The 121,896-nt window shown below is 46.1% G+C and overlaps 2 protein-coding genes across 2 annotated transcripts; one reads left to right on the forward strand and one right to left on the reverse strand.

Moving 5' to 3' along the window:
* Positions 1 to 50,758: 50,758 nt before the first annotated feature.
* LOC146194374 (serine/threonine-protein phosphatase alpha-2 isoform) lies at positions 50,759 to 97,192 on the reverse strand. Its single transcript, XM_084597381.1, has 5 exons — positions 97,003 to 97,192; positions 90,581 to 91,048; positions 86,148 to 86,506; positions 67,965 to 68,045; positions 50,759 to 59,373 (listed from the first exon to the last, which is right to left on the reverse strand). The coding sequence occupies exons 1-5, from the start codon at positions 97,058 to 97,060 to the stop codon at positions 59,371 to 59,373; spliced, it is 969 nt and encodes a 322-aa protein (XP_084453507.1). The 5' UTR covers positions 97,061 to 97,192; the 3' UTR covers positions 50,759 to 59,370.
* A 365-nt stretch (positions 97,193 to 97,557) lies between these two features.
* On the forward strand, positions 97,558 to 120,515 carry LOC146194375 (uncharacterized). Its single transcript, XM_084597382.1, has 9 exons — positions 97,558 to 97,850; positions 101,545 to 101,684; positions 109,787 to 109,879; positions 110,911 to 111,049; positions 111,342 to 111,382; positions 112,931 to 113,000; positions 114,376 to 114,412; positions 114,533 to 114,596; positions 120,190 to 120,515. Exons 1-9 carry the CDS (start codon positions 97,814 to 97,816, stop codon positions 120,346 to 120,348), a joined length of 780 nt encoding a protein of 259 aa, XP_084453508.1. The 5' UTR covers positions 97,558 to 97,813; the 3' UTR covers positions 120,349 to 120,515.
* Positions 120,516 to 121,896: the final 1,381 nt, after the last annotated feature.

Consider the following 121,896-nt stretch of genomic DNA (forward strand, 5'->3'; position numbering starts at 1 on the left):
CACCAGGAGCTCTACCGTAAGCCTAATGCCGCTGGCCCGAGCGGCAGTGGTAACCCCAATGGTGATGGCGTCTCGTCCGCATCGGGGAGGAACGCCGACGGAGACAACATGAACGCTCAGGCGGATAAACGACAGACTAGCTAGGGCGCCATACATGAAGAAGATCCAGCTCCTACAGCTGCCTACTGATCATTTCAAGGTTGTCTTCAGACCGCAAGTTCCTATCGACTCCCCTCTCAAAGGAGGGGCCACTCTACACTCAGGCGATTGGCAGCGCAGCTGGTATCAAGGACGCCCGAGTGTTCGAAGATATTGCCCAGCGACACCCAGTCAACCAAACGATTACTATCAGCACCCCAAGCAGTGCTCGTGGAGAAGCCTATAGGAAAGTAGTGGCCTTTACCCTCAACGGGAAGACGTACCCTGTTAAACCTACGTACCAGCTCCGGATCTCTCTGTCAAGGGCATAGTACACAATGAATACAGCGGGGAATCGGACGAGCAGCTGAGGCTTAACTACAGACACATGAACCCGGATCTTGATGTTATGTCCGCAAGACGGTATGGGAAATCCAACCACATTGTCATCGTGGCTGGTACGACGCTTCCCAGAGTGCTCCGGTATCCGGGAGCCCTACATAAAGTGGCTCTGTTTCTCAACAGGGTGTAAGCATGCTTCATCTGTAGAAGAACAGGACATAGACAGGACGTATGTCCCCAAACTAAAAAAGTGACATGCCACCGATGCGGAGATAACCACCCGCCACCCCCGGAAGACCAAAAACCGACCTGCAAGACCCAATTCATTGTATGCAAAGGGCCCCACAGTACAGGCAGCAGCAACTGCAAGTTCCGCTTTGTCAAAGGCAGAACACCAGAGACACGCGCCAAGTAGACCGACACTGACAATTCTCAACAGCCAAAAGGAAGACCAGAGATCCGAACGCAGCTGGCTACCAGAGAGACTCCTCATCTTCTTTCTCGCCTCTGCAAAAGCATAGGGGCAAGTCCAATCAAAGCTGGAGCGATTCCGGACGTAGGTCAAGGGACCCCAGCCAAAAGAGGGACACCAAGAATGTCTGGAACATCGCGGATGACAAGACCATCTCCTGGAAGAAAGAAGACAACGATGATAAGGTGACGGATCAGGCAAGAGTTATTGAGAGGCTTCTTTCACGCATAGATAAACTAGAAAAATTGGTAGAAACACAAACAAAACTCAGTCAATCCCTCAAAAGTGAAAAATCTCAAAAAGAGCTAGTTACGCAAACTTCAGATAACCCACCCATGGAAACAGATCACGGCTCCCCAACTAAGAGACCGGCGCCCAATGAGGAGGTGGAGACCCCTACCGCTAAGAAAAAGATTGAAGAATGCTCCCAGGGGAGTCCCCCAAAAGTCCCGCTCTCTAAAAGAATGAATGAGGTAGAAGAGCGCCTAAATGGCGAAGTGTCAGAACTTGCGAACTCCATTGCTGGCCTCGGACGTTGGCAGCAGGAGGCCACCCAGTTTCTGCGAGAACTTAAGATTGCGCATGAGAGCACAGATCAGCAGATTAAGCACTTAGGATCGGTACTGCATGGCGTGATGGGGCAGGAGCAAATTACCGTATCGCCATCCGGCGCGGAGGGGACAAGCCAAAGTAAAACATGGATTCCGCCAAACGGAAAATAATTACAGTCTGGCAGTGGAACTGTAGGGGGTACGCACGCAAGAAGGCCAACCTACAGATCCACATCCAGAACAGCACCGTCAAACCAGACATTATCGCACTACAAGAACCCTCCAGAGTGGCTACTCTTTCAGGCTATGTTACCGTTGCGCAACTGCGAACTAGCCGCAGATATCCAGCAATGACTGTGCTGGTCAAAATGGACATCAGCTATGTGCAGCATGAAATTGAGGACTTAAACCTAGATTATACGCTTGTTGAAATCATTCCCGCCGAGAAGGGACAGCGGAGCACCTACGTCCTCAACGTCTACAGCTCTCCCCAGGATCACACCCAGGAAACAAGTAAACTCCTAGACAAAATTGTCAGCAAGGCCAGAAGGAATCAGCTTATCATAGTTGGGGACTTCAACGCGCATCACCCTGAATGGGGTTACCCGAAGACTAATGGTAAAGGCACAGCAATACTAGGGAAGATTCAAGAGCTGGGCCTCACGCTACTAAATGATACTACCAAACTCACGAGAACTGGCAACAGTATATCAAGGGACACTAATCCTGATCTGTCACTAGCTCGAAACGCGATCAATCCCACATGGCTCAATACTGGGGAAGACCTTAACAGCGACCACTACATTCTCGCCATTACAATACAAAGCAACTCACGTAATAAGAGGGCATGGAATTCCTGTAAGCACACTGACTGGGATAAATTCAGGAAAGACAGGGAGAGTAATGCGCCGTGCAGCATCTCGACTTGCAGAAGTGGGTCCAGGATATATGCGTAGATGCCCTTAAGCACACCAGTAGCATAGAAACGGACGGGGAGCAAACCATCATAGACTCCAGGCTAGCGCACATTTGGGAAGCCAGACACGCGCTCATGAAAAAATGGAAAAAGCAGAGAATTAATCGGAAGCTCAAGTTACGCATTGCACGGCTTGAGAAGGAAATTGAAGAACACGCCATTAACCTTACGTGCCAGAACTGGTATCAGGTATTCGACGAACTTATCGGGCAGCTTGGAAACAACAACACGTGGAACCTTCTCTCCGCCACCTTCTTGATCCAGCCCAGTCCAAGACAGTGCACAGAAACGCTATAGACCAGATCATCCATGCATATCCCGGAAGCGATGAACAATTGTTATCGTCACTACAAGATAAATATGTAAACTCCAGCAAAGATGGAGATTTGTACCCGGACTACACGGGACGCGACAACCCAAATCTTGACGAGCCTTTCTCGGACGCAGAGATCTGGGCCGCACTGTCTCAATTCAAGACAAAATCTGCGCCTGGACCAGATAAAATCAATAATAAGATGCTGCGGAACCTAGATCTAAAGTCGGTCACAGCGCTCATGGATTACTTGAATGACTGCTGGGAGAGTTGTAGCATACCCCAATCCTGGAAGCATGCCAAGATGATTTTTATTCCAAAACCTAACACGATGATAACCCTCAATAACCTAAGTCCAATCTCGCTTACCTCGTGCTTAGGTAAGCTAATGGAGCATGTTGTGCTTAATAGACTGCAGGACTATGCCGAAGAATACTCGCTTCTACCACACACCATGGTGGGCTTCAGAGGGGGACTTTCTACACAGGATGTCATGTTTCAACTGTCACATGACATAATTAACAGATCTAAAAAGGTAAATACGCAGGTTATCCTGGCTATCGAACTAAAGAAAGCATTTGACAATGTCCCCCATTATAATATGCTAGAGCACCTAAACGAAATTAACCCTGGACGAAAGGCTTACAACTACATCAAGGCCTTTCTGAGTGAACGCTCGGTGGAACTGCACGTGGACAATTTGAAATCCGACTCGATAAAGCTGGGAAACAGAGGCACCCCTCAGGGGGCTGTTCTCTCTCCGTTCCTCTTTAATCTGGCATTAATCAAGATCCCGGATAGACTCGTCAAAATACCGGAAGTACACCACAGCCTCTACGCGGATGATATTACGGTGTGGGCAACTAAGGGCTCTCATGGTGAAATCGAGGCCGCTCTTCAAGCAGCTGCAGACGTCATCGATGAAGAGGCCAGGAGAGCGGGCCTAGAATGCTGCCCTGAAAAATCGGAGCTTATAATGTTTCATAAAGACAAATTAAATGCGCCCTTGACGACAGTCATTATACAGTGTGTAGAAGTAACAGCGGTTCAAGAGATCAAGATCCTGGGGCTCAGGCTACAAACTCTGAAAACGTGCCAGCAATCAACAAACTGAAATGGGTGGTTCACCAAACAGCCAGACTAATACAAAGAATCACTAATAGAAAACAAGGCATGAAAGAACACGACCTCTTCAAACTCATAGACGCCTTCATCATAAGCAGGATTACATACTCCTTCCCGTACTTAAAACTCCAAAGAAACGAAGTTGAGAGAATCGACGCCATCATTAGAATGGCTTACAAAACAGCAATGGGCTTGGTTCGCTCGAATCCCAACGAAGAGCTCTAACCAGGGTCCACAATACCTACGATGAACTCAAAGAAGCACAACGAACTGCCCAAATAAGGCGCCTATCCAGCACGCCCGCCGGAATGACAATACTTGAAAGATTAGGTATTGAGGGCGAACCCCTACAAGACCTCCCTCAAACTATTCCACGCGATATCCGAAAGAGGATCACCATCAAACCTCTTCCTCGCAACATGAACCCCCCCCCCCCCCCCGCCCATCAAGGCCGAAGAAAAGCACGAGCTAAGAGCTTGCACAAAACCCTGAGCCGGCTACAGGATGTCACCTACGTCGACGCCGCAGAAAACGCGGAAAACCCTAACAAATATTCGATATGTGGAGTCACACAGCCCAACACTAACCCAGCGAGACTCGTTATGGCGGAGACTGTTTCCAAATCCAGACCCATAGTGGCGGAGGAGTCCGCCATCGCCGTCGCGATCGCTTTTACTAATGCAACAACCATAGTAAGCGACTCCAAACTGGCAATCAGTAACTTTGCTAGAGGTAGAGTCTCCAAACCCGCCTCACAAATACTTAGTGAAATGAGGGAATCTCCTCTCGAGAGAGATATCGAATTAATATGGACCCCAGCTCATGCGGAGAATCCGGGAAATGAGGCTGTCCACGAATACGCTCGAGAATTAGCTGGCCGCGCGGTGGCGCAAAATCAGGAATCGGAACCCTTCGGTGAACCAGCCATATCATACCACGAACTCACTGCACATTACAATGCACTGCACATAGCAATGAGAACACTCCCACCACCCCATAAAACACTGACCAGACAACAAGTAATATGGAGACAGCTACAGACGGGGACCCTTCCCTATCCAAACTACATATCAAAATTCATAAGTATATTAATCCCTTCTGCCGGTTTTGCGAGGAAAAAGACAACTTCGAGCATATGATCTGGGCGTTCAAAGCCCATAAGCCTCCCTCAGAACTCTTGCCTGATCCCTCTAAAGAAGCTTGGGACAAGCTAAGGTCCAGCGATGACTCTGGAATTCAGTTCAAGGCCGTCGAATGGGCCGGCGTTGCCAAAAGTCTCCACGGCCTGCGGCACGCTAGCTGACTTCCCCTATTCCTCACACTTATTGTGAATAAATTTTTATCAGCCTCAGCCTCTTTTCCTTCTTCCTACAGCCACAACAACGACAACAACAGTTGAGGCCACTGCTCTCCTCTGGTTGTGACGTCACGCTGTCACGTAGTAGCGAAGGAACGACCTCTACCGACGCCAGAAAAGTGCTAGCAGTATTGTTTTCGCAATAAAAACTTCAGTTGGTGGATTGCGCTTAACCTCAACGTTTGTCCAATTCCTTTGTACGTGTCCTACTAAGCAACTTACAACTAACCAGGTCAAGGTCATGTTTTCATATTTTTTCTTGTGTAATGTACTTTGGTTTGTAAGAAAGGTAAGGCACAATATCTGCCAGACTTGAGAGAAGGAAGATGGGAAAGGAAACGGGGAGAAAGAGGTCCCGTAGTGGAAGGCTAAAGAGAAATTTTTACACCTCTGGGACTTTAACGAGTGCGATGGTGGTGGTAAAAACCTTATTTAGCGACGGCCAGAAAAACTAGCTGGGGCTTAGCTTTCATTATTACAGCGCAAGGACGACACAGAACAAGAGGAGGACACAACAGCGCTGACTGTCAACTAAATTTTATTCGAGACCAGTAGGTTTTTATATCGCCTGGCGATCAGAAACGGAAAAAAAAACGAAAAAAAAAACCAGGAAAACATGCAAGAATAGCAACAGGAATGTGCAAGGGTACAAGAACGGAGGTTGGCCGACACGTATCAGATTTCACATTCTAGATATTTGACCTCTTTCTGGGACAATGCCACTGATGGTGTGCCTATGCAATCGTCCTGCAATCTTATAATCATACAAGCTTCTATAATATCTCTTGTTAATGCGTCTCGGTGTTTCCCTATGACACTGCATTGCCTGCACATAGGTTCACATTGATAGTCACTATCATCTTCTGCGCAGCAGTCCCTGCATTGTTTGGCTACGTGGCCTGAGGTGGCAACACGTGCGACATTATCACTTTGCTCTTTTAGCATTTTGTTGAGACAGCGGCCAGTCTGCCCGATGTATTTTTTCCCACAAGACATGGGCAGAGAATACACCACACCTTCTTGACACGGGACAAAATGAACCCCATGTTTAACTTTGCACCTGCGCGGCTCAATAGACGTGCAATTAACTTTTTTGCACATCCTGGAAAGTTTTTCTGGCGCTGAAAATACTACGTCAACCCCCGCCCGACTTCCAATTTTTCGGAGGTTGTGCGACACCACCTGATGGAGGTAAGGCAAAACAACAACCTTCCTTCTTTCCCTTTGCCTAACCGATTCGCTAGTGTGGCGAGGTCTCAGGTTTTTCAGCTGCTTTTCTGCCACCGACACTAGCACATCGGACGGATAACCAGCCATTGTAAGGCGATCAACTTGTTTCGCAAAGCTTTGTCCCATACTGTGCTCGCAGCACTTCTTTAAAACATTGTTAGAAACAGAGTGAATAATGGCCCTTTTTACAAGTTTTAATGAGCTGATGCATATAGCAGGATGGGTTTTTTAGCTCGAGGCTCGTACGACCAACACACATGGGACGGAGTGAAATGAAGGGCGAGATCTAAGAACCTGATAGAGTCATTAGGTGGGGTTTCATGTGTTATAACCAGGGGTTCAAGACACTCTGTGAACACTGAATGAATCTTTAGGAACTGCTGCTCAAAGCTGAGGTTGTCGTATTGTACAAACACAAAGTAATCGTCAACAAATCTAAAAATGCGGCACACACCAAACCCTTCCAAACGATCTTGCAGTGTTTTGTCACGCAAGGCCAAAAACATGTCGCTCAGAATCGGGCCTAGGCACAAACCAATACATATCCCGTTTATCTGAATGTACATATCCCCATTGCATTCTACAAAAGTCGAACTAAGATAAAATGATAACAATTCTAGGAAGGCATCTGCAGCAATTCCGCACTCGTTTTGGAAAGCTATGACACAATGCTTTTTCATGTGGTTATCCACAGCTGACAGTATCTCCGCCTGGGGAATTGTGTAATACAAGTCTTTTACGTCGAGTGAAAATCCCTGCAGTTTTTTATCGTGATACCATCCTTTTATGAAGGTAATTACTTCGTCAGAAGTTTTTATTTAAAAGGGTCATCGATAGTTAAAACGTTGAGTTTCTGTTGCAAATATCTTGCGACCTGCTTCTGCCATGTCGCTTTAGTTAAGCCTGGAAATTGCGAAAGCAATGTCCGCTTGGCTACGCAGTGTTTTGCTTCTGGTAGTGCACATTGCCGATCTCCTGTGTACCCACGAAATGAAAGGCATATTTTTTAGACGCCTTCAAACTTTGTTATTCATTCACAGATTCTTCTTTCTTTAGCCCAATGAACCGCAGCAAGGCCTGCAAGCTCTTGCAACTTATATGACGTCAATCGCTTGCCGCCGTTCGCAGGTGGTCGACTGGCCGAAGAGCGTAGCTGCGGCGCTCTGAAGAGCCGACTTGGTCCCCCGTGTCTCGCTCTGGTATGAAGTCAGTAGTCACGTGACCGACCGCCGCAGTCACTCGACCGTGAAGCGTAGCTACGGCGAGCTGAAGAGCCGACTTGCTTTCGTCCCTCGCTCTGGTATGACGTCAGATGTCACATGACCGACCACCAAACATGAACAGTAGGCTTCGGTACGGCGAAAAGGCGAACGTGGCGTAGTGCAATAAAAATAGAATTATGTTACCGCTGCTCTGTGTTTGGCCTTCCGGCTGCTGATCGTATCCTCCGGGGCCCGTGTTCCGAGTTTGCGTCGTTATCGAAAGTGTCGCTATCTCCCCGACCTCGGGTTGTATGATTAGTGGAAATAATTGGTTCACAGGAAGGGAAAGGCGCAGTGTCTGTCACACTTGCTTTGTCGACACCTGAACCGCGCCTTAAGGGAAGGGATGAAGGTGGGATCGAAAGTGGAAAGAGAGAAAGGGGAGCCGTAGTGGAGGGCTACGGAGTAATTTCGACCATCTGGGGATATTTAACGTGCGCTGACATCACACAGCACACGGATGCCACATCGTTTCGCCTCCATCGAAACGCAGCCGCCGTGGTCGGGTTCGAACCCGGGAACTCCGGACAGTAGTCGGGCGTCATACCACTGCACCACCCCGGCGGGGCAAGGAAATACCGGAGCATGATGCTGCCACCTCTTGCGGATCCGTAGTGGCAACACCCGGTTCCGGCGTTTCGACCAATCAGACGACTCAAGGTCACGTGAGATAGCGACACTTCGATAACGACGCAAACTTGGAATACGGGCCCAGGTCATGCCTGGCGGCGACTTCCGCTGTCCAAGTCGTAAGCCGCTGTTGAACATGAGGCTGCGAGCTGACCAAAGCAGCCTCCCACAGCTGCGGAGTCGCGTTCCAGACGCGGAACTGAACGGACGTGCCTTGCATGAGGTCCAGGACTTTTGACCTGTTCTGCCGGTTCTCTCCAACCTTTCCACACGAATCTTCACCGATGCATCCGTGAAGGTGAAAAGATCCGTTGGTCACCTTTGGTGCTCGATTTCATCATTCTTCGAACTTTCTGGAAGTTTTGTGCTTTGCCACGGCAACGACGCGCTAAGCCTGGCGCTCGACTCCGAGCCCTTGCGCAGCGCGCAGCTGTGTTCCGTGCCACACCTGCGTTTGACGCCACAACCACCACTGGCGTTCGCAAACCTGAAAGCCGCCGGCATGGCCTACCAAGTGGAAGGATCTCGAGAGTAACAGACAAGACGTCATGTAATAAATGTCATGTTTATATCTTGCTTGGTGGCTCGCCTTTATGTACCCATGCTGCTGCTGTTCATGATAATAAGATGGCTATTTGAAATATTTTTTTTAGCTATGGCTTTCATCCATGTTTTTGTTGTTGTCAACCACTGTAGGCCGAATACTGTTCCACTGAGTGACACTTGTATCTTCCCATTTTTATCGAAGTCTGTAATTTTTTGTACGTGACACTTTACAATCCGCTAGAGCTTGCTTTGCATTTCTCCTCTTCCGAGCTTTTCTAGCGTGCCCTTTTTAGTAATAGTTTAGTTGCTCTAACAGGGGCATATGCTCACTTATCCGTGTTTTTGGTTCTGACATCTCATTGTATAACGACCACGTGGTTTTAATCTGTGAACCACCCCTGTTTCGTGCGTCACGTGTGGCAGCATCTGGAGCCTCTTTGGATGTTTTTACCCTTTGTCTTCACGCCGCGACGGACCACACAGTGACGGGGCCGGCGGTGGCGCGGCGTAATTCCTTCTTCTTCTTCTTCTCCCTCGTTGTAATGGCACATACCTACAGTGGAGGATTGGACAGAATTCGTTGTAGGTGATATAATATTTTTGATAATGTCGATTTGACTGTATGATCTAGATAACCTAATAATTAGGAGCTAGTGTTGTTGAAATAACTTGAAATTTTGAGGCGATGTAGGGTCCCGCAACTTCTTTCTCCTCACTGGGTGCCTCTGAGTGGGTTAAACGGTGGTAGTTACCGGAAGGTGTCTCTGAACGCAACCTAAACACTCGCTGAAGGCAGGAAATGATTACGGTGAAGGTAATTTATTAGTGTTACCATTGTCATACCATCATCTCGTGGCTCTGTTCACGGCTGGTTTTGCGACTAATAAGGAATAAAAACACTACATATTGCAGCCTAAAGGGAAACACTCCCTAGGAAAGATCTTGGTAGCTTGTTGAAATGTTTCGGTTAAAACAAAATTTAAAGTTTTTTTTTCGCGATATTCGAACAGATGTTTTATTCGCTTAGTGCTTAGGTAAGTAGTGTCCATCCATTGCGCCACTGAAGGTACGAGTACAGCTAGCGTTAAACCCGCTATTATTCATTTTTGCAATATTGCCCCTATCTTTCGCCAGGCGACGTTGCTCAGAGGACCCTACCGTTGAGGGAACGGAATCACCCGGTGGCGCGGTCGCTCGATGGTCGCTCACAAATGGCGCATCCGTTCTTCCTTCTTTGTAGAATGCTGAACCACCCCCATCTTTTCCTTTTTTTGTCTGTTCTTTTCCTCCTTTTCGCCCCCCCCCCTTTTTTTTAGGGGAACGCGCTACGCCGGGCGTTTCTCCTCTCTCCCCCCTCTCCTAGTGTGCGTGTGTATATTATTTGTTATATATATATATATATATATATATATATATATATATATATATATATATATATATATATATATATATATATATATATATATTGTAGAGGAAGTACGTCGAGGACGGCGTCGAGGTCGGCGGGGAAGCTGGGCGATCAAGACCAACACCAGCTGCGCGTTGGCAATTCCACACGTCTTCCTCTTCGTCAGCGTTCAGCGAAGGGCCCATCTTCTTCTTCACAATGCCCCCCAGGGAAAAAGGAGCCATCCTGGCGACTTAAGGGGACGAATACACTATGGGATCGTAGAACGGCTTAAGGCGCTGCACATGAACAGTTTCACGGCCACGGCGTCGAAGATGGCGTAAGAGGCTCAACAATGTAATTGACTAGTGAAGTGCGCTCGACGACGCGGTAGTGCCCATGATACTTGGAGATGAGTTTTGTTGAGAGGCCGGGGCTGGCGGACGGAACCCAGAGCCACACGAGTGAGCCAGGCTCGAAGTGTGGTGCATTCTTCTGATTGGTATCATGGCAATATGTTTGGCGCCACTGAGAGTCGGTTGTGAATGTCCGTGCAATCTGGCGGCATTCTTCTGCGTGCTGTGCAGCTTCGGTCACTGTGGTACATTCTGATATGTCAGGGTTGTAGGGGAGGACAGTATCAAGGGGAGCAGATGGATGCTGACCGTAAAGCAAAAAGAACGGAGATAAACCCGAGTTAGATTGTGTAGCAGTGTTGTACGCGTAGGTGATATAAGGAAGTACAACATCCCAGGTTTTGAGGTCGGATCCGACGTACTTCGCGAGCATGTCAGCGAGGGTGCGATTAAATCGTTCAGTAAGGCCGTTTGTTTGCGGGTGGTAGGCGGCGTAAGTGCGATGAATATTTCGCGCTGAGCGAGCAGGGCTTGAACGACGTCAGATAAAAAAGCACGGCCTCTGTCGCTGAGTAATTCACGAGGAGTACCGCGACGGAGAATGAAGTTCTTCTATAAGAAACTGGCCACATCTCGGGCTGTTGCAGCTGGGAGCGCGGCGGTTTCGGCATATCGCATCAGGTGGTCGACGGCAACAATGACCCAGCATTTGCCATCAGCTGTGTATGGAAGAGGGCCGAAGAGGTCAATTCCAATGCGGTCGAAGGGTCTAAGCGTGCATGTGAGAGGCTGTAACTCACCAGCCGAACGGTGAGAGGCAGGTTTGCGGCGTTGGCAAGTCAAGCATGATCGGACGTACCTTAGAACCGAGTTGTACATACCGCGCAAATAGTAGCGAGGACGAATTCGAGTGTACGTCTTGAAAACTCCGGCCTGACCGCACTGCGGATCGGCGTGCAAAGCTGTACATATTTGAGTCCGTAGATGGCGAGGAATCACGAGGAGCCATTTCCGTCCGCTTGAGTTGTAGTTGCGCCGGTAAAGGAGGTGATCCCGAATCTCATAGTGGGAAACTTGACGGCAAAGGGTGCGTGAAGAGTAAACGCTGAATTGTTGGAAAGATAGTCAATAAGGGATGCGATCCACGGATTCTTTCGTTGTTCGGAGGGCATGTCACTGATGTCGAGCGAAGATGCCGCTGAGTCCAAGACGCAGCGGCTGGCAAGGCTGGCAGCGGTGAACGAGACAAAGCATCTGCATCTGTATGCTTGCGACCAGATTGGTAAATTACACGGATGTCATATTCTTGTAGACGAAGAGCCCGCTGTGCCAAGCGGTCGTAGGGGTCCTTGAGCGATGAAAGCCAGCAGAGGGCATGGTGGTCCGTGACTACATCAAACGAACGGCCGTAAAGGTAAGGGCGAACCTTTGTGAGGGCCCACATGGCCATGCACTCCTTTTCCGTTACAGAGTAGTTCGCCTCGGCTTTTGTGAGAGTACGGCTGGCGTAGCAACTAAGTATTCACCGAAGCCTGAGGGGCGCTGAGCAAGCACAGCGCTGATGCCGACACCACTCGCGTCTGCGTGCACTTCGGTGGGCGCCTCAGGGTCAAAATGGCGCAGGATGGGCGGGGCTTTGAGGAGGCGGCGCAATGTGTCATAGGCGTCGTCGCATGCTGGTAGCGAAATATCTGAGGTATTGCTGAGGAGCTGAGTTAGCGGGGCGACAATGGAAGCAAAGGTCCGTATAAAATGGCGAAAGTAGGAGCACAGGCCCAAAAAACTTCTTAATTGCTTGATGGCAGTAGGCTTCGGAAACTCAGTCACAACTCGAAGTTTGGCGGGATCAGGACGTATACCCTCCTTGGACACAACGTGGCCTGAAATGGTCAGCTCACGAGCAGCGAAACGACACTTCTTCAAGTTGAGCTGCAGGCCGGCGTTCGCAATACATGTCAAGACCTGCTTCAGGCGAGAGAGGTGGGTTGCAAAGTCTGGCGAGAACACCTCCACCAAATGTAGAGGAAGTACGTCGAGGACGGCATCTTGGTGGGCGGGGAAACTTGGCGATCAAGACAATCTGCGCGTTGGCAATTCCACACTTCTTCCTCTTCGTCGGCGTTCAGCGAAGAGGCCCATGTTCTTCTTCACAATATATATGTGTATATATATAAGAAGCAGCAGAAGGAGAAGCGGAAGAAGCGAGACGCGCAATCTGATCCTGGTTTTTCTAAGCCGTATGCGTCCGTCCTTCATACGAAGTTCACCTGTAATAAAACTATTTCATCCGTTACATTTGGTGCTAGACGCTGGGTGAAAACGTTGTGGATCCGCCAGTACCTCGTCGCAGCCGTCGTGTAGCTGGTTTGCCACCTTTATCTCCTCAACAGTACCTTTCAGTGGCTACCGCCCGCACGACGCAGACTCATGAACAGCGACCTGAAGAGACGACGGCCTTTCCCCACCAGCGAGAGCCGCGTACGTTCCACGGTGAACCCGAAGATGGCATTGAGGAATGGCTCCGACATTACGAAGGATGCAGCAAGTACAACCGATGGAACTCAATCGCACGTCTGTAAAATGTTGCTTTCTTCCTCGCTGGCACGGCTCTGACTAGGTTTGATAACCACGAATAAATCATGACGGCCTGGGACCGATTTGTTGAAAAAATTACGAAGTCCTTTGGGGATGCCCTTGCGAAGAAGGAACGCGCTGAGCATCAGCTTTCCCAGAGAGCCCAACTGCCCGGTGAGACATGCACACTTTATATCGAAGAAATATTGAAACTTTGTCGCATTGTAAACAGGCAGATGTCAGAAGAAGACAAGGTAGGGCACCTTCTCAATGGGATTGCTAAGGATGTGTACAACTTCCTTATTTCGCGGGACACCCTTGCCACAGTTGCAGATGTCACCAAGCAGTGCCGGGCATTTCAGGCGTTAAAGGCACGTCGGATAGCGTCCAAATTTGGCCGTCTTTCAAATGTGAAAACTGTTGCCGGTATCGGCATTCCGGAGGCTGAAGACATCGCTTCTATGGTCAGGAGGATTGTACGCGAGGAGCTGGATATTCAGCGGCAACTTACAAATTTCAATGTACCCTACCACCCGACATCGAGGTCCGTATCAACATGGGAACAACGCACGCATGGGCTGCACAAAATAACGGCGAACCATCTTACAACAACGGCGTGGAGCGGACCCTGCAGCCAATATCGGACCCTTATTTCCAGCAGCGTCCAGCCCATCCGGATGACGTGCCTCGTGGTGCTCCTCGTCGCGCTTCTGTCGCCCGATCTCGGCCTCCAATGGATCTTGAACTACCAGAGCCACCAGCCACCCGTATGTTACGGCTGTGGGGCAGCGGACATATCTTCCGCTTTTGTCCGCGTCGTAAAATTACCCGACCCCCTGTCCTACTTAAGTTTAGGGCAACCCAGAGGGCTATGGAACGAAAAATGGTAGGGGTAACATTAGGAAGCGTGCAGAGTGGGTCAGAGAAAAAACTCAAGTTACCAACATTATAGTGGAAATTAAGAAGAAATGGACATGGGCAGGACATGTACTGCGAAGAGAGGATAACCGATTGTTGCTTAGGGTAACAAACTGGATTCCAATGGAAGGAAAGCGTAGCAGGGTGCGGCAGAAAGTTAGGTGGGCAGATGAGAATTAGACGTTCGCAGGGGTCAAGTGGATGCAGCTAGCACAGAACCGGGTTAAGTGGAGAAATATGGGAGAGGCCTTCGCCTTGCAGTGGGTATAGCCAGGCTGATGATGATGATGTTGATGATGTCCAACGAGCACTGCGCTTCACGAATGGTGCCCAGTGGGAGCAGCAGCCACCCGCTACTTTCTATCGTCCCTCTTCCCCTCAACACCACGCACGGAATGACTCCCCTGTGTCCGATCGCAGCATCACTCCTCCACCGCAGCGACAACCCCGTTCGCCATCCCCACGTCGCCGCTTTGTTTCTCCACCGCTAGGAAAAGGTGGTGCGACCGATGGAGGTAAGGTCGCCGGACGGTCAGTTTCACGCATACCTCTACCTATCGTCATGCTAAAGAACAAAGTGTCAGTATGTGTAGACAATGATAAAACCGATGCTTTGGTTGACACTGGTGCCGCTGTGTCAGAATTATGAGCCTTTCATTTAAGAACCGCCTTCGACAGAAAGTTATGTTTGTGTGGGACAAAAGCACTACATTTTCTGGCGTTGGGGTGAAACCTTAGTTCCGTTTGGCCTGTGCTCAGTTTCAGTTGTAATTGGTGACGAGTGCTATAGGACAGAATTCGTTGTATTGAGACGTGCCACGCATGACGTTATCTTGGGTGTTGACTTTCTGCGCGAGTGTGGTGCGTCTCTAGACTTTAGTGCCGGTGAAATTTGTTTGGAGTCGAACATTATCCCCGCATTAGTAGATAACATGTCTTAGAGTCATCAAGGAGTTCTCGCCTTGAAGGAAGATGTGCTGTTGCCTGCGATGACGGCGACATTTCTCCCCGTGAAGTCATCTGAATCCTTCATCGGTAAATATTCAACAGTCGTCGAGCCAGATGTCTCGATTGGAGTGAAAAAAAAAATATTTTGGTACCACGCTCCGTTGTGGAGGCGGAGGATGATCGCGCATACCTCAGGGCTGTGAACGTGTCAGAAGAGCCTGTTCGTCTTCCTTCTGGTTTGACACTCGCGAGATTTGAGAATTATGTGACTCGTACCGTTGGAATTATTTCCGATTGCAGAGGAACCGGGAAAGACAAGTCTGAATATTGTGCCGAGTTTGAGGGCATGGTCAACAAATCGCCTCCATCTAGTGAACGTCGTATTCTGCAAGACATTTTGAAAACTCATGCCCAATTAAGTGTTCGACTTTGCCTCAAATGGATCGGGTAGCCATTACCCAGCTTCTCGGCTACAGCACAAAATTAACAAGAGCACCCTCTATTCGCCAAAAACCTTACAGAGTCTCCCAGGAAGCGCAGGAAGCGCAAGATAATTCAAGAACAGGTCGACGAAATGCTGCACAAAGGAATCATCCGAGAATCTCCCAGTCCGTGGCCCGCACCTGTGATCCTGGTGCGAAAAATAGACAGTTCTTGGCGATTTTGTGTAGACTATACCGTCGTTCGAATGCGGTAACAAAGAAAGACGTATGCCCGTTACCTCGCATTGATGACGCTGTCGACTGTCTGCATTCGGCGTCATATTTCTCCTCTGTTGATTTGCGATCTGGCTATTGGCAATTTCCTCTACATCCATCCGACCGTGAGAAGACCGCTTTTGTAACTCCAGATGGTTTACACGAATTTAATGTAATGCCCTTTGGATTATGCAACGCTCCCGCGACGTTCGAGCAATTTATGGACAATATCCTCAGTGGCCTCAAATGGGAAATATGCATGTGTTACCTTGATGATATCATTTTTGGAAAGACCTTCCAAGAGCACAATGAGAGGCTCCATAAATTTCTTGAATGCATTGGCAAAACTGGCCTCATTTCGAATTCGAAGAAGTGCCATTTTGGAGAGCGACAAACTTTAGTACTAGGGTTCCTCGTCAACGAGGATGGTATCAGGCAGGATCCGCAGAAGATTGCTGCAGTACGCGACTTCGAAACTCCACGCACCTTGAAAAGTCTTCGGAACTTTCTTGGCCTCTCTTCGTATTTTCGTCGCTTCATTGCTGGGTTTGCGCAACTTGCCCACCCCCTTACTTCTCTACTGAACAAGGATTCGCAATTTGTGTGAACCCCAGAGTGTGAATCCTCTTTCAACCTGCTCAAGTCTTCTCTAACTTCAGCACCACTGCTGCGCCACTTCGACCCTTCTGCTGTGATGGAGGTCCACACTGACGCCAGTGGCGTCGCTCTTGGGGCGGTGCTTGTGCAGCTGCATAGTGAGGCTGAACACGTTGTTGCATATGTCAGCCGCACGTTGACAAAATGTGAACGGAACTACACAGTTACCGAATTGGAGTGTCTCGCAGTTGTGTTCGCTGTGCACAAGTTCCGACCATACCTATATGAACGCTACTTCACCATAGTTACTGACCACCACTCGCTATGCTATTTCATCGCGATTTCGCGATCCATCTGATCGTCTGGCACGCTGGGCATTACGCCTACAAGAATACAACTTTGGTGTCGTGTACAAGAGTGGACGACATCACAGTGATGCAGACTGCTTGTCACGGCACCCATTGCCGACTTCCGTTAAATATGAAGACGGCTTCGACGGGTGTTTAGCCTCAATCGCGTCGACGTTTCCTAGTATGGCGACCTTTAGGCGAGAACAACGCAACGACCGGTCACTACAGCCTCTTATACAAGAGGCAGAAGAAAGAGCAGAGTCAATGCAGTTTACTATCGAAGACGGTGTTTTGTTCAAGAACTACTCAGTTGATGGTGCTGCCCTCCTTTTGGTCGTCCCAAAAAGTCTCCGTGCACAAGTTTTGCGTGCCATGCACGATATTACCTCTGGACATCTAGGCTTCTGTCGTACCCTGGAAAGAATTCGCCAGCGTATTTATTGGCCACAGATTTATAAGACCACCAAGTAATACGTTGCGACATGTGAAAAATGCCAACGACTTAAGGCACGCACCACCACGCAGGCCGGACCTTTACAACCAGTCAAGTCACCTACCTCACCTTTTGAAAAGATTGGAATTGACCTGCTCGGTCCTTTCCCAAAGACTGTAGAGGGCTGCCGCTGGTGCGATTGGTGCGATTCAAATATATATATATATATATACGTTGAATCCCGCCACAACGAATACCGCCACAACGAAATTTCCGCGACAACGAATAATTTTTTATTCCCCGCGAGTATCCTATAAGAATTAATGGCCTAAATTTCTTTGCACAACGAACCATTTTTGCAGAGCGTTTCCACTTCAACGAAATTTTCGCGTTCAAAATCGAAACCGAAACTAGTTTTATTGGCGAGAAGTCCAAGTCAAATCCAAAGCCACATTAAGCATGAAATCACGTGATTGCAGTTCCGCCATTTTGGCTTTGTGTCGTGGTCGCGTTGTTCACTCGCTGCCTTTCTCTTCGACAACGACGAGTTTTCATCCGCAGGACACGATGGCAACGCAAGTGAAAAAACGCAAAACTCTTTCCCTTGAGCAAAAAGCTCAAATAATCGCCCAAGCAGAAAGCGGAAGGAAGAAAGCGGCAATTGCTGAAGACTTCGGAATTCCTGCAAGTTCGCTGTCAACGATTCTAGGCAATAAGGACAGCGTGAGAATGGCACTTGCTTCAGGCACATCCTCGAAGCACAAAAAGGTGACGCGGCCCCTCCATGAAGAGTTGGACAAAGCAGTGCATGCGTGGTTTGTGGAAGCACGAGCCAGCAACGTCCCCCTGTCCGGAAGCATCGTCCAGCAGAAAGCCTTGAACTATGCATGCCTACTTGGCATTGATGATTTTAAAGCCAGCATTGGCTGGCTAAACCGTTTCAAGGCCCGCCATAACATCGTTGGAAAAGTGTTGTGCGGCGAGTCAATGTCAGCAGACGTGGACGGAGCAGCTGCTTGGAAGGCGAGTAACATGGCCGGAATTTTAAGCAACTTCGCGCCTGCAGACATTTACAACGCCGACGAGACCGGGCTATTCTACGAGATGTTGCCGGCTAGGACGCTCGACTTCAAGGGGCAGCGCTGTCACGGCGGCAAACACAGCAAAAAACGCATCACAGTGCTGCTTTGCACAAACATGGATGGCTCGGACAAGCGTCCGCCGTTAGTCATAGGCAAAAGTGCCAAGCCGCGCTGTTTTAAGGGAACTCGTAGCCTACCTGTGCAGTACAAGGCGAACAACAAGTCATGGATGACCCGCGCTATTTTCACCGAGTGGATGATGGCATTCGACCGCGACATGAAGCGGCAGGGCCGTAAAGTTTGCTTGCTTTTGGACAATTGTTCAGCGCATCACTCCGACGAAGTCAAGCTCACTAACACGGAGCTGAGGTTTTTCCCTCCCAATTGCACGTCTGTCTTACAGCCTCTCGATCAGGGCGTGATTCTTAGCCTGAAGCGCGCTTACCGCGGGAGGTTAATTCAGCGGCTGCTTTTTAACACTGAAACCGGCCGAGACACGAAGGTGGACTTGTACGTGGCACTGCAGATTATGTCTGCTGCCTGGAGCACACTGGGGCGCTCAGTAATTGTGAACTGTTTCAGGCACGCCGGATTTGCCGAAGGTCGACCCGTACACTCTGCTGGCCTAACACCAGGCGTTACAGACGACGACGAAGAGGCGTCACCGGCTCCGGGGATCGCGGCCGCCTGGAAAACGCTGGGAGAAATAGGAACCGTGCCGCCTAATCTCGAGCTCGACGAATACATCGGCGCTGACGCTTGTGTTGTTGTTCACGAAGATGTGAGTGATGAGCAGATCATAAAAGCTGCCCGGAATGATAAGGACTCTTCCGATGAAGAAGACGACGACGTACAGGAAGCGCCGGCTGCGGCAACCGCCGTACAGGTGATGGACGCTTTTGATGTCATCAGGAATTTCGTTGCTGTCCGAGACGACGATGTTGCAATGGGTTTGCTGACCGAGTGCGAAAATCGCGTGACGGCGTTGCTCGCCGTGAAGCGTAAGCAAACCAAGCTTACAGATTTTTGGCATTAAACGCCTTTGCTGCTGCTTGGGCAATTCTTTCTGCGTTTCACATCAAATTTTTGCGATAACGAAGTTCCGCGAGAACGAATTTTTTTTCGTGCACCGTGAATTTCGTTATAGCGGGATTCAACTATATATATATATATATATATATATATATATATATATATATATATATATATATATATATATATATATATATATATATATTGTCAAAGGAGAAACGGCGGGCTTTAGAGCAACTGCTGCTAGACTTCAAGCACTGCTTTGCTTCTTCCTCGAAGGTTCGTCAAACGCCCATCACACAACATCGCATCATTACTTATGACGACGCTCGCCCAATACGACAGCAGCCTTATCGTGTGTCTGCCAAAGAACGAGAAGTGATCCAGACGCAAGTTCAGGAGATGCTGGATGATGGTGTTGTGCAGCCTTCACAAAGTCCGTGGTCTTCACCAGTAGTCCTTGTCAAAAAGAAAGACGGCACTCTTCGATTTTGCGTCGACTATCGGAAATTGAATAATGTGACAAAGAAAGATGTATACCCGTTGCCGCGCATCGATGACTCACTGGACAGATTGCGACGTGCGAAGTATTTTTCATCTATTGATTTAAAAAGCGGCTATTGGCAAATCGAAGTAGACGAAAGAGACCGAGAAAAAACCGCATTTGTTACTCCAGATGGCCTATATGAATTCAAAGTACTCCCATTTGGATTGTGCTCTGCCCCAGCTACATTCCAAAGGATGATGGACACCGTCCTCACTGGCCTCAAGTGGCAGATCTGTCTTGTGTACTTGGACGATGTAGTTGTTTTTTCCGAAACATTTGATCAACACCTCGAACGCCTTCGAACTGTCCTGGAAGCCCTCCGTTCTGCTGATCTCACGCTGAAGCCCCAGAAATGCCACTTCGGGTATACAGAACTCAAGTTCCTCGGCCATGTTGTAAGCGCTGATGGGGTGCGCCCGGATCCCGATAAGACTGCTGCCGTCGCACGATTTCCCGTTCCAGCTAATAAGAAGGCTGTTCAGCGCTTCCTCGGCCTGTGCGCATATTATCGGCGTTTCATTGCGGACTTTTCTCAGATCGCATAACCTCTGACGCGCCTTACAAGGAAGGACACCTCCTTTGTGTGGAACTCTGAGCAGCAGATGGCCTTCTCTTTGCTTCGTGAGCGCCTTCAAACATCCCCTGTTCTGGCGCACTTCGATGAAGCGGCTGACACTGAGGTACACACTGACGCCAGTAGTATCGGTCTTGGCGCGGTCCTTGTTCAGCATCAAGACGGGTTTGAGCGAGTAATAGCCTATGCCAGCCGCACTCTCTCTCGTGCCGAAATGAACTATTCCACCTCAGAAAAGGAATGCCTGGCGGTCGTATGGGCTACTATGAAGTTTCGTCCCTATCTTTACGGCCGGCCATTTAAAGTCGTCACCGACCATCATTGTTTGTGCTGGCTGGCAAATCTGCGAGACCCATCTGGACGACTTGCACGCTGGAGTTTACGTCTTCAGGAGTTTGACATAACCATTGTTTACAAGTCCGGCCGCAAACACGAAGACGCCGACACGCTGCCACGAGCACCCGTTGACACTGGCGATACTACAGCCGATGACGATAGCGGTTTTCTAGGAGCCCTCAGCGCATCTGAGCTCAGGGATCGACAAAGAGCTGATCCAGACATCCTTCCACTCATCGATTATCTGGAAGGGCGTGATACGATTCTGCCTCGACACCTATCTCGGCACCTTGGTTCCTTCTGCATACGGCAAGGCGTATTGTATAAAAGAAACTCCCAGAGCCAAGACAGAACTTACCTTCTGGTAGTGCCATGCGAGCTCCGTGAGGATATTCTCCTTGCTTGCCATGATGAACCAACGTCTGGTCATTTGGGTTGCTCACGGACTCTTGCTCGAGTGCGCAACATGTATTACTGGCCAGGACTTTCCGCAGCAGTGAAACGCTATGTACGAAGCTGTCGCGAATGCCAGCGCCGTAAAACACCGCCCCAGAAGCCTGCCGGATTTCTCAAGCCCGTTAAAGTACCCCGCATTCCGTTCGACCAAATTGGAATGGATCTCCTTGGCCCTTTCCCTTTGTCGCAGGCCGGAAACAAATGGATAGTAGTCGCTACTGACTACCTGACTCGATACGCTGAGACAAAGGCAATCCCTCATGCCACAGCTTCCGAAGTAGCAGAGTTTTTCATGCACAACATAGTCTTGCGGCATGGCGCCCCTTCCTACGTCATTACCGACAGAGGGACAGCTTTCACATCACAGCTGATCGACCGCATATTCGAGCTGAGTTGCACGACCCATCGCAAAACCACAGCGTACCATCCACAAAGCAATGGCCTTACAGAAAGATTGAATAAGACGATTGCGGACATGTTGGCAATGTACGTCGATGTGCAGCACAAGACCTGGGACGAGGTGCTGCCGTACGTTACATTTGCGTATAATACAGCCTTACAAGAGACAACGCGCTTCACACCATTTCGACTTGTTTACGGACGCGAAGTTCAGAGCATGCTCGATTCCATGCTCCCGTGCCCAGATGATGACCAGCTATCCTCAGATGCCCAGCAATATGCCATCCGCGCTGAGGAAGCCCGCCAGCTCGCCCGTGTGCACATTGGGCAGCAGCAGACCACTGACGCGCACCGTTACAACCTCCGGCACCGCCAGGTTGACTACAAGCCTGGAGATCAAGTCTGGGTATGGACACCAGTTCGCCGTCCAGGCTTGTCAGAGAAACTCCTTTCCCGCTACTTCGGGCCGTACAAAGTGTTGCGCCGTGTGAGTGACCTTAGTTATGAAGTTATCCCAGACGGTGCCACACAACCAAAACGTCGAAAGCACAGCTCGGACATTGTGCACATTGTGCGACTGACGCCGTACTACCACCGATAGCGTATGGCCACCCGCTGTGACCACTCTCTTGCTTTTCACACCATTTTTACCGGCCCTTCTCATTTTTTTTCGGAGGGAGGGGGTAATGCCACCTAGCGTTGCCAGGTGGCGCATGACTGAGGTGTGAAAGGAGGACGAAGTTGAAGAGGACGACGAAGTGTCGCTTGCACGTTTGCGTCTGTGCTGCTGTGTTCTTGTGTCTGGGCTACCCCCTGCTATCATTGGTATCCTTAGTCACCGTGTACGTGACAATATATATATATATATATATTATCGGGAATTAACGCCAGTTCATCACCCGATGCGGGCCTTGCACACTGCAAAAAGCGACGGACATAGTGGATCGCTATAGTTGTGGTCAAACACTCACCTCATAAATCAAAATTTGTTTATCTCCGCCCCTCATTGAGATGCAAGATTCTTCCTCTGCCTAGTGGACACATACATGAAGCGCCTGAGCTTTGAGCTCGGACTTTATTATCCAAACTCATCGCGCTGACAAAACCCTAACCAAGCTTCGCAGGTTGTCGACCAAGTGGGCCGCATGGCCCACCGCGTCTCCAAGCGTAGGGGCCTCAAAAATAAGGATGCCATGCGACTCACTCATGCCTTAGTGACCAGTACGTTGAATTCTCAATTCAACTCGTCATATGAAGGAATCTTCCCAAGTAGCGTGAACATTACTATAATGTAACAAAATTGTTATCAAAGTTTTCTGAATGTTGCATGAAAAATAACACTGAATGAAAAATACTATTACTAGAACGTCCAAAAGAAACATTATATTAATGTTGAGTTTTGAATGCTATTATGATGTTATATGTTTCATGCTGCACTATAAGCATTATTTTAATGTTACCAATTTCGTTTAAATATTGTCTTCAAACGTCAAAGCAATATTTCAGTAACAACTACATAAAGTAACAGCATATATATTTAAAACGCCAAGTCCCAGCACTTTTGCCCTTTTTCTTCCAATAACCATGTTTTTTCGATAGCACTTCTTTGCAACTCGAGCTTTAAGATGAAGCCCGACGTAGAATGTAAGCGCATCCAAAATATTTTATTACAAGGTTTTGCACACGTTCGCCACTATCACTGATGGAGCACCCATCGGCGACTGATATAAAAGCTTCACTCTATGATATAATTGTTCAGAGATGAGTATAAGTTGTGCTGTATTATGGTGTGAGCATGGGTGCGTTAATTTTAGACACTGAACAACTGGGTTACAAACGTTACAAAACTAAGTTCTTCAATAGCGGCTCGCTTAGTCTCATGGCGCCGCTCTCTTCGTGCCCAGCGCTCCCGCTAAAGGATCCGCTGAACCAGGCAAGGTTGCCAGACTGCTTCTAAACTTGGATGCTCCTGGCGGCGAGAGGCTTGCATCTCACATCCCACCCTGCATGTAAGTCCAAGCCTCTTGGACAGGAACATTAGTCGACCCATGTAAATTCACAATCTAGCAGCCGCTTGGGCGGTGCACAGTGGCGCTGGGTTGCTGACTCGAACTATCAGTTGAATGGTGGGCCCCATTGCTTGTAGATTCGATTTTCTCGGTGTCGTCGTCATCAGGACTCGGGATTGGCTGCACTGCTTCGCATCTGGACTCCACTAGTGCTTTGTCAAGGTACGGAGGATAGTATTGCTTCGTCTGGCTTATGTGCACTGTACGCACATCTGTTGCGGATGTGGCGGAGTTCGTTATGCGCCGAACGCTGTAGGTGACACGTGTCCTCTTCCGTGTCACTTGGTATAGTACCTTGAACTTTGGCGCGAGCTTTTCAGTTCCGCAAAGTACTGGCTCTTACCTTCGTAACCAGACAACGTCTCCCACGTCAAATGAGGCGCTGAGCTGGGTGCGGTCGTAGAGTATCTTGCGGTTTCTTTGAGCTTTCTGGGAGTTACTTGTAGCCTCACTGCAAAGCTCTGGCAAATTCATAACTCTGTCACGAATGTCAGCAGCTTGCGCAGTGCGGACGTTCTGATATCGGAGTTTTGTCAGAAATCCAAACAAGCTCGAATGGAAAGCGTCATGTGCTTCTGTGCCGGGTTACATTGACAGCAAAAGATGCTTCGTCGAGCTTGGAGATCCACAGTGCTTGCTTATTATTGCACAGTTTTCAGAAGACAGTCACGAGTGTGGCTTTGGCACGTTCCACCAATCCGTTACTACCTGCCCTATAGGCAACTGAGAAGTGTATGTTCAGACCATGCACTTGCAGGGAGTTTCTTAATTGGTGCGATTCAAATGATTTGGCATGGTCACACAAAAATACTGAGTGCACATGTTTCAAGGCGTCTTTTGCAGAGGTTGTGGGAACAGCAGATCGAACAATATATCTCGTCGAGAAGTCAATGACATTGAGTATATATTTGTCCTCGGCTGGGGTCAATGTGATGTGATCCAAGGAAGTGCACTGAATGGAAGTTCTGTTGGCATAAAAAATATGGGACCAACTGACCTTGAGGTAAGGCTGTTGTACACTTGACATAGCTTAAAGGCCTGAACGTAATCCCGTGTTGTGGCTGCCATGCTCGGCCACCAGAAACGGTCTTGCAGCTTTACCAACGTACATGGGGCATCTATGTGACCGCTGGCATCGTGTTCGAGCTCGAGAACCTGCTGCTGCATCTTGGCGGGAATGACGATGGTTTATAGCTCTGAATTGTCACCTTGCACAGAATGCCGTCAATAATGACGAAGTCCTGGGTGTCTTCACCTAAAGCAAGCCTGGCACAGATGACTTTGCAAGTTTCATCGTCTGCTTGCATGGCAGCAACAGTAGCTGTGTGAGGGACCGTGGCGCAGGCGTACCGTGAAAGCATGTCGGCCACACAGTTCTGGCGTCCTGCTCTGTGCTCAACCGAAAAATCAAATTCAGGCATTCAGCATTCTACTGAACCGCCGCGAAAGCTTAAAGTTGGTCGTCAGGCATGCAATACTGACCAATTGACAGTCAATAAATGGAAACGGCGGCCCATCAGATAGTGTTGAAGCTTCTCAGTAATGACCCAGTGTACTACCAGAGCCTCCCAAACATTACTGTGAATTTTTTTTTTCAGGTTTTGTGAATGACCTACATGCGTAACCAATCACCACATCCTTGTCGTCTTGGCGTTGCGTGAGTATCGCTACGAGAGCTGTTGCTGATGCGTCTGTGGTGACTGTTGTAGGTGCCTCATTGCTGAAGTGTCCCAGTATAGGGGCTGTTATCAGTGCGGCGCGAAAGGCTTCCTGGGACTGAGCTGTCCACGTCAGCGTCAGCATTTCGGATGACGGCTTGCTACTCTCTAGAAGTTCGGGATGAAGCGCCTGTAAAAGTTAGCTGCCAAGATAACAGGCGATTTGACAAGCATGCGTCGGCATGCACATGTGTACTATTTGCTTCACTGCTTGGTGTTCAGGCTTGAGTTGGGCCCCGATGGCGATGTCAGACAGACCATTGTTAAGCATGAATAACCGTGGCTCAGAAGGAAATAGGTTGCATGAGGCTGGCTGGGCTGAACTCTTGAATCAGACCTGGCTGCCTTATTAAGTTAGTGTAGACAGCGCAAGAAAGCCGGGGACATATGAAGAACACAAACGAGCGCAGACTTTCAACTGAAGCTTTATCTTGTCCCGTGAAAATATACACACTGGGAGGAAGCAACGCAAGAAAACGCAATGACATTGGCATAAATAATTACATACTATCTTCAGCTCCGGATGACAGCAGCGACGTCATTGCCTTGTGTTCAAAAGCCATAATTATTTCGCTGTTAGTGCCGCCGAAGCACTACTAACACAAACGTCGTCTATCCTCGCAATTTCAACGGCTTCCAGAATTTCTCGGGTTAGCTGATTACTCCGACGACCTCCGGCGCTGCATGGTTATACACAAAAAACAATACACACACAACAGATTTAAACCGGGACGTTAACACAGATGATGCGCTCGCTACCAACTGCCAGTTTTTGTCGTACAAAGAAGAACAAAGCTTCACACAAAACGTGGGGTTGTAATATGAAAAAGTAAACAAAAGATTCAGAAAAAATAAACGAAAATAAAATGAAAATAATGCAAATTAGGTCAACTTTTTGTCACATTGTCCAAACGTGTTGTCACATTGTTTAAATGGAGGAGTATCACCTCCTTGCTGTTGAGCGCCACCGACGGAACACACGCATTCCCCTTCTTCCCCCGAAATCATTTTAAAACTGTCTTTTGCGCTTGCCAGCACCTTGGTTTCGGTGAACCTTGATACACAATCCGTGCTCCTCAAGTCCTGTTGATTGCCATCCGTTTTACACCGGGAGCAATGGGTCGCCAGGTTTCCTGGAGCAGACAATGCGGCACACAAATTTCTGTGTTCCCTTAGCCTTTCATTGATGCGTCAGCCTGTTTGCCCCACGTAGGCCTTCCCACATGTCAGGGGGATCTTGTACACGACACCCGTGCGGCATTTGACAAACCGTTCCCTGTGCATTATTCCGCATCTTTCCTTAGTCTCTCTGGTTTCATTCACCTTCCTGCACATACTTTTTAACTTGTTTGGTGCGGACAGCACGACCCTAATTTAGAATCGGCTGGACTGTGTGATACGCCATGTACGTATGGAAGGACAACAACCTGTCTTCTCTTTTCAGTCTCTTTAGGTTCTCTTGCTCGGGGTCGTATCTTCTTCAAACAGCTTTCAGCCGCAGATATCAGCATGCTGCTCGGATATCCGCTTCCTTTCAACCTCTCAATCTGTATGTTGACACTGTCGCTCATCAAGTGCGGGCAGGATTTGGTCAGCGCCTGCCGTAAACAAGATTAAAGCCAGCCCCGCTTAATCAACTTAGTATGACCGGAGTCGTATGGAAGAAGGCCTTTTGCCCCTCGTGTTCTATAAAACTAACATGTGTGGTCTCGTGCAGCACAAGTCTGATATCCAGATACTGGATCTGTGCATTTTCTGGTTGCTCAAAGGTGAACTCAAGCCCCGGATGTGATTTAGGAAATAGCGCCACAATGCTCTCGACTTCGCTCTCTGTGTAATCTTCATACGGCAGGCAAACCAAAAACTCATCGACATATCGAAATGCCTTAGCAACTCCAGCTTCATTCATGTGATTAAAAAGTGTTCTATCACCATTAGCAAGGAATAGGTCACTCAATATAGGAGCAATTGAAGAACCTATGCAAATTCCATCTTTTTGCTCTAAAATCCCTCAAATTCAACATACAAGGTTCGGAGGTAGAGCTTCAACAGACCTAAAAACCGGTCACTGCTCATTCCACTTTCATTCTGAAACTTCAATGCACCGTAGACATCTATTGCTTCTACGACAGCGAGGATTGCCAAATGCTGTGGGATGCTGTAATACAAATCTTTTGCGTCAACAGAGAAACACTTAATAGGCGCGGCCTGTTGAAGAAATCCAATCAGATCATCTGAATTTCTCGCCAACAAGGGGTCTTCTATTGGGAGACAATTCATGTATTTCTGGAGAAATTAAGCTGTGCAGTGCTGCCATGTGGAACGATCCTCCACGATGACTCGGAAAGGGGTTCCCTCCTTGTGTGTCTCGACGGCAAAGAATCGTGTCAAGGTCAGCTTCTTGCATCCCTTTACTTCCTTTGTTAATGCTTCCTTGCCCACCTCTTGAAAAATATCAGCCGCTTGCTTACGGGCTAAACAAAGCTGTCTCCTAGAGATCTTTCTTTTCGACTCGAAGTTTTTTAATATCCCTTCCTTCATCTTGGCCTGGTAATCATCTTTGTGCATGACAGCAAACTCTCCCGTCTTATCAGTGAGAATCAGTCGCAGATCCATACTCTTCAACCCATCCATGGCGCTTTGTGGACTTGGCTGTGCTCTTTTAGAACCTCGACCTTTTAAGAACGCAGAGGCAGCCTCCACACCTTGGTACAGGCAAGCTTCCCTATCCTATTCGTAGACTATTTTGAAGCCACCTTGGGAACCATGCTAAAAATATCAGCAACGTCAACCTTTGGTTGCACCGGAGGTAACGAGTACAAGGCAGCGAACACTGAACCGATCAGTTCCACACACTGCACTGTTTCGTTCTCTTCTTTCTCGGTTCCGCGAAGCACGCGGCATTACCCCCCCCCCCCCCCTCTTCGAAAGCGGCGACTCGACGCTGGGAGTGTCCTTGAGCAATATGCACACAGGAGAAGCAGGGAACACTACACACGCGCAGAAGATCACTGCCTCTCATAATACGGTTTCACTCGCACTACATGAACAGTTTCAGCACTTGAGCGCCGCCGTATTGAGGGTTATTGACCCCGAGGAACAGCTTCATAGGTCACGTTACTAAGACGTCAAATGACCTCACATGGCCCAAAGTAACGGCGAAGTAGCTTCTCGGAGAGTGCTCGACGGCGCACTGGTGTCCACACCCATACAAGATCGCCAGGCTCGTAGTGAACGTCTCGGTGTCGGAGGTTGTACCGACTGGCATCGCGGTGTGGTTGATGTTGAATACGGCACCGTGCGAGCTCGCGCACTTCTTCGGCCCGCTGCAGAAACATTCCGACATCCGCATAGGCGTTGGTGGCGCCGTCGCCGTGACTTATGGGTAGCATAGCATCCAGCATTGTTGTGACGGGATGACCGTAGGCTAGCTGGAATGGCGCAAGACGGGTTGTCTCCTGTTCAGCCGTGTTGTATGCAAAAGTTGCATACGGAAGGACTTCATCCCACGTGCGATGCTCAACGTCGACGTACATGGAAATCATGTCTGCAAGTGTTCTATTGAGGCGTTCAGTCAGTCCGTTTGTTTGTGGATGGTAATCAGTAGTTCTACGATTACTTGTATGGGTAAGACTGAAGAGAGCCTGCATTAGTTCAGCCGTAAAGGCTGTACCGCGGTGAGTAATAATAACCGATGGAGCACCGTGGCGGAGTACGATGGTGTTAAGAAAACATTGGGCTACTTCTGCAGCAGTTGCATAAGAAAGTGCCTGTGTCTCGGCATATCCATCTATCCATCTACTATCCACTACTATCCATCTGTGCCCTGATTCGGACGTTGGGAAAGGAACCAGAAGATCCATACCTACTTGCTGGAAAGGGGCTGTTGGCGGAGGTATCGGCTGAAGAAGCCCTGCAGGCTTCAGCGGAGGTGTCTTTCGCCGCTGGCAATCTCGGCATGTTCTCACGTAGTGCTGGACTGAAGGCAGCAACTTAGGCCAATAGCACATTTCTCGAATGCGTGCTAATGTTCGCGTGACTCCTAAATGACCAGTCGAAGGCTCATAGTGGCATGCGTGCAAGATTTCTGGCCGGAGGTCGGACGGCACAGCAAGAAAAAAGATTTCCTTGTTGTGCTGAAAGTTTCTCTTATATAGGACGCGATGGCGAATGCTGTAGGAGGATAAAGCCCGTGGGAAAGTACGTGGAACAGCTGCATCAAGGCCTTCGAGGTGCTCAATAAGCGGGCGTAAACCGGCGTCAGCCCGTTGACGCTGGGCCATGTCTGTGGTCGTGGCTACAGCAAGAAACGGGAAGTCGTCGTCTTCGCTGTCAGGAGGAGCAGTATCAACTGGTGCACGCGACAAGCAATCGGCGTCGTTGTGCTTACGACCGCACTTGTATACAACCGTAACGTTGTACTCTTGGAGACGGAGACTCCACCTTGCAAGTCGTCCAGAGCGGTCTTTGAGGTTGGCTAGCGAGCATAACGAATGGTGGTCGCTCACAGCCCTAAAAGGTCGGCCGTAAATATAGGTCGGAACTTAGTTATGGCCAAACTACCGCGAGACATTCCTCTTCCGTGGTTGAGTAGTTTGCTGTGCTTTTGAAAGAGAGCGACTTGCGTAAGCGATAACTTTCTCAGTGCCATTTTGCCACTGAATCAGAACGGTACCGAGTCCAAACTTACTGGCATCGGTATGAATATCCGTAGCAGCGTTTTCGTCAAAATGGGCAAGCATCGGAGCGGCCTGCAGTCGCCAGCGCAACTCGTTAAAAGCATCCGCTTGATCATCTTGCCACGCAAAAGGGACATTGTCTCGGGTAAGACGTAAGAGGCTCGGCAATCACTGAACAATTCTCTATGAAACGCCTTTAATAGGCACAAAGCCCCAAAAACCTTCTAACGGACGTTTTGTCGATTGGGCGCGGAAAATTTTTCACAGTAGCAGTCTTGTCGGGATCTAGTTTAACGCCCTCGGAACTAATAACATGGCCAATAAAGCGGAGCTCCTGGAATCCGAAATGGCATTTCTGTGGTTTTATCGTCAGTTGGGCTGCTGGGCTGAAAGCAGCGCCTGTAGTACCATTCGCAGTCGGTCAAGGTGCTCCTCAAAACTAGCCGCGAAAATGACATCGTCGAGATACACTAGGCACGCTTGCCACTTCAGTCCAGAGAGAACGGTGTCCATCATTCGCTGGAAGGTTCCTGGTGCAGAACAGAGACCGAAAGGAAGCACTTTAAATTCATAAAGGCCGTCGAGGGTGACGAACGCTGTTTTCTCTCTGTCCCTTTCGTCCACTTCTATCTGCCAGTAGTCATTCTTGAGGTAAAGCGACGAGAAATATTTGACATTGCGTAACCGGTCCAATGCGTCATCGATACGTGGGAGCGGGTATACTTCCCGTTTCGTTACATGATTTAACTTAAGATAATCGACGCAGAAACGCAAGGTGTTATCTTTTTTCTTGACCAGCACTATAGGCGAAGCCCAGGGGCTGGTAGACGGCTGCACCACGTCGTCGGTAAGCATTTCCTGCACCTGGCTGCGAATAGCCTCTCGTTCCGTTGACGACACTCGGTATGGGTGTTGGGAAATATGCTTGGTCTCCGCGTCAACCATAATGCGGTGTTTGGCTACTGGGGTACGCCCAACTTTCGAAGACGTTGCAAAGCATCCAGCAAATTCCTGAAGGAGGTCTAGGAGTCGCCGCCGCTTAACCACCGACAGATTGGGATTAATGTCCACAGTTGATAGAATTTCTGGTACATTACATCAGGCTGGCAACGGCGGCGCCAGAGTACAGATGTTCCCTGGCTCAATAAAGTCGGCAACATACGCAATGGCCGTTCCTTTCGCAATGTGCTGAAACTCGGTCCCGAAATTCGTAATCCAGAGCACCTACCTTGGTCCTCGGCAATCAAAGGTAATGACAAAGCTCTTTCTTGGAGTTGCAGACCGAATTGCGGATCGGTGAAGGAATTATACTTTGAATGAGCTTCCAAGGAAACAAAGAGATTCGCTGAGAGAAATAGCGGGGGTGTCAATCTCACGGATCAGGCGATTCCCAAGCATGTTCTTGATGTTTTAAATAAGGGACCTAAGTATGCGGTGCAACCAAAGGTTGACGCTGCTGATATTTTGAGCATGGTTCGCAAGGTGGCCTCAAAAGTCTACGAAGAGGATAGGGAAGCTTGCCTGTACCAAGGTGTGGAGGCTGCCTCTGCGTTCTTAAAAGGTCGAGGTTCTAAAAGAGCACAGCCAAGTCCACAAAGCGCCATGGATGGGTTGAAGAGTATGGATCTGCGACTGATTCTCACTGATAAGACGGGAGAGTTTGCTGTCATGCACAAAGATGATTACCAGGCCAAGGCGAAGGAAGGGATATTAAAAAACTTCGAGTAGAAAAGAAAGATCTCTAGGAGACAGCTTTGTTTAGCCCGTAAGCAAGCGGCTGATATTTTTCAAGAGGTGGGCAAGGAAGCATTCACAAAGGAAATAAAGGGATGCAAGAAGCTGACCCTGACACGATTCTTTGCGTCAAGACACACAAGGAGGGAAACCCTTTCCGAGTCATCGTGGAGGATCGTTCAACATGGCAGCACTGCACAGCTTAATTTCTCCAGAAATACATGAATTGTCTCCCAAAAGAAGACCCCTTGTTGGTGAGAAATTCAAATGACCTGATTGGATTTCTTCAACAGGTCGCGCCTATTAAGTGTTTCTCTGTTGACGCAAAAGATCTGTATCACAACATTCCACAGCATTTGGCCATCCTCGCTGTCGTAGAAGCAATAGATGTCTACGGTGCAGTGAAGTTTCAGAATGAAAGTGGAATGAGCACTGACCGGTTTTTAGGTCTGTTGAAGCTCTACTTCTGATCCTTGTATGTTGAGTTTGAGGGATTTTGGAGCAAAAAGATGGACTTTGCATAGGTTCTTCAATTGCTCCTATATTGAGTGACCTATTCCTTGCTAATGGTAATAAAACACTTTTTAATCACATGAATGAAGCTGGAGTTGCTAGGGTATTTCGATATGTCGATGATTTTTTGGTTGCCTGCCGTATGAAGATCACACAGAGAGCAAGGTTGAGAGCATTGTGGCACTATTTCCTAAAGCACATCCGGGGCTTGAGTTCACCTTTGAGCAACCAGAAAATGCACAGATCCAGTGCCTGGATATCAGACTTGTGCGGCACGAAAACCACACATGTTAGTTTTATAGAACACGAGGAGCAAAAGGCCTTCTTCCATACGACTCCGGTCATACTAAGTTGATTAAGCGGGGGCTGGCTTTAATCTTGTTTACGGCAGGCGCTGACCAAATCCTGTCCGCACTTGATGAGCGACAGTATCAACATACAGATTTAGAGGTTGAAACGAAGCGGATATCCGAGCAGCATGCTGATATCTGCGGCTGAAAGCTGTTTGAAGAAGATGCGACCCCGAGCAAGAGAACCTAAAGAGACTGAAGAGAGAAGACAGGTTGTTGTCCTGCCATACGTACATGGCGTATCACACAGTCCAGCCGATTCGAAATTAGGGTCGTGCTGTCCGCACCAAACAAGTTAAAAAGTATGTGCAGGAAGGTGAATGAAACCAGAGAGACTAAGGAAAGATGCGGAATAATGCACAGGGAACGGTTTGTCAAATGCCGCACAGGTGTCGTGTACAAGATCCCCCTGACATGTGGGAAGGCCTACGTGGGGCAAACGAACCGATGCATCAATGAAAGGCTAGGGGAACACAGAAATGCGTGTGCCGCATTGTCTGCTCCAGGAAACCTGGCGACCCATTGCTCCCGGTGTAATACGGATGGCAATCAATAGGACTTGAGGAGCACGGATTGTGTACCAAGGTTCACCGAAACCAAGGTGCTGGCAAGCGCAAAAGACAGTTTTAAAAGAGAGATTATTGAAGCCTTCAAAATGATTTCGGGGGAAGAAGGGGAATGCGTGTGTTCCGTCGGTGGCGCTCAACAGCAAGGAGGTGATACTTCTCCATTTAAACAATGTGACAACACGTTTGGTCAATGTGGCAAAAAGAATTAGACCTAATTTGTCATTATTTTCATTTCATTTTCGTTTATGGTTTCTGAATAATTTGTTTTCTTCTTCATATCGCAACCCCACGTTTTGTGTGAAGCTTTCTTCTTCTTCATACCACAAAAACTGGCAGTTGGTAGCGAGCGCATCATCTGTGTTAATGTCCCGGTTTAATTCTCTTGTGTGTGTATTGTTTTTTGTGAATAACAATGCAGCGCCGGAGGTCGTCGGAGTCGTATAGCCAACTAGCCCGCTCGCAAGTACTGCTTAGCTGATTACGGTGTTTCTTTATAACCCTCGTTTGGGCGAAGTGTGGTGTGCAATTATCACATTTCCTGCAGTGAATGCCCCAGGTGGCCTTTCATGTTGGCTTTTATTAAGCTTGCTCCACAATGTCTCCCTTTCGTCTGGTTCGAAATCCACTTGTAGGGTTTCAGTGGTGGTATGGGGCAGGTCGAAGCGAGACAACGCTGATGCTGTATCTCTGCATTCGACATTCGTGGTAACAGTTCCTCTTTGCACATCGCAAAAGTGTTTGTAGAGTGTTGCCAAATAACAGGAAGATGTGGAGGCTTGAAATTGAGTTCCGCTTGAGCAGCATAGAATCCTCACCCAGTACAATGGGAAGGACATAATTCTGAAGGACAGGTGCTTTCGCAATCGCAGAGAGGTGACCTGATCCCTGAGGCACACGATGGAGCCCCCTCGACAACAAAAGGTGGCTTCATCCAAGGCTCTACCTTGAGATCCTGAGCCAGACTGCCAGCAAGGATAGTGATGTTCGAGCCACTGTCTAGAAAAGCGCTGATATCTTCAAGTGCCTTGATGTGAGCAGTGACAACTGCACACCTGAGCTTGAATCCGAGCAAAGGGTCCTCCGTGCGGTCGACACACGCTGTTGGCGCTTTTGGGATTGTTTGCGTCGTGTCTCGGGGGGGGGGGGTCCTTTTTCAGGGCATTTGCTAGCCAGATGACCCCTTTTTCTTGCAGCTATAACATACTGCTTCGCTTAGACCTTGCCCGCGTCTGAAGGCGGGTGCACCATACTTGGAGGAGATTGCCTCGCACCGATATTTTTGATCAGCGGGTGGCAGGCTGCAGATTCTCGGCAGTAGCAGCCTAGTACGGTTTGGTTTTTGGCAGGTGCTATGTATAGGTCGGAGAGTGTGGCCGATGTCTGCAGTGCTCTCGCTCGTGGCTGCAGCACTGGAGGTCATAAAACGCGGCTGTCGACTCGAAATTGGCTCGGATGGTTTTGTCAGTCCAGACATTATAAAGTGGTTCATGGCGCGATCAACTTTCGAAGCGATGCCGACGAAATCCTGGACTGTCGTCGGTCATTGAACGATCGCTGTAGCCACTTGTTCGTCGCAGATTCCCTGAATTAATCGATGCGCTCTTTGTCAATGCCAGCGCACACTTTTCAATTATATATTCAATTTGGCGAGAGCGTAGGTGACGAAAGTCTCACTTTGGGTTCGCTCCCGGGCATCCACAAGCTCCTGACACTGTATTCGCCGCGAGATCGACCTAGAGGTGGCGCCACCGTCACTCCGGTAGTGTGGATGGGCAGCCGGCGGCACTCGCAGAAGCGCACGCTGTGTAGGTCTGCTTCCGAGTTTACGGCGGGTTTGTTGGCGATAAAAACATGTCTTATGCAGTATTTCTGCAATATTGCAGAAAAATATCCAAGGATTTCGCCAATGCAGCAGAAGAAGAGCGGATTTTAGGAAAACAAAGCACGCAACCACCAGTCTTCTAGATTTACTTTGCACGTTTCTTGCGCTGTACCACGCTCACGCGCCTAATGCTTGGGCCTGCCTAATGACAGCTTTATTTTTCTTACCGACTTTTAAACAGTTTGCGCGTGCCTCATGCGAGTGAGACGGGCGAATTTAGTGTCAAACCCATGCAGATACAAGTCTCGTGCTCTGAACTGCAGTAATTTAGATTGAATCGAGAAAGCCTGGTTCATTATATCGTACTTGACTCGAGGATTAAGCAGGTTAAATGTAACATTGGCAGCGCACTGCATGGCGAGTTGCTTTAGACTGAGTGCACATCAACTCTGGCCCAGACAACCACGCACAAGTATTCCCCAAAAATGAGATCACGCTGACACTATACAGAAAACCTCGCCGCACAGGAAAGCTGATTGTTCACGTGTACAGCGCTGAGTGGATTGAATTTGTCGAGATGCTTTTTGCGGCCACTCTCATAGAATGTGATAGTGTATTAATGCATGCGCCACTAACTGTAAATGATTTCCTGAAACCAAGGAAAGTATAAGGTATTTCTGATTGTGTGATGTTAATATATAACGGTTAATTAGTAGTGTAATTATTTTGTTTTGCAGTGCGAACAAATTTCACCGTGTGAGAGAACTTTTACACACTTGACAGAATTTACAATGATATGCGATTAATTTTCAGTAACGTTAAAGTGCAAGCTACGAATTACTCGCTGCGAAGACATCGTTATAAACTGCGCATGGGCACTGTCATGTTCTGGGAAGCAATTTTACAGGCTGAAAATTTCTTTATCACTAATTATTTAGCAGTGACTAAATCTTATGCGAAGTAAAATATTAGGGTTGCTTCCAAAACAGATGCCGGATATAAAACTATTCCGAAAGAAGTGGAGGTCATCTTATCATGCGACTATAGAAATGTATTTATTCCCGAACTAAACACTGATATTTAAGCCCGCATGAAGCTTTTTTACTCCCCTTGTCAGAAATGAGTTTTGTCAGAAGACAGCACTTGGACGAAAAGGGATTATAACGATTATAATAGGCTACCAGTAAAGTACATTGATCTAGGTGTATTATGTAATATTTAGGGTAACGATTAGGTGCAGGGAATATGTTTCCCAAACATTCGAGCATTTCTCTAAGGCAAAATGTGCTCATTAAAACTTTTACGGATGCACAGAATCCTCCAACAAAAAAAGAAAAGAAAGGAAATGCATATTGGCCCGGGTTTAACGCATGAAAGCAGCACCGGCTATGACGGATGATTGCAGAGGCTGGTTTTGGTGTTGTTTTTTTTTTTTCATTATTAACACCATATTTACCACGTGCGATTGTTTATTAGTCAAATCCCACAGCAGGGGAACGCCTTTCGAAACGGTTGTGATTGAATCCCCCGTTCTCGAAATCAGCAGTTGAGCGCCCTTACCATTGAGACACCGCAACAGAGGTTTAAAAGCAAAAAAAAAATAATAATAATAAGCACTCACACAACTCTATCCTGCATACAGACGGCACAGTAGGCATAGAGTGGTCTATTCAAACTGCATTCTGCTATATGAAGCAGTCTGCGGTGGCATATGTTTTAGTAGCTGCGGTATAGAGGGTTTACAAAGTACGTTTGGCAACCATGAGCGGCCGCCATATTTTGTTCGCTCTATCCGTTCGCTTCGTGTCCGTCCGTCAGCGCTCGCCATTCTGTTCGCGCTTTTCACGTTTTAACCTAGTGTGCTGTGCTTGGACCTCTCTTCGGTCCCTGGCGATTTCTGTTAGCGACGCCTAGAAGCGTATTTTGACAGCCGAGACCTGGCGGGGCCCGCCAGCCGCGCTGCCGAGCGCAGTTACAAATTGCTCTACGAGTCGTGCATGGGCCCCTCGGCAATCCGCAGCGTCATCCCTATTCAGGTACAGTATCCAGAGTTCTGTAATGTGGATTTTTTTTTGTCTGTGCGCCTTTGCTGTTTACTTAAACGCCTATGAGAGATCATCGCGAGTTTGTTTGCTTGGTTTGCGCAATCACCGTCGCTCATCCCACTGGAAGATACTTGGCTGGTGAAATGAGCGAGGATGCATTTTATTTTATGATAAAAGGATCGCGTAATTTGACGTAAATTGGACTGGCGCTTAGCACTTTCCTTCCCATGCCGTTGACGCAGTAGTTGCATTAGTCTCGGAAATAATCGGGGGCTGCGTAAAAAAAAGTACCATGTTAATTTGGGCTTCCAGTGATTGATATTGATTGGTGTTCGATAGGCGATGACGAGTTAAATCTTTGTAATTAATTGATCAATTGATGAAATAAAGAAACGAAAAAAAAAGAAAGAATTGGAAAGTAAGAGTTTAAAGGTGTCAGAATGAAAAACTAGTGCTTGGTGATGCTAAGGAAGAAAATTTAGAATGTGTAATTAATTGAAATAATTGAAGAATGTGTTCAAAAGCCGATTGTTGCTGACGCATGCGTATTGTGTATAAAAATATAAAACATCAAATAAAATAAAAATAAATAATAAATGATAGAAATATAACATAACATACATAACAGAAATATAACATACACAACAACATAAAACATACTACAATTGTGTGTAGTATGTTACTTTTGATGAATTCATATTTCACTGCATTGTATTATTTTCGCCCCTCCTGCTAGGGCCCAGTTAGGGCCTGCAGTATTTGGTAAATAAAATAAATAAATAAATAAATAAAAGAGCTAAAATATAACAAGTGAAGAAAGAAAACGTCGTGCGTGTGTGTGTATGAGAGGGAGACACTATCGCGTTATACCTTTAACGGCGGAGCTTAAGTGACCCCCTAATAATTTTTCTATAACGATATGATATAATATAAATCTGATTTTATGAACACAGCCAGTTGCACAAACCACAAACACTTCGCAGTGATGTGAATTGACTTTTGAAATTTCTTTTCGTTTCAGCCGAGTTCCTCTTCCTCCGAGTTCCTCAAAGCTTCCAATGTCAGCGCTTTCATATGAGATTACGGCTTCAAATGTTTACTTTCTGACAAAGGGAATAAACAAGAAATCGACATATTTAAAAATTCCAGTGAATTTTAGGTAGCTGTGAATTAGCGAACCATCGGGTGACTCGAAAAAAAAAAAACACACAAAAGTGAAGCGCACGCTTCGTTATTTTATCGGCCGCGCTGGCAGGTATAAAACCTGAGCTGCGCGCTCTGGACGTGGACCGGTCGAAACGGGCTGCACGTGAGCATGTTACAACACACTAGTGGGATGTCATCTTTTCCTGCTTTTCTAGACGCCGCGAGTTTGGCAGCCGCTTGCTTTTGCAGCGTGAAACACGCACCTCGGGTGCACTAGACAACCGTATTAATTGCTCTCTGCACCAAGCACTGCCATTTCGTACGGCTGTGAAAAGTAGTTTCGGTAATCATGTCCGTGTCTTAAATCCAATACACAATGGTAAATGCAACCTACGTACAAAATGTTTCAAAGAACGTATTGGCACAATAGCGTTCGTTATGCATGCATTGCTCCTTCTCCCGTGTCGCACCATAAGCTTATCCTTCAAGTTCACAAGGCTCCATAGCGCACAAAACCTTGCTGTTTTAGGTGATAGCACATTCTGTGAGCTAGCTCCCAGTCAAAGGGACGTGCAGTAATGCTTTAATTGGTGCAAGTGACCCTTGTAAAGCCGATTAGGACTGTAAACGAACGGTCGCATACACGCGTATACCTTCATTCCGTGCGCGTCTACGACGGTGCGCTGGCTGCAGAAGGGCACGCAACAACATGCTGGCATCATTCCGAATAGAGCTTGGAGCTAACAGCGACTGCTGTGATGTTAAAAGATGAAACAATCGCTTGCGAGCATTCCAATGCACCTTTCGGTGCATGCACGGGTTCTACGAAGGCGCATGTTGACAGCGTACTCGATGGGAGGCGCGGGCGGACTGAACAAAACATGGTCGCTGCGCACAGTTTGTTTCTTTCATTAGATGGCGCTAACTTTTGTAAAGCGCGTGTTCCATCGCTCCTCCGATTGCACGTGGCTACCGGAAACGGACGGACTGGCGACAGCGGGAGCTTCCGAAGCGTCAAATAGATGAGTTCTTTCTTTTATTACCTTATTTCTTTTTCAGCTAGTTAGGTTAGGTGCAGCCTAAAGAATAGATTTTAGCTCTTGGTCCTAGCGGCCTGGTTTTTCGTGCCAGCAGCTAGGTTTTCTTGGCGTTCATTGTTTAGCTATCTTGTTTAGATAAATATTTTTCTTTCTAGGCTATTGGCATTCGCAGATTTGGTTTTTAACGCGTGTTTGCTAGTCGTTTCTTGTGTCTTCTTTTGGCAATTTGTATATTCTAAGAATTCGTAACAGTTATAGTTCAGTCGATGAGCGCTTAAGATGTGCAATCAAAAGAAGGTAAAGTGTACTCAGTGTGAGGCGCAGGTTAATCTCAAAGAAACGCGTTTTGATTCTGTAGGTGAAGCGGAAGGCAGCGACTTTTTGTGTTGATGTTGCGTACTGAACGCACGTCTAGATAGATTTGATCAAGAAAGGGGCAGTTTAGTGTCTCGTGTGGAGGATTTAGAAAATGAAGTATGTTTGCTAAGGACGGAAAATCAGAAACTGCTTGGACAGCTTACTCAGATTGAAAAGAAAGGGGCCGACTTTGTCCTTGGAACCAACAAGGACGAACATTCCAATGCGGGCCACGTGGCTGGGGCCAGCACTGGCATGGAAGGCATAAGCAAAGTAGGTCAGGCGGATCCGAACCATCAGAGTTATTTAGAAGCAGCTAAGACGCCGGAAAAAAAGGAAGAAGTAAGGAAGAATGAAAATCCCAGAGATAAGAACACAGATAACCGAAAACAGGAGCCAACAGTTGGGAGAGGGAGAGAGAAGGCCCAGGTGCGTATCGCCGGAGATTCTAACATGAACAGGTGCAAGCGAGATATCTTGGAACGTGTAAGGGGTGATAAGAGAGTGTTGGTTGCAGCCTTCCCAGGGAGAACAATGAGGGCTGTACTAAAAGAGTAAAAATAGGCTGCTGAAGGATTCCGCAGAGCGCAGTATGGTAATAGTAGCCGCGGGTCTAAACGATGTCCTAAATGGTGACGCTGCAGGAGTGGTGGAAAGTTTAGCTAATGGAGTTGACGAGATCAGGAAGATAGCACAGCAGACGCAGATAGTTGTATGCACAGTACCAGAGGTGCTAGGATTGAACGGAAAGATGGAAAAGGACGTGGTGACAGTTAATCAGGACATAACAAAGTTAAGCCTGGAGAAGATTTTCGAAGTGGTTGAGGTAACCAGGGAGGTACATAAGGCAGGTTTTGGTAGGGCTTTGCAGCGAGATGGCATTCATTTTAACAGAAGGGTCGGAGCAGAGATCGGCTGGCGCTTGGCAGGCAGGGCTGTAGCTTTTTTAGGGGGTTCGCGAGGACTCCGTGCACAGAGGCAGTTAGAAGTGAAGCAGAAGAAAGTGTAATAATGGAGGCTGAGCCCCCAAAAATGGCAAAGAGTAGGCCGAGAAAGAAAAGTACAAAAAAGAAATTTAACACTAGGATCAGCTAAATAAGCATGCAAGGAGGTAGAAAAAGAGCGAAATGGCTAGAGATAGAACAGCAGTTGAAGGATGACAAAATAGGTGTGTACGCTCTTTGCGAGACTCATCTCAGAAATCTAGAAGATCCGCCGTTTATAGAAGGCTACGTCTGGGAAGGGTCCAACAGAACGAGAACGGAAAGAAAGGGTGGAGGGGTAGGTATGTTGATACACCAGGGAACAAATTGGCAAAGAATTAAATCATCTTGTAAAGAACATATCTAGGTTTCAGGAAACATTGCCGGCATAAGGACATGGCTAGGGGTAGTTTATTTAGGAACAGGACATCAATGCAGGCAAGCAAACAGGGATCTTGTTGAATGTCTCAGTGACGATATAAGCCAGTTTGGAAACGGGGCCAATATTATTCTACTCGGGGACATGAACGGCCACATCGACGATCTGGATGGATACACGGATTGTAACGGGAAGCTAATGCTAGATTTCTGCGAGCGACACGATCTAGTTATAGTAAATAAAGAAACAAAATGTGAAGGCCAAATCACGTGGGAATTCCGCAACAGGCAGACGACCATTGACTATTGTCTAATGTCGCAGGAAATTTATAGCAAGGTCACAAAAATGGAAATAGACGAAGAAGGGGAGTGTAACGTCTGGGAAGTGATCATAAACGTATTAGTCTGCAGATGGGGCCCTTGATGAAAAGAGAAATGGAACTTAGACAAAACGTAAACGCAAAATTAAACGACGATCAAATAGCGCAGATAGCAGCAGACATAGAGGAAGCAATAGAGAAAAGCCCCATGGAAGACTGGGATTATGAACAGGTAGAACTACTCATAAGGAGTAAAATTCAGGAGGTTAAAGTAGCAAACCGCTGGAATGGAAAGAGGAAGCCACGGAGCTGGTGGAATAAGGAAATCAGGGAAGCTATTGAACAACGACGGGCTGCTTCAAGGGAACACCGAATGGCAAAGGAAGCACAGGCTTCTCAGGAGGAAATCGACCAACAATGGGAATCATATCGACAAAAGACACTTCAAGTGCAGGCCCTCGTCCAAAGTAAAATAAGACAGTCCACCGATCGCTGGATGGCTGATATACACGATGCCTCTAGAGGCGGAGCAAAAAAATTCTGGAACCATATAAGCTGGCTAGGGAAGAAGAATCAAAGAAAGCAAGATCGGATTCAAGATAACGAGGGAAATTGTTTAAAGGGAGACAACGCAGTGAACTACATATCAGTTATAGCCGAGTCATTTAAGAACGACGATAGGGTAATCTCCGCAAATCAGGAAGCAACACAAGGTAGCAGAATACAAAGCACCTTAGAACTGACCAATCTAAACTGGGAAAAGGCAGAATAAAATATTCCTAAAAACACATCTACAGGAATAGATGGAATTCCGATCAAGCTGATTAATGAACTCGGTCCAAAAAGTAAGGAAACGTTGTTAAAAGCTTTGGAAACAGTCATAGCGAATAAGCAAATTCCGGACAGCTGGCGGCAGAGTAAAATGAATTTGATTTATAAAGGGAAAGGAGAAATGATGCACATAAAAACCTACAGGCCGATTACCATAACATCTGTAATGTACAGGTTAGCCATGCAGGCGGTGAAATTAAAGGTGCAAGCATGGGTTGAAAGTAACAAGATACTCGGAGAACTTCAGAACGGCTTTAGAAATGGTAGGCGCTTAGATGATTGCCTGTTCGTGCTTACCCAATGCATCGAAATATCTAGAGTGGAAAATAGACCTTTGTATTTGGCCTTCCTGGACATAAACGGGGCGTACGACAACGTGAGCAGGGAACTCCTGTGGAACATATTAAAAGAAGAAGGTATCGGTTATGAGGTAATAGAGTTCCTACAGGAAATATACCGGGATAACAAAGTAGAAATTACGTGGGAAGGGATAAGAACTACGAAGGATGTCAAAGTATGCAAAGGATTAAGACAAGGCTGTCCTCTATCACCGGTGCTGTTCATGCTTTATATGATAAACCTGGAACAGAGGATACAAGACAGTAACCTAGGTTTTAACCTGTCATACAGATTAGGTGGAAAGGCGGTAGAGCAGCGCCTCCCCGGTTTGATGTATGCAGACGATATTGTGCTGCTAGCTGAGAGTCTGGAAGAATTGCAAACTCTACTTAAGTATTGCGGAGACGAAGGGGACGCTCTAGGCTTCAGTTTCAGCGCAGTTAAGTCGGGTCTGATGATTTTCAACGGCTCAACTGATCAAGGTCTTAAAATTCAAGGCCTTGAAATACCTAGAGTAGCAGAATATAAATATTTGGGGGTATGGTAAACGAAGGATTGGCATACATTGGAAAGCATGAGCAATCACTTAAGGCCAAAGGGCGAAGGAATGCCGGGATAATGAAGCATAAGGCATTGTGGGGATACAATAGGTATGAGGTATTGAGGGGTATTTGGAAAGGAATTATGGTGCCCGGTCTTTCGGAAATGCGGTTTTGCGCCTAAAATCAGAGGTACAGTCGACATTAGAAACAAATCAGAGATCCGTTGGACGATTAGCACTAGGTGCCCGCGGCAAAACTACAAATGAGGCGGTACAGGGAGATATGGGCTGGGCATCTTTCGAAGTACGGGAAGCTCAGAGTAAAATATTATATGAGGAACGCCTGAGGAAATTGGACAGTAACAGATGGGCAGCTAAGGTATTTAAATACCTGTACCTAAAAAGCGTTGACTCACAATGGAGGAAAAGAACTAGGAAACTAACTAGTAAGTATGCTAGTAACAAGGACGGAGAAATAAAGAGCATTAAGCAACTGGTGAAAAACACAGAAGGTAAAAATTGGATAAATTCGATGAAAAAAAAAACAGAGTGTGGAATTATACCGAAAGTGGAAAATGCAGATCAGGAAGGAAGATTTCTTTGATAACTCAAGAGGCAGTGCCCTACTTTTTGAAGCTAGATCAGGGTGCCTTAGAACACGCAGCTACAAAAAGAAATTTAACAATGGAGATGACGCATGTGCTGTATGTGGAAACTCCAGTGAAACAATTCACCATATTATACTCGAATGTAATGGTATCCATCCGGAAGTTGATGCAGGCGCAATCACTGTTCCTGAAGCTCTGGGGTTTAGAGATAACAGTGGCCGGGTGAATAAACCGGCGGTGGAAACTAGCAAAAAACGGCTGGAAGATTGGTGGCTTAAAAACAGAGAAGTGACATAATGTTAGTAATGTATGAGCAAAATTTAATAAATAGAATGAAATCAATAATTAAGATATATGGAGAAAAATGAGCATGATAGCTACTGCTACCACCCCGTTTCAAAGGGGACGCTCCTATATTCCATCCATCCATCCATCCGCTAAAGGAGTTGACAGTTGACAGCCGTGTGGTGCGGACGCGTGTTCCATCGCTCCTCCGATTGCACGTGGCTACCGGAAACGGACGGACTGGCGACAGCGGGAGCTTCCGAAGCGTCAAATAGATGAGTTCTTTCTTTTATTACCTTATTTCTTTTTCAGCTAGTTAGGTTAGGTGCAGCCTAAAGAATAGATTTTAGCTCTTGGCCCTAGCGGCCTGGTTTTTCGTGCCAGCAGCTAGGTTTTCTTGGCGTTCATTGTTTAGCTATTTTGTTTAGATAAATATTTTTCTTTCTAGGCTATTGGCATTCGCAGATTTAGTTTTTAACGCGTGTTTGCTAGTCGTTTCTTGTGTCTTCTTTTGGCAATTTGTATATTCTAAGAATTCGTAACAGTTATAGTTCAGTCGATGAGCGCTTAAGATGTGCAATCAAAAGAAGGTAAAGTGTACTCAGTGTGAGGCGCAGGTTAATCTCAAAGAAACGCGTTTTGATTCTGTAGGTGGAGCGGAAGGCAGCGACTTTTTGTGTCGATGTTGCGTACTGAATGCACGTCTAGATAGATTTGATCAAGAAAGGGGCAGTTTAGTGTCTCGTGTGGAGGATTTAGAAAATGAAGTACGTCTGCTAAGGACGGAAAATCAGAAACTGCTTGGACTGCTTACTCAGATTGAAAAGAAAGGGGCCGACTTTGTCCTTGGAACCAACAAGGACGAACATTCCAATGCGGGCCACGTGGCTGGGGCCAGCACTGGCATGGAAGGCATAAGCAAAGTAGGTCAGGCGGATCCGAACCGTCGGAGTTATTTAGAAGCAGCTAAGACGCCGGAAAAAAAGGAGGAAGTAAGGAAGAAGGAAAATCCCAGAGAAAAGGACGCAGATAACCGAAAGCAGGAGCCAACAGTTGGGAGAGGGAGAGAGAAGGCCCAGGTGGTTATCGCCGGAGATTCTAACGTGAACAGGTGCAAGCGAGATATCTTGGAACGTGTAAATGGTGTTAGAAAGTGTTGGTTGGAGCCTTCCCAGAGAGAACAATGAGGGCAGTGCTGAAAGAGAGTAACAATAGGCTGTTGAAGAATTCCGCAGAGCGCAGTATGGTAATAGTAGCCGCGGGGCTAAACGATGTCCTAAATGGTGACGCTGCAGGAGTGGTGGAAAGTTTAGCTAAGGGAGTTGACGAGATCAGGGAGATAGCACAGCAAACGCAGATAGTTGTTTTGGTAGGGCTTTTCAGTGAAATGGCATTCATTTTAACAGAAGGGTGGGAGCAGAGATCGGCTGGCGCCTGGCAGGCAGGGCTGTAGCTTTTTTAGGGGGTCCGCGAGGACTCCGTGCACAGAGGTAGTTAGAAGTGAAGCAGAAGAAAGTGTAATAATGGAGGCTGAGCCCCCCAAAAATGGCAATGAGTAGGTCGAGAAAGAAAAGTACAGAAAAGAAATTTAACACTAGGATCAGCTACATAAACATGCAAGGAGGTAGAAAAAGAGCGAAATGGCTAGAGATAGAACAGCGGTTGAAGGATGACAAAATAGGTTTGTACGCTTTTTGCGAGACTCATCTCAGGGATCCGCCGTTTATAGAAGGCTACGTCCGGGAAGGGTGCAACAGAACGAGAACGGAAAAAAGGGTGGAGGGGTAGGTATGTTGATACACCAGGGAACACATTGGCAAGTAATTAAATCACCTTGTAAAGAACATATCTGGGTTTCAGGAACAATTGCCGGCATAAGGACATGGCTAGGGGTAGTTTATTTAGGAACAGGACATCAATGCAGGCAAGAAAACAAGGATCCTGTTGAATGTCTCAGTGACGAAATAAGGCACTTTGGAAACGGGGCAATATTATTCTACTGGGGGACATGAACGGCCACATCGACGATCTGGATGGATACACGGATTGTAACGGGAAGCTAATGCTAGATTTCTGTGAGCGACACGATCTAGTTATAGTAAATAGAGAAACAAAATGTGAAGGCCAAATCACGTGGGAATTCGGCAACAGGCAGACGACCATTGACTATTGTCTAATGTCGCAGGAAATTTATAGCAAGGCCACAAAAATGGAAATAGACGAAGAAGGGGAGTGTAGTCTGGGAAGTGATCATAAACGTATTAGTCTGCAGATGGGGCCCTTGATGAAAAGAGAAATGAAACTTAGACAAAACGTAAACGCAAAATTAAACGACGATCAAATAGCGCAGATAGCAGCAGACATAGAGGAAGCAATAGAGAAAAGCCCCATGGAAGACTGGGATTATGAACAGGTAGAACTAATCATAAGGAGTAAAATTCAGGAGGTTAAAGTAGCAAACCGCTGGAATGGAAAGACGAAGCCACGGAGCTGGTGGAATAAGGAAATCAGGGAAGCTATTGAACAACGACGGGCTGCTTCAAGGGAACACCTAATGGCAAAGAAAGCACAGGTATCTCAGGAGGAAATCGACCAAAAGTGGGAATCATATCGACAAAAGAAACTTCAAGTGCAGGCCCTCGTCCAAAGTAAAATAAGACAGTCCACCGATCGCTGGATGGCTGATATACACGATGCCTCTAAAGGCATAGCAAGAAAATTCTGGAACCATATAAGCTGGCTAGGGAAGAAGAATCAAAGAAAGCAAGATCGGATTCAAGATAACGAGGGAAATTGTTATAAGGGAGACAACGCAGAGAACTACATTACATCAGTTATAGCCGAGTCATTTAAGAGCGACGATAGGGTAATCTCCGCAAATCAGGAAGCAACACAAGGTAGCAGAATACAAAGCACCTTAGAAGTGACCAATTTAAACTGGAAAAAGGCAGAAAAATATATTCTAAAAACACATCTACAGGAATAGATGGAATTCCGATCAAGCTGATTAATGAAGTCGGTCCAAAAAGTAAGGAAACGTTGTTAAAAGCTCTGGAAACTGTCATAACGAATAAACAAATTCCGGACAGCTGGCGGCTTAGTAAAATGAATTTGATTTATAAAGGGAAAGGAGACAGGATGCACATAAAATCCTACAGGCCGATTACCATAACATCTGTTATGTACAGGTTAGCCATGCAGGCGGTGAAATTAAAGGTGCAAGCATGGGTAGAAAGTAACAAGATACTCGGAGAACTTCAGAACAGCTTTAGAAATGGTAGGTGCTTAGATGATAGCCTGTTCATGCTTACCCAATGCATCGAAATATCTAGAGTGGAAAATAGACCTTTGTATTTGGCCTTCCTGGACATAAACACGGCGTACGACAATGTAAGCAGGGAACTCCTGTGGAACATATTAAAAGAAGGTATCGGTTATGAGATAATAGAGTTCCTACAGGAAATATACCGGGATAACAAAGTAGAAATTACGTGGGAAGGGATAAGAAGTACGGAGGATGTCAAAGTATGCAAAGGATTAAGACAAGGCTGTCCTCTATCACCGGTGCTGTTCATGCTTTATATGATAAACCTGGAACGGAGGATACAAGACAGTAACCTAGGTTTTAACCTGTCATATATATTAGGTGGAAAGGCGGTACAGCAGCGCCTCGCCGGTTTGATGTATGCAGACAATATTGTGCTGCTAGCTGAGAGTCTGGAAGAATTGCAAACTCTAGTTAAGTATTGCGGAGACGAAGGGGACGCTCTAGGCTTCAGTTTCAGCGCAGTTAAGTCGGGTCTGATGATTTTCAACGGCTCAACTGATCAGGGTCTTAAAATACAAGGCCATGAAATACCTAGAGTAGCAGAATATAAATATCTGGGGGTATGGTTAAACGAAGGATTGGCATACATTGGAAAGCATGAGCAATCACTTAAGGCCAAAGGGCGAAGGAATGCCGGGATAATGAAGCATAAGGCATTGTGGGGATACAATAGGTATGAGGTTTTGAGGGGTATTTGGAAAGGAATTATGGTGCCCGGACTTACTTTCGGAAAGGCGGTTTTGTGTCTAAAATCAGAGGTACAGTTGACATTAGAAATAAATCAGGGATCCGTTGGACGATTAGCACTAGGTGCCCACGGCAAAACTACAAATGAGGCGGTACAGGGAGATATGGGCTGGGCTTCTTTCTAAGTACGGGAAGCTCAGAGTAAAATATTATATGAGGAACGCCTGAGGAAATTGGACAGTAATTGGCAGCTAAAGTATTTAAATACCTGTACTTAAAAAGCGTTGACTCACAATGGAGGAAAAGAACTAGGAAACTAACTAGTAAGTATGCTAGTCACAAGGACGGAGAAATAAAGAGCATTAAGCAACAGGTGAAAAACACAGAAGGTAAAAATTGGATAAATTCGATGGAAAAAAAAAGAGTGTGGAATTATACCGAAAGTGGAAAATGCAGATCAGGAAGGAAGATTTCTTTGATAACTCAAGAGGCAGTGCCCTACTTTTTGAAACTAGATCAGGGTGCCTTAGAACACGCAGCTACAAAAAGAAATTTAACAATGGAGATGACGCATGTGCTGTATGTGGAAACTCCAGTGAAACAATTGACCATATTATACTCGAATGTAATGGTATCCATCCGGAAGTTGATGCAGGTGCAATCACTGTTCCTGAAGCTCTGGGGTTTAGAGATAACAGTGGCCGGGTGAATAAACTGGCGGTGGAAACTAGCAAAAAAACGACTGGAAGATTGGTGGCTTAAAAGCAGAGAAGTGACATAATGTTAGTAATGTAGGAGCAGAAATTTAATAAATAGAATGATGGTTTAGTTAACCATTCTAAATCAATAATTAAGATATAGGGAGAAAAATGAGCATGATAGCTACTGCTACCTCCCCGTTTCAAAGGGGACGCTCCTATATTCCATCCATCCATCCTCTATGTCGCTCTATATTTTCACGAATGTTACATTTATGATAGATACATGTTAGATTTATATTGTTTAAATGTTTATCAAAACATTATACTAACCGTTATATGTGGCATTGGTAGTGGAAAACAGTTTCCTCCCCTTCACTACGGCCGACCACCATACCATAACCCCAGCGAGCATCATGGCAGCGCCGGCTGAGGGAGGAGGTAATTACCTCCTGTTAGGGAAGGGGAACCAGTGATGGATGCGCCACCAAAACGTCCAAGGCAAGTCACGGTGGAAGACACCAAGTTCTGGATTCAGCCTGCAAAGCGAGCAGTTGTCTCCCGCAGCCTCTCTCGGCAAGGCAAGCCGGAAGACAGCTGGCACTACACGGCGCACACAGGACCCGTCGTGCACGACCGCTCACTCTCGCCGCCTCACGCGGCAGACGCCACATGGTGTGGCTTTGTCCGAACACGGCCAGTCTCAAGGGAGAGCGGGCTTCGCTCTCCCTCGAGACCGGCCGTGATCCGAAGAATGAGGCGCACACAGATGCCTTCCAGTGACTCTAGAGATCCCGGCCGCCATATTCATGGCGCGTGAAAATGTCCGCCGCCGAAGTCGCACCCAATTCCCCAGCCGGCGAGTCAGAAGCCCAGTTTTGCCGTTCTAAGAAAATCCTTGCAGATGTATAACTAGCCGGCATACTCTGTATTATTAGTAGACAAGCATCTGATCTCGGAATACGGTCCAGCCTCCCAACAGCGGAATGTCAGCAAAAAATACATCACTTATAAAATGAGTTTAACATTGTGAATCGCCAAACAAAAATAACACCAGACACATACTTTAGTTTTAACAAATCAAGAAAAAACATGAGGCAAGCACGGTACAAGATTAAAACCAAAGCTTATCGCTCCTTATTCTTTCAAAGAACTACAGGAGAATGACTCTATCCCAAGAAAATGCTAACCTGCCCTGTCTGGCCGTGATTTATATTCATCATTTATTTTGATACATAGTGCAAACTGTTTTTCATGTACAGATTCCTGCCTTGCCTGCCAAGAGACAGCTGGCAGTATGAAATGAAATGAACGGCAAGCATGGTTGTCTGTTATTTTTAAAGGCCCACTGTCACCCTCCGGTCGAAAATATTTTCTTCCCCGGTGACTGTGAGACTTCGCCCCTAGAACGCAAGGCCGCAAAATGTTTTTGAAAAGAGTAACTAATAACGCAGTTACAGCCGCCGCAATCACCCGATTCTGTCATGCCTCTCTCCTTCCGTTCCCTGGCAAAGGTTTTTCACTCTCCTGCCCGAGGTCGTCTAGCCTCCGCAATACAAATTCCCCTTCCTCCTCCGCGTTGTTTGGCGGTAGGTGGGGCGTGGCTCTTCGCGAGCGCGAAAAAAAAAAGAAAAAAAAAACGGTCGAGGATTCAGTCTGGCCGTGGCGAGGGAAAAGAGCGCTGCGAGCGGTAGACACCCATCCTTCTCCCGTCAGTCAGCGAGACGGACCAATGGACATCGTTCGCGGTACGTACGTCATTGCTGTGGCCCGTCGGGCCAGCGCGGGAAACGGGGAAGCTGGCTTCCTGTAGGAGAGCATGAGAGAGCTTTGAATTGTATTTTCGATCCTTTGCGGCGCGCGTGTCACTGTAGCATTTTGCACAGACCATCTCCGGTACCTGATCGAAACACTGGGCTCCTTTGCTTAAAAGGGCCTTCCCTGGACAGTGGCCCTTTAAGTGTCGTAATCCCATCATCTTTGGCTGAAGGCACCCTACTCTGAAATGGCGAAAGCAGGCTCGTGCAGGTTTGCCTCGTCTTAACAGCCAGCATGCCATTGCAATACCAAAGGAAGAAGTGACACAAGCCGCTTGCAAATCATTTATTGCAATGAATGAGCTTGACCACCGACACGCGAACACAAATGGTCTTGGCTACCTCTACTTTCTTCATAGGTTCACCATGGAAGTCTACAAGGTATGGCGCACATTCTACTCTGTACATATATATAGATCTGTACACAGCAGAAATGTATAAATATATGGCTATGTACTTATACACACAAAATCTACTACGCTGTTCCATTGCCACCAAACAGAAAAAAGCAAAACTCTGGAAACGAACACCCACCTAAGCATTACCAAGGGTTGCACTAAGATGCAAACCTGACAGATGCAAAACAGTCGGCGGGAATACCATTTCCATGCTGCCCAAAATGAGTTTCAACAAAAGGCCCTCAGACAAGCAGACTGACAACAGCCATGTGTGTCCATCACCGGTAAAAGCAGACAGGCACGCAGTGCTTGCAAGTATCTTCCGACATTGTTGTGTCCAAGATTTGCCAAAGGAAAGTTCATTCAGCAGACTACAGAGCCTGAAATTACATTTCAGCAGTCTTGCGCAACTTAAAATTCTAACCCATACAATCTCAGTGTTCGAATAGCCGATAGAGTTATGCCTACTACACCCCAATGCTTATCCTTAACTGTCAGAGACAAACAGAATTTCGAACACATTAGGACCGATCCTGAACCAACCCGATAACACAACCCTTTGTACTGTGAAAACTGCAGCTGCACACAGGTGCTGCCTGAAACATCCACGCTGTGACCTGTGAAAAAAAAAATTAAGTGCCCCATTCACATTATATGTACGTGTCCCGCATAAGCATCCTCCACCCACAGCAATGGGCTGTGGAAAATGAGAGTATAGGCTGAGGATGACAAGAGGCATACAGCATCTCGTTATACACATCCATCACATTTGGGTCGATTCAAATTGCAAGCGTCAAAACCAGCAAATGGCCCAAAAAGATGCTCAGCTACGTCAAGATTAACAAAAACAACTTCCCCGCATTTTGCAGGGCAAGAAAAGTGTAAGTAATGCTTGGCACAGGCTGCTAAAAAAAAAGCTTCCCAGCATGAGGCGCAATGAGTGTGGCAAGCAAGCCTTCGCATTTGTAGACTTGCCTGGATGCACGCCGTATGTACAGAGCAATGGAACGTGAATATGAGCCGCTGGGAGATGGGGGACGGAATGAATGAAGTATGGTACAATGAACCTAAACGGGGCAAGCAAAGTCAGAGGAAAGCTGCAGGCGCGCATGGCACATGGTGCTTGTCTAATAGTTAAGCACAAACCTATCCTCTCTACTGCCTCGCTTTCAGGACAGGAAAAACTCGCCAAGCTGCAAAGATGCCCATTTTGCATAGAAATTTTTTTTTTTTTTAGGAGGAGGTGCACTTCTCTTCCCCTGCACAAACAATAAGACAGAACCTTCAAAAAGCTACTTCAGGCTAGAAATTGGCACAATGGCTGTTATCTTGAGTGGTAGAGTTGTTTAAGGAATGCAATCCTGCAATTTTCTGCATGGGCTCATAGTAGCACATCAAAGAAAAGAAGCTATAATTTGGCGGTTTCACCGTGGCTCTTGCAAGAGAAGGCAGCTGAAAGTAAGAAGAGTTGCCACAAGCTGACCTCAAGACAATTCCACTGGGTTACTTTCAACGAGGCAGAGATTGTGCTTTAGTGTGCAGCGAGGACGATCTGCTGAACAGAGCAGGGAAGACAGAGATTGAGCCTCGAAGCTATATTAATAAATGGAAGAAACAAGCACACACGACCTCCCCTCTCTAAAGCTGCCCCTAAGTTCTGGCGTGGCATCAACTGAGTGTGCTCCATTTACTCTCAAACCAAACATGGCCCTAAACGCTTCTAAACATGCTGTTCTGCCAAGCACGTTAGATGAGATGGAAGGAAGCTTTTGGGTGTTAGTGAAAAACCAAAATATAGAACTTCATTCTCAGCCCTTTACTTCGTCAATATCAATTTTGCAGTCACTGAACCCAATTCGCACTAAATGACTGAGCACGTGGCGAGCATTCTGCAATTAGAAAGACACCGGACCTTCCTGGCACCTGTGAGGAGCTTCTTGTCCCTACAGCAGATTGCAGTGGTAGTGCCATGTCTCGGTACTAGCGGTGTCCCTCTCGATATTTGGGGTAAATGACATGTGGCATCTTCTCATACATTTTAGCAGTGATGACGTCTCGTGAACTAAAAACAAGAATTTGAGAAAGAAGGCTGCTAGAGTGAAAGAAGCGAAGTTACTGCAAGCACACGCCTTGAAAGACACGAGGCTGCCCCTGGTGGACAGTCCAGCACTGTCTCAGCTTTGTGCAGCGAGACGGCATCGCTGTCAGCCTTTAATCTACGCAAATTATTTACACCAGCCCGCAGGGCTCCTTGCTATGAACAAGAGTGCAATAGCTATGACAAAGGCGTCACTCCAAATGAGCCGCACACACAGCCCTGTGATGCTAGCTCGAAACAGCAAAGATCAGGATGAGTTGTGCAATGCCACAGACTTTCAACCATCTTCAGTTTAACTCAAACTGGGTACCCGAACATCAGCGCCACAACATTATCTAATCGACATTGTCCTTGGGCATTATGCAATTTCCAGTTGGCACACTGAGCCCGTGATGGTCAAGTCTGTTGCTTCCACATAAGTAGACTCAAGCTGTGAGGCAGCCAGATGATCGTGCACTATTCTAACACTGCTGCACTGGTGCAGAACCAAATGATGTAAGTGCACCCTGCTGCCCTGGGGCAAAGCCAGTGCAGTAGAGTGCACTGCCTCATTTCACCCAGCGGGCTCTGACAGTGCGAGCCATTAACAAAATTCTGCTGCAATTATCTCTCGCAGCAGCTCATTCACAGCAGGGCAACTGCAGCAGAAGTGTTTTGGCCAATCCTTGAGTTAGCTGACATGCACAAAGCAGGGCACTGGAGTGGCAGAAAATTACTAGCAATTTTCCCAATTGAACGCCAAGTCCACTACGAGTGGTTAAGACGGAGCACATAAGCACTGCCAGCCTGGGAAGGATGTGACAGTTGCTAATACAAATAAATTACTTTCTATAAAATATTGTTATCCACAATGACCAAAAATACTGACAACAAAAATATTTGTCGACAAATAGAGCTTCACTATAAATTCCAGTAATCACTTCACACCTGCAGTACATTTTCGTTGATACTCTGAAGGACACTCCCCCCCCATGACAAGGAGAGTTTCTTGAGACTGCCTGTCATTGACGTGAATGCTATCCTTTGAGTGTAAATGTGTAAATGACTCAGCAAAACTGACCAAGACCAGATCATACATTGGCACCTACCCCTAACCAGCAACTCTGTGCACGACACAGCTTCCAAGGCACGCAGCCACGACAACAAAGGAAGACTGATCCAAAGAGATGCACCCCTTGTTCAGCACAGCAGGCAACAACAGATAAGCCTGCAATGCATTTTGACACAGCCTGGCGCCCTCCTTGAAGTCTGCATGCAAAACACACACTGCATTCACCTGGAACTCGAAGGTGCAAACAAAAATGACAGAAAATACAAACATAGCACCTGACTAAGCAGCTGGACTTTCCACTACCCTCAGAGCAATGCAAAGCTAGGACTGCCCCGTTTTTGATGCCTCATTACCTAGAAATTTATTTTCCTGTAAAAAGAGAGGATCAAAGTGGGTAACTGGGAGTTAGTGCGAAAAGAAAAAAAAAAAACATGGCAGAAACCATGACTAAGCCCTTCAGATTAAGTAGTGCTCTGCAATTCGTGAGCAAACCCCACCAGAGAGAGCTGGCTCTTATCACAGCAACATAAACAAAAACTGAGAGCATAAAGTGCAATGGTGGAAATAGCCTACTTCCAGGTTGAAGTCTCCACCTAGCTCGAATACACGAGAGTACCCCTGAAATGCTTGTACAGCAAAGCAAGAAAATTAACTACTCCTGCAGCCAATGCTAAGCAGGAGGTTGGTTGGTTTACAGGGTTTAACATACCAAAACAACTAATACCTCTGTCACACAGGCACTTTCAATGCCCATTGAGTCAATGGAGAGTGAACTCAATCAGCATTGACTCAACAAGGTTCGCGAATGACCCTTGGAATATGGAGGGACAACGAGAGCAGCCCCGCACTCACCACTTCAAACAAAAAATATCTACTTTAATTTAATTACGAAATTTTACACTAATCAGTTCGACAACTAGGTTGTCGGCAGTCAAAATGATCGCTCAGACCAATGTAAACAAAACGACACTGTTCTTTCATGTTGCAGTGTTTCGCCCATGTTAACCTTTAAGTGCACTTTGCGACAACAGAAACCAAGCAGCTCCACAAGTGATGCAATAATAGCAACTACAAAAGTGGCAAAGATGACCATTCAGCTATTGCAGTTTCCATTGCCAGCGCAAAATGAATGTGATTCTAAGCACTTGGAAAAAAAAGTTGAAAAAAAAAAAAATGCTTGCATGCGAATCTAAGCATCCGCTTTTTTGCAAGGGAGAGTGTAGACTAGACTTCCATCGTGCTTGCTCGCTCAGTCAAGCTGGAGCCATAAGAGACCAGAGGCGATACGGTATCCGAGGCACGATCTTCAATTCTTTCATTGCTGCATTTCGACACAACAGCTGGCGGCGCAGGACGGCAAAAGCCGGCTGTAAGTGATCCCAATTACCCTATCAACATGTCACAAATCTAGATCAGCGGTGATTCAGCAGATCTGGGCAGGTTTCGCAGGTATCGCGGGCCAGCATTTGTTTTGTTTGGTGTCAGCTGTTTAGAATCCGAACGGAAGTCAAAACGAGTTTAAAGAGGGCTATCTGCTGTCACAGCTTCAACTTCGAGCTCTGCAACAGCGTTTGCGAAGGTATTTATCAAATTTGTATGCCAAACAAATTGTTTGACCATTCTCAGTGGCATTATTTTAGATTTCGCAAATCTAAGCACCCCTCCTTACTTGGGTGTCAGGATTGTGAAAGAAAAGGGGGGGCGCTCAGAATTGAGCAAATAAGTAAGTGCGCTACCCCATTTCCGTTCTGCCATTGTTGCCCATGGGTTACGCCAAAAATCCCTTTATAGTAATGTCAGTAGGACCAGCAAAAATCTGCTATATTAGTTGCTGGTGATGGCATGGTCCTGGAGATGATGTTACTAATTAAGCGCTTACTTACTGAGCATGTCTTCTTGCTTAATAAAAAAACCCACTAAAATAACTTCCATCTCTTATCTCTTCGTGCCATTTTTTTTTTATTTATAAGATTTCTTTGTTTACATCTTGTTGAAGTCCCTCTAAGCATGAAGGCAACACGGCTATGGATGCAACCAAGCTTGATTTCGAGTGAAAACCGAAGCCTTACATGAGCAAGCGGTGTCATCTTTCGTTGTTAGTCTTTTAAAAAGGCAATAGATGAGAAATGTCACTGCTTTCCACCACTACCTTATGCTTCGTGCTGCGCAGTGCTGCGAATGTTCAGCCATTTCTTTCCTATTCCTCACTGCACTTTTACTCTCCTTTTCATGTTTGTAGTAAGCTTTATCTTTTTTTTTTTTTCCTACGCACTGCATGCTTTCCCTCACGGCTCCGAAGTCTATGCAAGGTTTGTTTCTCCAGAATGCTGCTAAGCATGGTGGTAAATGCACTGCAAAAAAAAAAAACTGCATTGCGATTCTAGGTAACGCGAGTGCAGCGATGTGAAAGAAACATTTCTTTACATAAAACCGACAAAACTAAGGTCTCTTAGGTGTTAAAGAGGTGAATGGTGAAAGGCTACCCTTCCTCTCCTATCATATAATTATTTGATTTACATGAAAGGAAAAGTGCAGTATCTGTCACTTTCTCCAGCAGGTGCAAGTCTGGAGGGTACACTATTGCTCCTGCCACGTGGCATTCCTTGGCACGCGTTCAAGTGTGGCATTGCAGATGCAGGAACGCTCGGCAAGAACTAATCTTGTGGAATCCCGCGGAATATGACAGGTCTCACACACAACCCTCGCACATCGGATATTGTTCCATGAGCCTAGAAAGGCTTTCACCTTAAAAATGTACAGTCAACTATGAAAGATCAACTGGAATGCAAGTTTCATTTTGCTATATCAGAGCTTTACTGTAACCAAGTTTACTATAGCAGGGTTCTACTGTATACCCTCCTCTGAACATATGTTTAATTAAAGATAGCACTAAATCAAATATTCACCACGTTTTATCCTGCTTCACTTCGCACTTACTCCATGTTTGTTACCAGTGGCAACACCTGTCGGGGACACACCTTCACTGTGCTACAGTCACTGAAGTTTGCCATGTGGCATCAATGCATCATGATGGGTATTGGCTCAATTGACACTGATATTGGCCGTGTGACGGGGGTTAAGGATATGAAGGACGCCATAGTGGAGGGCTCAGGAAATTTTACACCACTTGGTGTCGAAATTTCACTAATGTGAACAAAACAGAAAGCGCTCAAGAAAAACTGCATTTTTCTTTTTTTGCACCCAAAGCTCTCACCCCCTTTTTTTGTCCATAAAAGAAGTGAAAGAAGCTTCCCAAAGGAATAAGGTGAGGACCTCCCCTAAGAACAAGCTGTTCAAATGCAGTGGGACTATAGCTACCACTGGATTGCACCATTTGAGTTGCGAATGTGGGTCCCTGTCTGCCAACTGCACACACTGGTTTATGGGGGTCAGAGTACAAAAAGAGAAAGAGGAAAAGATCAGAAAACAAGGTGAAATTTTTCAAGTGGAAAGTATGCCAAGAGCTCTGACAACACATCACACTTTAAAACCTAGCAGCCTTTAAAGAACGAAGCTCCAAAAACAATACGGAGTTTTAGCAGAATGTTTATGGACCTGCCCATCTCATAGTAAATAACTAGAGCAGTGATGTATGAAATTTTTTTCAGCTAAGACAGAATGAATGGATAGAAAGAGGGTCCCCTTTGAAATGAAGCAGTGGCGAGCATCTGCTTGGTATATTATATAAGAAAAAGAAGCAAAGGGGGAAAAAATAAGACTGAAATGTGGGAGAGGATCTTTGTGAATATTTTATAATGTGCAAAGCAAAAGGCGGACGCTAATACCGAATGTGTAACAAGACGAAGGGAAAGACATGGCGGGCATGCTAGACTGGTTTGCCAGTGTTCGTGCACACTATGCTTGGTCCGCATGCGGGCAGAACAGAGGTGCCATTCTGGCCATGCTCCCGACTGAGTGCGAGTGCAAAGCACTGCTAAAACTTCCTACTGCTTGCATGCAAAAAAGAATAAGAGGCGTCATCCTCCAAAGAAACCTCTCTTTCACTCACCATCTCTTTAAGGACTGCAAAAAAACTCTCCATTGTTTTCAGTACAAAAAACTGAAACAACCACATAAGTAGAAAACAAGATTTAACAGCAGGATGGATCTGCAGTGGAATTCCCATCACTTCAGTATGCGCTGCAAGCAACAACACCAGCATAGAATTCATTACACCTGGAATGCCTATTTTAAAAAATACTGCCCGTTCTCAAAATAATTGCAGACATAATGACCAAAGGAGCTCTTCAAATCACTTAGGTAACACATGAGGCAGTCACATAATCTATGGAATTAAGAGCCAATGGAAGGGCTGCAAGAGAAGCTTCCGGTTTGCTCTCCGAGCTTCTACAGGATTCATGGCAATCAGTTACTGTAAAAATTTTAGCAAGAGAGTCCCAGAGAACAGTGATGAGAAAAGCATCATCTACTAATTCATATCTGCCATGGCCAGTTACGTGAAAGGCATTGCTGTGCCACTAAAGTTTCAAGCCTAGAAATCTGCCTGCACATGCAATCACACTTTATTGGTCACAAACAACAGTGCAGAGATCACCATAGGGCAAAAAGAAAGAAGGCACAAGCAAAGAAAGAAAAGGCAGGTCTGTGTCACTGAAAAGGTCGGGCAGGAAGCCATCACACAAAGCACAGTCATCAAAAAGCAAACCTCTGGCACTGCAAGCAAGCATTTTCCATGCAGTGCAGGCAGAAAGTGAGAGGGAATAGAGCTGAGCTTGAAGATTTGGGGGAGGGAGGACCAGGAGTCCACATCACAGAGGGCCTTGAGTGGCATGGTAAGAAAAAAAAAACAAGAAAAAAAAAAACAAGAGAGAATGAAATGAAGTTAAGTGCACAGAGAAAGGAGTGAGCACATTCTCCCTCTTCTTTCCCCGGGACCCCCAAAAACCAACAGATTCCCAGAAAGGCACTACAGAGATCAGACAAGCAGAGAGAAAATCACCAGAAGTACTGCGCTATGCCAGCTCCACCAAACTGAAAGACACTATACTAAGAGAGGAAGTTTTCCTCCTTCCCTCCCAACAATAGAGGAGCGAAAAAGCAGGGTGGTGTCTGTAGCAAAGCGCTCCGTCCACTGATTGAGAGATGTGAGGGTGCAACTGTTGATCCTTGCTGGAGGTCTCCCTGCATCACTGTCGTGCTGGTTAGGTGCAGTGCCCGCCCATGTTCCTTTCCAGTCTGCAGCCTGTGGTGGACGTCTCCCTCCTCCTCCTCCTCCTCACTCTCCCTCCAAAAAGAGGGTAGTCATCCTGCAGCCCCTCCGCTTTGCCCGCAAAGGTTGGGGGCTGCCAGGCTTCCTCCAAGGCCTCAAGCAACTGTTCACTGGAGGGAGGGAGACGGCAGTTAAGAGGTAACCCAGCAATAAACACTCTCGAAAGAAAGACAACAATGGTACACGCAGACATGCCCCAGAATGGGATCCACATCATCAGCACTCCTTAGACTGAATGCAGTGCCAGGATTGAAATTTTGGACTGATCATTTGATCCCGGCAGTCCCCAAGTTGCAGCAATTTGTTCGCTGCACGCACAGGGTATGCCTTTAACAATTTTTACAAGGCCAATTAGGACACTTCCGTCCAAAAAGACAACAAATCTATTTCTGGACATGTCAATGTATCCTCTAAGCATTTGCCCTCAACCCACTGATTATTGCAGCAACCCTGCATCCTTAAGGTTCTAGTGGTATAAAGCACCCAAAGTTTTGTTAATGGCACCAGTCTTTTTGAGTCAAGACAACACGGATCAGGATATTGAGTGTGACATAAGTGCCCGTGTGTGCCTGGGAGAAGCTGACAGCCCCTAGCAGGCCCCGATTATGGGGACAGGGAACAGGACTGTGAAAGGTTGTCCAAGTCAAATTTACACCTCTTCCAAGTGGCTGCAATGGAGCACGCTGATGGGGCACTTCCGTCACCACAATGGCATAAGGACATTGCAAGAACTGTTCATGGCACCAAGCTCAGTTGTAATCCCATCCATAATCACAAGATCATGATCACACCTAGACTGATAACACATTTCCCAGCTTGCAAGGAAGTGTGTCATCCAACAGTTCATGCACAGAGGATCGACCAAGCCCATCATGTCAATTGCCAAACACCTTATCAGCCCAGGGGAAAGTTTTGTTGAAAATTTCCCCTTTGTGAAACTGCTGCAACAACAGCTGTTCGGTGGGCAGAGAGGCCTTGTCGGCAGCAAAGATCTTTCTCGTTGCCTGCTGTTCCAGTTAGTTTTTTGCTCATACTGGTATACGGTGCATGAACTCATTTTGCAATGCCGGTGACCACCATGAGCGACGGGTTTGCTTAAAAAATCCAAGCCCAAAAGATGAATTTACAGTCAAACCTCGATATAACGAACATGCATATTACGAATTATTGAATATATCGAACTCTTCCGAAATTATTTTGTCAAACACATGTATTTTTAACTTCCCATAGCGAACGCGGTTCGGCATAAAACGGATATTACGAACTTCGCGACGCCAAGCACTACCTCACTTTAATAGCAGGAGGCAGGCTTCCTTGCACTACACATGTGTTGTGCGGCGGAGCAAACGTTCAGGACTACCTCGCAGGCGCTGACAGCGCCACAGATGCCACGACGGCTTCGGCAGTTGACAGCCAAAGAAATCCATGGCCTCCGAGATTGCCCCCACGCGCCTGTTAGTGCGCACGGAGGGGATCTCGGAGGCCATAAGAAATCGTTCGCATCTCACAATCTCACCGCTTCAGCAGCGGCGGCAGCGGCACGATCGAAGGTTGCTTTTGCCTTTTTGGTTTTTGAGTCTTTTGCATTTTTAGTGTTAGCAGCGGCGTGGCCGTCGTAGCGTTCAGCGGAGGCTGCGTCGGTCGTCGTGTCAAGTGTGGTGCGCGAGTGTGCGTAGTGCTGTGATGGCGGTGATCACGAAAAAAAGAGCAGCACTGATGTTAAAGACCAAGCTCAAGATAAAATCAGGGCCTTCAAGGCAGTTTACAAGAGGAGACTGACACTCTTCTCATGAAGCTTCTTATGGAGCAAGACTTGAAGATCGACTTGCTGGGAGCATTGAAGCGGCATCGGACAGCGTGAAAGGCGAAACGATTGCCAACTACTTTCGGCACGCAGGTTTTGTTCCAGCAGAGGCCCGTGCATCAAGTGACGATGGGGACGATCCCGACGAAGCAGAAGCAGAGCTCCGCGAGCTCGATGAGCCTGGAACGATTTTTCGCGTTTTGTTGGTGACATGCCCGCAACAATGACTGTAGAGGACTTTGTAGGCGGCGACGACATTGCGGCGACCACGGCTGTACTGACGAATGCCGAAATCGCTGTGAAAAACGAAGCTCAGGTTGACCCTGCAGACGATGAGAACAGTCCGACTTCACAAGAAGCGCTTGCTGCATTGGATTTACTGCGCCGCCACTGCAGTGCGTTTGCCCTTGTTGAGGGTTTGCAAACTATGGAACAGGGCGTGATACGGAACGCGATCAACACAAAAAAGCAGGCTGCGATAACGCAGTTCTTTGCGCGTAAATAAATGGAAGTGACCCAAGTAGGCACCCTCCGAGTTGCTGTGCCTTCTCTGATTGAATTTCGCTGCTCTCGTATGTATTTTCTACGAAATTTTATATTACGAATTATGGATAGAGCGAACTATTTTCCGATTTTTTAACTGTTCGTTATCACGAGATTTCACTGTAATAGGACACCGAGAAGATATCTATGGAGGGTAAGAAAAGCTGACAGCACCTATAGATGTGGAATTGTTCTGCCGCAAAAATGTTCTCTAGCATTTTTCGCACTACACAAAAGTGGCAGTCAGAAGCAGCCTCTATGTTTATGCCTTAATCAACACACCGGGCTGACCGAGAAAAACAACAGATTTTGTTCCGCCCACGAATGCACCACCATGCCAATCCAGCTCAGCCGAGCACTTTCTTTTTGCCATAGCTTGACTCTAGGGGAGTGGGGGAAGTCGGACGTGCAGCCAACTCCTGCGTGCGTGCGTGTTGCTTTCTTCGCTATGGTCCCTGGCAAGCCAATGACATTCTCTTCACAGTGACAGCACATGTGACCTAGGGCAAACAGAGGTAAAATTTGCACAAAAGGACCAGTCTGGTGGTCGCTGAGAGATGCGGGGATGGCAATTTAAAAAAAATGTTTTCAGCGGTGGTGCTGTGGTTAAGGTGCTCGATTACTGTGCCCAAAGATGCGGGATCGAATCCTGGCCTCGGGGGGGGGGGGGCTGCTGCTTTTCGGTGGAGGTGTAAAGCGTGGCGCACGTGTGCTGTACGATGTCGGTGCACGTTAAAAAACCCCAGGTGGTTGAAATTTTGCGGAGTCCTCCCCTACGGCATCTCTCATAGCCCGAGTTGCTTTGGGACATTAAAACCCTATAAACTAAACCAAACCAAATTATCGGCCCTCTTCTAAGGAGTTTGATGTGACATGCACACTAAGTGAAATTTGCTCCACACAATGCAAACACTTATTTCCTGAACCCCATTTCAGAGTCTTTTTCATCCTGCACAGGCTATTCCGAATATATTAGAATATATTGGACAATATCGATAACTGAACGCAAAAGATGGAGCATGGCTTCAACCTAGTTGTAAGAGTAAAAGCTCGCAAGTTTAGCCTGATTACATTCCCTCTGCTTGGTCAATGCAGCTTTGTGATGGGCTCTATCAGATGCATGATCACATGCAGCTAATGCTCTCCCCTCTCTGCACAAAAGGCAGTCCAAGGCAACGCTCTGACGCTATCCTCATCTACGGCTATACGAGTGTGAGCACGCACAGGACACGAAGTTTTGACATCACATATGGCACCAACAATAACATCAGACGTCAAGTTCAGGCTGAACAGTAGTCATGTCGCTGCTATGATAATGCCTAGGGGTGTGCAAATATTGACACTTAAAAATGTGAATCGAACCCGAAACATACCTTCGAATATTGAATACCTAATCACTGTCGTCTTTCATTTCAGAACTGACATGGTATTTGCAAATAAATTTAAGCGACAACTACAGAGATTTTATACAGGATTCCATATATACACCACTGTTTTTGCACAGGAAGGACCTGCATGAAACCGGGTGGAGCTTTCATGTCACTGCTGAATAGAGTAAATTTTTGCTAATTTGACCATGAAGAGATTAGAAAAAAATGTTCAAATAAGTGAAACCTAAGATTATCAAATGGGCCTGAAAAAATTGCCAAAAACTGTTTGCATCACATTAATTTTATATGACGAATACCTACACAATGGGAGTCTGCATATGAAATCAAACCGAAGCAAGAATAATATCTTTTTCCCAGTTTTCTCAAGCGCTTCACTTTGCGTACACATTTGGGATTGCCCTCTTTTAAAGGGCCACTGTACAGTGTATGACTTTTTAAGCAAAGGAGCCCAATGCTTCGATCAGGTACCGGAGATAGTCTGCAAAATGCTACAGTGATATGCGCGCCGCAAAGCAGCAGAAAATACAAATCAAAGCTCTCTCAGCCTCTCCTTCGGGAAACCAGCTTCTCCGTTCTATACGCTGCCGCTAGGCTGACGTTGGGATAGAAACTACATCCATTGATGCGTCTTGCTGACTGACTGGTGAAGGGTGGGCGTACACGACTAATTGTGTGCGCCGCTCGCCAGCACTTTTTTCTCGCCACCGCTGGACTGAATGCAATGAACGCAGCGGCGTGCGCTCCCTCGCCTGTTTCCTTTCCGCGCACACAGAGTGCCACGCATCACCTCCCGCCAAACGCGGAGGAGGAAGGGGAATTTGGCTTACGGAAGCTAGACGACCGGGCCGGAGAGTGAAAAACCTTTGCGAGGGAACAGGAGAAAAATGTAACAGAATCGGGTGATTGCAGTTGCTGTAACTGCGTTATTATTAACTCTTTTCAAAAAATTTTTCGGCCTTGGATTCTGGGACTGAAGCCTCACAGTCACCAGGGAAGAAAATATTTTCGATCGGAGGGTGGACAGTGGCCCTTTAAAAGGGAAGGTCCCCCTGCACCAAACGGCCCTGTCATGTTTTCAGGATGCTTCACTGCATAGCCTAACAATGTGGTCAAGCCGTAAGCATTGTCGGGAAACTGTGGTGAAATTTTGGCATATTCGGTACAATTCATATACAGTGCAGTCCACTTACAATGATATTGTTACGGACTTGTTCGCAGGCATTTGCGTTGCGTTTGAACAAATATCATCTAAAAGTGATAATATCATTGCAAAGAAATCTCTTGTAGTGATTGCCAATTGGTGTGTACATTTGGGTATGGAATTTAAGAGGCTGGCCACGAGGATCAGAATGCAGAAAGTTAGCGAAAAATCAAAGTTTAGAAAGATCAGATTCGAAATCTACAAGGCCTTTTCAATCATGCAGCAAAAAACCTGCCGAAAACAGCCTCAAAGTGAGCCTAAAGGTTGTTTTTGTTCTATCAGAATCACGTGCCCGTGATAAAAAATGAACGCACGCACAAACATAAAAAATTCGAAGGACTCTGCAGAGCCACTGGTAGGCACTGATTGGTCACACCAGTCCCGTGGCGGTCGGTATGCCCCGTGAGTGGCTGCTGGAAAGCGTGCCATTCCTTGCATCGTCTGCTCCAGTCTCATTTGCCCCGTCTCATTCGCATATGCTTGTGTCGACTGCTTGGTAGTTTGCGAATCCCCGGCTCCTGTTCTGCATTTTTCATCAATCCATCTACTGCATAAGGCTTCGTCTGTGTGCTAGAGATGGAGTGTCGCGTGGTATAGAAGTATAAGAGAGACAACCTGGGCCAGGGGTCGCTGCGCCGCTCTGTGCGCAGCACCCCTTTGAACACCTTGGCAAAACCTTGGACTATTTTTTTCTGGTATTGCAGCCAAAGATACAGACCTGATAATGTATCAGCTCATTGCACAGCAGAATATATTATATACATATACATATATATAAGTCTTCGCGCATTGCATGCATGTACTAGCAACCACCTTGACAATCAGATGAATACCAAAACTTTAGCAGAGACAGACCGTATAATAATGTCTGGAATCTGAGAGTGAAACAAAATGACTATGATAGGGGTGCGTCGCCATGCCATCTGTCTATGCATGCAAAACCCCAGTGCGGAAGTTTCAGAACGCGTCACGCCATGATGTCGCTGGCCAGTAGGAATAGCAAAGTGCTAACCGGAGATACCGTATTTACTTGTGTAATGGGCCCATTTTTTTTCTTTCCAACAAAATTTGACGTCAGCTTGTGGGGAGGGCTCAATACGCATAAAAAGTTTTTTTTTTTTTCTGCAAGAGCCATCCATTCTTTCACCCATCAATCATCAAAGAAAGGATGCGGTCAACTGCAATCATGACACCTGCTTTTAGCATCGTTTACTTCAAACGGCGTTTGCTGCTATCCACCGTTCAAGTGATTTTGCGCCAGTGGACAGCACCCACCCCAGTCACTGCGCGACAAAGTGAACATACTGAAACCAGGCTTGAGCAACCGTAAAATTAAAGCTGCAGAAACAAGAAACAGTTCCGCAGTTTTAATTTTGCGATGTCCCACCAATTGGCATAGTGCAAAGCTTTTTAAGTTGTGCTACCGGACAAGAAGAGCAAGCCACCGCCAGCACCATTCATGTTAAGATCACTGGCACTCTGAAAAGTTCGTCTATCTCTCTCCCTTCCCAAAATTAGAGCTAACGTCAAGAAACATGGCCATCTTGGCGTGCCAAGAAATGCGATGAGGTATCAGCACTGAAGTAGGAGGTGGGTTCATTATGCTAGTAAATATGGTACGCGTACGTGACGCCTGAGCAAAAGATTGCTGTGCTCAAGGCAGCCGCGCAGGTGTGGCGATGCGAACACGCAACAGCATCCCCGTTCAGAAAGTCCCTATATCAGCTGATCTGAAGAGTATAATCCCCGTTTGCAAATGTATGATGATGATGCCAGTGGCGTCATCCAGCAGTGGCTTTGAGTACTAGGCACTGAGCTTGCTCTTTGCTTTGCGCACACAGAGAAAAATTAAGCGTTCACATCCATTTGCTATCACACATTATGCTCCTGGTATACAAAAGAAAGTCCGGTGCCCTTGTTAGCGCTACTATTGCTAAAGTTTATTGCTTACTTCTTGAATTCGTAATTTACAAGTGTTCCATGAACCTGTTACTTTTTTGGACTGCTAAAGCATGGGAACCTTGACGTAACGAAATTCTCGATTTAACAAAATTTTCAGCTGCAAGTAGGACTTTGTTATATCGAGGTTGGACTGTATTCGTATTCGACATTTCGAGTATTTGCACACCCCTAGTTCACCGCAACAGACATAGCATAGATAGACATCCCAAAATGACCAACTCTCACAATGACCTTGCATGGCTCCTCAAGGTCGTTTGAGTAACAGCCATTAAAACCCCAAGTAACAGAGCTTATGCTCTAAAAAGCTCCTTGAAAATCCCACAAAAGTACAGCACCCGTGAACCCGTTTGTCAGACCCGACAAAGTAAGCATCCAATGTATCGAACAGTATCATGCCATTAAAGTGATCTTCTAATGACAATAGCACTAAATACTTCACATAACACTGACACTAATGACATGCATGAAGCAGGGTCAGGCTAAACAAGCTGCGTGAAGACACCCTAAAATCATGAAGCTAGGAATGTGCCATGTGATCAAGCGAATGGCAATGCCATTTTCCACAACACATTAGTAGCATGCAGGGAAGTCAGCATTCTGTACAGCACGACCATATGGGGAAGCTAACTATTGCTGGTTGAACACTACTGGCATGGCTTTAGACAGACTTTCTTCGCACGTTTTGCTACCAAAGGTGTTGCAAGAACCGACTGGACCTGAAAGTTAATGAAAGGCTGCTGTGTTTATAGTACACCGGTAATGCAGTTAGCAGATCTTTCTTGGCTGCATAGCCGATAACATCGAACTCATCCAGTGTGCACGGCTTACGTGAATTTGAGGCAAATTCTGCATGCCACAAGTGATTTGCAATGGTTGTTGCACTATCCTCCCACTGAACATCCCCGAGGAAGCAAATGGTGTGCAAGAGTACCGCGGCAGTTGGCTCGTGTAGTGTTGATCTTTAAAGCGATTCTAACCATGCATTTTATTGATGTATTTTCGATGCATATTCGGTGGTGTTTTTTCACGCTTCCTCTGATCTGCTTTAGTTTTTTTTCTCCCACAAGTACCTTTTGTTTGTAGGGCCACTGACACTCTCAAGCTGTTTAACTAGCTTTTCGTCTGGGGTCCATCCTTGCAGTATGCATCTGAAGGGTAATCTAATACATTATTATTAATACAATACATCCACCTTGTATACCCCAGCAGGACTCAACAGCATTCTACAAACACAGTTGCAGCACATGTGAGCTCTGATCCCACCCTGATCCAGGGACTGCCACAGTGCTGTGGTGTTTGCTGACATCAATTACATACCTGTTACAGTTGCCTGCCCAGGAACCAAACTTACTTTTCTCGCAAGACGCTGGCATCCTTACAATAAGTTGATTCGTTGGAATCCTTGAATCCCGACTTGTTGTCATCTCTAAAGTTCCAACTTTTTCAGCAAGCAAAATGCGTTAATTTTAAAGCCAGCGGTGTACAGGGCATGCCCGTAAATATGTAGGTTTGACTGTTTGACAGGGACAGATCAACAACTCGAGGCACGGAATGGACACTGCCATGAAACATGGTCGAAACACTGGTGCTGCTGACTGTGCATAGGTCACATGGCCCTATTTCTACTTTGCATCAGTTGTAAGGATTAACCGACAGATGGAGCTATGAGTAGGATAGTTTTTGGTGGCAACTGCAGGCACTTGATCATCACATCATCTACCAGCCCTGTTATCAAAATCAGGGCAGACCAGTAGCCAAGAAAACGGATCCAGTCGAAGGGGATCAGAATTCCCTCCTTACCTGTCCCCTTCCTGCAGGCGGCTTGCCCCCTGCTGCAATGCCACCATAAGGGAACTTCTTTTTGTCGGCCGGCTTGAGAATCTGCAAGGAAAGAGAGCCAATCTCAACCATAGCACACTGCAAGCATCACAGCAACAGCACTGACAATCACAGCGGCCCCTAAAGCCTCGTCAAGGGCTTCATGCCCCTCTCCATTTAGTAACATTATTACGACTGAATATTTCTACTATCAAAGCAAGTAGCAGTGTTTGAAAGCTTTGAACATTTTTTCAGTTTGAGAATGCAGAAAAATGGATGACTAGAAGAAGCATTCAGTGGCATGTGTTCCCCCTACACACTTCAGTGACTTCCATATAGTTGCACCCTTTTGGAAGTTGGCACGCGCCGTGCCCGCCATGTTTTACAAAGTCTGCCTTCAATGGCTGCAGAGTTCAGCACTTCACCGACTAGCGCGCGTGATAGGAAAAGGCCGAGACGTGAAAGCAAACGTGGTAGGAACTGCACTCTGCTGGCTGTGCAGAAGGCCCAAAGAAGATGACAAGGAATACAATACACAACTAGTGCCCTGATTAAGGTGAGCACACCATCTGGTTTGATCTTGCTGCTCCAGTGTCGCTGGAAACCAGCTTCGAAGCAGGCGGCAGCTTGTGTTCTAGATCCTTCGATGGTTAAAGTTAAGAGGATAGATGAAACGCTAATTATGTTAGGTTTTTTCAATGAGAAAGCCGGCACTGGGAAACATTCCGATGCAGGCACACTGTCCTTGCTGAGAACAAGACTATCATTCCCCTGTGTTCATAGTCTTGAGCATAGGAACACGGCCGAAACGTCTTCTGGTGCATGCCTTTGATGACTTTTCTACTTTCGCAATTATGGGTGCCTCAGGCTGTGGCCTCCTCCAGCAGTAGTAATATGAATGGGATGAATGCACATTAATGGGTGCTCAGTGTAGTCACAAGACTGTACACTGTAAAAATCAGATGCGACACATTCAAAACTTCAGTCACACTTGCACTCTGAACTGCATGACTCTGGGCACCACAAGTGTGGATTAACAATCATCTCCAAAAAATATGTCGAAGACTACAGTCCAACCTAGATACATCACACATGTAAAGGAACCATGAAATAAGCATGAATTTGATACACTCATGCTAGCAGCTTGCTTCCTGCAGCGACGCGCCCGCCATCAGCATACCAACAGTGCATGCTCGTGAGGTACACCCCCACGCACTGACCAGCACAGTAACCCCTCGTGCCACGTGTCAAAAAGTGGAGGGCACATTGGGCTCAGTGTGCTCATAAGCCATTCCGTGGGCTTATATTGGAGCGTCAGAGACCATGATGCACAGTGCAAGAGCTGTTGAATATAAGGCTCGCATCAAAGCTGCAGCAGACGGTGTTTTGAGAAAAGCTACCACTAATTACAAGAAGTCCAATTCTGTCACTGGTGCACAATAATAACCCACTTAAAATTAGTGTACAGTTGAAAAAATCAAGAAGAAAAAATGAAAAAAAAATGAGCATGGGCAGGACATGAAGCGCGAAGAAAGGATAACCGATAGCTTAGGGCAACAAACTGGATTCCAAGGGAAGGAAAGCGTAGCAGGGGGCGGCAGAAAATTAAGTGGGCGGATGAGGTTAAAAAGTTTGCAGGGGTCAAGTGGAGGCAGCTCGCACAGGACCGGGTTAATTGGAGTAATATGGGAGAAGCCTTCACCCTGCAGTAGGTATAGTCAGGCTGAGGATGATGATGACGATTTCTGCACCACCTTTAGCAGCGAAGCAGGTCATACGAGACCTGCTGCAAGCCTTCGGTAGGTTAGGCAGGCTATCCGACTGATTGCTGCATTGAATGCTAGCTTCCCAGCATGACAGCAGTGCTGTGTTAAAAAGGTGCATGTCGCGCCAAAGGCCACTTTCAAGCCGGTTTGGTACTCAACTTGCCCTGCGGTTTTGCTGCATTAGCACTGCCAGTAGGTGTCTAGGGACGCTCCGCCAAACTGGCTTCATGCGCGCAAAAGTCTCTTCGCAAGTGCTCGCGCTTGTTGAATCTGCTTGTGCGTGTGTTTGGTGCTCACGCTTGGATTTCCGTCGTGAAAGAAAGCTGTCTTGCACGTGCTCCTGCTTCTCGCTCGCGCTTCACCAACCAGTTGTAGAAGATAAACTCGCACTTGGACGAAGTTGTTGGAGTGAATGTGCAGCGATATACACTTCGAAGTGGTTTCAAGAAAATAGCCGGCAGCTGTGGCTATTTTTGCAGCGCAAATGTAAAAAAGGGTGAGCTGTTGGTCACCCATGTGCATTAGGAAACAGTTATTCCAGTGTGCTGTGAGGCCGCTGTGAAAGATTTGATGCGTGCTCCAGTTGTTTAGAGAATTCATAATTTGTGCTTATCTCGCCAGCCAATATATATATTATTTGAGGGAGTAACTGCATATACAAAGTGAAGAAAGGCTATCTTAAACAAATCTGCAGCACGAATGCGTTTCACTTTTTCACTCCTTCATACCGCACCTGCTCGTCTGCCCATGGTTGCTTCCGCGCAGTTCTTGTCCTGGTTACATTTGTCTGTTACTCTTGCGTTTTTTTTTCTGCGGTGCTTTATTTACGTTGACTCCACGCTGCTGACCCGAATGTCCCTGATTGACACTTGGCGCTTTTTGATGTCGACGAAATACGAAAACGCGTTTTGTGATGTCGCTGCACATGACTGAAGACAAGTGGCTGAAATTTCAGAGTGACTTACATTTGCACTGTTTGTCCACATCGAGACAGCGTTGCCGAGTTAGACGTGCCCACTGGCCTGGCAAAATTCAACCAGACTGCTCGAGTGCACTCCGTATGAACAACTCAGCAAAAAAATTCTCATTTGTTCTCAGGGAAAGGCTTGGGCCACATTTACTGAAGACTTTGACTGCTTGTGAGTACAAGCCGCATGAACCACTCAGGACTCGGCGGCATCGTGCTGCGTGTTCTCATTCATGTCGATGAGCATTAGTAACAGTGTCCCCTTTATTGTTTTCGGGAAATCAGCTGGGCACAGCTGTGTCTTTCAAACCAAGCACAACGGCACCAGCGTGTTCGCGCCTTTAAAAGTGCACCTCGTCTCCTCCTCGGCATCCTTATGCAACGATTAAATTGCATGGGCGATGCGATATGTGACGAATCTTGAAAAGTAACCACACTTATTTACGAAACCGTTATCACTATTCCTGCGTCGGCATCTTGGCAGAGAGGAGAGTGTGCCGTTCTGTTAGGACCAAACTGATGTTCCCAAATTACCAGAGTTTTCCAGGTTGTCCCAGAGTGCATTTGTAAAATTCCCTGAGTGACACTTTACTTTGTTTTATGCTAAAACGGACTGATACAATGCTGCCTGATGCTATCCCTCTCCAGTAAGTAGTAAGCTTGTTAGACACAATTTAATCCCATTTGAATAGTAAGGAGAAGTGTTTGTTTCATTAAAGAAGAAAACAGAAGTGAGATTAGTAAAAGTCATAAAGAGCTGAATATCTTTAAAAAGAAACAATGCTAATCTGCAAATCAAAGCAAACATTTTTCACATCAAATAAAAGGAAGATGCATACGGAAACACAATATTTTCAAGTGTGAGATATATTTACCTACCGATAACAACCACACTGGTATGGGAACCGAACTTTAGCATCGCAAGTGAGATTCTCTCTCAGCAATCATGAAGTATATTCTGACAAATAGAGGGTTTACAAAAGTACGTCTGGCAACCGTGAGCGGCACCCTGATCCCGCGCTGGCCGCCATATTTTGTTCGCTCCATCCGTTCGCTTCGTGTCCGTCCGTCAGCGCTCGCCGTTCTGTTCGCGCTTTTCACGTTTTAACCTAGTGTGCTGTGCTTGGACCTCTGTTCGGTCCCAGGCGGTTTCTGTTAGAGACGCCTAGAAGCGTATTTTGAAAGCCGAGACGTGGCGGGGCCCACCGGCTGCACTGCCGAGCGCAGTTACAAATTGCTTTACGAGTCGTGCATGCCCCCCCCCCCCCCCCCCGGCAATTCGCAGCGTCATCCCTATCCAGGTACAGTATCCATAGTTCTATAATGTGGATTTTTTTTTTGTCTGTGCACCTTTGCTGTTTACTTAAATGCCTATGAGAGATCATCGCGAGTTTGCTTGGTTTGTGCAATCACCGTCGCTCATCCCACTGGAAGATGGTTGGTTGGTGAAATGAGCGAGGATGCATTTTATTTTACGATAAAAGGAGCATGCGTAATTTGACGTAAGTTGGACTGGCGCTTAGCACCTTCCTTCCCATGCCGTCGATGCAGTAGTTGGCATTAGTCTCGGAAATAATCGGGGGCTGCGTAAAAAAAAAAAAAATGTGCCATGGTAATTTGTGCTTCCAGTGATTGAATATTGATTGGTGTGCAATAGGCGATGACGAGTTAATAAAATCTTTGTAATTAATTGATCAATTGATGAAATAAAGAAACGAAAAAAAGGAAAAATTGGAAAGTAAGGGTTTAGGGGTGTCAGAATGAAAAACCAGTGCTTGGTGATGCTAAGGAAGAAAATTTAGAATGTGTATTTGATTAATTGAAATAATTGAAGAATGTGTTAAAAAGTATAAATTGCTCAGAATGGAAAGCCGATTGTTGCTGACGCATGTGTATTGGTGTATAAAAATATAAAACGTCAAATAAAATAAAAATAAATAAAGAAATGATAGAAATATTACATAACATACATAACATAGAAATATAACATACATAACAACATATAACATACTACACTTGTGTGTAGTATGTCACTTTTGATGAATTCATATTTCACTGCATTGTATTCTTTTCGCCCCTCCTGCTAGGGCCCAGTTAGGGCCTGCAGTATTTGGTAAATAAAATAAATAAATAAAAGAGCTCAAATATAACACGCGAAGGAAAAAACTATCGTGCGTGTGTGTATGAGTGAGAGACACTATCACGTTATACCTTTAACGGCAGAGCTTAAGTGACTCCCTAATTTTTCTATAACGATATGATATAATATAAATCTGATTTTATGAACACAGCCAGTTGCACAAAGCACAAACACTTCGCGGTAATGTGAGTTGACTTTTCAAATTTCTTTTCGTTTCAGCCGAGTTCTTCCTGCTCCGAGTTCCTCGAAGCTTACAATATCAGTGCCTTCATATGAGATTACGGCTTCAAATGTTTACTTTCTGACAGAGGGAATAAACAAGAAATCGACATATTTAAAATTCCAGTGAATTTCAGGTAGCTGTGAATTAGAGAACCATTGGGTGACTCGAAAAAACACAAAAGTGAAGCACACGCTTCGTTATTTTATCGGCCGCGCTGGCAGGTATAAAACCTGAGCTGCGCGCTCTGGACGTGGACCAGTCGAAACGGGCTGCACGTGAGCATGTTACAACACACTAGTGGGATGTCATCTTTTCCTGCTTTTCTAGACACCGCGGGTTTGGCAGCCGCTTGCTTTTGCAGCGTGAAACACGCACCTCGGGCGCACTAGACAACCGTATTAATTGCTCTCTGCACCAAGCACTGCCATTTCGTACGACTGTGAAAAGTAGTTTCGGTAATCATGTCCGTGTCTTAAATCCAACACACAATGGTAAATGCAACCTACGTACAAAATGTTTCAAACAACGTATTGGCACAATAGCGTTCGTTATGCATGCATTGCTCCTTCTCCCGTGTCCTCCATCGCAGCATAAGTTTATCCTTCAAGTTCACAAGGCTCCATAGCGCACAAAACAATTAACTTTGCTGTTTTAGGTGATAGCACATTCTGTGAGCTAGCTCCCAGTCAAAGGGACGTGCAGTAATGCTTTATATGATGCAAGTGACCCTTGTAAAGCCGATTAGGACTGCAAACGAACGGTCGCATACACGCGTATACCTTGATTCCGTGCGCGTCTATGACGGTGCGCTGGCTGCAGAAGGGCACGCAACAACATGCTGGCATCATTCCGAATAGAGCTTGGAGCTAACAGCGACTGCTGTGATGTTAAAAAATGAAACAATCGCTTGTGAGCATTCCAATGCACCTTTCGGTGCATGCATGGGTTCTACGAAGGCGCACGTTGACAGCGTACTCGATGGAAGGCGCGGGCGGACTGAGCAAAACATGGCCGCCGCGCACAGTTTGTTTCTTTCACTAGATGGCGCTAACTTTTGTAAAGCCTCTATTGCACATTATAGAAATCTAAGTTAGTTTGTATAACTAGATGAGTGACAAATCTCAAAGGAACACTGGAAAGTCCACCTAAACCAACCTTTCTGACATGCTTTCAGTATGTGCAAAACACCTCAGGGTTGTTTCACTGCTTTAGAGAGTTTATTTTAATTTGGATGAGGACCGCTTGCATTTCAGCAACAGCCAAAACCTTTGTTTTTGAGCTCAAGCTCCATCGCAGAAGCGGCGGCACGCTTCCTTTCCCGTTCCTTCCTCAGTGCATTGGCCCTTTCTGTTCTCATCCTCTCCAGCTCCTCTTTTCACTGTGCATTAGCCCCACGCACTATTTGGAGCATCCTCTTGGTCAGCTGTACGCTGGCAACTCCTCCAGCAGACAACACAGTCATATATAATTCTTAGGGCGCCCTAAGATTGCTCTAATTTTCAACAACACTCCTTGTTGACAGAAAATCCCCTCAACAGCCGCATTTCCATGCAAAAAAGTGAGAATTACCTTCATAAATGTGTACAGTTCCTTATTTGAAGCACAGATGCCTGCCCAAAGAGCATCCAGTTGGTACGTGCTCCTGTCGAAATTTTTCAATGCCACTTGCGTCGAGTCTAGGAAGCATACATGCTTATAAGACCGCATAGCCCGGTCGGCTTCCATTCTGGTCATCCATTGGTGCTCCGTTAAAACTTCCAGAGGTGCCTTTCTCCGAGATCGGGAATCAGAGCGCATGCGGGATCCAAAGATGATGATCCCCTCGCAAGCTTGAACTTCAACGGTGACCTCTCCACAATATTTTTGGCGGAGTTCTTTACAAAAGCGCCGTAGTCCCTTTTGAACCCAAGGACAGCCAAATCTGAAAGTTTCGGCGCCTTTCGGAGCGCATTCTTTGTAGCAAAGCCAAGATCAACCTTGGGTGTCGCAACAATGTTCACAGTCAGGTCCACCTTTATCAACTTCAACGGACTGTCCACCGCCATTATCACTTGGTTTTTTACTATTCTACTCATTAGTGATGAGAGAATGTTCTCTAGTGCTGCACAAAGAAATGAAAGCATTGGTGAATCGGTCTGGAACTAAGCCAGGAATGATTCCAGTTCCTCCACGATGCCAAGTATAAAGCTAAGCTTTGCAGACAGCAGGGGATCGCGAATGGCCATTTCGACCATGCAGTAACTGGCACTAGACAGTCGGTTGTCCTCATTTTGACATGACTCGACGTATATCTTTAGATAAGGCAGAATCTGAACAGCTCTTCAAAATACACAACATTTTCAAGCCATTCAAGCCACCACACAGCTCAAAACTTCAAAGGGTAAATGTTGCTCCCAGTAATGTGTACATATTCAGCATGTCGGGCAGGTGCACATTTGAACAAGTTGTACAAGGACCGAAGAAATTCGAAGAGTTGCCACCCTGTTGCCGCGTGCTTTAAAAGCACCTTTCACGACATGAAGACCACAGCTTCCAACATCGAGTATATGACGGCCGTCGCTGGATTCACAAAGTTCTTGCTTGACTTCACGGAGAAATTTGATGTTCACGTTTGGCCCATCTATTGATATCTGAAGAATTTTTGATCGTGACAGTCCATCAGTGGCACTTTTAGAAGCGGACACCAATTCTTCAGCTCGCATGCGCCCCTGAAAGCATGATGTCAGGTAGTGCGTTTTCACGCCCTGGTCTGCATCTGATCAAAAGCGAATTAGCATGTCCGTCTGCTCTTTTTGTGCAACTTTGTGCAACGATTCGACGCCACGACGATGTGGGAGGCTCGGCTCACTTCAATTTCTTGGCTGCAGCTGATGATGGGAACATCAGGAACAAAGAAGCCGATGCCGCGGCAGCACGGAGTGATGTGTGCGTCATAACAGCATTTAGACACCAAATCACTTCCGCATTTATGACCTCCAAGTCACGCTGAAAGATATCCTTCGCTGCACGCTCAGGTTAGACGCTCGTTGCCGTAGTTGAAGCACTTGAAGACTGCACAGAAACTAACGGCACAACTGGCCCGGCATTGGTTACAATAGCAGCCACAGGTGTCAAAAGTGAAGCCACAGAAGGTGTTCCGACTCCTGTAATGGCCAGTCAGTGCTTCTTACTTTCTTCGTGACTCGTCACAGCTCTTCTTCCCATGTTGCTGAGTGAAAACTGCTTTCTGCATAGCACACAGTACGCTGCACTCGCGTTACTTTCGACAGGTCTAATCCAGGCTGCAAATTCGCAATGTTTCAGATTCGTCCAGTCTTGGCCGAAGTGCACTTGAAGGTTGCCATGCTTGACATGTCGCAATATCGGTGCAGATGGATCTGAAGCGGTGCACAAGTCACAGTTCGACCAAAGTGCGCTTCTGTTCTCACGCTGACAAGGGAAAACAAAAAAAGATGGCAGTGAGCTGTGCACGGCAAGATGGTCCGCGGTGGCCGCTGGAGCACGAAACTGTGCCACTTGCATCGCTGCATCACGGGTGCTATTGATGCTACTGCGTGCGTGCGCCCCCTGGAGTAAAAATAAATACTTCCATTAAGGCAGTGAGCAAAAAAAAGCAGCTGTCCATCAAAAAACAAAAAAACGAGGGGAGGCTGGTGGCTGTTGAACGGCGCGCGTGCGAGCAGTAGGAAGCGCTTGCTCTGCCGTCGGCCACAGCACCGGGGGAGAGTCCGCTTTCGGTGCGCTTCGAAATTCGAAACGCTTTATGTCGCCTTGCTGAATGGTCCATTTGACACAACATGAGAGGCCGGCAGTTGCAGAGGGAAGGACACGTAACGCCGTAGTGTACAATCTTGCAACACCAGCCCACTTTGCTTACACAAGCCAGCATTATCACAACTTTAGTTCCCTTTAGATAGTACTGCTGCTAATTTTCCCTGATATAGGCACGAATTCCACAAGTTTTCCCCGAGTTTTTCCAGATTATCCACATTCTCTGAGAATTCCCGGTCGGTAGAAATCCAGGTTAAGCCTGTTATCTCTAAAATTCGGTCCATCTCTGCTTCGGCGACCACCACCCATCTATGACAGAGCTCCTGAAGCCGGCACTTACTCAGCACCTGGCTGCCTTGTATTCTTAGCCAGTGCTGTCTTAATGCAAGGTCGTGGTTAGCGTACTTAACATATGGGCTGCTCTATCAAATGTCTACTGATCTGGAGCCCTCCAAAGCGGCTTTTACCGCCTGCTGTGCTGCTTCTTGGGTTGTTAAAATAAAAAAGCTACTAGCATGATAGTATTGTTTTTGTGTAAGCTTAATGCAGCACCGCTTCTGTGTGGTCATGCAGAAAAGTCTATAAATTACAGGGTTAAAAACTGCAGAGCTGCGCTAATTGCTACCCCATGTGTACGACAAAATTTTGCATATGAGATGGCGTCGGTTTACAAGGGCTGAATAAGTGAAAACTGTATAGTGAACGACTACCGCTGTGCTAGATGTCACAAGCGATGCCTGATGTATCACTCCAATTACTTCCCAGTTACAACGGTAGAGTCGTAGCCGACTTGTTTTGATATTTCACTCATATGCAATTCGTGCCACCTGCCTAAAGTTTAGTGCATAAAATGCGAGACAGTAGACGAATGCGTCATCTGAGGAAAGCAAGATGCAAGGGAAGCAAGCAAGATGCACCCCGCTTTAAAGCAGCCGTAACGCCGCTTCAAGTATATAAAGACTGCCCACCGACCAACGCAACTGGCGCGCGGTGTTGCCGACAGGCATCTCCTTGCACACGCCGCAGTTGAGAGCAGACAAGCGCAAGGGGCCTGAGCAGCAAGCGGAGAGAGAAAGCGCGTGCAGCCTCGGTTGCACAGTTTTTCAAGGTGCCGCAACGGCGTTGCACCCAACGAGCGCTTCTGAATTTCACTGCTTGGGGAGGAGCACGTGTTGCAGTCGCAGAGGCAAACTTGAGGTTGGGTTGCCTAATTCAATGTTCTGTTGACAGAAATTTGATAGATGCGAACACTGCTATACTTTTGCATTGGATCTTCAAAGGGTTATTCAGACACTTTGATACAAGCAAGAATTTGACACACCCGTGTTCAACAATATTAAAATTCAGCAACATAAAGGAATCGAACGGTAAGGGCTTGAGATATGATGACTGGTGGACTTCAACTTGCCTTCGAACTGCCTTTATGAATTTCCATTTTGCTTCATTTTTTATTTAAGCTGCCTCAGGATTTTGGTGCTGCCACGAGGACGTGATGCTTAGTCTCTTGTAGTTCAGCTTCTTCAGATTAATCTCATCTCAAGTGGTGCCCAGTTTACGAGTGCCTGGATTGTACAGTCATGGGTCAAGGAAACGTGCTAGCAATTCCAATCTGGTAATCAAGCCATTCAACGCTGGATTTGACGGATCTTCCTTTGGCTTCCATGCACTTCAGCCAGCTAACGTGCCAATACTGTGGTCATCATGTGATCCTGCGCTACTTAAGCACCTGCTTTGCAATCCACCCTTGGGTTTCGGTGCCACCACGAGGACTGGATACTTAATCTCTTGTTGTTCAGGTTAGTAATCCCTACTACCTCGACACTGGTGTGTGACTTGTATTGCCTGAAAAAGCGACACTTAGTGCACTATTCTTTTCAATGCATTTGCAATAGATTTGCTCTGCTATGCCACGCCATTTCAGATGATTCTGTCCAGGGATGTTGAAGAGAATCCCGGCCTGTTTTCTGAAGCAGAGCAACAACAGCTGCTGGTAGCCATCCGTGCTTTACCAGAGTTACAGAAGGGCCATAAAAGGGTCTTAGATGAATTGCAAGAAATCACTGCGAACTAGAAATCGGTTTGTGAAACATTTGCTGTACTTATGGACCGATTGTTATTACAGAAAATGACGTCACATGTTTGAAGAATGTGGGCTCTGATGTTGACCAACTTAAGACACAGAATCTAGCCTTAACCACTAAACTGGAGGCAGTCGTAGCTCAAAAGATAAAAAAGGATCAACTTGATCTTTTTTTGGGCTGAAAGGAAGTAACGGCGAAACTTGGAATCTGAACATAAAGTTATCAGTGTTCGTAGTAAACATTTGCACTTAGTAATTGAATCGTCGTTAGGCACGCTCATAGGATGGGTAGTTTTTCTCCGGACAAGAATAGGCTAATCATTGTACAAGGTGCTCACTAAAGCATATAAAAATTCAAGGACTCCCAGATATCAGTTAGTGAGGACTTTTCCAGTCACGTGTGTTCACAAAGGAAGAAACTGCTTGCGTTTGCTAAAGAACAAGGTGACAAAAAATATAAGCTTCTTTTCAACAAATTGACTATAGGAAGGAAAACTTTAATTTATAAACTACTTCTGGCATGGTAGACAGCGTCCAACTACAATAACAATCAGAATTTGCTGTCCCAAAGAGCATAACTGAAAATTACAAGCTTAAGTTTATTGTTGTTAAAGGGCCACTGTCCACCCTCCGGAAGAAAATATTTTCTTCCACAGTGACTATGAGGATTCGCCCCCAGAACGCAAAGTCGAAAAATTGTTTCTGAAAACAGTAATTAATAACGCAGTTACAGCCACCGCAATTACCCAATTCTGTCATGTTTCTCTCCTCCCGTTCCCTCGTAATAGTTTTTCACTCTCCTGCCCGGTCATTTAGCCTCCACAAGTCAAATTCCCCTTCCTCCTTTGCGTTTGGCGGGAGATGGGGCGTGGCATTCTGCGTGCGCAAAATGAAACGGGCGAGGGAGCGCGAGCCGCTGCATTCAGTCCGGCTGTTGCGAGGGAAAAGGGCCTAGCGAGCGGCACACACAATTAGTCGTGTACGCCCATCCTTCACCCGTCAGTCAACGAGACGGACCAATGGATGTCATTACTATTCAGACGTAAGCCTAGCGGCCCAACGGGCCAGCGCATAGAACGGGGAAGCTGGCTTCCCGAAGAACATGAGAGAGCTTTGATCCGTATTTTTGCTGCTTTGCGGTGCTTGTATCACTGTAGTATTTTGCACAGACTATCTCCGATACATGATCGAAGCACTGGATTTCTTTGCTTAAAAAGTCATACCCTGGACAGTGGCTCTTTAACTGTCGAAGCATCAAAAATAAAAAGGAAGAATTCTTTGCTCTGCTAGCTACGACTGAAGCTGATATCATACTAGGCACAGAATCGTGGCTGGACAACACCCCCCCCAATTTTTGATACCAAAATATTTCCCTCGCATTTTAACATCTACTGCAAAGATCGCAGTGCTCGTGGAGGCGGTGTCTGTCGTTCAGTGACACTTCATGTGAAGTTATACTGTGCAGAATTGTACTGCAGAATGCACTCCACCTCTCCCTCGAATCCTTTTACAGGCCCCCAAATTGTACTAATTCCCGACAGTTTGAAGCACTGTCTGATGTTCTATCGCCCTTGGGATCAGACAACATTCTTCTTGGTCAGACAACATTCTTCTTGTTGGGGATTTTAACTTCCCTGAGATTGTTTGGAAAAATAAATTACCGTTTTCATTAAAAGGAAACTGAAGTGATTTTAGAATTCAACTAAATTAAAGGAGTCGAATGTGTGAAGGCTAAGGTTAATTCATCCCAAGCCGCTTTGCCCTAGCATTTAAATTCACGAAATCGCTAAATAAAACTATTTCGGCATTCAGGCTTCTCCGCAGTACACGGTGACAAGTGGGGACACCAGTGAAGATGTCATCTCTAGAGATGATGCATTTCCAACGCGGAAACATTTGCTCTGAAGAAGACAATGCCAACGAAGGTGAAGGTCGTGAGGCGTCGTTTGGCAGCATTGGGTGACTTGCAGAAAGAATTGGGCGAAAGATGTTGAAACTCTAAATGTCACCCATAATGACATCATTGTCTAGTTTCACCACACTGCTGCAATGCTGAGGAGAAGCCGGAGAATTGCTGCAAATTTATTAGTAGATTAAGTCATAACTTTATATAGTAGCGTGAAAACATTTTGTGAGCTTAATCTAAGCTTTCATATATTCTAATGCATGCATCTCGGGAAAATGTCAAAAAAGCATTCCAGCTTCCCTTAACTAAATCCAGTGTACATTCAGCCTTTCACTTTGCCTACGAGGTACAGTAGATCACGTGCTACCATTCTTGATCTTGAGCTCTATTAACCCTCAAATTGCTAACTCTGTCACAACAATTCTTGGTATAAGTGATCATAAGGTTGTTATCAATACTGTTCTCTGTAAGCCTTTAAAACTTCAGAGCCCGCTTCCACGTAAGGTTTTTGTATATGATCAAGGCAACTTTGAAGGTATAACACAGGATCTGTTTGCTTTTATACCTGAGTTTGAAGACTGTTCTGAATTCATGGAAATGAATAGCCTATGGAATCTTTTCAAGTCTGAACTTCTCTCGTTCATACATATGTACCGTTTAAAATGATTACCAGAAAACCCAGAGAAGATAAACCATGGCCGAATAAACACATACGGGCACTTAACAATAAAAAGCGGACACTATCAGCACTACAGGGAAGGGAGGCCCTTTGTACGACCAGTTCAAGTAACTTGGCTCCTTTTTGAATAAACTGATAAAAGAAGCTAAGAATAATTTTTTTTGTTCTGCTGAAAAAAAGAAATTATGTATGAAACCAAAAGAAGTATGGGAATATGTGAAGTTCAATAGAAAAGATTCAGTTGGCATTCCTGCTATTTCTCACAGTCAAACTATCGCACATGATGACGCTAGTAAAGAGACGTTTTTTAATGCGTACTTCAAATCAGTATTTGTGGAGGGCTACAAAAAAATCCTCCCACCTATCATGCAGTGTCTTCCTCATGCCTGATATTGTAATCTTGGAAAGCGGGGTGTTTTCACTACTTCAGCGTCTCAACCCGTCTTCTGCTCCGGGGCCAGGTGCAATATCTAATCATGCTTTGAAGAAATGTGCCCGAGCACTGACGCCTTTCCTTGTTATTTTGTTTAGCAAGTCGCTACAAGACAATGAACTGCCATCAGAATGGAAGTCCGCGATTGTAGTACCCATTCATAAGTCATCCAGCAAACAATTAGTTATCAAGCATTGTCCCATCTATTTAACAAGTGTATGTTCCAAATCCTTGATACACAATGTAGAGTGCGACAAGAAGCAACTACAAAAAAGTAAACTTTTCTCGCAATACCAACACGGTTTTAGGTCTAAATTGTCATGCGTCACTATGCGAATTTGCAAATGACATCCTTGTTTGTTATAATAAAAGCCTTCAAGTTGATCTGTATTTCTGGATTTTGAAAAACATTTGACTTTTCCACGTGTCCTGTTATTGCACAAAATGTCTGTTCTTGGTTTACCTGCCTCTGTTATCCAGTGGGTGCAAGATTACTCACTGGAAAAGACAGTATGTTGTGGTTGCATCCTCCTCATCTGTTGATGTGACTTGGGAGTGCCACAAGGATTGCTTCTAGGGCCGCTGTTATTTTTAATTTATATTAGTGATCTTACAGAGGGAATCTCGTCTCATATACATCTATACGCCGATGACTGTGTAATTTACAGACCCATTTGCAATTCAGGTGACGCCATCCTGCAAAGTGATTTGAACTATGTGGCATCATGGTGTGATATGTGGAAAATGCACTTCAATATCAAGAAATGTTAAGTTCACGTGAAAACGACAGCCCTTCCCCTACCAATACCACATTAATGGCAACTCCCTTGACCGTGTTGATAACTTTAAGTATACTTAGGCGTATACTTCTCGTTCGACTGTTCATAGAACAAACATGCAGACTACTTGGTTAACATAGCTAGGTACTGCATTGAATTTCTTTAAGTGAAACTTCAAAACTGCACCTCTTACACTCAAAGAAGCTTTCTATATCACTAATATACAACCTATTCTAAAATATGCATGCCCAATCTGGGACCCACATACGCACAACCTGATTAACAAACTAAAATGTATTCAGAACCGTGCCGCACGTTTCGTTGCCAAAAATTATAACTGTGGCACCAGCATAACAAACATTAAAGCTGAACTTGGGTGGCAGCCCCTGTACCAAGGAAATTCCTGAGATTAAAATTTTTCCCCAGGAATAGTATTTACCTGAAGACTATGCTTCCGCTAGAAATAATCATCCAAAAAAAGTTAGAGATTGCTTGCCACATGCATGTTTTTTCTCATTCATATTTCCCTTTTATGGTAAACAAATGGAATCGACTGCCCGAAAGTGTAATGAATGTCCCTTCCACAATTTTTTTCATCAATCCTGGTCTTCTGTGAGCTTCTTTACATTTTTCACTGTTTATTATAAATTTCATTGTAGTATACTGAATGCATTTTTTTATTGTTCTTGTTGTGTTTGGGATTTTTTTTTTGTCCCTGACTTTTCTTACTTTGAGATACAATGTTTGTAATCCCCCCACAATAATGCCCCACTGGCGATGTAGGTATATGAATAAATAAATAAATAAAGCTACTTATATCATGTGCTAAAATGCACTATTTGCACAGGCCCACAAATTATGTGCATATTCTTGCCAAATGCGAGCATGCAGCCTACATGGCACCTGCAGTATGGGAGGACTCAATCGCAGACTTCCTAACTGCTTCAAATAGCTTCAGAAAAAAAAAAAAAAAGCTTCGGGCAATTTTCTTATTACACTTATCTATTACTAAGTTTCCTTTCCTCTTTCAGTACATAATTGGTTTGGTTTGGTTTGTGGGTTTTAACGTCTCAAAACAACTCGGGCTATGAAAGACGCCGTAGTGGAGGACTCCGAAAATTTCGACCATCCGGGGTTCTTTAACATGCACTGACATCGCACAGCACACGGGCGCCTCGCTTTTCGCCCCCATCGAAAAGCGGCCGCCGAGGCCGGGATTCAATCCCGCATTCTTGGGAACAGTAGTCGAGCGCCGTAACCATTGCGTCACCCTTTCAGTACATAATAAAAAGCTGAAAATTCATATAGTAGTCAGTCTATTGTTTGTCTTCAGACGTGACAGGCTCCAACAGAACCGTGTACAATGTGCGCAGATCATGGGTCGTGGTGGCGTACACCTCCTCTTTTCAGCTCCCAACAAACTGCGCACACTGTGCAAAGAAAAGTAAATCGCGTAAAATGAAAACAAGTTGAATGCACCACTAAGCACACGACTCAGTTTGTGGACTGTAAAAGCAAGGTGATTTATGAAATCCCTCCGTCTTGAGATGCCACATATGTCGGCCAGACCGGGCAATGCATAAATGACAGATTAAGAGAGTTATGTGAATGACCTTAGGACTAGCTAAGCTATCACTCTTGCCAAACACATGAATATGTGTGGTTGCATTCCTCAGTTCTGGAAGTGCAAAGCGCTGCGCATGTGTAGCAGCCAGCTAAAATGGGAGCTTTACGAAGCCTTGGTTATTCATGACAGAGGAGGAGAATTGCTAGAGTGAACCATCACTTCACTTATCGAATAAAAAAATAGCCCTTTTAGATATTGGCATGATATCAGCAGTAATGTTGTGATATTCTTCTGCTTGCTTTTCGTATTTGCATTATTGCACAAAATACGCTTAGTTGTAGGTCAGCGCTCGTGTCTGTGCTTCTTTTCTGCATCCAGTGTTTTCATGCTGTTCTATTCCAGATCATTAACCAGCAATCCTCCCTTTTGCCTCGTAGTAGTGAGGCTCAACTCCTCTATCAGAACCATCCTGTGCTGGTAGCAGTTCAGCATGAAATGTTCCGAGCACATATGCTTTCTCAGATACAGAGGAGGCGTTGGATCGCAGGATTCAATTTGTCACGAAGCTCTTTTTCCTCGGAGAATCCGTGATGAATCACTGTGTTGTGTTTCGCAGAATAACTGTTGCAGCCAACAACACAACACTATAGCTACCATCCATCGCTACAAAGGAATGCTTTACAGTGTGAGTTGAAACTACAAGACAGTGATTCCACAATCTATGCTGCTTGCAAGCAAGCTGTCAGTGGCGTCTGCGTCGTGCGAAGCTGTTTATGAGTAGTGCTGCTGTCGTCAAGTGCCAGTAGCACCTCATGGGAACTTACAGGTGATGCCATACCGTACAAGCCGTGCCCAGTAGGGCCGCTACATCGTCGCCTTCATCTGCTCGACACCCCTGCACAACTGTGACGTCATCAAGCACAGTGTTGGGCATAAAAGTTTTCTGTCTGGCAGCGCGAGTCATGTGTCCCAGGGTGCTACTTTAAAATTCCTTTGGGGGAAAACTAAAGAGTCCTCAGTTGTATTCTTGGAACACATAACCATGACTTTGAGAAGAATGTCTGATGCAATTTTCATTGATATCTGTGAGCATCCAAAAATCGCTGGAGGGACTCCACACAACACAATACAATCTCCAACCCACCATGTTCACACCTGAAGCACATTAGACATTATTCCCAGAGAGAAAGCGAAAATGTGCAAAATGGGCACAATAGAAAATGCGGGTGCATTAAAGGTAGCAAGCCCAAAGTCAGAGGAAAATATGGGCTGCCTAGGAAGGCTACACAGGTCAGACACAGAAAGGGAGGCAATTCCATACGCCGCTAGAGCAGGGCTACACACTCCAACATAGGTACACACAAGAGAGAAGGCCCGGAGGTCCAGTTCTCTATCAGTGGTCCAATGTGCTTTTTCCCTCATTACACTTGCCTCCACACAGCACCCATCAAGCAACAAAGCCTTAGTGCTGCCAGACACCAGCAATTGTTATCCTATTAGCCTTCTTATTCGCCCACAAACAGTCCTAGAAATACAGCAGAATTCTTTTGTGTGTCGTAAAAATTGTTCAATTCGTCCAAGATTTATCTCTGAACAGGAACATCAATATGCAGAAGCAAAAGAAATGCATTCACAGTCGTACATTTCCAGTTCAAAGGATTTCTCTACAGCCACGTGCAATAAACCCTGCTGGCCAATAAGCACTGACCGCACACACTACATGGTACCGGTATACACTGTGCTACAAGTCTTTGCTCTTTTAACTTTTTTATCGTACCACGAAAGCAGCGTCCCACTATCAAAAATACACTTCCCAGGATGCAACAGTAGTGAGGCGGCCCCTGTATCACTGACCTGGAAGGAGCACATGAGGGTCTCGTCCACGCTCATCATGGCACCGGCATTGTCGAACTCCCCGCAGTAGTTGGGTGCCGAGAAGAGTGTGACCAGCTGTCGCTTGGCAAAGAACTCGTAGCCATCCTCAACCACCTGATGCGCCCTGCAGATAAGATCCAGGTCGTGCTTGTGCAGAAACTTGGCAACCACGTCAGCGCCAAACGTGAAGGAGACACCGCGGTCATTCTCGCCCCAGCCCATGATGTCCTTGTCCGGGTCGGACCAAAGTAGGTCACACAGTAGTCCTTGGTCTGGCACGTCTGTTGGGCGCATTATCCGCCGCACCTGCTCCATCGACTGAAGGTCCGGACTCAGGCCTGCAACCATGCATGCATTGCAATCTCTCGTGGGTGAGCCGTAACTGAAGAAGTCGCAAACAAGGCACCCTGCCTCGCCACACCAAGGTTCCACAATGGTAACTGTGACATCTGTCGAAGCAACTGAGGAACTGCACAGACAAGCCTGCTTTTTTGCGAACCCCATTCCATAGGCATCCCTAACAACCAAGTTCACTGAAGCCTCTCTTGTTGGTCTGAGACCAGCATTATTTAGGCCGATTTCCTCCCCTTGCCAACTAATGACCCTAAGATACTGCTACGTGTCTTGTCCTGATACCCCCACTATCACTCCAGCAGATGTTTTCTGTTCTTCACTTCATCCTAAGTCCACCCCTGAATACATATGCAATGGCATTCACCACATATGTAATGCCCATACACTGATTAGGAACTTACAGGATTTATCAAACTTAATTCCACTGCAAAAATTGATAAAAACTACAGATTGACGGAGATACAAGATTACACCACACTCAAGTTTACTTTACTTTGATTGTCTCTGAACGCACTAAGGATGATGAAACAGAACAAAATTCTTCGGGGCACTTCGCACATCTAAAGTGAGTTAAAGCGAACGCATGTGTTGTGCTGTAGTCCGAAGCCCTCCACTACGGCACCTTATTTTTTTACTCCCACCTTCCTCCTTTCCCTTACAGCTCGGATCAGGTGTCCGCAGAATTGTGACACCTTTCCTGTAAACCAATTTGAAACACCGCTGATGCCTTGCTATACTGCGTCTACTTTCTATATGCTGTGTGGTGCAGCATTCCGAGGAAGCGTCAAATGAAAGGCGCCGCATGGACCCCTGGATCGAAGGCCTGAGTGGGTCAGCTTCATATAAGCGTGAATCCCCTGGTAATGTCATCACCGGATGTGACGTCATTATGACGCCACTTCCGGTTATTAGACATGGCCGGATGTGACGTCGCCATAGTCACGCTCAATTCAAGGCACGATATAGTACACCCCTGATGACGTCATCATTTATTTCAAGGTACGACATACTACACTATTGATCACATCATTAATCTCGGGGCATGACATACTACACCACTGATGACGTCTTCAAACTAAAGTGTTACAGAACGGACGGAGAGACATCATCGTGGCCGTGAGCATGAGCCATTAAAGGCTTTCACCTTAAAATTTCAAATGGCTTCTTCATTTGTGACTGCATCATTACACCCACAAACATTTTAGGCCCTTTTTTTCTAGTTCGGTAACTGTTAGCATTCTCCACTTCACCTTCCAGCAGGTTCCCTGCATCTCTCAAGCAGCTGAAGCTTTAACCTTGCTTTGAAAAACGTTGGAAAATACTTTTTGGCAAAGACGTTAGCAATTCACATATAGTTCCGAGAACAGAAATATCTCTAATACATCGTCAAAATATTGCGGAATTTTTCTTATTTCACTAAAATAAAAAGAAATCTTAGTGCAAACTGATCCAGATATTTTGTGTGGGGACACATGTATATCCCACTCTCCTTTTCAACCAGCGACGATCGCAACAGTCAAAAGACGATGCGCGTCCGCCAAGAGAGGGTGTGGGAGAAGGCACTTAGCGTTCCCCTCACTCCCCATACAACGCCGTGATGTCGCGGCATTGTGCTGGTAACTTAGGGAGCGGAGGAACTACTTGCTTCTCGTCTGGCCCTGAGAAGCAACTGATGACTTCTCAATACCGAGAGGGATAAAACCAGGGTGCTCGCGATGGGAAAGCTCTCTTTTGCCTCACCTGCTCCCAAGACCCTCATGCAGATTACACTGATCTTCCCTGCCCGGTCAACAACCAAGACGACCTGGTGAGCCACCCGAACTTAATTTTATTGATTGGAGAGAATATTCTTCCGCAGTGTGAATGTTGCCTTACATTAGAGTTAATAAACTGTTACCTAAAGTGCTCAGTCGTTGAATATTTTGTCCGGAACTGCCGTGGCCGTGACTGCGCTACAGGTTGGGGACACGTGTCGCATATGAGAAACGCCTGCGCGTATTTAGCACGGAAGCTCGCCTTCCCTGCCGGCTGTGCATAGTGTGACCTCATATTGGTTAGATTTTTGCAGCAAATGGGAACCATAGCAGCTCAAGAAAGTAGTGTGTAGCACTTAAGTTTGTGCGTGACTCTCTCAAAGCACGTAAACGAATGGGTACAGACTAATGCGACTCACGCAGAAGGGTATGAGTCATAACTAGTGTTGCTGCCAGGTAGAGTAGCCTCTGCTCCTTCAAGCCGTGTGGACGGGTGGGATGATTCAGCCGACAGTGAAATGCAGTGCCCCATTCCACTCTTCTGATCCAATCTTTCAATCACAGCATGACACAAAATACCTCTTCTTTTCCCCCACCCACTGCTTGCCTTCCACCTGTCTTTCGTCTCTCCACTTTGCCCCTTGCCAACCAAGGCTTCAGATAGAGGGATGATGACCTTCAATGATGACTGCATTACAAGGCTCACCACAAAAAAAAAAAGCCTGGCGTGGTTAGTCACCTTATTCGCCGACTGCTTAAGAAAGTGAGGAAGTCACAAAGCGACGTGACAGAGTGCTAACATCACAACGTCATGTGAGGTGAATGTTGCAGATCGGTCGAAGCAGTAATTATGTGACATGGCTGCACAGCATCACCGGACCAATTCAAAATATTTCACACAAATAATAATTTAATAAACCTTATTAGCTGCTACTGGGAGTTGAACCAGCACACTGATGTGAACAAACGAGCAGCTTCGCTGGCTGCTGCATGCTGCATCTGACCACTGTGCAGTCACTCCAGCCCATTCCAACATTGACATCCCAAGTTAAATTGAGTCTCTCGTGCTCTGTTTTGGACGTTTAACTTCCCTCCATCGCCATCTTGAAGGCAGGCTGAAATTTATAACAAAATGGTCGGAGATTTGAAATGTGCATTAATTTTATTCAATGCAGGAGGACACCTTAAAAGCAGACATGATCTAGCCCACACTGCCTTTTCATTCCCCAAATCGATGGCATTGAGAAACTGGCACAGAGCCTTTAGTTGGTTTAGCTTTTTGGGGAAAGGAAGGTGCAGCACCTGTTGCACTTTTTGATAGACACAATGAAAAGCAAAAATTGCAGGTGCTATCTCATTCTTTCGAATCCCCATCTGAAATTAGCCTCCAACTTGACTAGCAAATGGATGTTAAATAGCAGCCTAAATGGTATGACAACAACCAGAACAAAGAATGGTTGTGTCACAATTTCGATACAAAACAATGCACTCATTTTTTCAAACAAGGGGACTGCAATGCTAATCTATTAAATAAAAAAAAGAAAGCAACTCCATGCTTTCCTTGTTGAAGTGCCATGTGTTTCAGGAGAAACCCATAGCTGTGTTTTGGATTTTTCTTCTTCCAGTTTAAAAAAAGGTTAAGTTAGGAGCGCAATACCGGAGCTTATCGACAATTGTGAACTGAGTAGGACAGGCGGCTGATCACAGCACAAACTAAAATCCATGCATTCTCTAAAGAAGAGCAGTGCCTCCACACTTCTATGCCCCCGAGCTTTTTCGCTGCCTGTAGATCGTAGTCGCTCTTGCCACTAGCAAAACCCTTTGTAGTCGCCAAAGTGTTCAGTTTCACCATCATCACAGTCCATGCCTGTCAATAACTCTAATTTTCAGCATCATTCAGTTAGCAATTCAGTCTCCCACATGCATCACCATGTTTGAACGAAACGCATTCAAAAAGGCTGAGGTGGCTTTCACTGACTGCAGCAAAAGCAGCGAAACCTGCCCTTAATCTAAAAAAGTACATTTAAAGGTCAGTTTTAATGAATGCTCAATAGATGTCAGGAGCAGTCAACTAATATCTCTCTTTTTTAGAAGAAGAATGAAACTCTAAGAGTTATAAGGAATGAGGACAATATGAAATGCAGGCATGCTCGGGGTTGCGAAGAGTGAGCACAGGGGCTCACACTCAATGGGTAAAAAAGGCAATTTTTTTAGCCTAGCCCATGAGTTCAAATTCAAAGTGGCTAGCTCGACGAGGACAGCTGGCCTTGCAGCCACACCAGAGCAGCCTGGAGGAACACTTACCACCATGCATGCAGAAAATTTTCTCGTCCACTATGGCAGCCACGGGTAAGCAGTTGAAGCAATCTGTGAATGTCTTCCATAGCTTGATGTTGTACCTCCTTTTGCACTCGTCGTAGAAGCCGTAGATGCGGTTGATGGAGGCGCACTCGTGATTGCCGCGCAGGATGAAGAAGTTCTCGGGGTACTTGATTTTGTATGCCAGCAGCAGGCTGATGGTCTCAAGGGAGTGCCGACCCCGGTCGACATAGTCGCCCAGAAAGAGGTAGTTGCTCTCGGGTGGGAAGCCTCCGTACTCGAAAAGCCGCAGCAGGTCGTAGTACTGGCCATGGGTGTCGCCGCAGATCTTGAGGGGTGCCTCGAGCTCCAGCAGGATCGGCTGTGACAGGAACACCTCGCGGCCCTTCAAGCACAGGCCCCGGATCTCATTCTCGGATAGCTGCACATTCTTGCCCGGCCGGGAACCTCTCACTGCGCACACGTGCATTTCACCGATAATGGTTGCTTCAAAAGGCCTCTCTCACAAACACCAAGGTTAAACAGGCAGAAATTCAAGCCCACAGGAGAACTTGCTAATTGGCTAATTTAATGCTGCATGTAATGGTACTGTCACACAACATACAGCATAATTATGTATCTGCATCTCCTTACCTCTCCCCAGGTGAATTTTTCCCTATGAAAATTTCTTGTTTTCATGTGTATAAAAGACGCTGCTGGCTGTTCAGGGTGCCATGACAAAGTAGCTGACAGCCGTGCCTAAGGAAGCTTCCGGTAGTTGCTTGCAAAACCTCGTGGAGAGTTGAAAGCTGTGTACAGACTACAAAGACTACTCCAAAGAAGTGGTGCATGAATGACTTCAATGCACAATGCCAGTTCATTTCACTGTTCAAGAAAATACAAATGGTTGCTACCACTGAAGAATTTAACAACACTGCTGCTCCCCACATTAAAAAAACTAAAGGAAAACGGTGCTGCTGCCTATGCCAAACCGTTGCACACTATATGCGGACCACTACACCTGGAAACAGTTTTTCTTGGTAATGAAGGCCATGCTACAAGGGCAGAGAATTCCAAGTGTGGCATTGTGTTGTCGGTGGATGCAGCGCCATCTACGGAAGCTTCTAGTAACAAGACATGCCTTGCAAATCAAGACTACTTTTTTTTATCGGATTTGTAGGTTTAAAAGCTGACAGTTGTGTTAAAGAGTTGCCTTAAATCCTGAATGCTGACTATATACTATGCTTAAAGTGAAACCTGTAATTGCAAATGATGACTATATTCTGCTGTACACAAAGACAGGTCATGTTATGGTTCCCTTCCACTCCATTGCCAGAAAAAGTTGAAGCCCAGTATAGCTACAACCACTGGGCAATAAAATCTTGCAATTTCACAAAAAGGGATAGAAACTTCAGAAGTTTAAGACAACAGCTTTTAAAGAGAAAGTGGTGCCTTGTAGGACTGAAAGTCTTATAAAATTCAAAAACCAGTGATATGCCGGAAAGGAACAGTAAAAGCATAGCAATGTGCCACGCAGCCAAAGTGCAGTTTCATAATAACTTTCCTGTAGCAGCATACCATATAAGCTACTCTCCAATGACACAGACAGAGCAGACAAACCCATCTAAAAGAAACAACAAAAATGGCCCCACAAACGCTGATGCCCAGACGGTTCAAAAAGTACACGAGACAGGGCCCAGGTTGCCTATATGTTGAGAAATTAACCACAGCAGACACAGGACAGAGGGAAGCAATGGCCCAGGGTGGTACATAACTTAGGAGGGTAGACAGGCAGGTCAGATGGCGAGACATCGGAAAATCGAAAGATGCCTTTGGAAAAAAAAAACACTACTTTAAAAGCGCAGTACCACTAGGAGTGTTCTCCCAACATGCAATGTTTCCAATTATAACAAAAATCAATCTGATAAAAGAGCAGTCTAAGCCCTCTGCCATTTTTTAAAGACGAAATAAACCCAGAGTCCACTGAGCTTTGCCTAAATCCATGCGACTGCCCTGCATTCCTTTGGCGGTGGTGATGCAGGCCAGGAAGCACGAAAGCCAGACATGGCTGTGCGCTTCCAGCGAAAGTGCGGAGAGCACGCGTGGGCAGTGCTGTGCCGTTGTTTTGGCGGCAGTCCAAACAAGCCCAAAAAAACTTCAAGATGGCCCCTGCTGCTTCCTTCGTTCCCTTTGTTTCTTGCCCAGTCACTGCACAGTGGCATTTTTTCAGTGCAGTTGTGCAAAGCGTCAGTGCACTCTGCAAACACAAAAACAGCCCTGCTTCTCCTAGCTGCAGCAGCGTGACCATCCCGGCACATCTCAGAGATAACTATACACAGACACCACAAACGCACACCAAAGAGAACTTGCCTACCCCTACCTTCTGAAAGCAACTACAAGGGAGACTGAGCAGATGGCAACTTTATCTGAGTGCATCTTGGAACATTTCAAGTTTACAAACTATTCACAAGAGGCTTCTGCAATGTGCTGTGGGTGTCTTATTAAAGCAACCGCACCCACTCCCAAACTGCAAGCACAATGCAAATGGACAATGTTTAAAGCCTAAACAGAAAAGACATTGTCCGAGCAATCTCATACTAAATGCGCTGAAAAAGTCTTATTATGAATCAACCACTTCTCTGCAAAGTTCATTGACTGAAGCACTCTAGAGTGATGACAGATAAAACGTTAGTCAGACACACAAAAGCTGAGGTCGCAGTAATATACATTCGTACTGCTTACAGGTGATTGGACCAGCAAAGTTGGGCTAAAACCATGACAGTACACTGCCTGCAAGGGCAGTCTGCAGCCAGTTTGTGCTGATCCAAAGTCGCTATGAATATGTGCCAGCCAGCCAATTGTGCACTGCTCCCGCTTGCAAGTTACTTCTCACTCAGTGTCCATGAAGTAACACAATACAATGCTTGTCACGATCCTCGACCTCATCTACCCTCGAAACCTGGTTAATAAGCTTATAAAATGCAGCCTACAACGTATATGAAAGAAAGTGAAAAAAGTGAAAAAATAAAATAAGATTATGGTATGAAGGGATTTAATGTCCGAAAGCTGCACCCGACTAAGAGAGATGCTGCGGCAGAGGTTCCAAGATAATTTAGGCCACCTGAGAACTTCTTCACATGGACCGGGTGACATACGGGCATTGTTGGATTACCCTCCTCATCAAAGTGCCACCACTGTTGCCAAGATTTGACCGCAGTGTTACGTTCAGCTGCAGAGCACACCAACCGGTCAGCCACTGCAAAGGGTAAGATAAGCTTGCCAGAGAATGAGGAAAAAAACTTATTACATGAAAGACGAGTGTGCCTGTGTAGCCTAGAGTTAGCATGTCTCACTTGGATGCAAGAGCCCTGCAAGGTTAGGTTCCCCACATCCTCCCTTCTCAATGGTGAAGGCAGATTTTCATGTCATGCAGTGAAATTGATATGATGTGGTCGCGTTGAACCCTGTCATAATATATCCTTCGTTGCAATTGCCTCTTGCAAGGCAAGACCACTGCATTCGTCGTGCGGGCCCCTTTTGCGCCACAGGTTAGGTTTTCTGCACCCAACATGACTGCTTTTCTGTTATATGTAGAGATTTCGTGAATTTCCGAAACAAAGTTGAAGTTCAGCACTTGTTTGCCCTGTGTATTCCTCTGTCCTTGTCCTGCTATGCGCTGCTCACACTGATGGAAACCAACTACTCCTTGTTCTCTTCAAGTGGTGATTGGCAACCCTACGACCAGTCAGTGCCCTGCCCCCTACTAAAGGCATGCCTGTAATGTTTTGCTCAGAATGCAGACAAAGGATTTTCTGGAGAATAGGGCCTTTTAACACTATTGCAGAAACACGGTAGCACAGGTACCAGACAAGACCGATCCCAGCTGTGAATACCAATGGGATGGGTTGAACGAGCAGTGAGCTTAATGCCCTAGAACATACTGGCCCTATTCTTTTCCAGCATGTTGTAGAATAACTGATTAAGACACAAATTATTTGTAACGAAATTCCAACATTTTTTCTTTTTTTCTAGAGACATTGTTCCAGATGCTTATTCCCAACCTATCAGGTTCTTGTGTATGAATTGCGTAACATTTATTTCATAAGCTTGGCTTGGGGTGGCTCTGCCAAGCTCCGAACATTCATGATACATTGCCTTTTAGCAGTAATAAAAAACAACATACAAATTACATGAGGATACAGATGGGCGGTGCACGTCATGAGCACCTAGATAGACCATGAAGCACAGCTGCCATCAACCATGCAAGCCAGAAAAGGTGGTGGTGTTTAGTGGATTAGAAAACAAAACTGCCCTGTCCGGTAGACATCCATCAATCTGCCCCTGCCTACTTATAGCGACATCATGAACAAAAGGGGCAAGCTGTATTAATAACCACACTTAACTCAAGGGTGTTTATATAAAGTAGGAATATAAACCTCCTAGCAACACTTCTCAACACCACACACAGACTAGTTGGGCACCACTATTGTCCTTTTCATTAAACCCAAAGTAAAAGATGGCCAGTATCCTCATATATCTAACTTGAGAGTCTTTTCAATATACAGAATTAGTAAATCACCCAGATATACTTCCAAGTGAATAGTGATGATCTGATTCTCTGAGAGTGCGAGTCATACAGCAGGCCTGTTTGAAAATGCTTTCCTAGTGAAAAATGACGAGTAGAAGAAATTATACAAAATGCAGCAAGGGTGGCCCGGTGATTTAGCCTTCATGATCAAAGGTCAATTCACACAATCACCAAAATGACAGCTGCTTGCTGAGCTTTGTGACTTCTGAAATAGATCAGTATATGATACAGTTCATCACCATCATCAGCCTAACTATACCCACTGCAGGGCGAAGGCCTCTCCCATATTTCTTCACTTAACCCAGTTCTGTGCTAGCTTAAGGCAGAGGCTTGTAACGTAAAAGGCCCTATCATGCTTAAGCCAGAGGCTCGAGCAGTGCACAACAAGGCATAAAAATAGAGACGGACACCTGTTTATGGTTAGTCTGCCCATGCACACCTGAATAGCAGTGATATCTAACATGTTCATTAAAGAAGATATGGCAAGGCGTTTCTTTGGTTGCAGAGCTGCGTGAAGCTCAAGTACTCTAAACAAGGGTGACAAAGACTGCACTCTTGTACTGCATGCTATATAAAACAGTTTTAATCGAACATCAGAGAGTCATTACTGTCATCTAAGTCGTGATTGCGAGCGAACTCTTTTACACTGGGCTTACACTAAAGTAAACACGATAGCCATCAACTAGCATCTGACTTTCGCTGTACTCGAAACCAAGCCCCTACTTCGCTATGCGGCCCTAGTGAAACAATAGGCAGCATCAGCTAGGTGGTACGGCTTATGGTTTCGTTAGGTGCTCAACTCGCGCGCACAAGCCAAGGGCACGCGACAAGCAGGCCAAAGTTGACGGCCGCACAAACCGCGCTGCGATAAGCGCAAGAACAAACGAGGCGGTGAGGGCCCTCCTTATCGCATGGCCCCTATCTTTCGAGCGACACGCTGCCACGAGCCAGCTATCAACACTCGCCGGGCGTCCATTGACGCAACGAGGCATATGGCCCGGTTTACAGCTACACACACACACGAAGCTATCATAAGCCCTTCAGCCGTCGCCGCCACGTGCTTTATGCACACGTACTGCACCTGTCGTGAAGCGCACAGTACGTGTGGAAATGGTTGTGACACTGCGTAACGCGGCTGCGAGGAAAGCGGTGTCGCCCCGACAGCGATGCAGAGCAAAGACGAGATGCGTGTGCGCGTCGTCAAGTTATTCGTTTCCTTTCGCATTGCCTGCTTCCAGTGTATTCGTGCAATGAGAGAGAATCCACTACAACTGCAGCGGCAGAAGAGAGGGTCCATTTGTAAACCCGCTCACCTTCCGTAGCAGCATGCAAATTCTGCAACCCCTTCTCGACACGCGTCGCCGTCACGCCGAAGAAGCGGCGTTTCTTTCGTGGTGCCGCTCACGTTCCATGGTAGCTTCGATCGCGAATAGAAAAAATGAAAAAAAAAAAACAAAAAAACTGGCCCGTTCATCGACGCCCTCGGGGTCATCGTCGCACGCACACGTAACACGTATCGGGTAGCGAAAAATAGCGGAGAGGGAGAAGCCAGCAGAGGCTCGCTAAATGCGGACCCATTTCTTGGGCAGGACGGGGTCCCCCGATGACGATCGATTCTTTTTCTTCTTCCGGAGCGGGCTCATCCAGCGGCTATCTGCAATTGGCGCGCGTCGGCCGACCGGCGCCTGTGCCGGCCGGCAGCGGCGACGGAGAGCGCGTGGGTAGCTGTCAACCCATTCATCGGCAGCCGCAGCCGGCGACGTAGCTCATCCAAAACACACCAGCGGCTAGGACTACCGCGGTACTCGAACGACCGCTGATTCCGCGCAGAGGCACTCACCTTCGAGCAGCCTCTGGAGAACATTGTCTATGTTTAGTCGCTCAGGCTGGTCGGTCATTGTCGAGGGGTCGGCTTGAGGGACAAACAATCGGGAGTCGCGCGCGCAAGCCGCCGAACACCTTCCTCGCCGATAACACCTCCGCTGCTCGCACTATCAAAGTCGACCGACATGGAGCAGTGACGTCAGCGCCACGCGGGCCAAGAGTCCCCCTGGCGTCATCGTAGAGAAGCGCTTAGTTGGCAAAAACAAAAGGCGACGTTTGGCGACAACGCACAACAGCGCGAAACCTTATGAAAGGTGCATCAGAAACTTAATACCTTAATTAACGTACAAACTGTATTTTGCTGACCCTGTGATAGTTTGCAACATAACGTATAACCATGCGCAGCAGCAGTTGTGTTGGTTATGTCATGTACTTTTCTAGTTTAAATTTTGGCCATTGTTTCATCATGGTAGAAATAGTTTCATTGTTAATATTATATCATTATTTTCTTATTTTGACAAAATAGAACATGTATACATGGATAGAACGATAGAACTACGACCTACGACCACTACGACCACCATGTAGGGAGTAATGAACAGAAACCAAAAACTGCCACCGCTACTTTCGCTTTCATTATTATTTTCTAGTGGGTGGGTAAAGCGTAAAGCCGCCGGCAAGTGTGGCAGGTGCGCCGGGCAGTCGCGCCGTCAGCAAGGTACCTTGCAATCAGCATCAGCTATCTAGCACCAAGTGCTGCTATAGGAATCCCAGTGCAGCTACACTGAGTCCCAGTACCTACAGTCGTCAACCGCTCGGCACCAGACATGGCAAGGTTGGACGGCAAAGTCGCGCTCATTACAGGTACTGCTCAGGTTCGGATTGGTGCAAAACAACGCGTGATACGGGCTCGCTTTGTCGGGTCGTGTAGCGTGTAGTTCCATACAGTGTAGACCGGAATTAATGGCTGTGTGATAGCGAATATGAGCAATTAAAAAAAAAAAAGGAAAAAAACTGGCGTGGCATCTCACGTACAAAACGTTATTATATGAATGGCTGGATGGCGCGTACTCTCCTCCGCAGGGAGAGCAAAGCTTGTTTTTAGGTGCCAAGGCATTGAACACCCTGTGCATTCGATCGCACACGTTTCCCCATGCAGTTACGACTGTTCGCGATTCTGCTCTTTCCTGTATGTCTCCACGACACGTGCTTCAAAGAATTGTATCCATGACCTCAGTTTCAGTATATTTTAATCATGCGCCCCGTTTGGTGCGATTTCCATTTTGAATATATGTCCTGTCGGTGTGAAGTGCGCGCAAAGGTAAAGTTAAACGAAAGCTTCGTAGACTTAGAAATGTTGCATTGGCCTTGGAACGCCTTTAGGCATTTGAAATGAGCTTATGCAGCCCTGATATTTAGCGGCCTATCACTGCTATCACCGCGCGGAAAAGCGAATGATCTGACGGCCATGCTGACTACCCGTGCGAGTCTCCAAGGGCGTGCGACCTACTGTCGCATGGAGCTGCGCAGCTCGACCATGTTCATATTTGTTGATACCCAAAAGCTCATTCGGAACAACTAGTCAGTCTTGACTGCATACCAGTAACGAGAAGACAGATCAAACTACTTATGTTCGTTTCAGCTCTGCCGCTGATTAGTTAGTGTTTGTGGAAAATAGGGCAGTGCACAACTCACCTGCGGCTATCGACCATCTGTGACAGTCGCTTTTTTAACAAAGCAGCTGTACAGTCTGCGAGTGGCAAGTGTGAATAGGTCTTTAGTTGGGACAGTTTTTCACCACGATTTCAAATCTTCAGTCAAACCTAAGCACAAGATGCAGCACCATGCCCTAGTAAAAAAAATTTTCGGTTTATGACTAGCTTAAGATGGACTCGAATGGACCAATTTGTTCCATTTGGAATTGATTCTCAAAAATTATGGACCATGACTTCATATGTAATCTTGCAAGTGATTTAATAGAACACAACTGCTTCCAATTAATTGGAATTGTGATTTCAAGTGAATTCCACTTGGCTCCAATAAGACTTTTCAGTGGTTCTATTTGGGCCTAAAAGGTTGTTAGAATGCAACATAAAAATTGAACAAACGCGTCCATAACAAGTATTATTTTTGTTATTGTTCATTTTTATCTACAAATTCTGCAAGCCATTTTGGCCCAAGCAGTAGTGGCAGTCAGTACAGAAAAGCTAGCTGCCAACTTGATACATGAGATAATTGCCCAAAACCAATGAATATGCAAAAACACACAAAATATCCTGGAGAAAACCATGGCAAATGATACACAAAGACCTGCTAAATTGTATTCGTTACAGCATCCATAGTGGCTGTAGTAAAATTAAAAAGCTGCGCTTAACAGGCAAGGATTTGACTCAGTAGAAACCTCGGCAGTCATGCAGGCATTGCGAAATCTGGGTGTAGACAAGCGAGTCTTATGTGAAAGTACTGGAAGATATATATATAGTGGCTGCACAGCAATCACAGCTCTGCATAAAGAAAGTAACAAAATTTCTATAAAGAAAGGCGTTTGGAAAGGAAGCACGACCTCCCTAGTACTATTTACAGCTTGCTTAAAGGAAGTACTCAGACCTGTAATGGGAGCAGGTGGGGATAAGATGGAGAATACCTCAGTAATCTGTGATTCGCTGATCACATTGCCTTGCTAAGTAACTGGAGCGTAAATGGAGCGCATTTGGCAAGCACTCGCAGATTATGACTAGCAGCTTACCAGTATCGCTTAAGAGGAAAGTATACTACAGTTCCAACTTACCTGTACTCACCATGCACTGATGAAGAGCAATGAGTAAATTAAAAAGGAGCCGAGAGAAGGCACAAGGAACACCGTCACATTTTGTCACTCAAGCCAGTTGCTCTCAGGAAGCAAAATAGTGCCCCATATTCCTTGAGAGCAGTCTACTGCTTTGGCCACAGACTGAGGTTATTGGCCTCTATAAATGCTCGCAAAAGTGCGGAAGGAGGTCTGGTTCTCCTTTACACTAAAATTTGTTTTTAAATGAAACTATACGACCTGTGATTGGCCACAAATTTTCTGAGGCTCGAATTCGCTCAATATGAAACTATATTCTGCAAACAGGAGTAACCATAACAGCTTGTAACCAACATGCAGTCCCAGCTTCTACAGCCACATCACCTCACATCAGAACAGATGGTTAAAATATCAGCCACAATGGACATGCACAATTACATTATTACGATTAGCCATTTTGCAAATGTATGGATTTAAAAAAGTGCCAACTTACTCTCACTGGCATAATTGTCATGGAGCTGACGAAAAAAGCAGTAGGAGACAACACGTAGTTTAGATAAAATTAAGAAAAGAAGTTATTTTCATGCTAAGTCAAATATGATAATCAGGACCTTCTGACCATATAAAAGTAACATGGAAAAAAAAAAAGCTGGCATTTTGGAGGTTGTACGTTAATGAGATGTCTCTGTTCCCTGCCTATATGACTGTCACTGTATTTGCCAAGTTTGTCTGTGAGGAAATATTGTCAGTACGGGTTTCCTTATCACTAGATATATCATAGCAACACTGAAAGTTTTCCTTCGGAAACCAAGCAAGCCAAAGGTGGCCGACACCAAGTGTCCACGAACCGCTGCTCACCGTGGAGGTGTCTTAACCTGGGAGAGATTTTTGCAAGCACCACGTGATAGTAATATATATTGCGTATCGCAAGGCTTTTGTTAGTAGATGGCATATTATTGGGTGTGCAAAGCTGCATTATTTTGTATATAAAGGTAGCATGCACTTAATGGAACCATTAGCTCCACTTATGGATGCTGTGCTTGACCCTGCTGTCGTGAAATTTGCAGAATAATGTTGCCGTGAGACTGAAATTCATTTTTGATTATTTTATGAGCAGCCAGTTGCAAGAAATGCAAAAGCGAAAGCACTACATTTGCTCGTAGCAGCTCGTTTGGCAGTTCAGGGCCATTGTTTTGCTGTGGCACATATAAATGGTGCTACAGTACTCTCAAAATGGCAGCGTTCAGGTTGCCTTCCGTGTTCTGGTTGGCTGCTGTGGCACCTGTGCAGTGCTGTGCTCATGGTTGCGGAAGGGGAGATCATGTTAAAGGAAAATGGAAACAATTCTCAGAGGTACACAAATTCGAGCCAAATCCTGAGCTCAGAGGTAAAAAGTAAATATAGTGATTAAAGTATGATTTATAGGATTTAGCTTCCCAAACGGGGTTTGGGCCATGAGGCAAGCTGCGGCAGAGGGCTCCAGAAAATTGAGACCACTATGGGTTTTGTAGCCGAGCACCCTAACCACTGCACGACGACACCTGCTTGATAACTAAAAGAATTAATGCATTGCTTGACTGTCTCAATATGATTGATGAATTTTCTGAGCCCTTGTGTTTATCATTGTATCCAGGAAGAGCCAAGTGTTCACTGCTTACAGCTATAGCTATATGTTTTGCTTGGTGGAGCTGTCGCATGCGTACTTGCTGTCACAGTTCCCTCGAGCGTTTTCTTTTTTGTCGTTAGGCGTAGCACTGTGGTCTTTGTGTGCAGGGGCCTCATCGGGGATCGGAGAGGCGACTGCGTTGCACCTGGCCTCCCTAGGCAGCTGGCTGTCACTGACCGGCCGTCGGAAGGAAGCCCTGAACAAAGTGGCTGCCCAGTGCCTTGCCAAGGGCATCCCCCAGGACAAGGTGGGTTGGGACTAGGGGAACACCTATGTACTATGGGCCTGGTGCGCTGCAGCTTTGGCCGAACACGTGGCGCCGTCTGGGAGGCGCCGCTGTAAAAGGCGGCTGACTGGATCCACAACCGTGGGTAGCGCCGACGCTGTGTTCTGATTTCTTCTTGGTTCCCCGTAAGAATAAAAAATAACCGCAGACTGAAACAAGAGCCTGTACTTACTGTTGTCTTTATAGTCATTTCGAATCTCATATCGCACCCATTGCTTTTCGCTTTGGCTGCACATTTCCCACATTTTTTTGTTTTGTTTTGTACAGTACTTCACGCTAGGTTTCTTTCAAGCACACACGAGCGATCGCTTGTTTGTATCGAGCGCGCAGCACGAAAAAAAAAAAAAAATTGGTCTTCTTTTTACTTCTGGACCCAACTCGAGCTTTAAAAGTTGTAACAACTACTACAAGTTGTTTTAACCAGCGCTCAGCAGGCCTTCGGACACGGCCTGTGTTGTAGAGAGCGTGGAGCATTCCTGCCCACCGGGAAATGTTTTTTTTAATGACTTCTTAATGATAGTTTCAAGTTTTTTTTCGGTTTCCTTGGAAATCATACAAGAGCGATGTGTCGCATTGTTAACAGTGGCACCCGGCGCCTTGCAGATGCAACTGGCATCCGTGATATTGTGTGGGTTTGCCAACAACTACATACAAGGAAAAAATGAATTACAACGTGGTGAAGAGACGCCGAAAGGGCCGAATAAAACTTAACTCCAAGCTGATGTCGTAGAAGGCGGTTTTCATTTCGGCAGCGCATTTTCTGAAGATATCCGAGGACCCTTCTGCACTGTGAAGTTCCTCGCGCACTCCATACTTGTGCTGGCTTCGTACGATTTCTGACCGCGCACCAAACAGTTATTCTTAAATTAATTCTCAACATTCTCGATCGCCCGTAATCCCCCGAACAACACGCGCTGCAGAGCTTGCTCAGCCATGGCTGTTTTTCCGCGCACTGCACCGTCACACGTCACCACTCATTTCAATGCATCGAGTAGAAAATAAAAACTACGGTAGAACTGCCAAGCACCGAAAAAGCACGTGCACGCAACGCCCGACACCTTAGAGTACATCTCCAGATACAGCCTGCTCGTCCCGTCCATGGGAAGACGTGATTTTTTTTTTAAGAGCCTTTCTATTAACTGACGGAGCTCAGCTCTCGCTTCTGGGAGGTCTAGCATGCCATCTACACATACACTGCCACCAAGGAGAAAAGCCAGTGCTGCGCATTGCACACTGCCTTAGTTTTTGCTTTCTTTATGTCTTTACTTTCAAAATGCCATTATGCTCAGGTTCCGAATTCCTACTTCAAAGAAAAAAAACCTGAAGAGCCGCCAGCAGAAGCGCTCGCGCGCCGGCGATGCGCTGCACCCAAAGTGCCGGTGGCCTTCTACCAGACGGCATGAATGGATAGCGGCTTTCTTCGCTTTGCTTTTGGTTTATTTTTCAACACATGGTACATGTGTCTCTTACGTAAGCGTGTGGCACGAGGCAGGAAATGACCAACAAAAATTTTCTTCTAACAAGTTTTCTGCCAAGAAGCGTAGACTTCTCGTTCACTCCGCCGCCTCTCTCCGACGAGCAGACATACCACATACGGATGCGCCGGCTGGAGGTGGCACTACTTGTTCCGGAGCAGTGCCGCCTCTATACCAGTGCACTAGGCCCATACACGCTTTCCCTGGCCCTTTAAGGTGTTTCATACACATTTGTGCATGAAACAGATTCACAGGTTTTTCTTTTAATATGTGGCACTGAGGGGTGATTCATTTGTTTCTTGTGAATTTGGCATTTCTCATTTCGAATTTAATTGATATTTCGTGCCATATAGCAAACACAGCAAATTTTATTTAGCAGCAAAAGAAGCGGGCCAGCATGTTCACTAATTTTAGCTGACAGGTATTTTAGGCGGGCAAAATATGATTTTTTTTGTGTGATTTCAGGTGTAATGTGGGTCACCAAGACAGAAGCTGATTTCACTTTTATTTGCCGGTTTATTCGACAAGTTCTGCGTTTTGGTATTGCAAAACATTTTCCATATACCTGTAAAAAAACGTTAAGCACTGACATTTCATTTTAGAAAAAGAACAGATTTTTACTGCAGCAGCATATACCAGTGGAAATGTTGAATATTCTTGTTGAGGTACCTTTCTCACGCAGAGAGAATGCGAGATAACACAAAGCAAGCGTGCTATCTACTGAGAATGAAAAATCGCTTGCAAAATGTTACTCTAACAACATCTACCCATGCGCCGTATTCTGGCTGGATCGAAGGTCATAACTCAAGCAGGCATTCAAGAAAGGAGTACCTTGCTAGGCGAACAAGATGGCAGTAGGAGGGTTAAAGTCTTCATGCGGTAGCGGCCTGTGGGGTGCCGTAGTGCCAGGTGTTGTGTAGCTCAGAGGCAGCTGTCAAGAGTGGCTCTGCGATTGTTCCTTGTATGTAGCAACGTCCATATTCAGCTACTGCCTAAACTTTCACAGAACATGCGACACAACTATAAGCATACTGAAAACAGCTGCCAGAAATACAGGTGCATTAGGTTAGACTTGTACACAAAAAGAGTATGAGCTTTAAATTCATATTATATAGAAGGGAACAAACTGAGAAAGTGCATAAATGAGACTCAGTCAATGTGCCACCCAAACTGTAACTGCATGTACAGCCAGTACTAAATTCATCTTCCGACGGTTTTCCTTTCTAAGAGACATCCCTCCTGAGCAATTACAAAGAATAAAAACATAAATACTCAGTTTTGTATTTATTTCAGAGCACAGATCTCGGGGGGGGTTTTTTTCTGGCTTGAGCAGCTATAGGGCGGCCCAGGGACCACCTTATCACAGCTGGCTAACCTGAGTTGCAATTGGTTCTGCTGGCCCTCACATAATCCGCCATGGTCATCCAACACACAAATGTTTCTGGCAACTTGGCGATCAGCAGGATCATGAGGGAGCCCTTAGCACTATCTCGTCATGCAAATCTTAAATATTTCTCCAAATGCTATTGCATGTTGAGAAAAATGCCCTGCAGAGTAGCACACAAAAGGGAGAATGAAATATTGGAACAAGTGGATTCAAACTACCGCTTTTCACATTCAAAAATTGCGAACCCCACCATAATTTTTCTTCATAAAATTCCTCCGACTGGCCACTTTGTGATGCTGCTAAACCACAAGCAATGCAGTGTTGGACTGTACCATTGCCTAAAAGAGTGCGTTGTGGGGCGAGTCAGTCGGATATATCTTCAAAGTATACTGTGCACACAAACACAAGGACGAGAAGGGTACACACAAAAGCGCAGACTCGCGACTGAATTCATATGGAAGGAAACACATCTTATATGCCTTCATGCGTCATGTCTAGGGCCATGCGCAGTTCAGAAAACTGCCTTCTTTTTTATAAAGGTTTATCGAATGGTCTTTTGCGCAATCATCCCCAAGCTTACTGATGAAAAATGCCTCGGCAAGTTCACATGCGACCTGATCTCTGCTTTTCTTTAAAAATTTTGTTTTCTTTAGCAAAGGCAGGCATGGCTTGCCGCGTGTAGCTTCCGGGCAAGCGCCGCAGTGCAGGGCTAAATTCGACCCCATCATAGCCTTCAACTTGACTGGAAATAAAGCGCACAGGAAGAAGGCCCATTCAACTTCACTCTTCAGGATGCTCGGCTCGAGATCAGTAATCACAACCGTCTTATGTTGGATTTGCACATCCGGGTCCTTCTTGTACAGTTCTGTGTATTCCTGCTACCTCTTCTTTATCTCTGAGGCTTCAGTGAGGTCCTTGCCTCGTTTGTCCTTTATCACGCCCAGCTTAGCAAAGAAGCCTCCTTTGATATTTTTTACTTATACAGAGCTCTTGTGTTCCTTAATTGGCCGTTGTCCTCAACTGCTTGGCACTGTATGTTCAGGAAGGCATTCTTATCTCTCCTTGTTATTTTCTGAAAATCCACATTGAGAACCTTGTATCTTTCTTTTTCCCCCATAACTTTTGCCATCCTCCTTTCCTCAGCTATTTGCAAAGCCTCTTCAGGTAACCAGTTTGCTTTCTTGCATTTCTTTTGCTTTGGAACTACCTTAGTAGCAACTTCTTGTCTTCACAAGTATAGAAAACTGGGCGAGTTGGATAGGATTCATCTTAAAGCAGCGCGAAAACACAGGACTAAAAGGAACAAGAGACGACACAAGCGCTTTTCTAACAACTGAATTTTTATTCGTAGAAAGGTGTAGTTATATAGGAAACAACCCAGATAAAATCAAGATGAGGCACGTGAAAACCACCGCGGTGCCCCTTTTAGAAACAGTGCACGCGCGCAAAGTCAGGATTAAACACTTCAACACAACAAACCTAACAACCTCCCACATGACAAACACCCGCTAACACTTCATCGCTAAATATTCACCGAGAGCGTGAATCTCTTGTCTTATATCACGAACATCAATCCACGTCTCTTCAGGCTCTCTGTCTTGTAGATCTAATTCTTGAAATCGATTCCTCACTTCCACAGCATATTCTAATGGAATTTGATTCAGATCATACCTGAAAGGCCTATTTTTCTGTGTTTTCCTCAATCGAAGCTTAATTTTGGCAACAAGAAGCTGATGATCGGTGCCACAATCGGCCCCAGGCCTTGTTTTTACTGCTTGTATAGCGCTTCTCCATCTCTGCCGGCAAAGAATACAATCGATCTGATTCCTGTACAGACCGTCCAGTGAAGTTCATGTGTACAGGTGCCTCTTGTGCTATTGAAAATGAGTATTTGCTATGGTCAGGTTGTTTTCTTGACAAAACTCTACTAGCCTCTGCCCAGCTTCATTTGGCTCACCAAACCGAACTTGCCTGTAATTCCGGATATTTCTTCACTCCCAACCTTAGCATTCCAGTCTCCTATGAGAAAAACGATGTCTGATGATGGAGTGTGGTCTAAAAGGCATTGCTGGTCCGCATAAAATCTCTCAACGTCAGCTTCTTCAGCAGTAGTGGTTGGTGTATAGACTTGGATAACTGTTATGTTGAAAGGGTGACCTTGGATCCGAAGTGAAATCATTTGGTCGTTTTTGGGGTTGTACCCTAGCACTGCTTTGCCCATTCTTCTGTTTACTATGAGAGCGACCCCATTCCTTCTCCTGGATTCGCGCCCACAATAAAAGACATAATGATCGCCGGAGTTGAATTCTCCCATTCCAGTCCACTTTAGCTTGCTGATACCCAAGATATCAATGTTCAATCTGTCCATTTCTTGCTTGACGACATCCAGTTTACCTTGCGTCATAGATCTTACATTCCATGTTGCGATATATCTCCTTGCAACATCGGACTTTCCGGTCGCTTCCCGACACATCCACAACTGGGCGTCCTTTTGACTTTAGCCCAGCCGCTTCATTCGTCCTGGAGCTACTAGGAATCGCCCTTTGTTCATCCCCAGTAACATGTGGGACGCCTTCCAACCTGGTGGTTGTAGTTGGATTCAGCCAAATGGGAAAAGGAAAATAGCGGACCACCGGTCTGTTTGCTTTTGGGTGGTGCACAGCAAGCATTTTTTCGTTTTTGACGATGTCGCTTGGTAGGTGCCCTAAATGTTAAAAAAATATATGGCTCATTTGACCAGTCGAGAGGTGCTGGAAGAAGGGGCATTGCAGTTTAAACTATTTTCATTATTTATGCATAAAATGTAACCAAATTGGCATAAATATTGTAACAGAAAGAATTATATTTGCAATCTAGAATTTAAGATATGACGGGAGAGACAGCCAAGAGGCCAAACAATGAGGGCCCAGCGTTTGAACACACTTCGTCTTGCTTGTTGACCACACACCACCACTGTCTTCTTCTTTCTCTTTAAGGCTGTGACAATGTGTAAGCTAGCTAGTATAGTTAGGTATATAGTTGTGGGCATTCTTTCGTAGATTACAAGAGTGTACACAACCTGCTTAAGTGCTGGACATTCTCTGGCTCAGTGCAGAAGGGATCAGTAACTACAACTCAAATAGTGGATAGCCACAAGGTTCAATCTGGGCCCCTTTACTATTTTACTCAGCTTTCGTGCAACTGACTTGGAAACTATACAGTATAGCCCATATACAGTTAATGATTTATACAGATGACATCATGATATGGTTTGCTCATAAATGGCTTGAAATGCAGAACACTCAGTGATGGCAATGAGGAAAAAAAATGTTGATGAGCTTAGGGTCTTTGGCTAGGCATGCATGAGGTAGGCGAAGGTACACAATGGCCCCACAGCACAAAGTAAAGCAGTAGCAAGTGCATTATGCTTAACCAAATATGTCTCATCTCGGGGAGGAGGGGCCTGGACCAAGATAGCCAGATGTCCTGTACGCACGGCACGTCAACCCAGGATACTATACCAGGCTCACTTCCATCAGCTGACAAGACAACAGTGGCCAATACTAGAAGCAATAGATAGGGACGCAGTGCGCATCATCGCAGCCTAGCGGAACATACGCCCCTCCCAGTTCACCAAGAATATGCACAGCTGAACGCACTGACTCTACTTATTGAACAAGAGACGAGTCATCTAAAAAGAAAATGCGTTGCTCCCATTGCAGCCATGTATAATCCCCTCCCCCTCCCCTTACTGGTCATAAATTGCAATAAGTGCAAGCAGGACAACTAAACTTTATTGTAAAGCCAAGCCAATAACTCGGAACAGTGGTTGATATCAGTCTAAGAATGTGTACAGCTTGTACAGATGCATTGTTCAATGCCCATATAATGTTTCAATATTCTACCAGAGCAGCAATTCGTCTACAATTTCTTACTGCCACATGTAAAAAAGTATCATATTTTGTGAATTCGTACCATGCATTTCACTACACTTCATCACAAGAAAAGTGAAGAGCCAAATTAAGTTGAGAAAAAATAACTAGAGAAATAAAAAATTTCAACCAAATTAGCCATTTTATTTGCCACATCCTTCAGAGCCTTCAGAGAAGAGCATCAGCCTCACTACTTTTCAGGAGTATCTCAGTAGTGTCCATAGGAAAATTTGAAACAGCGCTCGTCGTTTGTCTTCTTTTGTGATTGTGTATGTTACCGCTGTTCCAAATTTTCTATAGTCATAATGAACCAACTTGCCCAGAAAGAACTGTTAATGCAGTAGTGTCCATTCACTAAGTGCTTGTGCTCAAAAAGAGAAAAAAATAAGCCTAGACACAGGGTGAGCACAGAGCTTGCCTTGCCAGATAGAAAGCTTTGAATTCCTCATAGCGCAATCGCACGTGAAAGCATATGGAAGGCAGTAAAGCTGACAGCACCTTAACATCTGTGGTTGCTAGGCAAAGCTGGTGCTTCCATCAGCTGTCCATTGTTCCTTGCACTGCCTCCAGCATATGGTGGGACACCGTGCAGTGGTGCCCTCAGTGCAGTTAGTGCATAGTTCCCACACTGGTGAAACTGAGCCGTTGGGCTACTGATGCGACAGTTTTATGAAAAATGGCACCTCATAAAAAGAAATAAAATACATGCACTTAATTAAGACTGCTTACATGTGGATAGGCAAAGCATTACTTCTTACATGGCTGTGTTTATTTTGATAAAGTTCTTTTTGCAAGAGCGTTTGTTGTGCATGAAGGTTGGCCCACGTTTTGAAGTTCAAGCATGCTTTGGTGGTGAAACTTACAATTTCTTGGGAGCACCTAGTGGAGCTCTCTTTACAAGCAAAGTTTTGTTTTTCCTTTTGAGTATCTCACCCGCATCTGTGTTCACTCTCCGCGGCCTTGAAGGGTCATTGCTGCGGCTTTGTTCTCCCAGACGCATCTAATCCTCCTGTAGTGCCCCTGGGCTTGACACAATATGTGCGCCTCGCTCGACCGCATGCCTCATGCTGCCCAACTGCACTGTCATGGTATGCGTTCAACAGTGGAGTGATGAGTCATGATTCTGGGACAGTATAGGCCTCAACTACGACTGGAACCATTAGCATCATTGCAAAAGGGAAACGTTAACAAAGGAACACGGTCGTGTGTGCTGGGTTATGTCTGTTTGGTCTGATCACCATGCTCGGTTTTCAGTTGCGATGACCTCTGAACACTTGTTTTTCACTGCAGGTCCTGGTCATTGTGGGGGACGTGTGCAAAGAGGCCGATGTTGCTGCCATAGTGGAGCAGACAGTGAAGCACTTTGGCAAGATCGACATCCTCGTGAGTGTTCCTGGCCGCTCGCGCTGCGCTGCATTTGCCGGTGGCTTGCGAGGAGTGTATGTGCATGTTTGATTTGTATTGTCACCTCTGCAGCAACACGCCTTTGCATCTCACTTTCTGCAAGATTAGTTGGAAACTGTCCAGAACTGTCTTTGGTGTCTATGTGAAGTGTCCACCTGGCAGCCGTGAAATGTGGAGAGAGGAAAATCCCCCTCTCCAGTTTTAGAAGAGAGGAGGAGGAGACTGGACTAAGAATGACTCAGCAAAAATGGATAAAAGAAGGGATTATGAATCAAAATGGAATAGCAGCAGAATTGGCATAGACTAATGAGTGGGGAGACAGGGGAATCAGAATTGGAGTATATTGGAAAGGGAAAGAAAAATTTGTAGATATTCAAGTATCCTTGAACCAAGTTTCACGAGTGAGCCATCAGCCGCAGTCACGGCTGCTGCTTCAATTTGGCTCACTTCTGCTCATGGTAAGCCTCTCAGCAATGGACAAATCTGGCTACTCTCTGTTTGATGGTCTTGGCAGCCTGCCTGGCACAGCAGCAGTCTCTTCTTTAGTGAGATGGTGTATGTGTATGGCATATGTACCTACATAGATTAAATGAAGGGGCAGTGCAGATGGAACTTCATGAAGACGACAGTGTGCAATGCGCAGCGCGAGAGTGTTTTCCAGTTAGAACTTGATGAAGGCGATGATATTTAATGCTCAGCGTGGGAGTGTGTTGCATTTTTACACAAGGTCTGATCGGCTGCAGTGATCACATAGTGCTCTCACGCCTGGGCACGATGATGAAGACGATGATGTCTGCTGTGCAGTGCGAGATGAAATGGCCTGCGATGCACAAGTACATGGCGGCATCTACCGAACACAAGATGTACTGGTTGCAGGAATAAAATGGAATAACGCGAAACTTGCAAGTGTTTGCAGTAGAACCAACACTCTCAAATGCTGCCTCATTTCCTCGGCGTCAATCCATTGATTTCTTCTTCTACCATGGGCTGCATTTGTATCTGCATTGCAGGTGAACAGTGCTGGCATCCTCAAGAATGGCACCACGGAGAACACTCCGCTTGCAGTGTATGATGAAATCATGAACGTGAACCTGCGCAGTGTCTTCCACGTGATGCAGCTTGTCATCCCGCACCTGAAGAAGACAAAAGGTACACACATGTATGTCTCCTTGAGGCCGATGCAAAGGGCAACAACTTATAGAGCATGTTTACAGCACTGTCTTGTGCAGTACTGCAAGGCAGCTGGGAGGCCCCCATGCTGATGGCTTTAGCTGCTGCAGCTGTGCCTGAGAGATGCGTAAATCAGTGCTATACTAGTAGAAAAGTCTGTAGAGTTGATGAGGAAAAAGTAATCTTTTGCATTGTGACCACAGAACAAATGTGACAGATAGTGCACCTTTCCCTTCCTTGAACCAATTATTATTATTAATTTTCTTTCCAGGAACGGTCGTTAATGTTTCGAGTGTCACTGGTCTGCGAGCGGTAAGTGCCATTGATGTTTTGTCTGAAGTATTTGCACGAGCGTGAATTCACTACATGTATCTGAGTATGCTGCCTCTTGCAGTGCAGCAAATGGATTGGAAATACTACTAGTCATGGTTGTGTTGTAATTGGGGTTCCAAGGTTGTAGTAGTATTGTTGTTTCTGTACTTCGTTCTCATGTGAGTCACAATGACTGCCTAGAGTGTAGACGTGCCTATAAAATGAGAGGGAACAGTCAGCTTGCACGCAGGGTTGGATTCTATTGCTACCTCCTCCCTGAAGTCAGTGATGGCTAACGGGAATTAGCCATCTTGAGAAAAGGTGTTTGTGACAGGGGAAATTGTATGCACAAGTGTCACATATACCTGTGGAGTAATCATTGGTTGAGAGTAAATAATTCTCAATTTCCTGCCCATTTAACATTGACAAGCTGTAGACTTTTTTTTTTTTTTTCAGTAATTCTTTATTCTTTATTTATTTCTTTATTCAATGATTACCCCGCTTAGCCCGAGGGCGCTACAGCAGGGGGGTTACAGAGTGGAAAAAAACACATCTTCATTTATGGAGCACACTTGATGACTTGAAAGCAAATAAAGCAAGGTCAGGCTTGGAACTGGCGCTGCTCATGGGGCATGTCCATGGATATTATCTGTGGATCGCAGTGTATAGTTCCGTGGAATTCTAGTTGTGCAAACTAAGAAAGGTTACAGCAAGAGGAACCGTAGCGATGGTGTTGCCAAAGCCGCATTCTCCTGGCATGCCCTCACGTGATCATACCATAGCAGAGGTGGCAGCGTTGCAGTGTCTGTCACACGCTAATCAAAAGGCAGCACAAAGCAGCAATGCAGTGTGATGGAAACAGAAATGCCCAAAGTATGCGAGAGTTCCTTCAGGTTGTCTCAGCATCTATCACTCTAGCACACCTGCTGCAGTCGTACACGAAGAAATGACAAACGAAACAGCGTCGCACCTCTGACTGTGAACACTGTACTATGTGGTATGCCCCCATCATGTTTTCTCAGGTGGATGTCGTAGTCATAACATGTTTGTCATTCTCTCAGCACAACGTGGTTGGAGTACAAGTCGAAAACGGATGAGGAGGCACGGAGAGGCACATCGGCCAAATGTCAGTGGCACGCCTTTCTCAGCCTTCCCATCCTTCTTCAACTTCTGACTCCACAGTTGTGACACTTCTTGAACATCTGTTTCTGCACCCTTTTGGGACTGTTGTTTTGCTGCCAAGTGTACCCATCTAAAAACGTTGCGCATAAAAACACGAAAACACAAAGAGAGAACACGACGGACAAGAGTGCTCTTATCTGTCCTGTTCTCTCTGTGTTTTCGTGTTTTATGTATGCCGTTTTAACATGGATCATTACCGACTAGCCCAACTTTCTACTTTACTGAACACTATTTGCCAAATGTACCAGAGCCACTTGGACCCACCAACAATGCCAACAATGCAATATAGAAGATGTACACAGAAACAGTGGGTGGACAGGGCTTTACTATTATTGCGAAAATTGTGCTCGCTGTTTTGGTGCGCAGTTCCCCAACGTGGTGGCCTACAATGTGAGCAAGGCGGGCCTAGATCAGCTGACCCGCACCGCTGCCCTTGGTGAGCCATGGCAAGTGGGGGAGGGAACAAACACTGCCCCGCACTGCACGAGGCACACATTTAGAGCAAGTTCAAGTGGCTTAAGGCCAAGGAAACAGATGCATGCGTTTTGTGCTAGATCTTGTTTTGCTATTTTCGGAAATGAAAAGTTGCAGCTATTGCTGATTTAATAGTTGGTCAGCTGTGTGCAGGCATGCAGCTGGAGCTGTGGCAGACATCTTTCAGACATAGAGGAATGGTATGCCGCTGTTGCTTTATTGTATAATATGGAACAGGGGAGCTGGTCATACACCCTGCTTAGTGTATGGAAATGTACTAGCCTGCAAAAATGTTTTTGCAAACTCAAAACAAGCTGCAACTCCTGAACATTTAGGCGGACCCCTCCTGTGGATCTTATGTCACTTAAATGAATCCAGAGAAGCACTCTGAGTATTATGTACTAACTCTTCCTGACATAGTGGATGTGGCAATCGCTTTGGTCCACTACTGCTGTTCTCTTTTTATGAACGATAAAGTGCAAGAGGCTAGCCATGAGAGGCAAAGTGAGGAGCTGGATCTAAAAAAAAAAAATATCTTTTTATTGTGTGCTGGCTCTAAATATGTAATTTAGTTTCATGTTAAACAATCCTTGAAGACACATGTGGCATGTTATTTAAGCCTTTTTTTATGGAGAGCCTTCAATTAATTTTGTCACAGGCATCTTGTTCACTTGAGATTGAGCAATACAATAAGGGTCAAGTTATCACCCTACCTATCACAAGGCTAGAATTACAGGTTGAAGCTGTCACTTCAGGAAAATGAATATAGACGTTTTTTCTCTTCTCTTCTCGCAATGAGATTCACTAAAATTGCTAGGCCTGCTGTGAGTGATCTTTATGTGGTGTGGAATTTTTATTTGCCAGTCTAAGATGGCTGGTGCCTTATTTTTTTCTTAGTTGACAGTTGTGCTCAGAAGGATAACAAGCTTTTTGTGGAAAAATAAGTTCCCTTATGCTCAGTGCCATATTTTGGCAAATGCACTTGGGAAACCATGTGGACCAAAGTACATTGTTTACCTGCGAAGTCACCTTGTACAATTTGGAAAGTGTACACACACTTTTCGAGTATTTTTTGCAAAGGTACGACTGTCAAAATGCTCTCCCAGACTGGCTGTTGCTGAGTGAGACATTGTATAGTGTAAGGGTTGAGCTGGAGGGTATGTGCATGTGTTATGAAGATATGAGGACAAAGTTCCTACCTATAAAGTTACACCCACTTTGTTCTGGTTATGTAGCGTAATAAATACTGCTCACTTTTAGTCTCCCCATCCCCCACCCCCTTTTGTCTGCCTTAGAGATTTACAGTGCTTTTTTCTTTTTCTTTTCTCCTCTTCCAGAGCTGGCTGCTGACGGCGTCCGGGTGAATGCAGTGAAGTGTGTAGTATGATTACTTCTGTAATGCCGCAGCTAATGGCTGTTCCAAGTGGTAGCAGAGGACTTGAATCGTGTTCCCTCTTCCCCCCCCCCCCCCCCCTCCCTCCTTGGTCTTTGCAGCCCTGGTGTCATTATTACAGAGGTGCACAAGCGAGGCGGCATGTCAGATGCCCAGTATGCGGAGGTGAGCGGTTGCAGAATGTTCTCTGTTTTGCTTTCTCTTAGCACACCTTCTAATGTGGCAGACAAAGCAGAGAAAATTCGTGTGCAACAAGTTCTTGGTCTTAAAAGGTGGGCAGTCACTACTGTTGCCCTTTCTCTCGGGTGTGCAGGTATCAGTTCTCTGCCACTCTGAACTGCAAATAGAATATTTTCGAGTAGAACTCTTGTTTGGGTCAGTTGGTACATTTCTTCCACATTGGGTCCTTTACTTTTTCGAAGTTTCCACACTGAACCTGCCATAGTTTATGTCAACCTGATCGCTGTCTCTACATGCCAGTCCAGAGTTCTTTCCTACTGCTTAAAAGTTCAGTCTCTATTCGGCATTTTGGAGCCATCTTGCGGCCACGTCAGGCACATCTGCAAAATACTTGTCGGAGTATTGGAGGCAAGTCTGGTTGTTTCAAGACTGTCTATGGCTTCTTCTTGTGCTCGGCAAAGAGCCAGGGAAAGAAAACAGTCGCTTTCAGGAGATGAGGCAGCTGGCAGAAAGCTCTACTGAGTTTCTATGGCAATGTGCACTGTAGAGTCTGATCTGTCACTGAAAGGGGCCTTCTGCTGGAAGCGCCCGACAGATCACTGTTCCCCGCCGGGTTGGTGCAGTGGTTAGGGCGCTCGACTACTGTGCCCAAAGATGCGAGATCGGATCCCGACCTCGGCGGCCGCTTTTCGTTAGGGGCAAAAAGCAAGACGCCCGTGTGCTGTGCGATGTGTGCACGTTAAAGAACGCCAGGTAGTTGGAATTTCCGGAGTCCTCCAATAAGGCGTTTCTCACAGCCTGAGTCGCTTTGGGACGTCAAACCTCACAAACCACACCATATCACTGTGCTTGGAGGTGTGGGTCTACCTGAAAAATCCTAGTGATTTTGGAAAAAGGACCCAAGTTCAGTCTGGCACCTTGTGCCCAGCATCCAGAGTATCTTGCCATTAGAAAAGTGGCTAGCTGTGGTACGAACGGAGCAACGGTGTTCCCTACCTGAAGACTAGTCTTGATCGCAGTCTTCGTAGTAAGCCACATCTTCAGAAGATTTCGAATCTTCTAAAGGACTATGCAATGACCTTGTGCTGCAGGCTGACAAAGAGGCCGGATTTGCCGTTATGCTGGCTGGTGTGTTTCGTGACAAGGCTTTGGATGCAATTCATAAGAACTTAAAGAGGTGCCGTTTAAAGTTCGAAAACAAGAGTCAAGCTCTTCAGATTCTAGAAGATTTGCATCTACTAGAAGGCATGAAGAAGCTGGCACAGGAAATAAAAGGCAGGAAAAAGGCTGGACTCTCGGAAGTTCTTTTCTCTACAAAAACCCACAAACCTGAGGGTATGGCAATGTCTTGTCAGTCGACACTGTCAGGCTCATCTTGGCACCTTGGTGGGCGATGACTCTTTCCTTGTGCACAGTTCATGTGATGTGCTGAAGCACCTAGAGACTTTGCCCCAAGAACTACTTCGCATTCTTTATCGACATTGAAGAAATGTTTTATTCAGTTCCTCACCAAGGACTTTTAAGTGCTGTCAAGAAAAAGATTCAATCCACTGGTTAAGTCCGCTTTCAAAATGCAGCAGGAGTAAGCATTGACAGTTTTATTTCGTTGCTGGAATTCTACCTTAACTGTTCTTTGTGATCTCTTTTGTGTGTTCTTTCTCTTGGCTGTGGGAGCTGACATCTGGTGCCACCTTATTGATCCTTATGTAGTCTTCATACAGAAGTATGTATGTATGTCCTGCGTGGGCCACGCAAGCTGAACTACTTGCTAAGGTGCGGGTTCGAACCTCAGTGGCAGCAATGCTTTTTGTGACGTACCTGAGGTGAGGTGCAGATTATAGTAATGCCTACGAATCGCCTAGCTTGCACAGATAAATGACCTTAGATAATGGTAGCAGCATATGATTTCTTGGTTATTCTAACGGACATTTCAGAGCATGGGTTGGACGCTGTAGTCGCAAAGGTCATGTCTGTGTTCTCAAACCACAGCCAGGGTCCCAGTTACACCAAAGAGGTCCCAACAGATGGTGAACTCCAGTTCTTGGATATCAGGCTGCTATTTCCTAAAGAAGGCTTCTGTTGAATGTGTAGTCCACATTCAAAGAAAGAATTGCTTTCATTTGACAGCGCACATTCAAAACTTGTTGTTTTGAATGTGCGCTTGTTTTGAAGAAGTTGGGCGGTTGTTTCTAACTCTCTGCAAGCGGCTTTGAACAAATCATGCCCCCATATGGTTTCGTCAAGCTTTAGCGCTCAAGTTCAGCGGCTAAAAGAAGCAGAATACCCGTCATCATGATTTCTTCTGTGTACGAAACCTTGCGTCAGAAATTTAATCAACGTCCTGATACCAGCGAACTAGTTTTGCATAATCGTATGGCGGTAGTAAAATCTTGTTACAAGAGACACTCGGTTATTAGAGACACTTTAAAATGGTTTGGTTCATTTTTTCTGTTTGCCATGGTACATATCAACATTGCATACAAGAAACATGGTTACAACAAACACTCTGTTACTAAAGAGCAACTTCTACAGGTCTTTAAAGTAACTCCTCCACTATTTAGAAGAGACACAACCCAGGTATGCTCATGCAATGCAGCTGACTTGTACAAACATGTATGTGTGGCAGTTTAGATTTCGTTATCTAAATTCTGTTCTACATCAGTGGCCTTTTTTGGTTGTAATATGTCAGGAACCGAGAAGGAGTGCCTCTTTTTTACTGAGAAGTCAAAAATTACAAGGGCTCAACGCTGCTGAACCAAATATTGAGCGAAAGCATTAGCTGCGGGTGACTGAGCATTCTTCTTTTTCTCTTTTTCTTCTTCCTCAGCCCACATATAAAGCCCTGCTTTAACCAAGCCGTATGAATGTACTCTAGTGGCCTATAGGGGTAACGTGAATGCCAGGGCCCTAGCAGGCTGATTCTGACATGACTGTCTCATGTGAAATGAGATACCCAAGATGGCAGCTCCTGCCAGCCCGTGTGTCACGTGGGGTGTGACGTCACAGCGTCACGTGGGTAAGATGTAACGGCGGCCGGTTCATGCGAAGGTTTGAAAGTGCAAGTAGTATTGCTTTCACAATAAAATGTCCCTGTTGTTTCAGTCGCACAGGAATGTGATGACAGTGGCTGAAACGACGGGGACATTTTGACTTCCCAGTAAAGAGGAGGCACTCCTCGGTTCCTGGCATATTGTAGCAAAACAGGACACTGATGCTGAACAGAATTTAGATAAGGGAATTTAAACTGCCATACATACAAGTTGGTAAGAAGTTTTGGTTACAAGAGACATCTTTTTCGGGTCCGTTCAAGTGTCTTTTGTAATGGGGATTTACTGTGCCGTATATACACAAGGTTTCGCACAATGTTAAGAGAGTAGCAAGCAGCCATAACATTCAAGTCGTATTCTCAGCCCCTTGAAAGGTTTCTAAACTTTGTGCAATGAATAGCCGAGAAAAACAACCAGCTTGTACAGTGAAACATCAGAAGAAGCTCACCAAATGCATGACTCATGTTGTGTACCAAGTTCCCCTAAGCTACAGGCTCATTTACATGGGACAAACAGGTCGTTGTTTCAATGAGCGCGCAAGGGAACACTGCCAAAATCTGCGCAATAATGGAGGCAGCTTCCTAGTGGACCACTGCAAATTGTGCAGAAATTGCCGTCTTTAGTTTGAAAAAACTATTTTCTTGAGGAGTGGAAAGGATAGAATCCGCCTTTTGTGGAAGGATGTGGCGCCATCATGCGGTAGCTGCGAGAAACACATTGGATGGCAGTGTAGAAGACGACATGAAAGCGCATCATGCGAAATGGCCACGCAAACGCTGGTAGAAAGCTAAAGCTCCCCCCTTTTTTTTTCTTCGGGGCGGAAAGTAGTGACAGTGATTGCAGTATCTTGTTCACGCAGTATGGGGGAATCTTTCAGCGTTTCCACAATCCACTCATAACGCATGCATATACTATCTTCCTACTGTAAGAGAGTGTAGTGCGGGCCATGGCGCAGGCTGTGTTCGGCGTGACAGATTGAGGCGCTCTCAGCGTGCATATTCACGACAGAGTTAAATTTATTGTAAAAAAAAAAAATTCTAAAGGAGAGCCCAGAGGCAGAGAGAGAGAGGGAGAGGGATCTCAAAGGGCAAAGCAGCCAGGGGTTTGTTGATGCTGCAGAGCTAGGTGGAATCGTCTACGGTGACTTACGAGCGGCGTATATGCGCGGGGCATCTTGAGTTACCGAGCACAATACGGTCACCATGGTGCCGGCATGGTGCGATGGGCGTCGCTTCCTCCTCGCGTCATCTACAAGCGTGCAGCTATAGGATTTCATCTACGCAGCTTGGCAGAGAGGCACTTATCCACACCCCCTGAACAGGACATTGTCCCAGCCGGAATGCACAACAAAAGCCTGCAGGAAACGAGCGGCATATTTCTGGCAATGGATGATTCAGCGCTGTAGCCGGTTTCTGCCCCCAGTACGGATGTGGTTGCAGTGGTGAAAAGGTTCTCGATGCACAGAGGATGGTCATTCTGTTGTGAAAGGATTCACAACCTTTCTGCCTCCGCAGCAATTTCTGCGGAATTAACGACCTGGTGACACATGCGCATTTCCTACATATCGGATGCGCATGTCTGTCAAGAACCAACCTTGTTCTACATTCAGGGCGCTCCACTCCGCAAGTGAACGAGCATGAACCATCCAGGAGACTAACTTGTGCCGGCCTGTTTCCTTGCCGTTGCAGACGATTGGACGAAGACGACGACTTTCAAGCTCCCTAACGAAATGGTGCCGATTGCGTACACCGAAGGAACAAAATCCGAATGCTTTAATGAAAACGAAGGCGAGCCTGTAAGGTAAAAAAAAAAAAAACTGCGTCGTGCAAGCGTGTAAAGTGCGTCATATGCTCCAAGCGGCAAAAACACAGATACTACAGGTATGTATGCATCTAAAGGAAATGTGCATGATGAAAAGTGCCTACTGGAGCTTGCACCAAGCCTGTAACGCACCAGTGATAGTTTGTTCTCATCCTCGCGTTGGCATTTATTCTGTTGATCTGATGATCTGATGTGCTGCGTCAACTGTTGCTCCATGAGCATGTGATAGATGGGTGATTGCATGTGTGATACGGCTGGGTTGAGTACAAAAAGACAGGTTTGAAGCGAAATAAAATTCAGTTGTTAGTGGCGCTAGCCCTGTTCTTTGTGTGCCTCCTTTGTCCTCATCTGTCGTGCCATACTATTAGTTAATTTGGACTGCAAATGTTGAGAGCTCTGCTGCCAGCATTTGTACAGCTCTCAAGCAGCCGAAATACTCCCTGTGACCCATTTTAAAAACCCCTAGCCGAGGGTAACGATTTGTACACTGGCCATGATGTGGTAAAAAAAGAAAAAAAAAAAACCTGCCCCTCTTATTAGTTAGCTGCTTATATTAGCCTGTCTCGTTGATAATGCAGTTTGCACCTTCCAGTAGGGCTGCTTTTCCCACTGCCTTTGTAAACACATACACCCCGCTTCGCTTTATAATCATTTCGAGATTGTGTTCGCTGCCTTTGGGGTTAACAATGCGTGGTATTATGTGCGTGCAGTTCCTGGAACACTGCAAGACCACCCATGCCATGGGCCGCGTGGGGACTGCGGACGAGGTGGCACGAGCCATCGGCTTCCTGGCCTCGAACGACGCCTCCTTCATCACGGGGCAGACCCTGGCCATCGATGGGGGACGCAGCATCATGTGCCCCCGATAGAGCACCAGACTCAGTCCTTCACCTTCCAGCGCCCTCTTGTTGCCCACACTCTGAACAGTGGATTCGAGTTTGGGAGTGCTTCCAGCTGTTTATCTGTGCTAATTAACTTGTGAATGAATTGAATATTTTGAACTTGGCGGGAAAATACATTCCTATTTTCATAACAACCTTGTTGGCTCTTGTTACATGCACCTAGAATATGGTGCGATTCATGTTGGTCGTGTTTTCTTTATAACAGATAGCCGCTTTAAGCAATGATTGCGTTGTGTTGCTTGAGTTGAGCCTTTCATCTTTCTACATTCAGGTGTCCCCAGGATGGTTGATGTGAAGCCTGCAGCGGCAATTCATTTTAGCTATGGTTCGAAATAACATTGGCTCGGCTCCTTAAGATTGTACCAGCCAGGCTTCCTCCTAAATTCATAGTACTGGACTAAGAAAATGTGCCTGTAGGCAATGCATTAAGTCACTCTTGCACATACTCACCATGGGGGCTCAGTGTTTAGGGCACTCAGCTACTCAGCCTGGGAAAATCAGGTGCGCTCTTGGCTCTGGAGACCATGTTTTGATGGAGGCGAAACGCAAAGCACCCGTGTACTGTGATATCTCAGTGCACACTAAAGAACTGTAGGCGGTCTTAACTATGTGGAGTCCTCTACTATGATACTTCTCATAGCCAAAGTCACTCTGGGACGTTAAAACCCGAATCGAACCAAAGATGCCTGGAAACACAATGTTGCTGAGGCTTGCAAAACCTGCCAAGTGTGAATGGGCACTCATATCGGAGACTATAGAAATCGCCAAACCACTCTCTGTATCTCTGTCTATACCACTGTCTGCTCAGTGACACTTGGAAAATTGATTTACTTATTTCTGTAACTTAACAGCCAGTCTCATCAATTTAAATTTTGTATTGAAAGCTACAGTAGGCTAGCAGAAACAAGTTCCGTCATGCCTGTCATAGGCCACAACTGCGCATGCGCCATAATCATGGCAACCAGCTGCGTCGTTCCACAGGTGTTCCGTTGCAGCGCCGGTCTCCACCACTGCGCCTTCTAGTGACGTCATGTGCCTCATTATGCAGCCTCACTGTGTATGCACAAACCATTCACCGGTCCCCTCTGCAGAGTCCCCTTCATCGTGTCTGTCTCCGTATGATCGTGTGACTAACTGTGTAACTGAACACATACCGAAAGCCTGAGCATGTGTGCTTGCTAGTCAGATCTCTATGGTCAGATCAGATGCGCTATGAATGAAGTGGTCGGCGAGCGGGCCTACAGTGCACGGCGTCCTCGTAAACAACCTACAATTAAAACACGAAATACTAAGCGTGCATTTGAGATGCCGAATAAGCGGGAAGAACGTCTCGCCAAGCAGCTTCATCAAGACATGGAGCGACAGAGACGCTGAGCTTTCGCTATATCTGGGCCTAGCTAAGTCACTGCTGAATATTTTGCAGTGGGAACATTCGCTGCAATTATTTAGTGCTCTTTTCCCCTCCCAATGCCTTTCTTTGATCTCATTCACGTACAAGCTGGTTAACAGCAGCGT

Source organism: Amblyomma maculatum, chromosome 3 (assembly GCF_055883805.1).
Source record: "Amblyomma maculatum isolate TAMU_Amacu chromosome 3, ASM5588380v1, whole genome shotgun sequence".
Lineage (NCBI taxonomy): Eukaryota > Metazoa > Arthropoda > Arachnida > Ixodida > Ixodidae > Amblyomma > Amblyomma maculatum.

Bases quoted from the DNA above. Each gene is read 5' to 3' on its own strand.
- LOC146194374 (XM_084597381.1), bottom strand. From the start codon at position 97,060: ATGACCGACCAGCCTGAGCGACTAAACATAGACAATGTTCTCCAGAGG. The intron at 91,049-97,002 runs GTGAGTGCCTCT...ACGTGTGCGCAG, and splicing joins TCTCCAGAGGCTGCTCGAAG to TGAGAGGTTCCCGGCCGGGC. The intron at 86,507-90,580 runs GTAAGTGTTCCT...GCATGGTTGCAG, and splicing joins AATTTTCTGCATGCATGGTG to GCCTGAGTCCGGACCTTCAG.
- LOC146194375 (XM_084597382.1), top strand. From the start codon at position 97,814: ATGGCAAGGTTGGACGGCAAAGTCGCGCTCATTACAG. The intron at 111,050-111,341 runs GTACACACATGT...TTTTCTTTCCAG, and splicing joins GCACCTGAAGAAGACAAAAG to GAACGGTCGTTAATGTTTCG. The intron at 113,001-114,375 runs GTGAGCCATGGC...CTCCTCTTCCAG, and splicing joins GACCCGCACCGCTGCCCTTG to AGCTGGCTGCTGACGGCGTC.